We start from the raw sequence: 143,615 nt of genomic DNA, 5'->3' as shown, positions 1-143,615 counted from the left end.
GGACCTCCTGGGAGAAGGGATAATCTTTTATTTGAAGATTGAAGATGATTTTGATCAGTCTGAAATTAGAGTCTTCAATCCAAACAAACTAGGATGGTAACACACACAAAATGCTGGAGGAACTCAGCAGACCAGGCAGCATCTATGGAAAAGAGTACAATCGGCATTTCAGGCACCTGCTGAAGGGTCTTGGTCCAAAATATCGACTGTACTCTTTTCCATAGATGCTGCCTAGTCTGCAGAGTTTCTCCAGTATTTTGTGTGTGTTACTTGGATTTCAGCATCTGCAGATTTTCTCTTGTTTGAAACTAGGATGGTGTGAGTTTCTGATAACAGAACGGGAAAGTACTCTGAAATATCTAGCAGTAAACAAGCAGTGACTAATATTTAAAGAATAATTGCAATAACGAATACGTGCGGTGGAGAGAGTGAGCAATTTCAAGTTCCTGGGTGTCAAGGTCTCTGAGGATCTAACCTGGTCCCAACATATCGATGCAGTTATAAAGAAGGCAAGACAGCGACTATACTTCATTAAGAGTTTGAAGAAATTTGGCATGTCAACAAATACACTCAAAAACTTCCATAGATGTACTGTGGAGAGCATTCTGACAGGCTGCATTACTGTCACGAACGGCGAGGGGTTGGAGGTGGGGGTGGGGTCTACTGCTCAGGACTGAAAGAAGCTACAGAAAGCCATAAAATTATCAGCTCCACCTTGGGTACTAGTCTCTGTAATACCCAAGGCATCTTCAAGGAGAGGTACCTGAGGAAAGTGACATCCATTATTAAGGACCCCCATCACCCAGGTTATGCCCTCTTCTCATTGTTAGCATCAGGAAGGAAGTACTAAAGCCTGAAGGCACACATGCAGTGATTCAGGAACAGCTTCTTTCTCTCTGCCATATGATTCCTAATTGGACATTGAACCCATGAACACTACCTCACTATTTTTAAATATATATTTCTGTTTCTGCACTATTTTTTAATCAATTTATGAAAAAAATAGAGAAAAAATTAACTGAACAATTAGTTTGGAATCAGCAGTTGGGTTCTCTTCCAGTCCTCATCCAGTCCCGAGCGGAGTTTAACATCCAAAGACAAACAATTGTTGCCCTTCAACCAGTAGGCTCCAGAACCAGAGTAGTTAACTCATCTCAACACTGAACGGATTCCATCATCTGTGGACTCACCTTCAGAGACTCTGCAACTCATTTTCTTAATATTATTTATTTATTTGTTATTCTTATTTGTTTCATTTTGCAGTTCATCTTTTGCAAATCTTTGCTCTACTCTGAATCTCTGAATGAATCTCAAAATAGTATATGGTCACATATATATACTTGGAGAATAGATTTATTTTGAACTTTGAAATTTGAATCAGCTCTCGTGTCTTATTCATTTTAACTGTCTATTCAGCCCAAACAGCCTTAAATAGTGATGGGCCAGCACAACCTGTATGCACTTAATCTCTTCCACCTCAGTCACATACCTTCATTGACTGTCTGGAGTGATCCTTCTTTCAAATAAGAGATTGCTATTTCATGTCATTTGGAGTTTCATGCAGAGATTTTAATACAAATGAGCAAAAACCATTTTCTTATTCCTACAAAAATAAACAGGCCCTTTATGCCCAAGATTGTTGTTTCATCCTTTCTCATGCCTTTACCATCAGCAGATCAGTAGTTTGATACCTAACTACAGCTCTATACTAATTGTTTAGTAAATTATGGAGAAGAAGAATCGGTTACATGAGCTCATTGTAAAGCAGTTAATTGGCACTGAAGCACTTCAGAAATGTGTTGGCAATTGAAATATTGATGCATGTGGAAACAAACCAAAGCGAAGTTCTAACAAAATGAATGGTCACATGATTGGTGCTTACTGACATTATTTGAAGGATGGACAATGGGAGAGCTTACCTGCTCTCATTGCATAATGCCAAGGATTGACTTACAGGAGGTTTCATCAGTGAATTCCACAATGAGTTCACAGGGTTACTATCAGAACCTATGCTAATCATGTTCAATCATGCATTTAATTGTGGTCTCCTGCCACCATCACTGAGAGAAGCTAATATCTCCCTAATTCATAAGAAAGGAAAGAGCCTTGAAGATTGTGCCTCCTACAGGCCTATTTCATTGTTAAGTGTTGACTTTAAAATCTTATCTCAGACCTTAGCATTGTGATTAGAAACTGTGTTATCTTTTATCATAAAGGAGGATCAAATGGGTATTGTAAAAGGCCATAGATCGTCTAACAACATCAGAAGATTACTTAATGTGATTCAGTCATGTCAGCAACAGGCAGTGGACGGTTTGGTGGTTTCCTTAGATGCAGACAAGGCCTTTGATCGTGTCGAATGGCTGTATCTTTTTTCACTTTGAAACAAATTGGTTTGGGCAATAATTTTATTAAGTGGGTGAAGGTTCTTTATAATGACCCTTTGGCTGCGATTCCCACTAATGGTATTAGGTCGGATAATTTTACTATTCTGAGGGGCAGCTGGCAGGGCTGCCCTTTATCACCACTACTTTTCACACTAGTGATCGAGCCATTGGCTGAGGCTATTCGGCGAGACCTCAAAATATCTGCTCCAGACATAGGACTAAAGTCACATAAAATTACATTGTATGTGGATGATGTTTTAATTTTCTTATCAAACTCTGCTATATCAGTGCATCACCTTATACAATGTATCAATTCATTTAGTGCCTTTTCAGGTTATAAAATCAACTTTACTAAATCAGAGGCTATGTCTCTGGGGAATCTGTAGCAGGTACCTGACACTCTGGGTGTTTTCCCCTTTAAATGGTCGCAGACAGGTTTTGTTTACTTAGGCATATTTAACACACCTACGTTTGATCAATTGTTGAAAGCCAACTTTACACAGTTATTTGACAAAATCAAACAGGACCTTGAGTGATGGAGCACTCTTCCCATTTCTTGGCTTGGCCGAATACCCTTGCTCAAAATGATCATTCTTCTTCGCCTGCTCTACCCAATATGAATGATTCCAGTCATTTTTACCCAACAAATACTTAAAAAAAAATAAATGCCTGGTTTGTTTGTTTCATCTGGGACAAAAAAAGACCCTGTATTAAAATGTCTAAGTTACAGCTTCCCAGTAGTCTAGGGGGTCTGGATTTTCCAGACATTAAAAAATATCAATTAAGTTCCCTTTTATCTTATGTGGTTGACTGGGTTTGCAGGGACCCCTCCTCAATTTGGCTGGACATTGAAGCTTCACAAGCAAAATGCCCTCTTATTAATTTGCTTTTCTTCAATAGTTAAGGAATATTGTCACAATCCAATAACAATTAATACAGTCAGGGCTTAGAGGGCGTTGCGACAAATTGAGGGCAACGCAGTGAAAATATCACCCTTCACTCCAATAACCGACAGTCCAGATTTTCAGCCTGGCATAGTGGATTCTGGATTTAAACTTTGAATTTCGAAGGGTATTTTCCATCTGGAAGATTTGTTTGATGAAGGAACGATGATGTCTTTTAGTCAAATAGTACAGAAATTTAACATACCCAACAAGGATCTTTTTCGTTTCTTTCAGATAAGAGATTATATACAGAAAAAACATCATTGTTAACTGATTTATATAGTTCTGACAGAAAAGAGGGTGTTTTGTTCTAAGGGCGAAGTCTCCATCAGTACTTTATACATCATCCTGAAGGAATGTTCTTGTAGAGAGGCTAAGAATCTGGGAAGGGTCTGGGAAGAAGAGCTGGGAGTAGAAATTACAGCTGAGACATGGGATGACATCTGTGATAATGCAAAGAAAATTTCAGTTTGTAATAGAACTAAAGCACTGCAACTCAGAATTCTGCATAGAGCCCACCTGACTCCAGATCATCTTCCAAAATTTAAGATGGGGGTTTATCCGATGTTTAGTAAAGTAAATACTGGAACTTTCACCCACTGTTTTTGGACTTGTCCCAAACTTCAGGCATACTGGAGTGATATTTTGGGTGAAATGGAAAAGATTCTGAAGATGGAGCTTGAACTGGACCCAGTGTCTTTTCTCTTAGGCTTACCCAGCAGTCGTATTATTAATGCACATCAGAAAAAAACTTCTTAACATCCTGACTTTTTGTGCAAGGAAGAACATTTTACTTTGTTGGATATCCAATAAGGCTCCTGGTCTTTTTGGTTGGCGTAAATTAATCATGGAATACATTCCTTTGGACTTTTTGACATGTATGGTACACACAAAAATAAATAGCTTTCATAAAACATGGCAAACTTTTCTGCAGTATGTAGATGTAAACCTGTCTGCTATACTAATAAGGGATTTGTATAGGATGTTGTGGTGACGTCTGTATTTTGATGGAAATGTTCTGATAGCTGATATCTGTGAGGGGAAGAAATGTAAATGTATCTGGAAATTGAAAGTTTTGTTATGCTGAACAAAAAAAAATTAGATTAAAAAAAATCCAATGACCTCCCAATGTGCAGAGAGAAAATTTTTTGCAAACAATGAAAGCAAGCAAGCAGCATTCAGAATGAATGTGAGTGCACAGACTCGAAGCCCGGAGCAAGCCTACGGCCATAGCCACAGCCTCAGTTCATCACACGGAGGAGGAAATTATCGCAGAACAGTAAATCACACAGAAGAGCAAATTATCGCAGAGCAGGCTCACAGCCTGAGCCTTTTCTTCTCAAAAAGAAATTTGTCTTACTTTCAACCAGGGATTCATTACTGCAGCTGTAGTGATGCAAAATAAGCAATTACTAAAATACTGGTTTAAATTATACAGTGAGAAAAATAATTCCAAGTTATAACTCCACTATAATGCTACTGTTATAGTGTTGTAAGGCTATTGCTGTTTATAGTTTTAAGTTTGACTTTAAGAATTATAGTTTGCATGTGAAACACAGATAGAAAAGTACATAACAGCTGTTGGATGGAGAAATTCATGTCCTGTGTTGGCGGGAAACCGATTTTTTTAATTGTCTGTGGTGAGTATCTTAAAATAACTTGAAAGGTTAAGTTGAACTGTTAAAAGCTAAACAGGATGTAAGACTTAGAAGTGGTTTGCTTTGAAATGGTGGTTCAGTTTCAGATTCTGAACTGACCGAGTCATGAAGGACTGTTTCAACTCTTTGTCCTGGAGAGACCAAGGGGAGACCCAGAAAGCAACAGGAAGGACTAGCTTAGTAGAGCGAACACATTTTCCTGTTCAAATCTTGATTATCAATCAAAATAATGATCAACTATAAATAAAGAGGTTCTGCAAATGCTGGAAACCCAAAGCAATACACACAAAATGCTGCAGAAACTCAGCAGGTCAGGCAGCTCAGTCCATGGAGAGGAATAAGTAGCTGAAATTTCAGGCTGAGGCTCTTCATCAAAACAGTCCAGGATGATTTTATTTTCCTTGATCAGTTGATCATTGTGTACCGAGTTGATGTTATCACTAAAATCATTACTCATATGCATTACCACGGATATGGGCAAAACATTGTGTGGCCAGATTTCAATAGTTTATGTGACAGAAAGACAAAGAAGCATTTGAAGTTGCATGATCCTTTTATTTGATGTGAAAGAACACTTAAATGTTTTATGCATAGCATCCCTTACATATCTCATTTTACAGCTTACTAACGATAGTTACTAAAGCAGGTGAAGTCTGTTTTTAGTACATGCAAGCTGGAAAAGTTGAATTCTGCCACACGGTTTTGCAATTACACAGTGGTAAAGATCAGCAAAATGACAGGTAGATAATGGGCGGTGATTCATGCAAGGGCAGAACACAATAGTTACAAGAATAATGGTGGGTGGTCCATGCAGAGGTGGAGCACAACCTGCTCTCCTGTTTACACTTGCAATTTTCTTTTATTTCAAGCATTCCAAGTGCCAGAATTGGGGATTTTTTTTATTAGTTATCTATCAGTTGATGAGAATCATACCAATATGACCAGCTCTTGTTGTATGAAGGAATGGACAACTTCATTTTCTGAAGAGTTGCAAATGGAATTAAACTTTGTGTAATCATCAGAAAACACTGAAATTTCTTGATGAAGTAGCTGAAGATGGTTATGCTTAGGACTCTACCAGGTGTGTTGTGGAACTTGGATGATGACCCAATACAATCACAATAACCTTTCATTGGAGAAATGACTCCAGCCACTGTGGTGTTTTCTCATTGACCCCTTTAGCTTCAGTGGGTTTACATAGGTGTACTGATCCCACGTTTGGGCAAGTGCTGCAGGGGAAACTCAGCAGATCAGGCAGCATCTATGGAGAGGAATTAACAGTCGATGTTTTGGGCTGAGACCCTTCATCAGGATTGAAAAGGAAGAAGGCAGAAGCCGGAATGAAAGGGTGGGTGAAGGGGAGGAGCACTAACTATTACGTGCAACCCGGTGAGAGGGTGAAGGGAAAAGAGCGGTGGAGGGAAGAAAAAAGGCATGTCTTGAAAAGTTGGGAGGTGATAGGTGGAAGAGACAAAGGGCCGAAGAAGAAAGAATCTGATGGAAAAGGACAGAAGACTATGCAATAAAGTGAAGGAGGCAGGGAATCAGAGGAGGTTGAAGATGATGGGTAGGTCCTGAGAATGGGGAAAATGATGAAGGGGCTGCAGAGAAAAGGGAAAACAAAGTTGTGGGGGGAGGGTTGTGGAGGAGAGAAAGTTATCAAAAGTTAGAGAGATTGATGTTTATGCCATCAGGTTGGAGACTACCAAAATGGAATACGAGATGTATCTCCTCCAACCTGTGTCTGACCTCAACATGGTAGTAGAGGAAGCCATCGTCAGACATGTCAGTGTGGGAATGGCAAGAGATGGGGCAAAGTTGTCTCATTAGCATCCAGACTATACCATGGAGCACATTTGTAGTGCCCCAAGCATGATAGTATGTGGCTTTGCTGCAGGAATGGGACATCCTCGCAATGATTTTAAGATGGTTGCTTCTGCCTAAAGCTATCACGGACAAATGCATTTGCGACACGTAGGTTGCTGAGTATGAGATCAAGAAGGTTCAACAAACAAAATGCTGGAGAACTCAGAGCATCAGTAGCATCTATAGCAGGAAATGATGGTCAATGGTTTGGACTGCCTTCATCTTCTATTATTCCTCGAGTTGCTTCACTTAAGTCTGACAGCTAAAAACCTTCAGGATTCAGGTAACCTGATCATTGGCGATGTCACCAAGCCACACTTTGTGATCAACTTTGAAGAGCCTTATACAGAGTTTATTCTGAACCCTCGCTATTTTCAGTGGTTTTCCAAGTGGTGTTCAGCGAGGAGGAGCACTGATTCACCAAATGAGGAAAGATGATCTATGGTAATTGTGAAGAAGTTTCTTTGCTCATGTATGCCCTATTGCCATGCGACTTCATGAGTCTGTAATCAACACTGAGGACTCCTGTTCCTTGCAACCAATCTATCACTGTTCCACCACCTCTGCTGGATCTATGTTATGGCTGGACAAGATGTACCCAAGGGTAGTGATAAATTGTTTGTCAGGTCTGATTCAGTAAGAGTAATTACATCAGGCTGAAAGTTGTCTAGTCTGTGAATTTCAAAATTTAGACACCAGTCCCTAGTTGTGAGTCATGAAGTCAACAATGGTCGAAGGAATTCTGTTGTGTTTGAATTCAGTGGCTGGGTCAATGACATAGGATCTGTCTCCACATTTACTTCTTTGCTTGAATACAAGAGCAATGGAACAAATGTGTGGGCATGTGGCCAAGTGGTTAAGGCACTGGACTAGCAACCTGAAGGTCGTGAGTTGGAGCCCCAGCCAAGGGAATGTATTGTGTCCTTGAGCAAGGCACTTAATCACACATTGCTCTGCGATGACACTGGTGTCAAGCTGTATGGGTCCTAATGCCCTTCCCTTGGACAACATTGGTGTCGTGGAGAGGGGAGACTTGCAGCATGGGCAACTGCTGGTCTTCCATACAACCTTGCCCAGGCCTGCGCCCTGGAGAGTGAAGACTTTCCAGGCGCAGACCCACGGTCTCGCAAGAGTAACGGATGCCTTTAATAGGAACAAATGAAAGATGTGTTGAGTCAGGAGCCAACTACGTGCCTGGAGTTACGTTAGTCAAAATGAGTAAGAGAATGGTGGATCTGCTCTCCCAGAAGGGCAGCAGATGGGTTTCAATGACAATCCAGTGATAAGTGATCATCAGCACTCAGATTAATCAGTATTTTTTTTAACCTCTCCTAAATGTCATTAACTGAATTTAAATTCCACTGTTGCTGTCATGGGATTCAAGCTTGGGTCTACGGATTGTTAGTGCCGGGGTGCCTGTTTTACTAACCCTGGTGACTTAAATCATTCAGCACCACTATAATCACTATCAAATAACATTTCTGCAGAAAAAAAAACACATAACTAGACTCTAAGACATTATTGCAAGCGTTATAACAATTTAGAATATCACTGAAAACTTCATTTTGAAATGATGTTCTTAATCCAGGAGAGATATTTTTCTGAGAGCCGTGTATAAACGCCTGGCTTGTGGGGTACTCCACACTTGCATCCGAAAGAAACAATTCCACTGAATTTTCCCTTGCATACCAGTGGACCCCCTGAATCTCCCTGAAATGAGAGTAAGAGAAGATTCTCATCAGCTGTGTCGGGGTCACTGTGGAAACAAATTGCCTCACGTAACAAGGTAAATTGGGAAAAAGAATAAATGATGGATAAAAATGACCCATTGAGTTCATCATGCAAATAATGGCCAGATTAATTATTGGGTTGTAGCTCATATAGATAAGTGAGAAGGACTGATTAGGAGAGAAGATTTACGAGAATGTTACCTGGGTTTCATCTCCTCAGTTACAGAGAAAGGTTGAACAAGTTGGGTCTTTATTCTTTGGAGCGTAGAAGGTTGAGGGGGGACTTGATAGAGGTATTTAAAATTATGAGGGGAATAGATAGAGTTGACGTTGATAGGCTTCTTCTATTGAGAGTGGGGGAGATTCAAACAAGAGGACATGAGTTGAGAGTTAAAGGGCAAAAGTTTAGGGGTAACATGAGGGGGAACTTCTTTACTTAGAGAGTGGTAGCTGTGTGGAACGAGCTTCCAGCAGAAGTGGTTGAGGCAGGTTTGATGGTGACATTTAAAGTTAAATTGGATAGGTATATGGACAGGGAAGGAATGGAGGGTTATGGGCTGAGTGCAGGTCGATGGGACTAAGTGAGAGTAAGAGTTGGGTATGGACTAGAAGGGCTGAGATGGCCTGTTTCCGTGCTGTAATTGTTATATGGTTATATAGGTATCCAAGCCTCCAATAGCATGTTCATCCATCCTGGTCCCTGTAATCAGCCAACTAGGAAAAGCTGTTACAATATTTAAACAACTCATCTATCCCTAATGAGGGAATTGATCACCAGACCTATGTTCTGTCCAAGTCTTGAGATCAAAGAGGCCAGGTACGGTTCCCATTCCTCCGTATGATACCTCACTTAGTGTTGATTATGCATTCCTAGCCAAAAGAGTGCAAGAGGAACCAGCTCTAAAAGGGGTCGTTATGGTATTTTATAAATGATGCTGCTGGACTGTGAAGCCAGCGTGAACCGCTTGACTCCTCACTGCTGTGTGCTGACGTGCTGTGACACTGGCATAAATCCCCGGCCTCTGCCGGTGCCTCCACTGCGATGCAGAGGTTGTTTTTAAGAACTGCTGCTAGGCAGGTGGGAGGAAGCAGTACAGGGGTGTGGGGCTCGGGATGAACAGCAGTGGGCCGATTACACAGTCCCCTGGGGCTCAGTGTGATGGAGCTTGAGATGTTGCTGCCAACTCAGACTGACTGGGGTCTTTCTGTCAAGAAGACCAAGATCCAGTTACAAAGAGACTGTACATACTGTCTTGTCCAAGAATGGCTTCTTTATGCTGAACATCCCATACTGAATACTTTTGAGGTGCTTATAACATTATAGCTGTCCACGGTTTGCTGTGGTCACAAACAAGTTTCATGAGTTAGTTTAAATCCTGAAGGAAAAGCAAAATTACAGATTGGCAAATCTTGCCGTGCAAACCCTGTTGTGGCGTACATATGGTGACAGTGAGGAATGATTACTTCTCTTCTAGTATTAATTTGTTTTAACAGCAGTTAAAACCAGTCACATACTGTACATAGGATGTCCCAAATGATGAGGGTGAATAAATATTTTATTTCTTGCTTTCCTGAATGTTGTTTTTGACTCCTTTGGGAATGTAGCATCGAAACCTGATTGGTAGACGGGTTGGCTTCTATCCAACACACATGACAAAACTGTTCTAGGAGGAACAGCCTGAGTGTGGAAAAAACATTTGCCCTACTGCTTTTACCACAAAGTCATGTTGAACACAACAATATTTGTAAGAAGGATTTCTCAGTTTGTCTCCTGTTACCTAGAAATCTAGAATTTTAGAATTATTTTCACCTCATGTATATACTTACCTGGCAGGAATCTTTGCCTCCTTTTTTGTCACCAGCACAGAGCACATCTGTAGTTATTGCAGGGTGGTAGGTGTAATATTTAGAACACAGATTCCTGTCTATGATAGTTACATTTACTTCCTGCAGCACCTTTGGCAACTGTTGTTTTCCAACACTAGTAGTCCCCCAGCCTGCAACGTTACAACTATCTCCAGCTTTCGCATCTTTTCCCGAGTTAGGCAGGTTCAGAACATCCACAAACTTGTTCAGAGTCACTGCTTCCTTAAGCTGAAATGGGAATTTAAGAGATATATCATTCACTCATAGGCATGTTGTGACATGGAGTTTGTTATACGAATGCATGCCTGTCATTAAAACTTTTTACAAAATCAGAATCAGCTTTAATATCACTGGCATTGGTCATGAAATTTGTTGTTTTGCGGCAGCAATACTTTGCAATACACAATAATAAAACTATAAATTGCAATATATATATTGCAATTTTATATATATATATAAAATGCATAGTGTGGAAAGAGAGGGAAAGAAGGACAGGGGTAGTGTTCATGGGTTCATTGTCCATTCAGAAATCTGATAACAGACGAGAAGAAGATTTTCCTGAAACATTGAGTGCGTCTGCAGGCTTCTCTCTGTCTTCCTTGATGGTAGCAATGAGAAGAGGGCATGTCCAGGGTGATGGGGGTTTTACTCACAAACCAAAGACTGGGTTTTCTGAAATGATGGCAACTAGCACTGATCTTTTCAAAAAATAAACCTTGTAGACAATGATAGTTGTGGCGTGGAAGTTTCCTTCCTCATCATTTGTTGCTATAAGATAATACTCTTCAGGCTCCTTGCTATCAGCAAAAGTGATATTAGGAACTGAGAAGAGCAGCCAATTACATTAGTGAATGTATATAGACAGCAAACCAAGGCCAGTAAATGCACATGATATTCCATGTAATAGGGCAATAACTAATTTGTTAAATGTATAAAACCTTAGCTTGACTGCGGTGCAAGACCTCAGTTGCAACTGACGGGCCATTGGACATTTATAGAGGATAAAAGGTGGGTTTGTTATTATTTTTATTATTTTATACATTTACTTTAAAATGTTATGAGTTTTTTGTTTTCCTCTTGCTTGCTTCTACCAACACATTTTTTTAAGCTACCATCAAAATATTTATTGACTCCTGCCAATTTTTTCTAAGTCAACTGGTGGAAAACTTGATTTAAATTGGCTGCCTGCTTTATTTGATTTCATTCTTCAGAGTATTCTTTGGAAAATAAAATAGGGTATCAAGTAAAATGGGTGAGCAACCCAAGGTGCTTGGTTTCCTCCTGGGGGCCTAGCTTAAAACAAACCCTCTCATTTCTGCTGGGTTGCTGCTTGGGTTGAGCTCAAATTGCTCTTGGATGCTAAGTGTTGGTTTAGTGCATAGAATTGGATATTATTGGTGAATTATTTTGCTGATCGAGCCTGTACAAAGCATGCTGGAGATGTGTGACTTGAAACAGGTATGTCTTTGTAAGGGTGATGTCAAAGTGGGTGAAAGGATAAATGATTTAGACTATTGGTTGATCTTTTGGAAGATCATGAAAACTTGATTCAGAGTTTCCATTTGGGAAATGCTCTTACATTTTAGTCTTTAGTTAATAATGGCATTAATAAATGGTTTGATGAGATGTTTGCAACTAAGATTATTAGTGGATGAAGATTTATTTTTCATTCTAAATACTTCCATCTTTAATATCTTTATTTTTCCCTTTCAGGGTTCTTTTGAAGACCCTGACCTAGAGTTACATGCTGACTTCGGTTCTTTGTGGGAATGAGACGCGCTTTTGGGGTTTCACATCTGGCTGTTGTTCGGCAAGCCAAGGGCTTGGCCCAAGAGTCCGGCTCGGATTTGGAAGCCTAGGATTTCGGGGGTCTGGAGACGGGTGGATCAAGGGTTGGTGTCACAGCAGGAGACCCATGTGTTGTTGGGGAAGTTGGGGTTACTGCGGCTGTGTGCCCAGGTTTTTGGGTACAGGGCTCAAAAAAAGCGATGTAATGGACTTTTAACATCATAAACCAGCGAGTTTTTTGTTATGCCTCCCCACTCGCTGTGAAAACAGAAACACCTCCTTCTCCCTTATTAGGGAGAGAGAGAGAGCCTGTGGTATGTTGAAACCAGGTGAAACGCAAAGGCTTTGGGGTAACTGCAAGTCTGTGTCTTTGCTGTTGCTTTATTCACATTTATGCGCAGTAGGGAGGGGAGCTGGGGGGGACTTTGGGGTTCTAACATTTAACTGTTGTTCTTTCTTTGGGGCACTCCTCTGTTTTTGGGGATGGCTGTGAAAAAAAGCATTTCAGGATGTATATTGTATACATTTCTCTGACATTAAATGTACCTTTGAAACTTTGAAGTGTTTAATTCATGGGATTGAAGACCTACAACAGCTATTTTTTCTTCACATTGAAACGTGGCTATCACTTAAATGAAATATTCTAAACTCAGCAAGTGATAATGAAAGAAAAAGCGGATCCGTACTTGCAGCAGCATGATGTCATTTTCATAAGTTTGTTTGCTGTATTCTGGATGTGGAAACTGCTTGCGAATATAACGTGTTTGTTGACTCCTCTCATTTGGTGAAAGAGTATGTGCTCCAAGAACCACTTGAGGAGACTGGTTTACTTTCATGTCCTTAGGTGGGCTATTAATAAAAAAGGATAGAAAAGTAATATTTTGCTGCCATTAAAAATTGCTTTGCAGAAATCCAACAGGTTGACAACAATTAGATCCAAATCAGAGTGGAAATACCAGGTTGAGCAAAATAATTAACAGTTATACAAATTGTAAATTAACTCCTATTTTATGTCACACAGATGATGATTTAGGATTGGCCATCTGCTCTGCCAGTGATGGTTATACTGATGCCTATGGAAGAGTACAGCATAGGAAAAAGCCCTTCAGCCCACACTGCACTCAACACAATGCTGAAGTAAACTCAATCTCTTCTGCCTATACATGATCCGTGTGGCACGTGGCCAAGTGGTTAGAGTGCTGGGCTCACGATCTGAAGGTTGTGGGTTCGAGTTTCGGCCAAAGCAACGTGTTGTGTCTTTGAGCGAGGCACTTAACCACACACTGCTCCAGTCCACCCAGCTGAAAATGGGTACTGGCAAATGTTGGGGGTTAACCTCGCGATAGACTGGCGTCCTATCCGGAGGGTGGGAGGGGAGTCTCGTACTGTACTCTCAGTCGCTTCACGCCATAGAAACCAGCATAATGCCACTTATGCCAGAATCCGTTCAATACCATGATCCCGCAGAGACTAGTGGAGAAACTGTCGCTGATTGGCCTTAGCACTGCCATGTGTTGCTGGATTCTGGATTTCTTGACAGAGAGACTACAGTCAGTCTGTGTTGGCAGGAACATCTCTGACTCCATCACACTGAGCACTGGATCCCCACAAGGCTGTGTGCTTAGCCCATTGCTGTTTACACTGCTAACACATGACTGTGCAGCCAGCTTCAAGGAGAACCTGATCATTAAATTTGCAGATGATACCACAGTGGTGGGGCTCATCAGCAAAAATGATGAAACTATGTACAGGGAGGAGGTCAAACACCCAGAGAGCTGGTGCAGGGATAACAACTTGACGCTTAATGTCACCAAAACCAAGGAGATTATCGTCGATTTCAGACGGTCTCAGCCTGAGCACACACCCCTCAGCATCAGCGGCTCCACAGTGGAGAGAGTGGAAAACATCAAGTTCCTTGGGGTGCAGATCTTGGACAATCTCACCTGGTCCAGGAACACCACTGGAATTGTGAAACGGGCCAGCAGAGATTGCACTTTCTGAGGAAGCTTAAACAATTATCACTCCCCACTAACATCTTAACTACATTCTACAGAGGTGTGGTTGAGAGTGTGCTGACCTTTTGCATCACAACCTGGTACTCCAGCAGCAGTGCTGTCGACAAAAAAGCCTTGCAGAGGATGGTTAGGGGAGCAGAGAAGATTATTGGGGTCTCCCTACCTTCTGTCCAAGACCTCTTTCAGAGTCAATGCCTCCAGAAGACACGGTACATCATTAAAGACGCCTCACACCCTCTCCATGAACTGTTTGTTCTTCTGCCATCAGGCAAACGTTACAGGAGCATCAAAACTAAAACCACAAGGCTACTGAACAGCTTCGTCCCACAGGCAGTCAGACTGCTAAATAGCTGCTCCACCTGACTCTGCTTTGGACACTTTTAACTTGCACTGGACACTTATAACTGATTTTAACTGACATGTGGCTGTTGTGTTTTACTATTTATTGTTATGTTTATTATTTAGTGTTGCGTTTGTTATGTTATGATTGCACTGCTCCTGAGAAACGCTGTCTCATTCTGCCCTGCAGAGCTGATGTATGGTTAGAATGACAATAAAGTGTTTTGAATCTTTGAATCTTGAATAAGCACCGACCTGATGGGCCACAAGGCTTGGGACAGATTTTAACTTTAAAAAACACATGATCCACTTACCACCAATGTCTTGCATATTCATGTGACTATCTAACAGCTTCTCAAATGCTACTATTCTATCTCCTTCTACCATAACTCCAGGCAGCCAGTCTAGGCACCTGACACTGTCTGTATATAAAAGCCTTTCCTGTACTTCTTTAAACTCTCCACTCTCATCTTAAAAGTGCGTCCTTTCGTATGACATTTCCACTCTGGGGGAAAAGATTCTATCTACTCTATCTATGTCTCTCATAGCTTTTAAACTTCTGTTTGGGTGTTCCCACCTCCCCCCCCCCCCCAGCCTCTGATCCTCCAGAGAAAACAATGCAAGTTTGTCCAATCACTCTTGATAGCTCATATCCTTTAATCCAAGCAGCATCCCAGTAAACCACTTCCGCAGCCTTTTCAGAGCTCCACATCCTTCCTGCAATGGGGTGACCAGGGTTGCACTCAATGCCCCAAATGCTGTCTAACTGAAGTTTTATATAGGTACATCATCCTTACTCATTTCCCTGACCAATTAAGACAGGTGTGCCATATGCATTCTTAATAGAGTCATCGAAAAGTACACTATGGAAACAGACCCTCTGGCCATCTGTTCTGTGCCAAACCATTTAAGCTGCCTACTCCTATTGACCTGCATCAGGACCATGGCCCGCCATACCCCTGCCATCCATGTACCTAACCAAACTTCTCTTAAACAGTGAAATTGAGCTTGCATGCACCACTTGTGGCTTGTTCCACACCCTCACGACCCTCTGAGTGAAGAGGTTTCCCCTTATGTTCCCCTTTGTGTTGGGGACGTGGCCAAGTGGTTAAGGCATTCATCTAGTTACCTCAAGGTCACTAGTTCGAGCCTCAGCTGTGGCAGCGTGTTTGTGCCCTTGAGCAAGGCACTTAATCACACATTGCTCTAGTCTGTGCGAGGAGTGGCACCCCACATAGACCTCCAATCTGCGCCTTGTAAGGCATGAAAATGCCCGACACAGGCCTCTCATGGTCTGAGTCGACGTTCCCCCCTCCCCTTAAAGAGACCCCAGCACCAGTCCCTGTGGAATGCTACTGGTCACGGCCCTCGAGCCAGAATAGCAACCTTCCACCACTACAACATGTCTCTTATGGGCAGGTCAATTTTGAATCCAAACTAAATATTATTGTAGATCCTATGCATGTTAATTCATCTGAGTCAGTCTATCATGAAGACCTTGTCAAAATGCTTTAGTAAAATCCAACATTCACTGCCTTACCCTTGTTAGACATGTTCATCATCTCCTCAAAAATCTCAATCAATTTTGTAAGAAATGGCCTGCTCCACATAAAGCCATGCTGGCTGTCACTAAAAAGGTCGTATTTTTCCCAAAAGCATACAAGTCCTATCCCCAAGAATCCTCTCCAATAACTTCCCTACCATGATGCTTGAAGTTTGTGAATTATTGAATTTATTAAAATATTAAGGTAACTTGTAAAATAATCCTACTCCTAGGAGTCCATGGCTGGATCTATTTGATGGAGCAACAGAGCTAGGCCCATTATGGAAGTTAACATTTATTTCATAATCAAACACAATGTAGCTTACATTTCACAGTGTGCTGCAGTTAATATCCAGTTACGCCTGATCAAAGCTCCTCCACAATAGTGAAAATACTTGCTTCGCTTGCTAAGCCTTTGAAGGGATGCCATGTAAGGTTTTGAATGTGGTTTAACGTCATGACCTCCAATAATTTCTTCTCCATGATCTGTAATAAATAGTAGGCAATAAAATTTATTTCTCATGCTTTTTCTTTATTCAGAATTAAGCTGTGACTGCCACTAACAAGTTGAATATTTATTAGCCACCCCTAATTGTCCTCAACAAAAGCAGCTCAACTATAAAATAAAAACTGGAAACATTCAACAGGTCAGACAGCATCTCTGGAAAGGGGAACAGTTAGCGTTCAGGTCCAGGGACACTCCACTAGAACTAGAAGGTGACAAAAGGAGTAATTTTTCAGTAGCAGATTAGATGGGGAAGGCTGGGTGGAGCAGAAAAAGAAAGAGATTCAGTAAGTAGATGTAGGAGTCAGGGCAACTGTTAGGATCAGGTTATGATTTTCTGTCTGTATAATGTGGCGTCGCTGTCAAGGCTGTCAGACATGCCCAGCAGACCAAACTACACCAAAAAAAACTGTGCCAAAATGATGGCAGGCCGAAATGACTAGTTCTGATTCAGACAGAAAGAAAGAATGAGCTGATAGAGGACTGATTAGACATTTCCAAGTCAGCTTGCTGAGTGACTCAAATGCTATTTGCCCTCATCCCACATAGTAATAGAAGTTATGGACTCTGCATCAGCCTGTTTCAGGGATTTGAAGAGACGGTTTGGTGTCAGAATCTTTAAGGCACTTCGAGCTGGGCAATCAGTGGAGGTCTTGCCTCTCTACAACTGGAGTAACATGGCTCCATTCTGTGCCTTGTACACGATGCACGACAGTGACCTGCCCAAGCTTCTTTGACAGTGCATTAGAAGTCTGCAGCTTTGACCACCCAGGAGAAGGACAGGACCACTTACAAGTTTCCCTCCACGTCACATAACAGCTGGCATGGAAGATGCGTTATTCTGGGAGTGTTCACAACATGGGCAGTGACTCCTCAAGAAGTCAGCTCAGCCTTCTTTAGCGCAAATGAGCAATAAATTCAGATCCTGCCATTGATTGCCAAATCTTGTGAATGCACTAAGGATAATAATTAAATTTAAAATATAGTTCCTGCCAAAGTTAGAGGTCAGGTGAATTTGATGATAAGAATCAGGCTGCGATACTCTCTAGAGTAACACATACAAAACGTTAGCAGGTCTGAGCCCAAACCGTCAACTCTTTGTTCCTCCAGTATACGTTGCTCTGGATTTCCAGCATTCTCAGAATCTTTTGTGTTTATGATTCCCTATGAAGAATGACCAGGAAAATTGGTTGAGGCTGTTTTTTTGGATGAAAGCTACCTGTTTCAGAGTGTCACATTTCTCCAGCTCCCTTAGCAGAAACCATTCCTACACACTGCTGCTTGTGGTCTCTTTGATTTCCGTCTAACATAGTCTCAAAGCCAGCCAGTGGTGGTACAGTGCAGTGTGTTGATAGTGATGGGGGGAGGCAGTCAATAATGCAGAAAACAATCACAAGGAGCTCACATCTTATCAAACAAAATATCTCTGTAATAGTAGAAAGAACTGGTCAGGCAGCGATTGTGGACAGATAAACAAGGTTAATGTTTCAAGGAGGTGGGTTTTCATCAAAACTAGTAAAAACCGAAAATTGAAAAGAAAGGGGAGTAGAATAAAGGGAATGTCTGTGACCCAGAGAGGCTGAATGAGGTAAATGGCGGTGCAGACTAAGAGAAGATGGCAGAGGTTTGTGAAACTGTTTGGAAGAGGTGGAGATAGATATATGAGGGCAAAGGAGTTAGAGATTCAAATATGCTGGAAATGTGCAATGCAGAGTGCAATATCTGCTGGAAATCTAGAAGAGAATGCTGGAAATACCAATGAGATATATCAGCAACTATGGAAAGGAAAGAACTGATCTTCCGGGTTATTGATTCTTTATCTGAAGTGGCCAGATCATAAGCAAGCTGGACACGCCTTGTAATCTGAAATTCAATATGAAATCCTAACAGCTATGAAGTGCCTAGTCTGACGATGACATGTGATTTGTTGAGCCTGGCTTGCTCTTTGTTAGACTAGAGTAAAAGTACAAGGGGTCTGATTGAAAGTGGGATGGAGATATGAAAGCACCTTTGAGGACTCCAGAACGAGGGGTCGCAGTTTGAGGATAAAAGGGAAGCCTTTTAGTACCGAGATTAGGAAAAACTTCTTCACACAGAGAGTGGTGAATCTGTGGAATTCTCTGCCACAGGAAACAGTTGAGGCCAGTTCATTGGCTATATTTAAGAGGGAGTTAGATATGGCCCTTGTGGCTAAAGGGATCAGGGGGTATGGGGGGAAGGCTGGTACAGGGTTCTGAGTTGGATGATCAGTCATGATCATACTGAATGGCGGTGCAGGCTCGAAGGGCCGAATGGCCTACTCCTGCACCTATTTTCTATGTTTCTATGACTGAACAGAGATCTTGTTTGAAACTATCATCCAGCCCATGCTTCCTTTCTCCAGTGCAGAGGAGATAACAATATGAGAACTGAATGAAGTACTGTACACCAAACTGGATCATTGCATTTGGTGGTTATGATATTGCTTGACTCACACATCTGCCCGATGTAACATTTACACTGTGATGAAGAAAATTGTTAGCTTTCTCAATGACAAAAAAAGCAACAAAACTGCTTCATCATGTTCAATATTATCATTTAGACCTACAAGAAAATAGACAAGCAAAATATATATTTCTCTCAGAAATTTTCTTAAATTTGCTATTTGGTATACTCTAAACAAGGAAGTAAACATGAAAGAAGATTAATAGACGTAGTCATCACTGTAGTTCATCGAACATTAAAAATGTAGGTTGGTAGTCTTAAAATATGATAAGGAACAGATTATACCACGAAAACAGTATTTTAATAAATTCCAAAACAAATGTGATATTTTAAAGTTGTGCTTATTTTGTTACTTACAGGCTGGAATTAAGAAAAAGGAAACCAATGGAACATATAGAGCATACTTCAGTAACTTCATTGCCTCTTCCTTTTGATCACAGCAAAGATACTTGTAATTTAGCATACACTCAGAAGGATGTGGTTTGTTCAGTTCTTTGCCATCTCAGTGAATCTGAATTCAATAATCTCTCACTTAAGGAACCATTCTAATTATGAGTCGCCACATGACACGTTCAGGACTAATGTGAAGTCCAACAAATTTCAGTGACAGGCAATCAGGTTTTCATAGAAATCTTGCTAAAATTTTGGAACCTGCCACTTTATATTCTATTGTCAATTCCATTGAAATATTCTGATAACATCGAGGATTTGCAGGATTGGGATCCTGCACTGAATACTGACTAAATGATGTCAAAAATGAATATTAAACTTAAGGGTACATGAAGAGAATATGTACTTTAAAGAGGATTACTTTAAAATGAGGTCAGTCTACAGTAAATTAGAGGAAAATAATTGAATGTAAGTTTATTCTAATGGCTCAGATTGTCTAACGGAATACTGTATCTGCCACTTACTAGATGCCTGCTCATTAGTATTGATGAATCTGCTGGACTCCTGACTGAGCTTGACAAACTGATCCCATGGGGGCTGCTGCACAAGTCAATACTGTACTTCTGACTGGCCGGGATTGTCACCTGACTATTCATCAGTTTACTTCAATCTTGCTGGTAAAACTTTCCATCAATCTGCTGCAGCAACAAATACGACTGGAATACAATCACATAGTTGTTACTAATTATATCAACATGTACCCTGCTGTCCAATTGCATGCCGTGATTAAAGGTTAAAGAAGTGTGAACTGATTCTTGCCCATGGCTTTCATTGTTTGTTTCACTATTTCAATAACAATTAATAATTTCACTCAGCACTTTAAGGGGAGGTTTACAATGTGATACAGAAATATTTTAATGAAAATTTGTCACCAGCTTAATATTAGCTGATCATTACAACTAACTTTGTTTTGAAAATTGAATTAATGTATTAGCCAGAGCTATTTCAAACACTTCACACAGAACTTTGTATACAATCAGTGGCCACTTTATTAGTTACACCTATACACCTGCTCATTAATGCAAATACCTGATCAGCCAATCATGTAGAAATATAGAAAGCCTACAGCACAATACAGGCCCTTCAGCCCACAAAGCTGTGCCGAACATGTCCTTACCTTAGAAATTACCTATGGTTACCCATAGCCCTCTATTTTTCTGAGCTCCATGTACCTGTCCAGGAGTCTCTTAAAAGATCCTATTGTTTCCGCCTCCACCACTGTGGCTGGCAGCCCATTCTATGCACTCACCACTCTCTGCATAAGCAACTTAACCCTGACATCTCCTCTATACCTACTTCTAAGCACCTTAAAACTGCCCTCTCATGCTAGGCATTTCAGCCCTGGGAAAAGGCCTCTGACTATCCACACGATCAATGTCTCTCATCATCTTATAAGCAACTCAATGCATAAAAGCATGTAGATATGGTCAAGAGGTTCAGTTGTTCAGACCAAACATCAGAATGTGATTCAGTGAAGAAATGTGATTGAAGTGACTTTCACCATGGGATAATTTTTGGTGCCATACAGGGTGGTATGAGTATTTCAGAAACTCCTGACTTCCTGGGTTTTCATGCAGAACATTCTCTAGAGTTTACAGAGAATGGTATAAGAAACAAAAAAGAAACAGCCAGTGAGTGGCAGTTCTGTGAATGAAAACACCTTGCTAATGAGAGAGGTTAGAGGAGAATGACCAGACTGGCTCAGGCTGACAGGTTAAGAGGCAGTACCTCAGATAACCACACAATAGTAGTGTGCAGAAGAACAAAAGTGCTCAACACATTGAATCTTGAAGTGGAAGTATCTAATAAAGTGGGCACTGCAATATGATATCAACATTAAAATATATAAAATGTACAAGTAATGCATGAATTTAGATAGTTCATGCAGATCAATTTAGGTACATGATCTTTTTTTTTCTCTCAAATGGTTTAATACTGTATTCTATTGACCTCACACACACAGCGTCACTACCATTCCTCCCACCGTCATCACTCCCTGTACCAATAACATCCCATAACCAGGCATCACTATTTCACTACCACAGTCCTCAACAAAGGAACACTTCTCGTCCACCACCTTACATCCTCATTGCGTTATGAGTCCCAGAATGTGCCTGAATTTGGTCCTTTCAGGTGACCCACTAACACCTCTTACAGGAGTGATGAAAAACTTTAGCAGAGATTGGATCATTTGGGAAGGGGGGGCTTCTCACCAGTGGATAGTCTGGAGTTTCTGGTGGCACGGTGATGGAATTGTAAGGGTTCTGACTCACTGGAGGGAGGAAGGTCGAGAAGTTAATGTTTCAGCAACCGCCCAGTACTCCATTATTCCAGGCCAGATAAGGTTTGGCACTTACTATTCAGTATCTTCTGCATCACCACAAAAAACATGTGTTTCTGAGTTATTAACAGAGCAAGTTATGTGAAGACAAAACTAACATAATGAATGAAAAGTTAATAGCTAACTGGTAGTACCTGGTGGTAAATTGATTGGAATAGATGGATAGGGATTGTGACAGAAGTGCAGCGATGGATAAGGATAGGTGAAATAATTCTACGGGCCATCCCTGGGTTAAGAATAGGCTCTGTCTTTCAAAATGTCCTTATGCTGAATTTTTTCCTGATATCAGAAAATACAGACAAATTACTCAATATAGTAACTATACCCCCACAGTATTGTAGTGGATGGCAGCAAAAACATTTAAGACTCATAAGAAAATTTAGTAAACGTGGAGAGGGGGAGAAAACTAGCTCTGCCTTTCAAAGGAACAAATGTTGGTATATACATCGAGCTCTGAAATTACTAACATTGGGGGAACTCGCTCATGGCAGGGGGATTCCTGTGTCAGGCATACATAATCCAGGGTTATTCTAACTGCTGTCTAGCAATAACTCTGGAAGGCTGTGAATTTGCAAACAGGATCTGTGTGGGTCTGATTGCTGTTTACATCAACGGTACAGAGATGGAGGTAGAACATAGAATATAGAACAGTACAGCACAGGAACAGGCTGTTTGCCCCCCAGTGGTTTGGCTGAACCAGCTAAAGAGAAAATCAGAAACATCCATGCACTAATCCCTCCTACCTGCACAATGTCTGTATCCCTTTATCTTCCTCACATTCACATGCCTATCTAAACATCTCTTCAAAGCCTCTAATGTATTGGCCTCAACCAGGCAGCGCATTCCAGGCATCCACCACTCTCTGAGAAATAGCTTACCCCTCACATCCTCTTTGAATCTAGCCCTCTTATCTTCTTGCATGCCCTTTGGTATGAGACGTTTCAAACGTGGAAACAGATACTCCCTGTCTACTCTAGCTGTGCCTCTCAGAATCTTATAAACCTCTATCAGGACATGGAGCAACCACTCTCCGCTGAACATTGATGACTCCTCCGGAGAGATCATTAAGAGCAGCAAATTTCTTGGTGTTCATCTAGTGGAGAATCTCATCTGGTCCGTCAACACCAGCTCCATAACAAAGAAAGCCCAACAGAGTCTCTACTTTCTGCGAAGGTTGAGAAAAGTCCATCTCCCACCCCCCATCCTCACCACATTCTACAGAGGTTGTATTGAGAGCATCCTGAGCAGCTGCATCACTGCCTGGTTCAGAAATTGCACCACCTTGGATCGCAAAACCCTGCAGCGGATAGTGAAGTCAGCTGAGAAGATCATCGGGGTCTCTCTTCCTGCCATTACAGACATTTACACCACACGCTGCATCTGTAAAGCAAACAGCATTATGAAGGCCCCCACGCAACACTCATACAAACTCTTTTCCCTCTTGCCATCTCGCAAAAGGCAACAAGTATTCAGGCTCTCTTGACTAGACTATGTAACAGTTTCTTCCCCCAAGCCATCAGACTCCTCAATACCCAGAGCCTGGACTGATACCAACCTACTGCCCTCTACTGTGCCTATTGTCTTGTTTATTATTTATTGTAATGCCTGCACTGTTTTGTGCACTATATGCAGTCCTGGGTAGGTTTGTAGTCTAGTGTAGTTTTGTGTTGTTTTACGTAGTTCAGTGTAGTTTTTGTATTGTTTCATGTAGCACCATGGTCCTGAAAAACGTTGTCTCATTTTTACTGTGTACTGTACCAGCAGTTATGGTCGACATGACAATAAAAAGTGACTTGACTTGACAGATCTCCTCTCAGCCTCCGCTGCTCCAAGTTTATTCAGTTTTGTTTGACAGCATATGCCCTCTCAGCCAGGCAGCATCGTAGTAAACCTCTTCTGCATCCTCTCTCATGAGAGGCCAATCAAGAAGATTAAGATGCATGGGTCCACGGCAAACTGGCTGTTTGGCTTATGCATAGAAAACAGAGGGTAATGTTTGAAGAGGTCCGTAATTAGTGGTGTCCCACAGGGATCTGTGCTGGGACCTCTGCTGTTGTGGTGTGTATAAATGACCTGGATGAAATTGTCTGACGGGTGAGATAGTAAATTTGCAGATGATACCAGGATTGGTCGAGGTGTGGATGGTGTTGGAGACTGGAAAAGAATACATCACAACATACACCAGTTGCAGATATGGGTGGAAGAATGGCTGATAGAGTTTAACCCAGATAAACGTGAGGAGTGGCGCCTTGGTAGGACAAACGCAATGAAACAAGATCACAGAAACAGGCTGTATGGTCCCCAACGTTGTACTGAGCCTGCTAAAAAGCACACCGCGTTGGTATGTTAATTATATTTCACCATCGTACACAATCACATTTCCTCTTCTGGTTTCTGATGTGGACAGTGTTGACAAAGTAGAGGTTGTGATGATTTGTCTGCAGATTTTGGAACGGGCTTATTTATACTGTTTTTATTGAAGAAATTAGTCAGTGTGGACATGTTGTTGTCACTTGCACAGCACAAGATTTTTGTGCACACTGGTCGTTACAAGTTAGAGATCATTGTCAGGCAGTTTAGGAGTGAATACATAAAGGACTGTTCTTATATCAAATACAATGGAACTGCCATCCGCAGTACCACTGATGCGGCAGAGAGGGCCTCAAGATGGCTGTGGCTCAAAAGAGGGGAGCCATGGAGTCATAAGTAGCTAGCCATCTGGACACAAGCTGGGGTCTGATCAGCCCCGGCTGGGTCACCTGGAGGAGGGTGTATGATGTTGAAAGACCCGAAACACCCGATGATTCCAGGAACATCACTGAAGATGTGTCCAGAAGCATCAATAGATGTATGTACACAGAACTTACCTCCACGGAAATTTTTATTGGCCGTGGATGTTAAGGGACACAACATAGGTATGTAATGATGTGAGGAAAAAATAGCCATAATTCAATTCAACAATGGAAAAAACTCAAATCTGATGTCTGTGTCTAAATTCATCTGAACTTAATTTTAAGAGAATAATTTCAAACAATTGTTCATTTACAATATGCACCTGCATTTGCAAAGCATACAGGAACGGTGAAAGCATAAACTTTCATGTATAGACTTTTTCTGTAATATCACCCAAACACAGCACTTATTGTGCAGAGCTTTTATCAATTCTTTTATTTTTTTCCAGACTGTGACTGTCACTAGAAAGACTGGAATTGTCCATTCTTAGTTGCCTCAGAGGCGATCTCTGAGCGTTTTATAAACTTTATTCTCAATTCATTTTGACTTTTGCATCATCTAGGACTTGGCTTTTCCCTTGCTCAGAAGTAAAAGCAGCATTCAGAATGTTGTTGACCAAAACATGGAAGGTGCCAGCGTGACGGCCGCTGACTTACTCCTCAGGCAATCCACCTGGCTTCTAGACTTTTACTAAGGCTGACAAGCATTTATAAAACTTGAAGCTAAGTGTTTTATATCATTTTTTTTGCACAGACAGCTTATCTTCTTTGGATTTGGAAAAATGAAACTATCTCTTTTGGAAATAGTACTTCATTTGACTGGTATTGAAACTTGCTAATTGAAAACATGCAGATCCTAAGCTTGGCTTTACTTAAGCTAAGAATTGCATTAAAATGTTTATAAACTGGAAAATAATGCTAGTTTTTTTTGTAACAGGATATTGGTATGTGGGCATCAGGCATAGAGACAAATAGAGTTGGTCATTATGGTTATCCACACTAACACGGGCTTTGAGCACAGAAAAGTTTCACTGACCAACTCAGTAAAAGGAAAAAAGGCTTCAGAACTAACACCTCTCACAAACCTGAGCAAGCAACACAGTGGCCCATGAAGTTTTTTTTACTTTCTAGATTTGAGAATTTAAAGTAGCTTTATTTCATTTTTATCTTGGGCTTTGGTAAAAAGAAGACCTAGCCGTTGTTCCTGTAGATCTATGTGCTTAACAGACGTGTTCCTGGAACAAATGATGATGTCAGTCGCTGACTGAAACAGTGATGATTAATTTCAGTTAATACAACCAGTTCATTGCATCAAAGTTGCAGAACATTCATGTGTTAAGTAAACATACAAGTAACCTGCTTTTCTTTCCTTTGATGAAACCACAAAAAGCTTCAGAGGAGACCCACGTAAAATTTTACACAAATCATTTGTCAAAAGTTTACTGTGGACATTGAACTGTGATCATGAACTCATTCTGCTTGGCTTTCTTTTTGTATATTTGGATTCCAATGCAAACAGGTTTATTTTGTTTCACATATTGATGATGCTCATGTGACTTGTTATCTGTTCTCATTCATTTTAAGGGATCAATAAGTAATATCAATAGAATACTTACAGCTAAAGCTCTGCAGAAATTCTAAGAGTGTGATCTATCTGACAGATTTTTCTCTGATCTCTGTCTAAGTCCGTCCTTGTAAGGGAGCCCTCCTCAGTTCCTGTGCACTGGAGGCACCTGTAGGACAATGAATTGGCACCAGCACCACTGGCAATTAGTTCTGGTCTCTCTCACTCAACCTGGGTTCAATTCTGCCATTGTCTGCAAGGAGTTTATACATTCTCCCTGGGACCACGTGTGTTTGCTCCAGGTGCTCTGGTATCCTCCCACAGTCCAAAGGTATACTGGTTGGTAGGCTAACCGGTCATTGTAAATTGCCCCTTGATTAGGCTAGTGTTAAATTGGGGGTTGCAGGGCAGAACAGCATGAAGGGCTGAAAGGGCCTATTCTGTGCTGTACCTCAATAAATACAGAGACAAACAAATAAGTGTTTGTCGCTGACACAAACGACTCACCTCATTGTATGTTTCGCTGTTTCGATGTACATCTAACAAATAAAGCTAATCTAAAAATCCATCATTGGCTTGGAAAGTTTTTATCTAACTTCATCTGTGATTCATTATTAAGACCTTAAAAATAAAGGTAAGATCTTAATTACCTGCATTACACGTCAAAGAGATTCCTACTTAGATCAGAAGAAAGGCAAATGAAATATTCAGAATTTAGAAAATGCACTAATCAGAATTATGAGAGTGAAAAATTTAAGAATTGTGGATTGGGGCCTAGCCAATCCCTCCCAACTCATCCCTGAGTATACAAAATATAATGTATAATGACAATTGCAATTTGCTTATTAAAAATAACTTGGTGATTCTGTCTAAAATAGAAATGTTAAACTAAAGTGTTAACACTCTGTGTTTGAATTTGAAGACTTAACGTGATATGGGATGAAAATCTACGGGTCATAGTTCTACAGTTTTGCTAGTGAGGATATGGACTGTGTATCCTGGGGCAGGACCTTCATTCTATTGGAAATATTGGTGACTCTGCCACAATACCAAATGTCTCCCAGCAGTGTAACAGATGAAACCCTATGTGACAGAAAACGTGGTAAGCCAACCCTCCTCATCTTTCCTGATCTATGTGGAGCTGTTAAAATTATTGCTGCAGCTTGGTTGTCCCGTTCCTTTCTTCCATTTTCAAGCTGGATAGGCTCCTACTTGTTTCCATTCATTCACTGAGGTCAGAGCACTGGGGAGGATTTAGATAGGAAGCAGATACATTTCTGGAAAGTTCAAGGAACTGAGAGCTATGAGCATTTGAGCAAAGAGAGGAGGTGAAACCTGTGGAAGATCACTCATAATGACATTAAACAGTAGGGCAGGCAGGTCTGATGGGCTGAGTGTCTGGCTTCTGCTTCCATTTGCTTAAATTCTTATCATCTGTTGTATTGTACAACCTCTAAAGTGTCTGAAGATTATATCCCTTCATTTTGATCCACACACCACCCTTTGGTTCCAACAATTAACATATACGGTTCAGATATATGTATTACCTCACTACCACGCCAGCCAAACCCTCCAGGATCCCTAAATTTGTCAAAGAGTCCATACAATAGTCAGTACAGGGTAAATGGAAAGTTCCTCCAATTAAATATGGATAATTGATGCCATTGTCTTTAGTCCCTGTTGTGATCTCTAATCCTGATCTTGAATTACACCCCTGACACTAGCAATTGTTTGACTGTTTGCTTCCTTGCTGCTAGGTTCAGCAGTGATACATTTTTCTGATCAGGTATTTCTTTACTAATCTGCTGATTCCCATTCTGAAACATCATCATTTCCATTTTGGAGTTGCATTTGGGGAAAGAAAAATTCTACTTAATTCTCTGAGTGTTTCTTCGTACACTGCATGTTTACTCACTCCCTCAGTAAGGGCAACGTGTTCCACAGCCAAGCTCTAAAGCTTACTCCTTAATTTTTTAAAATCTACCCTTCTTGCTTGTTTTAAGACCATGTCAGTGTGTGTGTGTGTGTCTGTGAGAGAGAGAGAGAGAGAGAGAGAGTGGAGGATGAGTCAGACAGATGGAGTGGAGCCAGTGATGAAGAGACAGAGAAAGATAGGGAGAGAATGTATGTGTGAGAGAGGGAGACAGAGAAAGAGAGAGAGAGGGAGATGAAAAGAAGAGAGTGAGATAGAGAGTTAGAGTGTGTGTGAGAGAGAGAGAGAGATGAAGAAAGGCAAGGGAGATGGAGAGAAAGAGAGACAAAAAGTGAAAGTTACAAATTATTACCACTGCAACCATTTGTTACCAGTTACCACTGAGTTTTGCATTCAGAATATGAAAGTCTCCACTGTCGTCCAAACAAACGAAAATTTCATTTCCCTTAGTCTCCATAAATAAAACTGTCCATTTTCATAAAGGTTTATACATGCTAAGCTAAACCAGGAAAACCTGCAGGTTAGGATAATGACTTGCATTGCCAGTGGAGTATGTTTTATTCCATCATGCTGACTGTCTCCTTTGCTTTGGTCAGAAAGAATATGTGTACTGCTTTCAGATGTGCAGACCAGCGAGCTGAGATTCTCACTGACATCTTCAACATCTCCCTGAGCAGTGCCATCGTTCCTACGTGCTTCAAGGCCACCACCATTGTCCCCGTGCCAAAGAAGTTTTCAGTGTCCTGCCTCAATGAATACCGTCCCGTTGCACTGACATCCATCGTCATGAAGTGTTTCGAGAGGCTCGTCATGAGGCACATCAAGACCCTGCTGCCCCCCTCACTGGACCCCTGCAGTTCGCGTACCGTCACAACCTTTCAACAGATGACGCCGTTGCCATCGCCCTTCACCTGGCCCTAACCCACCTGGACAAAAAAGACAGATATGTTTGAATGCTGTTCATAGACTTCAGTTCAGCATTCAACGCAATCATTCCTCAGAAACTGATGGGAAAACTGAGCCTCCTGGGCCTGAACATCGCCCTCTGCAACTGGATCCTAGACTTCCTGACTGAGAGACCTCAATCAGCCCGGATTGGAAGCAGCATCTCCAACACCATCACACTGAGCACGGGGCCCCCCAGGGCTGTGTGCTCAGTCCACTGCTGTTCACTCTGCTGATCCACGACTGTGCTGCAGCACACAGCTCCAACCACATCATTAAGTTCACTGATGGCACGACCATGGTGGGTTTCATCAGCATACAGAGAGGAGGTGCAGTGGTTAACAGACTGGTGCAGAAACAACAACCTGTCTCTGAGTGTAAACAAAACAAAAGAGATGGTTGTTGACTTCAGGAGAACTCAGAACAACCACTCTCCCCTGAACATTGACAACTCCTCCATAGAGATCATTAAGAGCACCAAATTACTTGATGTTCACCTGGCGGAGAATCTCACCTGGTCCCTCAACAGCAGCTCCATAGCAAAGAAAGCCCAGCAGCGTCTCTACTTTCTGCGAAGGCTGAGAAAAGTCCATCTCCCACCCCCCCATCTTCACCACATTCTACAGAGGTTGTATTGAGAGCATCCTGCGCAGCTGCATCACTGCCTAGTTCAGAAATTGCACCATCTTGGATCGCAAGGCCCTGCAGTGGATAATGAGGTCAGCTGAGAAGATCATCGGGGTCTCTCTTCCCGCCATTACAGACATTTACACCACACGCTGCATCTGTAAAGCAAACAGCATTATGAAGTACCCCACGCACCCCTCATACAAACTCTTTTCCCTCTTGCCATCTGGCGAAAGGCACCGAAGTATTCAGGCTCTCACGACCAGACTATGTAACAGTTTCTTCCCCCGAGCCATCAGACTCCTCAATACCCAGAGCCTGGACTGATACCACCTACTGTCCTCTACTGCGCATATTATCTTGTTTATTATTTATTGTAATGCCTGCACTGTTTTGTGCACTATATGCAGTCCTGGGTAGGTCTGTAGTCTAGTGTAGTTTTGTGTTGTTTTACGTAGTTCAGTGTAGACTTTGTATTGTTCATGTAGCACCATGGTCCTGGAAAACGTTGTCTCGTTTTTACTGTGTAGTGTACCAGCAGTTGTGGCCGAAGTGACAGTAAAAAGTGACTTGACTTGACTTGACTTGAGATCAGATTATCAGGAAATCTAAGGCCTGAATGAACCCAATCCAATGGGAGGTAATGCCAACTGGAGGGCATTAAAAGGTCGAAAGTTTAAAGAGGGGAGTTGAAAGGAGATTTACAAGGCAAGTCTTTTTAACATCATAGTATGTGCCTGGAATGCTCTTCCAGTGGAGGTGATGGAAGGAGATATTATAGCAATGTTTCGGAGCCATTTGGACAGACACATGAACAGGCAGACAATGAAGAGATGTGAACAGTCTGCAAGCAGGTGTATAGTGTAAATTGACACCATAATCAGCACAGACTTAGTGGCCTGAGGACTTTACTATTCTGCTCGTATATTCTGTGTAAGTGTCATGGTCATGAGAAAATTGTAGAAAGATATTGACTTTTAACGAAGATCTGAAAGAATCATATTAGATAGTATGAAGAACAGAAAACTATGAAAAGATAACAGAGTGGCAGATGGTGATGTGGGAACAATCTGGTATCATTCAAGACTGGAGTCAATAACATTTCTGCATATTTTGTGAGATCATTCAAATGGTACAGGAACTGTGCTAAGGGGAGGGCAGCTATCAACAAAATGATAGTCTGGAAGAGTGAAATGGCTTCACTGTATTTAAGCAATTTATGATCAGATTTAAAAGATACTTTTCATCCTTTAATAATATAAAGTTTCAAAACTTTCATACCCAGACCTTGCCTACCACAGCAGTAAGGATATAGTAGCTAGCATTTTAGCTGGTGGACTACAATTCATAGAGTGTATTATTGATTGGAGGCATGAGTCTGAATCCCATCCTGCCAGCTAGAGAGTTTAAGCTGCAAAAGTTATTGTAAAATGGCAGTTGCCTTCAGCTCTGGTGACCGTAAAGTTGTCAAATTTCCATCAGAAATGATTCTGGTTCACTAATGTCCTTCAAGCAAAGATGAACTGGCATCATTACCTGTTTGGGCCTGCTTGTGAGTGCAGACCACTGACAGGGTTGACTTTTAATTGCCTCTGGAGTTGGGCTGGGCAAGAGGGCAATTAGGAATGGACAATAAATCCCAGTTTTTCCAAGTGATAGTCACACTCTGTCCATCTCACCTAATCCATTTATCAGTTTATCCAGTTTTATGACCTTATCTCTAATCCTTCTGCACTCACTGGGCACAAGAGGAATGATAGCAAGGAGGAACTTGCATGAGTTTTCATGTTTCAAGGATTGAAGATGTTCCAAAGTGCTTCACAGTATTGTTCAGACACCAAATGAACTCTGTTATTCTTCTCTCAATAAGGCCATTGTCATTTTTCTGTCAACTTGAGGAGCTTATAAGAGTCTTAGTTCAACATCTCTTCCAAAAGTTGACACCACCAACAAGGGAACCCTTCATTTCTATTGCTCTGGACTGTTGGCCTGGTTTACTGACCCCAGGCTGATATACAAGTGAGTGAGAACGATTGTGTGAACTGGATTTTATCAGTTTAGATCCTGATCCTCTCCACAAGGATACAATTTCCAGGATCTGATTGTGGACGGTAGTCAGAAACAGGAAATCTGAAGAGATTCCATGTGGTAGTTGTTCGTTGGCATCAGTCCAATAGCACTGGACTACAATTTTTTTCAAAAGTGTTGTCTCCTCAGAATTTATTTTTGTTTATGGTAGGCCGGTTGAAGCTGAACACAACAGAATTTTAGACAAGCAACACACATAAAAGTTGCTGGTGAACGCAGCAGGCCAGGCAGCATCTTTAGGAAGAGGTACAGTCGACGTTTCGGGCTGAGACCCTTCGTCAGGACTAACTGAAAGAAGAGCTAGTAAAGAAGAACTAGAAGAGCTAGTAATTTTGGACTACGTACTTGTGTAATGTAGAAATTTAGAGAAACAAGAAATTAACTTTTATTGAATATAATGCATTTAATTGTATAATGATGCTGATGCTTTGTAATAGTTAACTAACCTAAAAATGTTCTGTGGATATTTTTCGTTTATATTCAGTGTCTGAGGCTTCTCGCTAAAGTGTCCAACAATAATCAGCCAATTACCCAGATACCATTTCTCAATGACCTGGTGAAAACTCAATATGTTCTTCACTGACAGCAAAAGGATTTGCAGGAAGAAGTCTAAATGGGAATGCTGAAAATGAATCTTTAGTGACATATTGCACTTCATGGTTTTGTATGCTTGAAGCATGTTGTCAGCCAGCTATTCGTAGTTTGGTGCTCTGTAGTTGCCAACATTCTTGAATGAATTCCATGTGATTTTTTCTAGTCCCACTAGAAGTTCTTTGAATTGTCTGTCATTGACGACCTGTTTGATTCGTGACCAACAAAATTCATCTTGGTATCAGCTATTCTGTCTTGAATAATGAATTGAATTAAAAATATAGGCTATTTCCAAAAAAGTGGTGTGTGATAGGGAAATTTCATTATGATTTTCATGTTCAGCAGCCCAAAATCCATAAGATGCACCCTGAAGTATTCAGGAACCAAAATATTTGACGTCTGGTGTTACTGTCCCTTTCATTCCAAAAGTCCTATCCTCAGCTACCATCTCACTCACGGATATTCCCATCTGCTCTTTACAATCTTCACAAATCTATGAACACATGGATGCCATCTATATTAATCCAGTGTAATGATATCATTTGGCCTTGGATTGTCAATATTTGAAAGTAAATGCAATAAAGTGGCATATTCAAATAATGTTTCTCGAATTTAATGGTCTTTTAAGACATCATTTAGTATGCATTCACATAGGATCTAAATAAATATGTCCTGCATGTTATCAGGTTAGGTCAATGAAATGTCAGGATAGGCATCAAAATGAAAGGCAAACTCTCAGTGATACCCACAATATTGCTGAAAATTTCTGGTTCGCTTTGACCCTGTCATGTGACTTTCCATAACTGATATGGATGCAGATTAGAAAGATTAGCAAACCTTCATGTTTATTGGTGGTTGGGGGGTCACTAAAATAAATAAACCACTTCCCCCTAAGTTTATTATAAATTAAGCAATAGCTTTTGCAAGATCACAGAAGAAACAACGATGGAAGTATCACTGTACAATCTGCTTGTTTTGTCAATTGTCATCTTCCTAGCTCCGGCGTGTAAGTAGCAAAATATTTAAGCACTTTACGTTGATGAAAGATTTTATATTAATTGATGATGCACATCATAAGCATAATTTGTGATAATCAATGTAAATTTTCAGTGATAGCTATATGAAAATTTATCTTCTATATATATGGCAATAGATGTCTATCTCATTGCTTTTCCTTGTAATTTTATTTCTTACTTGGAGAGGACCACTATATAAAATGTGGTTACAAAATTTCAATGTGCAACATGTCAAGCAGCATCTATGGAGGGAAGGAAATTGTAGAAGTTTCAGATTATTGTTTCTCCAGCCTGTGGCATCGACTGTTTTTTATGTCTCCTTGCTCTACTATCATTTTTTCTTGCAAATCTACTTGATAATATTAAATTTTTAACTAAGTATTATTATCTTGAGGATTAATGAGGAGCTGTTGGGTTTAATTCTGTCGGGTAGAATTCCATGTGGTAGTCATGGGTCCAAGCTATGCCTGCCTCTTCAGAGACCTTGAAGAACAGTTAATGTTTGAAGCCTTCTCCGGTTACACTCCCCACCTCTCCCTTCACTACATTAATGACTGCATTTGTGCAGCCGCATCACCATTGCACTTGTCAACTTTATCAAATTTGCCTCTAACTTCCAACCCGCCCTTAAATTCACTTGGGTCATTTGGCATCTTCCTCCCTTTTCTTGATCCATCTGTCTCCATCTCTGGAGACAGACTGTCAAACAAAAACTTTTACAAATCTGCTGATTTCCATGTTTATCTCAACGATACCTCTTCCCACCTTATCTCCTGTAAAAACGCAGTTCCCCTTTCTCAGTTTCATTGCCTTCGATGCATCTATTTCCAGGATCTGGCTTTCCATTCCAAGACAACAGACATATCCCCCTTCTTTAAAGACGGGTTTTTCCTCCCTCTACTATTGATGCTCTCCTCCATTTCCCGTACATCTACGCTCAGCCCATCTTCCCTCTGCAGTAATAGTGATAGAGTCCCTCCTGTCCTTACCTACTAGCACATTGGCCTCCGCATTCAACACATTATCCTCTGCAATATATGCTAAATGTAAAGGAAAACTACGACTAATCATAACTTCATCTAACCCCCATGCCCCACTTTCTGCTTCCTTATTTGACGAAACAATATACAGCAAAGATCATACGGAGACGCTTTTGGTCAAAAGGTAGACATAGAGGTAGAATAGTACAGCACAGTACAGACCCTTCGGCCCACAATGTTGTGCCAACTCTTAAACCCTGCCTCCCATTTAACCCCCCACCTTAAATTCCTCCATATACCTGTCTAGTAGTCTCTTAAATTTCACTAGTGTATCTACCTCCACCACTGACTCAGGCAGTGCATGCCACGCACCAACCACTCTCTGAGTAAAAAACTTTCCTCTAATATCCCTCTTCAACTTCCCACCCCTTACCTTAAAGCCATGTCCTCTTGTACTGAGCGATGGTGCCCTGGGGTAGAGACGCTGGCTGTCCACTCTATCTATTTCTCTTAATATCTTGTATCCCTCTATCATGTCTCCTCTCATCCTCTTTCTCTCCAAAGAGTAAAGCCATAGCTCCCTCAATCTCTGATCATAATGCATACTCTCTAAACCAGGCAGCATCCTGGTAAATCTCCTTTGTACCCTTTCCAATGCTTCCACATCCTTCCTATAGTGAGGCGACCAGAACCGGACACAGTACTACAAGTGTGGCCTAACCAGAGTTTTATAGAGCTGCATCATTACCTCGTGACTCTTAAACACTATCCCTCGACTTATGAAAGCTAACACCCCATAAGCTTTCTTAACTACCCTATCTACCTGTCAGGCAATTTTCAGGGATCTGTGGACATGTACCGCCAGATCCCTCTGCTCCTCCACACTAGATGCTCCAGAACATCAACCTCACTCATATTGTCCTCACTGTCATCAAGTTCCCTCTCACTGGTGAATACTGAAGAGTATTCATTGAGGTCCTCGCCCACTTCCACAGCCTCCAGGCACATCTTGCCACCTTTATCTCTAATCAGTCCTACCTTTACTCCTGTCATCCTTTTGTTCTTCACATAATTGAAGAATACCTTTGGGTTTTCCTTTACCCTACTCGTCAAGGCCTTCTCATGCCCCCTTCTTGCTCTCCTCAGCCCCTTCTTAAACTCTTTTCTTGCTACCCTATATTACTCAATAGATCCATCTGATCCTTGCTTCCTAAACCTCATGTATGCTGCCTTCTTCCACCTGACTAGATGTTCCACCTCACTTGTCACCCATGGTTCCTTCACCCTACCATTCTTTATCTTCCTCACCGGCACAAATTTATCCCTAACATCCTGCAAGAGATCTCTAAACATCGACCACATGTCCATAGTACATTTCCCTGAAAAAATATCATCCCAATTCACACCCGCAAGTTCTAGCCTTATAGCCTCATAATTTGCTCTTCCCCAATTAAAAATTTTCCTGTCCTCTTTGATTCTATCCTTTTCCATGATAATGTTAAAGGCCAGGGAGCGGTGGTCAGTCCCCCAGATGCTCACCCACTGAGAGATCTGTGACCTGACCCGGTTCATTACCTAGTACTAGATCTAGTATGGCATTCCCCCTAGTCAGCCTGTCAACATATTGTGACAGGAATCCGTCCTGGACACACTTAACAAACTCTGCTCCCTCTGAACCATTGGAACTAATCAGGTGCCAATCAATATTAGGGAAATTAAAGTCACCCATGATAAGAACCCTGTTATTTTTGCACCTTTCCAAAATCTTCCTCCCAACCTGCTCCTTGGTATCTCTGCTGCTACCTGGAGGCCTATAGAATACCCCCAATAGAATAACTGCTCCCTTTCTGTTCCTGACTTCCACCCATACTGACTCAAAAGAGTATCCTGCTACATTACCCACCCTTTCTGTAGCTGTAATAGTATCCCTGACCAGTAACGCCACCCCTCCTGCCATTCCCCCACCCATCCCTTTTAAAGTATTAAAATCCAGGAATATTGAGAATCCATTCCTGCCCTGGTGCCAGCCAAGTCTCTGTAATGGCCACTACATCATAATTCCATGTATGTGTCCAAGCTCTCAGTTCATCACCTTTGTTCCTGATGCTTCTTGCATTGAGGTACACGCACTTTATCCCTTCTACCTTACTGCCTTTGCACCATTTATTCTGCTTCTCTTTCCTCAAAGCCTCTTTATATGTTAGATCTGGCTTTACTCCATGCACTTCTTCCACTGCTCTATCGCTCTGGGTCCCATCCATCCCCCTTGCAAATTCGTTTAAACCCTCCCGATCAATGCTAGTAAACCTTCCTGCAAGGATATTGCTCCCCGTCGAGTTCAGGTGCAACCCATCCAATCTGTACATGTCCCACCTTCCCCAGAAGAGATCCCTTTGATCCAAAAATCTAAAACTCTGCTTCCTGCACCAACTCCTCAGCCACACATTCAACTGCCACCTTCTCCAATTCTTACCATCACTATCACATAGCACTGGCAGCAATCCTGAGAACCCCACCCTTGAGGTCCTGTTCTTCAGCCTTCTGTCTAGTTCCCAAAACTCACACTTCAGGACCTCAACCCTCTTCCTGCCTATGTCGTTGGTGCCAACATGTATCACGACTTCTGTTTGCTTTCCCTCTCGTACCAGGATGTCGTGCACCTGGTCAGAGACATCCTGGACCCTCACACCCGGGAGGCAACAAACTATGCGGGTGTCCTTCTCACGTCCACAAAATCTCATGTCTGCTCCCCTGACTATAGAGTCTCCAGTGATGACAGCTCTCCTCTTCTCTGTCCCACCCTTCTGCACCACCGGGTCAGACTCAGTGCCGGAGGCCCTGCCACTGTGGTTCACCCCTGGTCGGTCATGGGGCTCAATATTTTATGTGCTCAAAATCAAAGGACAACTCTATATTTACAATGTCTGGACCATACTTTCTTTGAAATTGTACACAGGCTTCACACCTTCCGATTTGCATGCACACCACAGACATCTGATTTTAATGAATTTTCTTCAATATTGTCTAGTCAGGGATTCATGGATTTTAGGAACTCATTGTTCAGAGATGCACCCCAAATTAAATCCACAACACATATTCAAATACGAACACTTGTAACCAAAGTCATTTGTTAAATGTAAATGGCTAATCCCCTCGAACACCTTTGACACTTCTATTCCCGGGATGTGGTTTTGGGTTTCCTTCCGTCTACTATTGATGCTCCTCTCACGCGAATCTCCTCCAATTCCTGTACTTCTGCACTCACCCCATCTTCCCTCTGCCGTAATAGTGATAGAGTCCCTCTTGTCCTTGCCTACTAGCCCATCAGCCTCTGCATCCAACACGTTATCCTCCGCAATGTAGACCATCTGTAAAGGAAACCGACCACTAATCATATCTTTACATCCCCCTCCCCACCCCGCTTTCTACAGTGATCGATCCAGTGCCATATTGGCCTGAGTCCATTACTCTCTGCACCTTCTTACACTCTTGTACGTTCGAATGGCTGTGCAAGGCATGATACAACTACTCCAGGGTTATCCCTGTCAAGGTTAATTAGGGATGGCTAATAATTGCCGGCATTGTCAATGATGTTCACAACTTGAGTGTGAATAAACATGCATGTGAAATAAAATGTCAGTATCTTCTATATATTGCAGATCCCGGAGCTAAAATTATTGGAGGTCACGAAGTTGAACTGCATTCCAGACCTTATATGGCATCTCTCCAACTATATATCGGAAGCAAACAGTACGCTCCCTATTGCGGAGGTGTTTTGATCACACCGAAATGGGTACTAACTGCAGCACACTGTGAAAAGTACGCTATGTGATGAATGAATAAAAAAGTATTTTGTGATTAACATACAAGTGCTTAGCTCCCAATCCTAGCTTTCATAAAATAATTACTTTTACACTGTTGTCACATCGTCACTAATATGTGTATCACTGTATAACTGGCATTTATTTTTATCAGCACGTTTCAGTTTCAATGGTCAGATAAACACTCAGTGGCCACATTATTAGGTACCTCCTGTAGCTAAAAAAAAGTGGCCACTGAGTGTATGTTTATGGTCTTCTGCTGCGTAGCCCATCCACTTCAACTTTTGACATACTGTGAGTTCAGAGATGTTCTTCTGAACACCACTGTTGTAACGCATGGTTATTTGAGTTACTGTTGACTTCCTGTCTGCTTCAACCACTCTGGCCATTCTCATCTTTCTCTCTCATCAACAAAGCATTTTTGCCTAAAGAACTTCTACTTACTGGATGGTCTTTCTTGTTTTTCACAACTATCACTGTAAAAGCTGGAGAATGTTATGTCCGAAAATCCCAGGAGACCAGCAGATACTCAAACCATCCCATCTAGCACCAACAATCATTCCACGGTCAAATTCACTTAGATCACATTTCTTACCCATTCTGATATTTAGTCTGAACACAACTGAATCTCTCGATCACGTCTGCATGTTTTATGGACTGAGTTGCTGCCACATGATTGGCTGATTGGATATTTGCATTGATGGCAGGTGTACAGGTGTATCTAATAAAGAGGTAACTGAATGTATGATACCATTTCCACAACTAGATTTTAGCACTCTAAGGAAGTGTAGGAGTAATTTACAATCAGCTTGTCTGATGAACACCTTGAAACAATTTCAATCAGTATAGTCTTGGCCCTTGCTTGGACACTAATAGGCTTTTGGAATTTGCACATTAACTACCAAATATAATGTTGCTGAATTGTACATTTCTATAAAGTTTACTATTTGATTGTTGCCTTCCTGATGAATTTCTGTAAACTATTTTTTAAGCAAAATGTGATTAATTATCTTTATTTTTGATTGGTAACAGAACAATTGCATCAGGCCAGTTTGTTGAAGCAGTTCTTGGAAAACATTCTCTTTCAAACTTTGAGGAAAGTGAACAAAGACTGCGCGTCATCAAACAGATTCCCTTTACAAAATACGACAAGACGACTAAGGAAGATGATATCATGCTCCTGAAAGTATGAATTTTTTTTCCCATTCTTTCGCAGTGTTCAAGATCTTCAATTTGCTTATTAGCAATGTTTACATTACTGAACAATAACTGTTGAATGATATTTGTGACTTGGATGAGAATTATTGATTGTGGAGAATATTAGTATTGGCAATGATCCCTCCCATCCGTCCAACAGTCTCTTTGATTCCCTTCCATCAGGCAGGAGGTTCTATAGAAATAGGACAAGAACTGTTAGGATGTGAAACAGCTTCTTCCCCTGGGCTGTAACATGACCGAACTCCCTGCCACCACCCAGGTCTCATCAGTTATGAAGCGTCAGTAACACGTACTGTTTACTTTTTAACTATGAAACTTATTATTTGTTAATTTAATTGTGGTAATATTACTTCATGTGTTATGTGTATGAGGTACAGTATATGTACTGTGTTGTGACTTTGTTCAGGAGGAAGGTTGTTTCGCTTGGCTGAGTACATGTGTACGATTGAATGACAATAAATTGAATTTGAACTTGAGCTGTCTAAGCCTGGGCAATGTCACAGTTAACCTTGTCCTTGACATAGAAAGGGTTAGTAAGTTAATTGGTCACATGGGTACAATTGGGTGGCTGGGTTCATTGGGCCGGAAGAACCTGTTACTGTGCTGTATCTTTAAATTAAATGAAATATAAACTTTAATTACAAGTGTGACAGATGCTAAGTTTAACTTATTGGAGTTTAGTTATTAAGAAAGAAAGAGAGATAGTGAAGAACCTTCACAGTAGGATTAGTGCTTTATGACCTTCACCCACATCACAATGTTCATGACAAATTATCAATTACATCCTGAAATGTAATTGATATTCAATTTTATTGGTCATTTTTAATTGAGTCTCTGTGCCTTTGATCATCTGAAAAAACAAAAGCAGATTATCTGCAAAGTACAGAATTCTGGAAAACAAAATATTGAAATAGATAAACTAACAAATATCTTCAGGAGTAAAGAGATCATTCAAGATATTTTTCACTTTTAGGAGCACAAATACATGAACTAAATGCTTTTGTGTCAACAGCTCGAGACTGCTGCAAAAATCAACCAGTATGTGAATGTACTCAACCTACCCAAAGGAGGAATCACTGACATGAAATCTGGAACAACGTGCACCGTGGCAGGATGGGGAAAAACAAAAACAGGCAATTACTCTGACACACTTCAAGAGGTGGAGGTCGAGGTAATTGATCGGCGAACATGCAACAGCAAGGATTATTACAATCATAGACCTGAAATAACCCAGGACATGATCTGCGTTGGTGACAGAAAAGGCAGAGCAGATTCTTGTCAGGTGAGTATGCTGTCTAGCCGCGTTATCAGTAACATTTCTATAAAGCTACTGGATTAAGTATAAAAACCCCAGTGATTCACTGGTGCCTTCTATAGATTGAAACTTTCCACCCTTCCTCAGTGTTATTGTGACTGGCTCTTACCTGCTTTCTGAAGGGCTACTCAGCTGAATTAAAAAAATCTTCAGAATGAGGTCCAGCATTACCTTAGGGAATCTAAAGGAAACTAGATTAGGCCATAAATGCAACACTTACAATGTCCACATCCCAAGGTGGATTAAAAAAGTAATATTCAGATAAGTAAATGTGTATGTGTTGATTATGGAGGAACCATTTTCTTGCATTTTCTACAATCTCATTCTAGGCCCTGAATTTAGATGTCAACATAACTCACTATGATTTCTCTACCATGAAACTTTGTCTACCGTCAGTGTGATGATGAAATGGGCAGGTGCAAGATAACAGAGTCAATCCAGAGAAATGGAACGTATTGATATGTCTAAAATGTAAAGAAAATTTATTCTAAATTGTGTTAATTTGAAAATAAGGATCATGCTAGATCCAGTGCTCTGTCTGATCCTAACATCCAGTTGGGGACAGAGTGGATCAGTCTGGCTGACACTCTGTATCCATGAGGTGCCCTGTGAGGCAGGCCAGGATTGGGACGCCGGGCAGAATCAGGAATTGGATCCTGAGGATTTGCCTCCATGAATATCCTGACAGCCTTCAACAGCTCACAGTGAACAATATCAGAGATGATTAAAAACTACACAAGCATATTTAAAGAAAATTGTTTAAAGATAACTGATCATAATACAAAATGATTAAAACAGTTAAGATAAAGTAAATTTAATAGACTCACTTCCCGTTATTTAGTTATTTCACAGACCAGTGACTGCATTCAGTGAAGGAGGTTACTTTTTCTTCTGTCAGCTAGTTTTGCTTAAAAGCAGGGGGGTCGGGTACAAAGTGAATCTGGCCAGGTGCACGAGCTGGGTTCAGTGGAGAGTCGAGTGGCAGAGTGGAGGGACAGCTACACCAGCATTTGACATCTGTTTCATTCTGAACTTTCACATTCCCCCAGAATTTGAAGTCAAACTGAAGTACAGATTGTAGATGGTTGACGGTTTTCTACACAATAGCTAATTTAGGATAAACTCAACCCAGGCCATCGGAAACATTCCATGAAAAGACTCTTTGTGAGTCCAGTTACCTACATTTGCTCCTAAAGTAAACTCACACCTCCTCGGTACAGCTGGGCACGGATAATCATTTTGTGGTGTGATGTCAAACTGACAGTCTGCAGTCTGTCACTTTAGTGCACAATTCTGCTCAATTATCACCTTCATCTTTTTCTCTCTCTTCCAGGGTGATTCAGGCGGCCCTTTGATATGCTGCAAAAAGTATACTGGGATTGTGTCCTTTGGCGGAAAAGACTGTACAGATCCCCAAAAGCCTGGGGTGTACACTTTACTAACAAAGAAATACATTGATTGGATTCAGTGTACAACTGGTTTTGCCACTGAAGAATGCTGAAGAGCTGTACTGAGTAATCACAATCCTGCTTCACTCTGCTTTACTTACACTGATGCTCAGTTAATTGGCCTAGAGTGCCGGCTTGCTTCTATCCTTACCTTTTCTGCATTGCATTACGTTTTACTGCAAAGTGCAATAATAAAACTATAATTCTCAAATTCCTTGCCTTGTGAAATTCCTGTCCTCTGATGTAAGTTATGAAAGTGAACTGAACCACATGTAGGTGACATTTTACACTAGCAGCAGTGACTTGCTTTGCACCATTGATAACCTTAGAGATGTAGATAGTGGAGAAAGTTAGATTCTGAGGTAATTAGATTTAGCATTAAAATATCATAGATTGATTGTGGAGGAGCTTTATAGAGGTTGTCGCAAATTCATGGGCAGAAGGGCCTGCCCTGTGCTGTGACGTTCCTTGTTCTATCAAGTAAATATTTAACTTTTGAACTGAATGCTCCTCTTGCACTACCAATGATTCAATAAGATTTACAGGGAGATGTTGCTTCCTGCTTGTCATTGCGAACTGCCGCAACTCCAACAGTGACCTTAGGTCAGCTGCAGGGTCATCAGCCGGGGACCACCACTCATTGATATCTCTCTCCCTTAGCCCTGGTACATCTCCTGGTGGCACAGCAGTGGCAGGGGCCTCCCTGCCATTGCCTGCAGCTTCCAATGCAGTTCCTCGTTCCTCAATTATGTCCTTCCTCCTCAGCCGCAGCCAAAAGCTGCCCTTTTCTGCCTCTTCAGCCAGCTCTCTGGTGGCCCTCCTGAGTCCCATTCCTGTCACTGCCAGATCACAGGGTAACCTTGCCAGGGTAGATGATTGCCTCATGTCTTACACTCAGCTGCTAGGACTGAGAACTTCAGCCTCTTCCGCTCATGGGCAGCCTGCACTCCTTCCTCCCATGGAATGGTGAACTCAATGAGATCCTCTGCACTGTGAGCTGGAGTAGCTGCTCCCAATTTATCAATTGTCTCAGCTTAATTTGGCTACATAACAGAAGTCTAATATCTCCATGACATCTCAATGCCTCCTTAGTTGAACAATTATCTCAACTCTCCAAATGTTTCACAGAATGCTATAAAAAGTCTAAGTAACCATGAGCACCTCATTTGTTCCTACTTGCCTATACCTGCTATGCACCTCCTTTTTTTCTCAAAACCAGGACCTCAACATCTCTTGAAAACCAAGGTTCCCTACAGTTATCCATACATTTTATTCTGACAGGTGCAGACAAGCTTTTATCACTCTCAATTTTGTTTTTGAAGGCCTCTCTCTTTCCAAGTACTTTGCCTGAATACAGCCTGTCCCAAATCCACACTTATCAAATCATCTCTGATTCCATCAAAATTGGCCTTTTTCTAATTTAGAATCTCAACCTGTGCACTAGACCTATCTTTTAGCATATATACTTTGAAATGTGGTCACTGGATTCAAAGTGTTCCCGACAGAACCTTTTGTCACCTGCCCTGTCTCATCCCTAATAGCAGACTCAGCATTGTACACTCTCTCATCGGCACTTCTCTATTCTGATGGAGGAAACTTTTCAGAGCACATTTGACAAACTCTCTCCAATCTAGTCATGCTACAGTATGTGATTCCCAGTCACTATCTGGAAAGCTAAAATCACCGACTATAACAACCTAATGTTCCTTGCAACAGTCTGGGATCTCTTTACAGATTTGTTCCTCTCAATCCCTCAGACTGTTGGGTGATCTGTAATATAGCCATTAATGTGGTCATACCTTTCTTATTTCTCAGTTCCACCCATAAGGATGAAACACTGTCGTGACATTTTCCCTGACTGATAATGCACCCCCCCTCCTCTCATCCCTCCTGCTCCCTCACATCTAAAACAACGGAACCCCGGAGTATTGAGATGCCAGTCCTGCCTTTCCTGCAACCAAGTATCACTAATGGCTACAACAGCATAATTCCATGTGTTGATCCACGCCCTGAGCTCATCCGCCTTTCCTATGATACTTCTTGCATTGGAATATACGCAGCTCAGGACACTAATCGCACCATGCTCAATCTTTGATTTCTGACTCTGGCTGAGGTCTTACCAATATCTGCATCCACAACCTCTCCACTAACTATTCTGGCACTCTGGTTCCCGTCCCCTGCAACTCCAGTTTAAACCCCACTGTGCAGCATTAACAAACCTTCCCACTAGGATATTAGTCACCTTCTAGTTCAGGTGTAAACCATCCCTTCTGTACAGTTCCCACCTTCCCTGGAAGAGAGCCCAATGATCCAAAAATGCTATGCCCTCCCTCCTACATCAACTCCTTAGCCATGTGTTAAACTGTATAACCTTCCTAGTTCTGGCCTCACTAACATGTGGATCAGATAGTAATCCTGAGATCACAGCCCTGGAGATACTACCCTTTAGATTGGAACCTAACTCCCTCCGCAGAACTTCATCATTTGTCCTACCCATGTCATTGGTACCTACGTAGACCATGCCCTCTGGCTGTTCACCCTCCCATTTAAGAATGCAGAGGACTTGATCCGAGATATTTCGGACCCTTGCACCTGGGAGGCTACATTCCATCTGGGAATCTAATTCTCATCCACAAATCTCCTGTCTGTTCCCCTTACTAATGAATCTCCAATCACCACAGCGTGTCTCTTCTCCCCACCTTCCCTTCTGAGTCACAGAGGCAGACTCAGTGCCAGAGATCTGAGAGCTGTGACTTTTCTCTGTTGGGTCATCCCCACGAACAGTAAACAAATAGTGGTATACCTGTTGTTGAGGGGGATGCCCACAGGGCTGTTTAACTGGCTGTTTAACCCCTTTCCCCTTCCTGACTGTCACCCGTTCTCCAGTGTCCTGCTCTTTGGGTATAACTATCTCTCCATATATCCTATCTAAAACCCCTTCAGCCTCCCAAATGATCCGGTGTTCCATCTCCAACTCTTTAATGTGGATTGTTAGAATCTGCAGGCGGACACTGGTAGTCTCCCTGCCTTCTGACTTCCCACAAGAAGAACATTCAACTATCCTGTCTGGATGAGCTGAGCTGTCTCCACAACTTTCTGTAGCTCCTTGTGGTCATGAGCAGTGCAGCTGCCATAACGCATCAAGACAGAATGCTTCCTGTGCTGCATCAATAAAAATAGGCAAGGTTCAAAGGGTACTTATCAAATTTCTGTCGCCTCCTGAGGAAGTAGAGGTATTCATGAGCTTTTTGGTCATGGTGTATAGCTGTTGGTCCAGAACAGGTGATGTTCACTCCTGGGAACTTGCAAATCTCAACCTTCTCAACCTCAGCATTGTTGATGAAGATAGCAGTTGATCGAAACCCTCCTTCCTGATGTCAATGACCAACTCTTTTACATAGAAACATAGAAAATAGGCGCAGGAGTAGGCCATTCAGCCCTTCGAGCCTGCACCGCCATTCAGTATGTTCATGGCTGATTATCCAACTCAGAACCCTGTACCTGCCTTCTCTGCATACCCCCGATCCCTTTAGCCACAAGGGTCATATCTAACTCCCTCTTAAATATAGCCAATGAACTGGCCTCAACTGTTTCTTGTGGCAGAGAATTCCACAGATTCACCACTCTCTGCATGAAGATGTTTTTCCTCATCTTGGTGCTAAACGGTTTCCCCTTTATCCTCAAACTGTGACCCCTCATTCTGGACTTCCTCAACATCGGGAACAATCTTCCTGCATCTAGCCTGTCCAATCTCTTTAGAATTTTACACGTTTCAATAAGATCTCCCCTCAATCTTCTAAATTCCAGAGAGTATAAGCCTAGTTGATCCAGTCTTTCATCATATGAAAGTCCTGCCATCCCAGGAATCAATCTGGTGAACCTTCTTTGTGCTCCCTCTATGGCAGGGATGTCTTTCCTCAGATTAGGGGACCAAAACTGCACTCAATACTCCAGGTATGGTCTCACCAAGGCCTTGTACAACTGCAGTAGTACCTCACTGCTCCTGTACTCGAATCCTCTTGCAATGAATGCCAGCGTACCATTCGCCTTTTTCACCGCCTGCTGTACCTGCATGCTTAATTTCAATGACTGGTGTACAATGACAGCCAGGTCTCGTTGCACCTCGCCCTTTCCTAATTGGCCACCATTCAGATCATAATCTGTTTTTCTGTTCTTGCCACCAAAGTGGATAACCTCACATTTATCCACATTAAATTGCATCTGTCATGAATTTCCCTACTCACCTAACCTATCCAAGTCACCCTGCATCCTCTTAGCATCCTCCTCACAGCTAACACTGCCGCCCAGCTTCGTGTCATCTGCAAACTTGGAGATGCTTCATATAATTCCCTCGTCTAAATCATTAATATATATTGTAAACAACTGGGGTCCCAGCACTGAGCCTTGCGGTACCCGACCAGTCGCTGCCTGCCATTCTGAAAAGGTCCCATTTATTCCCACTCTTTGCTTCCTGTCTGCCAACAAATTCTCTATCCACATCAATACCATACCCCCAATACAGGTGTCCCCCGCTTATCGAACGTTCACTTTGCGAAACCTCACTGTTACGAAAGACCTCCATTAGTACCCTGTTTTCACTATCAGAAGGTGTTTTCACTGTTACGAAAAAAAGCTGCGCGTGGGGAAGATCAGCGCATGATAAAGGCAGCGTGCCGCGTGCCCCGAGCAGCCGCTCTCCCCGGATTTGGAACTGCATTCTCGATGGCATTGCTTAAGCACGTGCCTGTGAGCAGCCGTTTGCAAGATGAATTCTAAGGTATTGGAAAAGCCTAAAAGAAGTCGTAAGGGTAATACACGTAGCGTAAAACTAGACATAATTAATCGTTTTGATCATGTGAACGAAGTAAGGACTAAGTGAGTGTGGCTTGTGGAAGCTGACGAACATGATGTTGAAGAGGTTTTGGCATCCCATGACCAAGAACTGATAGATGAAGAGCTGATGCAATTGGAAGAGGAAAGGCTAGCAATCGAAACCGAATGCAGTAGCGAACGGACTGAAAGTGACTGCGTGAGATTTTCGCTGCAATGATACAGTACAACTTTAATTTTGAAAGGGTACGTAGGTGTAGGGGATATTTGCAGGATGGTTTGAGTCCTTATAAAGAACTGTATAGAAACATAGAAACATAGAAAATAGGTTCAGGAGTAGGGCATTCAGCCCTTTGAGCCTGCACCGCCATTCAGTATGATCATGGCTTATTATCCAACTCAGAACCCTGTACCAGCCTTCCCCCCATACCCCCTGATCCCCGTAGCCACAAGGGCCATATCTAACTCCCTCTTAAATATAGCCAATGAACTGGCCTCAACTGTTTCCTGTGGCAGAGAATTCCACGGATTCACCACTCTCTGTGTGAAGAAGTTTTTCCTAATCTCGGTCCTAAAAGGCTTCCTCTTTATCCTCAAACTGTGACCCCTCGTTCTGGACTTCCCCAACATCGGGAACAATCTTCCTGCATCTAGCCTGTCCAATCCCTTTAGAATTTTATATGTTTCAATCAGATCCCCCCTCAATCTTCTAAATTCCAACGAGTATAAGCCTAGTTCATCTAGTCTTTTATCATATGAAAGTCCTGCCATCCCAGGAATCAATCTGGTGAACCTTCTTTGTACTCCCTCTAGGGCAAGGATGTCTTTCCTCAGAGTAGGGGACCAAAACTGCACACAATACTCCAGCTGTGGTCTCACCAAGGCCTTGTATAACTGCAGTAGTACCTCCCTGCTCCTGTACTTGAATCCTCTTGCTATAAATGCCAGCATACCATTCGCCTTTTTCACCGCCTGCTGTACCTGCATGCCCACTTTCAATGACTCGTGTATAATGACACCCAGGTCTCGTTGTAACTCCCCTTTTCCTAATCGGCCACCATTCAGATAATAATCTGTTTTCCTATTTTTGCCACCAAAGTGGATAACTTCACATTTATCCACATTAAATTGCGTCTGCCATGAATTTGCCCACTCACCCAACCTATCCAAGTCACCCTGCATCCTCTTAGCATCCTCCTCACAGCTAACACTGCCCCCCAACTTCGTGTCATCCGCAAACTTGGAGATGCTGCATTTAATTCCCTCATCCAAGTCATTAATATATATTGTAAACAACTGGGGTCCCAGCACTGAGCCTTGCGGTACCCCACTAGTCACTGCCTGCCATTCTGAAAAGGGCCCGTTTATTCCCACTCTTTGCTTCCTGTCTGCCAACCAATTCTCTATCCACATCAATACCTTACCCCGAATACCGTGTGCTTTAAGTTTGCACACTAATCTCCTGTGTGGGACCTTGTCAAAAGCCTTTTGAAAATCCAAATATACCACATCCACTGGTTCTCCCCTATCCACTCTACTAGTTACATCCTCAAAAAATTCTATGAGATTCGTCAGACATGATTTTCCTTTGTCCTGACTTTGTCCGATGATTTCACCGCTTTCCAAATGTGCTGTTATCACATCTTTGATAACTGACTCTAGCAGTTTCCCCACCACCGATGTTAGGCTAACCGGTCTATAATTCCCTGGTTTCTCTCTCGCTCTTTTTTTCAAAAAGTGAGGTTACATTAGCCACCCTCCAATCCTCAGTAACTAGTCCAGAATCTAAAGAGTTTTGAAAAATTATCACTAATGCATCCACTATTTCTTGGGCTACTTTCTTAAACACTCTGGGATGCAGACCATCTGGCCCTGGGGATTCACCTGCCTTTAATCCTTTCAGTTTACCTAACACCACTTCCCTACTAACATGTATTTCCCTCAGTTCCTCCATCTCACTGGACCCTCTGTCCCCTACTATTTCCGGAAATTTATTTATGTCCTCCTTAGTGAAGACAGAACCAGAGTAATTATTCAATTGGTCTGCCATTTCCTTGCTCCCCATAATCAATTAACCTGTTTCTGTCTGTAGGGGACCTACATTGGTCTTAACCAATCTTTTTCTTTTCACATATCTATAAAAGCTTTTACAGTCAGTTTTTATGTTTCCCGCCAGTTTTCTCTCATAATCTTTTTTCCCCTTCCTAACTAAGCCCTTTGTCCTCCTCTGCTGAACTCTGAATTTCTCCCAGTCCTCAGGTGAGCCTCTTTTTCTGGCTAATTTGTATGCTTCTTCTTTGGAATTGATACTATCCCTAATTTCCCTTGTCAGCCACGAGTGCACTACCTTCCTTGATTTATTCTTTTGCCAAACTGGGATGAACAATTGTTCATCCCAAACAATTGTATGATTGAAAAATGCGCAAGGCTCGGCAGTCAAGCAAGCTTTCCGCATCAGCCACAGAAGAGGACAAACCTCGACCTTCGACATCGAGACAGGCAGTCGTAGGAGAAGATGAGCTGCCTGCTCTAATGGAAACAGACGACGAGATGACACCCCAGTGTCCCACCACCCCAACACCCAGGCCGCAGACAGATACTGTACCGATTCATGGAGAATGCAGCAGTAGCTGGGAGGTGCACAGCACATTTTTAAGAAAAAAGCCGAAATAAACATGCTAATTAAATAGGTGCCGCCCGACAGGTAATTAATTAGCATGTTTATTTCAGCTTTTTCTTAAAGATGTGCTGGATGCCTCCCGGCTACTGCTGCAACCCTGCATGTTTCGTGGTTCGGTATCTGTCGGCGGCCTGGAGGGTGGGGGCCACTGCACCACCCAACCTGCGACGACTCAGTCTAACACACCATGATCAGTGTGCTCTGCGCTGTCTTCCCAATTCCGTAAGTGATACTACACTGTACATTATTATTTCTACCTTATATAGGCTGTGTGTTTTTACGTGTTATTTGGTATGATTTGGCAGCTTCATAGCTTAAATGTTACTGGAGGGCACTTGCGCCGTGTTTTTGCCAACAGCGCTTGCATGAGATTTTCTGCTGAGAGCGCTTGCGCGAGATTTTCGCTACGGAGAACAGTTCAGTAATGATTGTGGAAAAGTATTTCTACTTTATATAGGCTATGTATTTATCATATCATTCCTGCTTTTAATATATGTCACTGTTATTTTAGGTTTTGTGTGTTATTTGGCAAGATTTGGTAGGTTAGTTTTGGGTTTGTGAACTGTAACAAATTTTTCCCATATAAATAAATGGCAATTGCTTCTTCACTTTACAACATTTTGGCTTATGAACCGTTTCATAGGAACACTCTACCTTCGGATGGCGGGGGAAACCTGTACCGTGTGCTTTAAGTTTGCACACTAATCTCCTGTGTGGGACCTTCTCTTCTGATGAATTGAAGAAAAGATTGTTGTCATGACAGCATGTCACTAAGCTCTCAGTCTCCTTCCTGTATCGGAGTTCCTCATCATTTGAGACAGGGGCCACCATGGTGGAGGTAGAGCAGAACCTGGCCACAGAGTCTTGAGTGTATGGGGATCTGAGGAACCTATGCAAATAGGGGGCTGAGGACACAGCCTTGTGAAATGAGAATAATCACATTGAAGGTGTTGAGCCTACCCTACTGGTTCCAGTTTGTTGGTCAGGAAGTCAGGGATCCAGATGCAAAGGGAGGTGCTGAGTCCCAGATCGACGAGTTTGGAGATGAGTTTGCATGGATTTATAGCATTGAAGATGGAGCTGTAGACAATAAATAATAGTCAAACATAGTTGTATTTACTGTCCAGTTGCTCCAGGAGATGGCATTTGCCAAAGACCCTTTTCAGAAGTAGTGAATTACAGCATCAAGTTTGTCTGGGAGGCTGGAGTTAATGCGTACCATACCTAGCCTCTCAAAACACTTCATGACTCTGGATGTCGGAGTCATCAGGAAATAGTCATTAAGGTCTTTTTTTTTTTCCTTAGGTGCTGGGAGCAAACCTAGAGGAAGACCTCGGCTTATGTACATCAAAAGCATAGCCAGGTGGCGGCACATCGAGGAAATGGAAGTCATCCAAAAAACGAAAGATAGGTCTATATGGAAAACCATGGTCACCAAAGCCCGCATCAGATATGGTACCTAGACAGACAGACTGGGATGATTGTTGCCTTCTTAAAGAAGGTAGGAACATCAGATTGAATCAAAGACTGGTTAAAAATTGTCTATTTTCAAATAGTGCAGTGTGTTGGAGGAAATTTAGAATTCCTTGATCAAGAGAGCTGTGCTGGGACAGAAAGAATTTTAATCAGTAAGGGAATTAAGGGATTTTGTGAGAGGGCAGGAAAGTTGTACCAACTGTAACTTCATTGAATGGCAGAGCTGGCTCTGGAGGACAAATGTTTCTTTCTTCCTCATCAGAGTGAGATATTGATTTTCCATTCATCACACTCAATGTATGTAAATATTGCCAGGAAAACAGTGCAGAGTAAAATAATCCATTTAGCTTTTCTTTTGGAAAATATGGTTCCATTTCTGAATTATATTCCGCCTTTGAAAATCAATTTGATTCAGGGTAGATTTCTATTGCTGTGAACATTAGAAATAAACACTTGTCTTTAAAAATTAATTCCATATTTATGTCTAAAGCTGGTAACGTATTAGTCATATGGCAACTGCTATCAAATGAACAATCAAAATGAAAGCAAAAGTTTGAACTTAGTGTTTGGCTCTAAATGACATAATAAAGAGAGTAGGAATGTACAAGTGATTCCTCAGTCAGTGAGCTGTTGTTGGCAGAATTTCTGATGGCAACGATTAGGCTTATACAAATGAGATAGATTGGCCACCTGACTGTTGTCACAACAGCCACTTCGTACTCAACATCAGCAAGACCAGGGAATTGATTGTGGGTTTCAAGAAGGGGAAGTTGGGATAACACACACCAGTTCTCATTGAGGAGTCAGCAGTGGAAAGGATGAGCAGCTTCCAGTTCCTACACATTGATATCTGTGAGGATCTCTCTTGCACCTAAAACACTGATGCAATCATGAAGAAAGCACAGCAGTGGCTCCATTTCATTAAGAATTGAGCAGATTTGCAATGTCTCCAAAGAACACAGAATAGTACAGCACAGTACAGGCCCTTTGACCAATGATGTTGTGCCAACCTTCTAACCTACTCCAAGTTCCATTTAATTCTTCCCTCCCGTATAGTCCTCCATTTTCCTTTTTTCCATGTGCCTATCTGATTATCTGAAATATCCCTAACGAAACTGCCACAACCACCACACCTAGCAGTGCATTCTATGCAATATCCACTCAACTGTGTAGAAAACTTATCTCTGACATTTCCCCCTATACTTTCCTTCAATCATGTTAAACTATATCCTCCCATATTACTGTAAACATTGCCAGAATAGAAAAAAATGGCACTGGCTGTCCACTATCTATGCTTCTCATCATCTTAAACTCCACTGTCAAGTTTCCTCTCATTCTGTATGAAGGTTCTCAGTCATCCAGGTCAAGCAGTAGCAAATCAAGGCAACTGGACTTGCTGTGTTGTCCAGAGGACATTTCCCCTCTCATCCAAGAGGTTTCTTCAGTCTGATCCATGGAGCGTCATTTTCCGGTTTATAAGCTCTGTGAGCTATGTGAAGGTATAGCAATCACCTGCAGGTCATTGTGAGTTGTAGAGGTAATAAGAGGGTAATTAGACTTATCTTTGTGGGAAAGAAGGTGTGAACTTTTGTGGAGATGCTGGGGTAGAGATGTAGGGACTGAATTGTATATATTTACCATTGGCACCACTCAGTGCCCTAGAGCTCTGAGGCCTTAGTACTGATGACTACCCATATGATGGTTACTTGTCGTTGAAGCTGGAGTTTTCAGAGGCAGATGAGGGAGTAGCTGAATTCCCTGGTATGTTGGTGTTGGTCTGTCTGGACCCGGTTGAGAAGGGTGAAGTATCAATTCTTGTGGGAACAAATGCTATTGTGAGGAGGCTAGTGGGAACCTGCGAGGAAAGAATTGGAGAGAGCTTTCTGAAAACCCTGCCCATTCACCTGGTGTTCATTGCTATTTTTGAGGATGTACAAGTCCATCTTAGGCCAGATGTTGAGCACAAACAAGGAACTGTGTGGTACACTGAGTCAAAACCCATCATGTGATGGCCTGGGAATGTAACTAGAGTGACAGGAAACACCCAAATTTCCCAGAATGCCTGATGCTAAGGCCCTCCTGGTGGATGTTCTGGGAGATCACAAAAAGGAGTCACGCTTACCTCCTGGGGTAATGGGGAGGTCCAAACTGTAGAAGCTGTTGGTTACAGGTAAACAGGATGACAGTGATTGTCAGGAACACCTCAGGGAGGGAGGTCATCCTCAGGGGGGGATGCCAATGGCACATCTTTTTCCAGTGACTGTAATGTCTGATTTTCCTGTGAGAAAAGCAGGTGAGAGACCATCTCCTGGAGCAGGAGAGTTGTCAGCCAAGTCATTCAACTTTGGTGACTCCTGGCGACTGGAAGTTGGAAAAGGAGACTGACAGAGAAGATGTTGAAGTTCAAAGATGTCTTTTCTATGGATGAGTTTGATGTGGGTTGTTCCAAGAGTACTCACCACACCATCCGAGTGACAGAGGACACTCATTTCAGGGAAAGGTCTTGGCGATTGGCACCCGCAGAGAAGGAGGACATTCGGCAGCATCTGTGGAAGCTGAAGGACGCTGGGAATGAAGATTCGACGGATCCCAGGAGGGGGAACTTGACCGGGTGTCGGAGAGTATGTGATGGTGCCGTGTTGGCTTTTGGAAAATTTGAGTGCCACTTGTGCAGATTTGACTGTTTAGTTATAGTAGGCCTTTTGTTTTTTTATCTTCCTTTTCTTTAATAACTCTCTGATCAAGTTAATGTTCATAAATATACTTTATTTATAATCGTATGCAGTGTATGAATTGTTACTTCTTGCCATCAGGCGATTGCATGGGGCAGTAAATTACACATTATTCACACAAACCGGTGTTCGGGTGGGTGAGACATCCCAACCTCATGGGTTTGGCAGGACCCAGGTAATATCTACCCTGGAAATAGGGAGACTTGCTTGAGGTCCTGATGTACCTGGATGATCTCATAGTGTTAGGGTCCACACTGGACGAGCAAGAGACGAGGCTACAGAAGACGCTAGACTGCCTGAAAGCCGTAGGGAAGATTTAAAAGTGTCATTGGACAAGTGCCAATTCTGTAAGATGTCGGTCAGCTATGTCGGACTCAATGTCTCACAGGATGGAGATGCTACAGACCGTCCAAGATACAGGAGGTGACCACATGGCCAAGGCCCAAGAATGTGAGTGCACTAGGTTTATTCCTTGGATTTTGTGGGTACCACTGGAGATTTGTGAAGGACTACTCCAGAGAAAGCCACTCTTTGAATCAGTTTCTGTGTGGTTACCCGCCCTCGGGGAAGAAAGGGAGGAGAACAAAAAGAGAAGAATGCAAGGTTGATCTTAGCCATTCGGAGCCTTGCCCCGTTAATCCATCAAATATAAGATCTTTTGAAAGTATATGAATTGATAAGGGGGGGTAAGAATGGGGAAAAAGAATGGAGATAAAAAAACACCACTGCGGAGCCTATGGAAGAGAGAGGTGCAGCGCGTGGCTCTCCGACATGTGCGTGTGGTGGCGAGGCTGACGCGGGGCCTCGTGCTGGCGAAGCGGCAAATATGATAAAGATTCTGGAAGAGATAAGGGAAGTCCAAAAAGATATAAAGCAGCAACTCAATGATATAAAGTCAGAGCTCGCCAACGTCAATCAGAAAATAGCAGTGGCAGAGACTCGAATTGAGAAGGTGGAAGATCGCGTGCAAAACGTGGAACAGATACTAAGTAAGACGATAAAAATATTAAATCAACAGGAAATTAAATTGCTTGACCAGGAGGGAAGATCGCGACGGGAAAATATCAGGATTTATAATGATCCTGAAGGAGCGGAGGGATTGTCGATGATAGACTTTGTAGAAAAGTTGCTGCGGAAAGCGTTGGAGATCCCCTCAACTATGGAGATTGAAATTGAGAGGGTGCATCGTTCACTTGTCCCACGACCTCCCGGAGACAGTCAAAGTAAACTGCGCTCAATGGTACTTAAATTCCTTCGATTGAAGAGCAAGGTGGAGATTCTATGAAGGGCCTGGGGTAAGAAGAGGGTGTTTTGGAATGAGAAGTTAATATACTTCCATCATGATTACCCCCCGGCGCTCCAACAGAAACGGAAGGAATATTCCAAGGCAAAACAAATATTAAAGTTGGAAAAGATTCAATTTCAAGCCCCGTACCCTGCTAAACTGAGGGTATTTTACCAAGAAGGGATACAGCTATATCAGACGATGGAAGAGGCGACAACAGACATGAGTAATAGAGGACTACCCATTATCGTGGTCAAACCAAGGGGAACTCTGGCTGAGCAGTTATTCTGATCTGCTTGGGAAATAGTAAGAGTACCAAGAAAGCAGGAGACGGGAACAGGACGAGAGAAGGATATTAGGAAGAGACTGTGAGTTCTCCGAGGACAAAGAGTTGGAACAAATGGGACTTTTTCAGCTGGAAAATTATAGTACAGGGATCAATTACTACCTTCATTATTTACCATTTATGTTAATGACTTGGAGAAGGAGACAGAATATAGAGTACGTATCCAATTTTAAGAAAAAAATTGTCGAAGTGAATTTACTGAGGATATTAGGCCTCCAAACTAGGATGCAGATGGACTGAGTGGGTGACTTGGCAAATGGAGTTTAATGTATTAGTTTAGTAAATGAGGGGTGGTCTTATTGAAAGATCCTTTGGAGTGTGGGGAGGGGAGGGAACATCGACTTAGACCATGGGATGCCTGTGTTCGGGCATTTTCATACCTTACAAGGCGCAGATTGGAAGTCTGTGTGGGGCTCCACTCCTCGCACAGACTAGAGCAATGTGTGATTAAGTGCCTTGCTCAAGGGCCAAACACGCTGCCACAGCTGAGGCTCGATCTAGCGACTTTGAGGTAACGAGATGAATACCTTAACCACTTGGCTATGTGGAGTGGAGGGTGAGAAGGTAGATATTGAAATTTTTCATTACTGGGAGAGCCTGAAATGGGGTGGAAGTGGAAGTGTAGTTTCAAAATAAGGGCCTGGTCAATTAAAACTGAGTGTGTAGAAAAAATTTTCTTGAGGATAATGGATCTCTGGAACTCTCTAACACAAATCGGCATGCAGACCAGGTCTTTGGAAGTATTTCAAGTGGAGATAAATACACTTTTGAAAAAGTGTGGAATTGAAGGCTAGAGCATTTGGCAGAAGAGTCTGGACCAGATCAGCCATAATCATGTTGAATGGAGGAATGGCCTGGAGGGGCCTTGTGATCTGCTTCTATTTCTTGTACTCTCTGACCTTCCTGACTTCTGGTTCACCTCACGAGGTCAGGTCCCAAATATTCCCAGGCACCCATTTCAAAGGAAGAAGAGCTACAGTAATGCCCATCATTTTCAATGGCTCCTGCTTGTTGTCAAAAAACAATCCAAAGAAACATGTATATTGAGTCCTTGCAGGGTTAAAGTGCAATGCCATGCAATTTTCTGATAGGACCTATCTGAGAGGTCCTGTAGAGTGTAGAGTGCAGACTGCTGGCAATCTCCTTAATTGCCCTGCAAAATAGGAATACAACTCAGATTAACCATAGGAATTTAAGGTCTGACCAGCATTGAACTGCATGCCTTCACTTCAATGCGAGCATTAAAGGTGTGAATTTGGTGCAGATCCAGGTTCTGCAGCCCATGAATATTCCAGTTTACAAATGAGAATAAAACCTGAGGTCAATGATTCTGGGGGACTGGGCTTCTCTGCATGGCTATGATGTTACTCTGGATTCCTCAGTTGGACCATCAGCCATCCCTGGTAAGCTTCCCACTCACAAGGAAGCTAATATTCACAGCGGCCAGTGCCAAATTCCTGGGAGCAGTGCGGATTGACCAATGATATCACACCAAGAGAAATATTTGGGGAATTAAAAGGACGGAATTTCTGGAATTTGTATTTTCGATTCCTTCAGTGTTTCATTCCCCAAATCCCCATAAATATTTTTGCCCCAACCACATCACTTTCCATGGCCCAAGTATCCTTCCTATATCCCCCTCAGGCATTCCCCAGTTCCCATGCCTGACCAGTGATGCCCATACCGCGGACCAAATAGAGTGCACTGAAATGTTTAAAATCTACTTATTTATGATGCACTGAGAATTTCAGTACATGAAAGGATGTACTTAGGCCATAAGCCAAAGGAGCAGAATTAGACTATTTGGCCCATCAAGTCTGCTTTGCCAATCCGTCATGGCTGATCTCCTATCCTTTCAGCTCCACTCTCCTGCCTTCTCCCCATAACCCCTGCCGCCCGCACTAATCAAGAACCTATCAACCTCCACCTTTAATATCTCCAATGACCCTTGGCCTCCACAGCCATCCATAGATTCACCACGTTCTGGTTAAAGGCATTCCTTCTCATCTCTGTTTGAAAGGGACAGCTTTGTATTCTGAGGCTGCGCCTAGACTCCCCCACTGTAGGAAACATCCTCTACACCTCCAATCTATCTAAGCTGTTCAATATTCCATAGGTTTCAATGAGATCCTTATTCTCCTGATGGATTCAGTTTGTTAAAATCTATGAAACAGCCTCATAGCTTAGAGCACCAGAAAAGACTGAATCTAAACTTGCATAGAAGACAATTCTAATTATGTTCAGTTATTGCTACTGTATTTTTTTACAATCTAACTTACAAAGCATGCATCTCTCCTTCCCTTTTTGTCGCCAGCACAAAGCATATTCTCAGTTATTAAGAGCTGGCGGTTATAATACTTCCGATTGTTGCACGTTTTTCTGTCTATGATGGTTACGTCTGCTTCTCTGAGTGAATCAGATGCTTTGTTTGAGTTTGCTTTTGTTGTTCCCCATCCAGCAACCGTGCAGACCGTTCCCTCTTTCAAATCCGATTCCTTGTGTGGCAGTGGTAGAAGGCCCACAAACTTGTTAAGTTCTGCCTTAGACTCCAGCTGTAGCAAATAAAAAACATTGGTTTTGTCTTATTTCTGCACATAAAATCTCTAGCATGTTTATTTATATTTTATTTATTTTAATTTAGCGATACAGCACGGTGTAGGTCCTTCTGGTCCTCTGAGCCACGCCACCCCAGCAACTCCAAACAGGTATTCTTAAGCCTTCCGCGATAAATATTGCGGCACATAGCAAATGGTTCACCGCTCTGGAGAGATCAAAGACCAGGAAATCTGCAGATGCGGGAAAACCAAGCAATACACTCAAAATGCTAGAAAACTCAGCAGGCCAGGCAGCATCTGTGGAAAAGAGTACAGTCGACATTTTGGGCCAAGATTTTGGCCAAAAACGTTGACTGTTGATTCTTTTCCATAGATGGTGCCAGGCCTGCTGAATTCCTCTGGCACTTTGTGTCCGGAGAGATCGCACCAGTGGAAGTTGGGAGACACACCTCTGGAACTCAGGAGAACGCAGCTTACGTTAGCCTATTGGATAAACCTACAAGGGCATGGAGAAAATCATCCATCTAAACAGCTTTTAGATCCATGCTGGGAAAAGAAAGAAAGAAAATCAGAAGTTTTGCATGGACTATTGAAGAAAGGACAGGAATTGGTAATAGGGCAGTGGGCGCTACAGTGCCTTTTCCTGGGGTGCCTCCATGCTGTGTGAAGCACTGGGGTGGGTTTTTGAAAGGGGACAGAAAAATAGACAAGTGATTTTAAATCAAGATAAGACAGTATGTTAACAGGATGGTTAAAATGTAACCAAGGCAAGTACATATCTGATAGAGCTATTCAGAAAAGCATATAATTCAGACAACGGTAGTAAAATCATTTCAAGCATGTATAAGGGTTTGTCAAATCTTAAAACACATTCGACTTCATACATTAAAACAAAATGGGAGAAGGAAGGAGGGATAATAATATCTGAGGAAGACTGGACAATAATATGGAGGTATCAATGGAAGTGTACCAGTTCACAGAAATGGAGGGAGTTTGGGTGGAAAAACTTGATAAGATATTTTATTACACCTTCTCAGAAATCCCATTATGATAGTAACCCCCCTGTTTGCTGGAGAAATTGTGGAAACCAGAATGCATATTTTCTGGGAATGCCCCGTTAACAAAGACTATTGGAGTGGGATACATAATGCCCTACAAGACATCTTTAAATGTGAAATACCCTTAGAGAATAAGACCATATATTTTGGGTATATACCTCAAGAATGGTTGAAAAAAGTTAAATATTTAATGAATGTACTGCTGGTGGCTGGTAAAAAGACCTTTACCAGGAAATGGTTATCACAGGAGAGCCCAATTTTAAATGTATGGATGGATATTACAATGGACATTTACAAAATGGAGCAGGTAACAGCATCTGTTAATCATAAGTTGGAACAATTTAATTCATACTGGAAAAAATGGTTTAACTACATAACACCTCATAGGCCTGATGTTATTCTCAGAAGTCAATGAATATGTTGTAAAAAAAAATCACTCCCTACTCTGTACATAGTTTTCTTCTTTCAATTGTTCTTTCTTTCCTCTCCTTTCTGTAAGCGTATACCTCAGATAAATATTATGTGGAGATTTGTGACAAATATGATTATATGATATATATGTGCTGTATCTGAAATACATATTATGGAAATGTTTGTTTGATGATGAAATTCAATAAAAAATAAATTACAAAATAAAATAAACTAGCCTGAACACATATTGGAGTTTCTGTCATTGAAATGGGCTGTGTTGGATAAGTTAAGTGAGTATCAATATGATGCCAAGTTTGAGCAACAATCCACTAACTTGTATCCTGACCTTGACGAAGTTGGATATCACAGGTTTTCACTGGTTGGTGGCATTGTCCGCTAATGATTTCAGTCTTTAACATCGGCATGGAGTCAGAGCGTTGATGCAAATGCATTGTCCTGTCGTTTGAATGAGGTGCCGGACATGGACTGAGAATGGGAAGGTGTTCCTGCCTCTGGTGTTAAGGCAATGTGCTAGTTTTCCTCAGTGGGGAAATAAGAGGCAGAAATTTGGCATGGTAGAGCTGTGGATCATTTGGGAGCTTCTAGTCATGTCATTCCACAAGTATATTGCAACTTGACCACTCTGGGTATGAAGCAGTTGCCTGTCTTGAGTCCTGCAGAAATGGCAGCAGCCCAAGATGTCCCTTGTATAGGTGCTATTTGGTCATCTGTTGTCAAAGGGGATATGGCCCAAGGTGAGAAGACAAAACACTCTGCAATACCCTTACTGACGAGAGAATGGGACAATCTGGAGTTAAGGAGGAAAGTTTTATACAGGGTTATGTCTCCTCCAGACAGGCCTTGGCTTTCCCAGTTGGTTTTGACTGAGAGGTACCGGAGTATTGTACTAAAGTCATTTATAATGACTGAGGTCATTTGGGGTTTGACAAGACCCATGGGTTGGTACGAGACCGGTGCTATTGGCCCCGAATGATACCTGGGGTTGAAGAATTCTGTAAGTCGTGCATCTGATATATTTGGAGGAAGACACTGGCTATGAGAGTTGCTCCATTATCTCATTTACAAAGCACGGGACCACTGTAGTTAGTGTGTTTGGATCTCCTCTCCATAGAGCCTGATTCCAGTAACGTTGGAAATGTCTTGGATCACGACACCTGATATGCTCAAACTTCCCCACAAAGCATCAGAGAGCAGCCACAGTTGCCAAAATGTTATGGGCAAAGTATTTTGTTCATTATGGACTCCCAGGAATAGTCCACTGGGATCAAGGAAGGGATTTTTGTGAGTCAGCTCATACATCAGTTACTGAGTATGCTTGGAGTCGAGAAGTCAAGGACCACACTGTATCACCCTCAGGGTGATCCTCAGCCTAAAAGTTTCAACAGGATGTTGTTAGACATGCTTGAAACTCTGGATGCCAACAAAAAGAACAAGTAGAGTCAGCATATAGGGCATTTGGTACACCACTACAACTATACACAGAATGAAGCTACTGGCTACTTGCCATACTATTTGACGTTCAGACGTGAAGCGAGATTATCTGTGTATATCTGTTTTGGGGCCAACGGTGAAGGCTTTCTGCTGAAAAAGTAACTCAAAGTATGTGTCTGGCATGAAGAAAAAACTGCAAAGAGCTTATGTGGTTTTTGTTACCCATCAAAACCAAGGAAACAAGAGGAGACATGATCAAAAGATTAGGTTCACTGAACTGATGCCTGGAGACAGAGTTTTAATAAGAAATTTGGAGCTACTAGGTATGCATGCATTGGCCGACGGCTGGGTGTCCACACCTTACGTAGTGGAGAGCCAGATGCCAATTTGCCAGTTTCCAGGTGAAGCCAGAAGATGGGAATGGTGCTGTCAAAATTCTCCATCAGAATCATCTTCTTCCTTTAGGGCAGGGGTCCCCAACCTTTACTGCACTGCGGACCGGTTTCATGTTGACAATATTCTTGTGGACCGGCCGACCGGTGGGGGGCGGGGGTGGGTGTTGTTTGCCAACGGACACAATGGACAAGAGTAGCAGTCAAATACGTTGTGTTTACCAAGACAAAGACTACAATGACCATGAAGCCTTGCGCGGGCACCAGTGCGCATGTTTTGACTTGCGCATGTGCGCAGCTGCCGATAATTTTTCTACAAATCGATTTTGGCGATTCTGTTCGGCGGGGGTGGGGGTGTTAATCACGACCGGAATATCGGTGATAAGTGGCTAATACACTCAATTTCGTTTCTGAAAGGGTTTATCTAACGAATTTAATACTAAACACACACCGCATATTTTCCTCGCACGAATATAGTGATAAGTCAATTATCAGGGGAGGACAGGGGAGCTTGAAGTAAGTGTTGAACCCCAACTTCCAGTAGAAGTGTCAGAAACAGGTTCGATATTATCATTTAAAGAAAAATTGGATAGGTATATGGACGGGAAAGTAATGGAGGGTTATGGGCTGAGTGCAGGTCGGTGGGACGAGGTGAGAGTAGCGTTCAGCATGGACTAGAAGGGCATAGATGGCTTGTTTCCATGCTGTAATTGTTATATGGTTATATAAGTCAATAGCATCATAACATCTTAACGTTTGGATATTAAACACACAGCACATATTTTCCTCATATGAACATATAAAATCATTGCAATGCATCAATATCGCTGAATCAGTGGGAGCCCTGGGCTTGTTTTCCTGCAACAAGACGGTCCTATCGAAGGGTGATGGGAGACAGCGATACTCGAAGGGAGTTCCTTATGTCCAGTCTATTCCGCAATTTAGTTTTCATTGCATTCATTGCAGAGATATGTTGGAAATGGAAGCAACATTTTCAGTGCTTTCGTGGCTATCTCAGGATATTTAGCCTTGACTTTGATCCGGAATGCCAGCAGAGATGTTATGTCAAACGTACTTCTCAGCCCGCCGTCATTTACAAGCTGGAGGAGTTGATCTCCTTCCCGCAATGACAAGGATGACGCGTGGGTAATGACCTCGCGTGCATAATGGCTCAAAAGTGGACATGACAGGGAATGAGGAAAGGTGTAGCTGACTCATATCACCAAATCATATTGTTTCCTCGCGACCTGGTAGCGCATGCTCTGCGGCCCGGTGATTGGGGACCGCTGCTTTAGGGCATGAAGTACGTGTTGACCCAGAGTCTGACACAGAACTACAGCTGGTCAGAGAACAGAAAGGCTAACTGCTGACTATAGTGTGACTTCAGTGGAAAGACCTGAAAATGGCCAACCACTGAACACAGTACAGACTCAGAGGATGAGGAAATGGGAGTATTGTTTGACTAATATGCAAACTCCCCAAGATTTGATGAAGAGATTTCTACCAGTGGACAGGCCAACATGATAATTGACAGTGAGGGCAAAATGGGCTCCAATACAATTGAGGATGAAGCTGAATTCATCTGGTGGCTGGGGGTCCTGTGTCGAAGTGATAGATAGGGTCAGGTAACCATGAGTGAACAGGAACAGTCACAAGAAGTGCCTGAGGCTGCAGAAGCTGAAGAAAAGATAAATTCTCAAGAGCCAAGAAAGCCCCCAGATAGGCTGGTATATGATGCACTGGATAAACAGTGTAGCATCCATCCCAATAGTGAGATCTGTTACTGCCATTTTCAGAAATCACAAAATGTATTTGAATATTGTGTTATTAATGATTTACTGTGTTATTAATGATATACTAAATTTTAAAGACATGAGGACATGACTGTTTTTGGTGGGTGGAAAATGGAATGCCCTGTTTAAGATTTCTACTGTTTTGCTGTGAGGTATTTTATTTTTGCAGTTTTCTGTAAAAAGAGTGTGTCCTCAAGTTAAGAGTATTGTGGCTTCAGCTAAAGAAAAGTAGTCATGTTGCCCAACTGAGGAGTGTTGTGTCAGGAGTGGGATGGCAAGGAACACTCCCGAGAGCTGGGCCGGAAGAGTTTTCTGAAGGACAGCAATCTGGTTTGGAGTCTTTTCTGGTGGGAGGTATAGAGAGAATTACACCAGGGAAGATGCCTGGAGGATCCTATCCAAAGGCAGGGGGACCCTTTTGCAAAGAGTGCCTCTCAAGGTGGAGAAATCCAAGAAGGGAAGTTCTACTTGTGGTGGGTGATGAGAATTCAGTGCCATGAGTGAAGCAATCACCCAGCTACTACAGAACTGAGTGCCAATCTTTTTGTAACAGTTAGACTGGTTTAACTGTAATGAGCCCTTTTAGCTTTATTTTTGTTTCTCTGTTAACTGTTCCATAAAGTTGATAATTGGTAAATATGCTTTCTATCTAATATTATGCTGTTGTACGATCTGTCATTTGTGGGCCACTGATAACTGTGTATGGGCAGTATTTACACAGCATTCGCTCTTATTGAGATTCCTTTAATTGAAACATCCAGACGTTCCTGTTTGGTTGAACCCCAAATCATACCGACGTTGACTCTGAAAGGCCTCTGAAAGGCAGCCTTCTCACCACTGAGTCAGATGGCTATTTGCAGAGTTAGCTGATGAGCCAAGTTAGTGTACGAGGCCCGGTGAGAGTATTGCTCTTGTAAACCCTGTCTCTATGCATCCTCTCTAATAGTTTGACCACAATTGTCTCACTGTTCTGTAATTCCTAGGGATATCCCTCGTACCTTTCTTGAACAAAGGAATAACATTTACCACCTTCAGAACATTTAGTTCAACTCGTGTGGCCAAAGGAAATGCAAAGAACATCAAGAAGGTGAAGCCGGTTGTTTTAAAGTTCACATTTGAAGGTCAGTTTGATGGTACTGGTGGGTTTCATTATTAATGAAACATTCAGCTCTGGAAAGGATAAGTAGCCACTTGCTACCAAGGAACATATGACTATTTACCTGAAGTATATTTCACAGGGTGAGAAATACAGTAAACCCAAAGGATGACTCATCTTTCTCAATCATTTGCAAACCGATCAGCAGGATGTTTACTGTGTTTTCTGTTTCTAATTGAAATCTCTTGCACTTAAGTTATTGTTGAATCCTCTAAAATATCTTGAGATCACTAAATAGAGTTTACTCGCTGAGTGAAGCATATTGTTAAATTCAGCTGGCTTATTGTTTAGGCTGATTAAATGGGTTTGGTTTGGCTGTTCATGAGCCATTTGTTCACAAATTACAGGGACATCTGGGTAGAAAACCAAAAGATGAGCTGAATCATCTTCAGGAAGGAAGCAATTTATGTACAAAATGGTGACGGATTGCACAGATGCTATTCCATGCCAAAATGGAATATTAGGTGTTGGTAACATATGCAGCATCTAGTGGTTTTCTGTAGAGAGTAGTGCTGCAGCTTCTGTAGTTTGTAATATATTTCAATGATCTTGATGATGTGCTGGTTTGATTTGTTAGATTAATAACATCCTTTCTTTTTTGACTCTAGTGAGATGACTGGAAAACTCTTAAAACTTTACAAATGTAAACACTCATCATAAAATTCTTACTGATAGAACCAGGCTCAAATTTGATCAGCAGAGAAGAGTATTGTCTCTCAAATGTAGACACCCCATCGCAGTCAGTCAGTAAATACACAGATTATGAAACCAAGGAGGCCAAGAGGTTGCAGAAGGGTGAGAGCTCCCCAAATTATTCAAAGGAACTCAGAAGTCCCAGGCAACAAGAAGATCCAGTGTACTAGAATATATGGCAGGAGGAGACTCCATTTTCCTTCTTCATGGGTTACGTGCTGCATTGAATGAAGTAAGGCAAAAATAAATTTCATGTTTGCACAAGATGTCAGGATAAGTTGCAGATGATTGAAAAAATTGTAGTAAGCCATTTTAGTAATTAGAGCAGGCAATCCTTTGATGTGTTACAATCGATGCAATTGGACCCTTATTGAACAATATAAGGAAACTGTCTGTATTATCTAAGCTCCCTGCCTGATTATTGGTTGGCTTTCTTTTGTTTCTCCAGTAATTGTAGTTTTAAATAAAGAAGGTCCTTCTATTTCATTGATGTGTGTGGTGAAACCCAATTTACAACGAGTTTCTCAGAGCTGAAGGAACTTTCAATAGTTCTCCTTTAACATGCTCACCATACATGGATGCAGTGTGGAGTGATGTTACCAAATAATGTTACTAGTGTGGAGTTATGGACCTGAGTTCATCACAGTAGCTGTGGAATTTAATTTCACTTAATATTTCGGAATTTAGGGAATGAACAGAAACTAGTCTTCACAATGATGGCTCTGATCTCTAATCTCTGATCGTAGTTTCCTACCTGATGGTAGAAAGTCAGAGAGGATGCTGGATGGATGGGTTGGAGCCTTCATAATACCAAGGGACCCATGAATGTGGCGGTCCTGATAAATGACCCAATTGATGGTAGGGAGACTCCTATGACCCTCTCAGCAGTTCTCACAGTCCATTGTAGGGACTTCTGGTCCGATGCTCAACAGCTCCCATTCCAGACGGAGATGTATCTTGTCAGGAAGCTCTCAATGGTGCTCCTGTAAAATGCAGTTCAGATGTGGATTGGGAGCCTGGCTTGCCTCAATCTTCGTAGGAATTGCAGGCGCTGCTCTGCCTTCTTGTTCAGGGAGCTGATGTTAAGGGATCAGGTGAACTTGGTGCATTCAACTCTCTTTACAGAGGAGCAATGTATTCGCAGATGGCAATGAAGTCCACAATGATTTCCTTTGTATTCTCCAGATTCAGGCTTAGATTGTTCTTCTCACACCAATACATCAGCTGCTCCACTTCCTCCCCATGCTCTGTCTTGTCATCGTTCCTGATAAGGCCAGCCACTGATGTGTGTTGAAATTCAGCAATTGGCTCTTTGATTTTGCCCAGTTTAATCCATCAGTTTAGGACAACTTCCATGAACTCACTCCCTTCTGAATCCTCCTATCAGGGTGAACACTCACAGGCCTTCCCTGTTGGTGCTGCACTCTACCTGTATTATGAATCTGGTACGCAGTGATTACTGTGTTTATTGTACACTGTTTCAGGAAAGAAGAGGGAAACCCCTCTGTAGTTGCCACAAATAGACATCTCCGATCTTGAAGAAGGTCATGGTTATGTTGTCTACAAAAGCAAAACCCTCTAGCATGTTCTTCCCTTCCTAGAAATTAAAGATGTTATGAATTTGCACCAGAAGTTCTTCACTAACATGTTTTAATTCTTTATTGGAACTTTATCAGCTGTCAATGCCTTCTTTTATCGATGCCTGAAAGACCCTTTCATCCTCTGGGAACTGGAGCACAGCAAGTATTGCAGCAGATAATATTGTTGTGAGATGGCTCAAGAAAGCTTTCAAAGTACTCCCTCAAGTGGCCACCCTCTCGGAATCAGAACTAAGTTTAATATCACCAGCATAGGTTGGGAAATTCTTTCTCTTTGCGGCAGCTGTACAAATCAATACAGAAGAATAGAGGCAAAAAACATGAATTACAGTAAATATAAGTAGTGCAAAAATAAAAATATAGAAAGTGATGAGATGGTTCAACGTCCATTCAGAAATCGGATGGCAGAGGGGATGAAGCTGTTCCTGAATTGTTGAGTGTGTGCCTTCAGGCTCCTGTACCTCCTTCCTGATGGTTGCCATGAGAACAGGGCATGTGCTGGGTGATGGATGCCACCTTACTGGGGCATCGCTCCTTGAGATGGAGGCTAGTACCCATGATGGAGCTGAATAATTATACAACTCTAGGTTATTGTGATCCTGTGCAGTCCCATGCAGCCAGTTGGACTGCTCTCCATGGTACATCTGTAGAAATTTGCGAGTGTCTTTGGTGACCTACCAAATCTCATCAAACTCCTAATGAAATATAGCCACAGTTGTGCTGCGAGCTTTGCTCCCTGCTCTACTCACTTTACACTGACGACTGTGGCTGTGCACAGCTCCAATGCCATGTTTAAGTTTGCTGATGACACCACTGTCATAGACAAATCAAAGTTGGTGACATATCAGCATATAGAAGGGGGTATTAAAATCTGGCTGAGCGGTGCCACAACAACAACAATTACTCAATGTCACCAAGACCAAGGAGAAGATTATTGACCTCAGGAGAAGGAAACCAGAGGTCCATAAGCCCGTCCTGATTGGGGGATCAGAGGTGGAGAGGGTCAGCAACTTTAAATTCCACAGTGCTGTCATTTCAGTGGATCTGTCCCGGGCCCAGCGAGTCAGTGTAATTATGAAGGGAGCATGGCAGTGCCTCTACTTCCTTAGGAGATTGCAAACACTCGGCATGACAACTAAAACTTTGACAAACTGCTATAGCTGTGTGATACTAGCTGCGTCACAGCCTGATATGTAACACCTTGTTTGTAATGGAAAATCCTACAAAAAGTAGTGGATATGACTCAGTCCATCATGGGTAAAGTCCTCCCCACCACTGAGCACATCTGCATGGAGCACTGTTGCAGGAAAGCAGCATCCATCATCAGGGACCCCCAGCAGCCAGGTCATGCTCTCTTCTCATTGCTGCCATCAGGAGGAAGGTACAGGAGCCTCAGGACTCACACCTCCAGGTCAGCAACATTTATTACCCCTCAAGCATCAGGCTCTTGAGCTAAAGAGATAACTTCATTGATCTTCACTTGTCCTGTCAGTGACCTGTTCCCACAACCTGTCGACTCACTGTCATGGACTCCTCATCTATGTTCTTGATATTTATTGCTTGCTTGCTTGTTTGTTTGTTTATCTATCCACCTATTTATTTATTCATTCATTTATCTATTTCTTTATTTCTTTCATTTTCCTTTTTGTATTTGCAGAGTTTATTTATTGCCTTTTGCACACTGCTTGCCTGCCCTGTTAGTTGATCTTTCATTGATTCTTTATTAGATTTATTCAGTGTCCCCGCAAGAAAATAAATTTCAGTGTTGGAAATGGTGACATAAATGTAGTTCGATATTAAATTTTGAACTTTGAACTTTTGAAACATTCTCTATGAAACCCACTTTTATTGGGTGTCCCTGGAAACAGCTCGTTAGCCCCTCGCTGACAGCCACTGGATTCTGCGGTGAATACGCCACCTTTCCCTGGCTTCATACGTCTCGGATGTTTACGGCTTTGATCCCACTAAATCCTTGAGGTTGGGATGTCTTGCCCACCTAAACTCGAGTTTGTGTGAATGCTGTGTGATATACTGCCCCCGGCAAGAAATAACAGATCGTACACTGCACACAATTTATAAATAAGTATATTTAAGGTAGTTAATTAAAGCAAACAGCTATTAAGTGAAAGGAAAAAAAAACAAAAGGGGCCCATTACTTTTAAACAGTCAAATGTGCACTTAAGTTGGAGTTCATCTTGAACTTGTTTGTCACTCACGCGCTAGGCCCTTGCTCTGTGTGAAAGCACACACCACCATTCAAAGGTCTCTTAAAATTCACCTCACAGAAATCGGTCTCCCATGGGAATATTGATTCTAGCTTCTTGAAGCCATTCATCTGCACAAAGCACCTTGTACAACAGAGATGGCATCCTCAGCCATCTTGCCTCCTGTCTTCTCCCAGGTCCTGCCAACAAAGACCTTCAACCCAGCATTCTCTAGAACCTTCTCCCAATTCCACTACCCTGATTGGCTGACAGCACATTCCTAAGTTGAATAACAAGTCTCCGTAGAGATCGTTAAGAGCACCAAATTTCTTGGTGTTCACCCGGCGGAGAATCTCACCTGGTCCCTCAACAGCAGCTCCATAGCAAAGAAAGCCCAGCAGTGTCTCTACTTTCTGTGAAGGCTGAGAAAAGTCCATCTCCCACCCCCCATCCTCACCACATTCTACAGAGGTTGTATTGAGAGCATCCTGAGCAGCTGCATCACTGCCTGGTTCAGAAATTGCACCATCTCGGATCTCAAGTCCCTGCAGTGGTTAGTGAGGTCAGCTGAGAAGATCATCGGGGTCTCTCTTCCCGCCATTATAGACATTTACACCACACGCTGCATCTGCAAAGCAAACAGCATTATGAAGTACCCCACGCACCCCTCATACAAATTCTTCTCCTTCCTGCCATCTGGCAAAAGACACCAAAGCATTCGGGCTCTCATAACTAACTCCTCAATAACCAAAGCCTGGACTGACACCAACCTACCGCCCTCTACTGTGCCTATTGTCTTGTTTATTATTTATTGTAAAGCCTGCACTGTTTTGTGCATTTTATGCAGTCCTGGGTAGGTCTGTAGTCTAGTGTAGTTTTTCTATTGTTTTACGTAGCTCAGCGTAGTTTTTGTATTGTTTCATGTAGCACCATGGTCCTGAAAAACATGGTCTCGTTTTTACTGTGTACTGTACCAGCAGTTATGGTCGAAACGACAATAAAAAGTGACTTGATTTGACTTGACTGAAGCCTCTTATCTGAGCTTAAACCCAAACAAGCTGAAAACAGAACAGACTGCTCTTACAGAACTGCTAAAATGAAATACCTATAGCATAGCAGTAAAATTCTTAACCAGGACGTTACATGTAACACTGAGGTTGTCCTCTGTCCAAGTCTTTATCTCCCTTCAAACTGGTTTGTCAGATTCAATCAGTGGTTGGTGTGCAGGAATTAGCACCACAGATAAGTCTTCAGAGAATCCAATGGGAAGCAGCCTCCTACACACCAGGGATGTTGGTATAAACCAGGTCTAATGTGTTCCAGCCTCTGGAAGCAAAGTCAGCATATGTCAAATGGGAACAACAGGAATTCTGCAGATGCTGGAAATTCAAGCAACACACATCAAAGTTGCTGGTGAACGCAGCAGGCCAGGCAGCGTCTGTAGTGTTACGTACCCCGTAACTGGGTTGCCAAACCAGCAGAAATGGATCATTCAGTTGGAGTCTGGATTACTAGAACTAAGAAAGTTTTATTAAAGAAACAAGCAACACAGTAATCGAAAGAATAATAAATGCAACAGTTCAGCAATGATAAACACACATGTGCACAGAATTAAGATAACAGGATCAATCAAGCTCTATCGTTGTCTAGGGGTAAATGACCAATTTCAAAGTGACACAAAGCTCAGTCCAATTTAGTTCAGTTCGCAGTAATCGTTGCCACGGCGATGGACAACGTGGAGGGAAGGAGAGAGAACGAGAACGAATGATCATTCGAAATGGCTTCCACACACAGACCTGCGATATTGCTCACAAGCAGCTTTCGGGCGGGTCCTTTGTGATGTCACCTGAGGTCACCGACTGTGACCCCTCCTCCAGATGCGGTCGATCCTCTGCAGTGAACCCAGCACCCAAGCGAGGGTGGACACACACCGGGTTCCCGCTGATCGTACCTTTCCACCCTGTGCGTTTATGGCCCGGTACTTCCCACCGACTTGTGAGAGGCGCACCGCTTCCAGGGTCTCGTTACCTCGGGTGTCGTGTGTGTTGCCTTAGCGAACCTGTCCCTTTTTATCCCCCTGCTGGGGTATCGCCTGTCCATCACTTCAAACAGTTCAGGGTTCAAAGGGGGAGCCGCTCTAGACAGCTCCCTCTCCCGTCCCTTCATTACACATCTCCAAATGCTGCTTCATTGTTCCTTATCTCTCCTTCCCCCCTGAGGACAGGTGGCAGAACAACTGCTGATCCCACTGGTGCCAGCCCAGGCCAGCAAACATCTTAATTTATGTGTATTCTCGTCACACTTCCCCCCTTTAAGGATTTTTACCGGGGGGTAAAAATTACAAACATGAATACATTATTTGATACACACACAAATATACATCTTTATCAGCTATTTGGCTAACACAGTGAGTTTGAAGTTGTCAACACCTTGACAGACAGTCATCACATTTTCTGTTCCTTTTATATGTGTTATTAATAATCCCTTAGACCAGGCTCCAACTTAGCAAACTTCATAGTGGCCAAAAACACTGATGAATTGCAATCAATGTAACCTCTCATTTGGTTTTGTCCCGGACCACAATAACAAGGGTCGTCCCATTGCGACTTAGTTTTCTCTCGCAAGGGCTTAGTAGGAGGGGGAGGGGTAGTGACCGCAGAGTTATTGCAAAACTTCCTACAGTACCCCACCATCTCCAAGAGCCTTCTGAGGGCCCTCTTGTCTGTCGGGGTTGGGAGGTCAGCAATAGCCTACACTGTAGCTTGCATCGCTGCCAGCTGCCCCTGTGTCACCACAATTCCCAGGTAAGTGACCCTCGTGTGGCCGAACTCATTTTTGTCAAGGTTCACTATCAAGCTGGCTTCAGACAGCCGTATTAAATTGCCAATACACACCTCTGTGTTCATCAGCCCTTTAGTCACTGAATTACTCATTATATATTGATGTTGTTTACTAGGCTGGCCTATTTAACAGACACCACCCAACGTCCCAGTTCTTTGCATCGCCTCGGGACAATCAAACACACGGGTGCGAGTCGTTTAATTACTTCTCCTAAAGAGCCGCTTTGTTCAGGGATTAAGGGAGGGACCTTATCAGTAGACTTGGCCAAAACAATAGCCTTCTCCCATCTGATCGATCCCATACTAATCTTTTCAAAATGGTTTTTTTCTCTTATCAGGGGGCCCCTAGCTTCATTGATTTCCACGCTAACACCGACTAGGTTTGTTAGCATATCAAAAGCCTGTGACCGTTTCAGTTCGTGTCGGTCATGATCAATAACATCCTTCCCCTTGGGCAGCCAGTAAACCTCTTTCATGATTCCACCAACTGTTTCCTCCAGCGCCGCAAAATGTCCACCGGGGGGTACCTTGTGGGCCAGGTTAAAAATCTCATCCCCATAACTCTTTTGCACTACCCCCCATTCCTCATCTGCGGGCACAGTACTTGGTCTCCCTTTCTTCCTTAGCACTTCCTCCTCCACACAATAGCCTAGTAGTTCCCTTGTCAAGTCTGTGTCAGAGAGAGCTGTCTCTGCCAAAACCATCAGCCCCTCGTCTCGCTCCTGCGTTGGCACAAATTCTTTCCTGGCTACTGCTACGTCTGTTCCAGCTCCCTCACTACCTCTTGTCTCACTACACTCCTCCTTTTCATTTTCTACCCCCTTCTTGTACAAGGTTGGCAGAAACGTTTCAGCTAAATTTACCACCGCAGTTAAATTCACTACCGCAGCCCCATGATGAACCTGTGAGACCATGGGCGGGGCCTCACTGCTGGCAGGCTGACCTGTCAATCTCACTGCTGGGAACATGATTCCCCCAGCGACGTCATTACCGAGCAAGACTTCCACGCCCTTCATCGGTAATTTGGACCTCACCCCGATCGTGACTAGTCCAGAGACCAGGTTGCTTTGTAAGTGTATCTGGTGCAAAGGGACTGACTCTGTCCCTTCCCCAACACCTTTGACCTCTACCTCCCCAGTCTGGGTCTCTGAGCTAAACTCTAATACACTCTTCAGTATTAGCGACTGACACGCTCCCGTGTCCCTCCAGATCCGCACTGGAACTGGTTTTAACCCCTCCTTCACCGACACCAATCTGGCCGAGATAAACCTTTCGCGCCCTTCCTGAACTTTTTCAGACCTGTCCTTCCCTAGCGGTTCGCTTAACAGCTCGATACAGCCATTCAAAATCGCTGTCTTCCCTTTTCCTGTCTCCTTCTTTGGGGCAAAGCACCTGGACGCAAAGTGTCCAACTTTCCCGCAATTATAACAGACGACCCCAGAGGACTTCCTACCAGGCTGCTCCCGGTCTACCTTATCCTTTTCACTAGTCCCCGGCTTACATACTGACTTTTCTGGCGGACTCTCCCCGCCGTCCTGACGAACCTTTTGGTAGCCTTTACTCGGGGCAAACTTCATTTTATGCATCAACGCATACTCATCCGCTAACTTAGCAGTTGCGGCTAACGTGGCTGCCTCCTTCTCATCTAGGTAGGGTCTCATACCGTCAGGGACACAACCTTTAAACTGCTCAATCAGGATCAGCTGTAGCAGTCTGTCATAATCCCCCTCTACCCCCTTCGAGGTGCACCAATGCTCACAATATGTCTGCATCTCACGGACAAACTCTAAACACGTGCGGTCCCACTGCTTCCTCGCATTCCGGAACCTCTGCCGTTATGCCTCCGGGACCAACTCTTTAAATCCTGAGGATGGCCCCTTTCACCACCTCATACCTCTGGGCATCTTCCGCGGACAAAGCTGAGTAAGCTTCTTGGGCTTTCCCTTTCAGTACACTTTGAAGCAAAACAACCCACTTATTCCTCGGCCAGTCCTGACTTATAGCCACTTTTTCGAAGTGGAGAAAGTACGGATCCAAGTCGGTATTGTCAAATGGGGGAACCAGCCTAACCTCCTGGGTCGCCCGGAACCCTCCACCTTGGTTCAGCACGAGCCCCTGCTCTGCCCTTATCCTAACTTCTCCAATTCGAATTCCCTTTCCCTCTGTTTCTCCTCTCTCTCCAACTGTCTGTCCCTCTCTTTCTCTTCCCGCTCCAACTGCCGTACCTGGAACTCGTGCTCGAGTCTCAGTTTTTCAAGCTGCACCTGTACCGCGTCTCCGGCAGGTTTTTCAATAGACACGACCCCCAGCTCGCCTTGGGGAAACACACCTTTAGATACATAGTGCTCTACGATAGCTCTGTGTATCTCCTCTCTCCTCATTGTCGACTTCCCCTTAGCAAGATTCAACCGTTTGGCCACAGCTACCAATTCCGATTTCCTGGCATCCTCTAATGCCTCCAAGGTCGGCACCTTTATAAATTCCTCAGCCTCCATTTCTGCTGTTTGTCTTTTCCTCCTTTCGGGAATTTTAACCCAATCAATTTACTCCGTCCCAAATTTAGCGTTCAAAATCGCGGACGAGAACCCCACTTATGTTACGTACTCCGTAACTGGATTGCCAAACCAGCAGAAATGGATCACTCAGTTGGAGTCTGGATTACTAGAACTAAGAAAGTTTTATTAAAGAAACAAGCAACACAGTAATCGAAAGGATAATAAATGCAACAGTTCAGCAATGATAAACATACATGTGCACAGAATTAAGATAACAGGATCAATCAAGCTCTATCGTTGTCTAGGTGTAAATGACCAATTTCAAAGTGACACAAAGTCCAATTCAACTGAGTTCAGTTCGCAGTAATCGTTGCCATGGTGATGGACAATGTGGGGGGAAGGAGAGAGAACAAGAACGAATGATCATTCGAAACGGCTTCCACACACAGACCTGCGATATTGCTCACAAGCAGCTTTCGGGCGAGTCCTTTGTGATGTCACCTGAGGTCACCGACTGTGACCCCTCCTCCAGATGCGGTTGATCCTCTGCAGTGAACCCGGCACCCAAGCGAGGGTGGACACACACTGGGTTCCCGCTGATCGTACCTTTCCACCCTGTGCGTTGTCCGGTACTTCCCACCGACTTGTGGGAGGCGCACCGCTTCCAGGGTCTTGTTACCTCGGGTGTCGTGTGTCTTGCCTTAGCGAACCTGTCCCTTTTTATCCCCCTGCTGGGGTATCGCCTGTCCATCACTTCAGACAGTTCAGGGTTCAAAGGGGGAGCCACTCTAGACAGCTCTCTCTCCCGTCCCTTCATTACACATCTCCAGATCGCCTGTCCATCACTTCAAACAGTTCAGGGTTCAAAGGGGGAGCCGCTCTAGACAATACCCAGACTGATGGCTCCTTCATTAACATCTCCAAATGCTGCTTCATTGTGTTCCTTATCTCTCCCTCCCCTGAGGACAGGTGGCAGACCAACTGCTGATCCCACTGGTGCAAGCCCAGGCCAGCAAACATCTTAATTTATGTGTATTCTCGTCACAGTAGGAAGAAGTACAGTCGACGTTTCAGGCCAAGACCCTTCGTCAGGACTAACTGAAGGAAGAGTGAGTAAGGGATTTGAAAGTTGGAGGGGGAGGGGGAGATCCAAAATGATAGGAGAAGACAGGAGGGGGAGGGATGGAGCCAAGAGCTGGACAGGTGATAGGCAAAAGGGGACACGAGAGGATCATGGGACAGGAGGTCCGGGAAGAAAGACGGGGGGGGGGGGGGACCCAGAGGATGGGCAAGAGGTATATTCAGAGGGACAGAGGGAGAAAAAGGAGAGTGAGAGAAAGAATGTGTGCATAAAAATAAGTAACAGATGGGGTACGAGGGGGAGGTGGGGCCTTAGCGGAAGTTAGAGAAGTCGATGTTCATGCCATCAGGTTGGAGGCTACCCAGACGGAATATAAGGTGTTGTTCCTCCAACCTGAGTGTGGCTTCATCTTTACAGTAGAGGAGGCCGTGGATAGACATGTCAGAATGGGAATGGGATGTGGAATTAAAATGTGTGACATGTCAGAATGGGAATGGGATGTCAAATGGGGGTGTGCCTTATTCTGTTGGTCGAAATTCACTTGGTTATTTTAGAACTGCAGCTGTTCTTCCCTTTGGATAACTGCCTGGTGTCCTGTTTCAAAGACCTTCAGTATAAAACATTGCATGTGTAAAATCCAACAGTGTCTTGTTATCATAAGAAAGATGTAAAGGGAGAACATTTACAGCATTTGCTCGAGCTGGAGTGGCCACTGTGACTGGATGGGCCACCATCTTGAAGTGTGAGAAAGACAAACTAACACATTAGTTATTCTTGGCAAACCGTCTCACCAGAAAAACCTACATGAAATTCATATCGTAGCTTATTTAGGTACTTTTTTGGAATTTATGAATTTTAAGGTAAGCACTCTTTTCATTGAAATATAAATTTTCCTTACAATTGGTTTGTTCCAATTTTGATATAGAAGTCTGCAAAATTATGTTTTGAAAGCTAAATAAAAATTGCTTCTAGGTTTTCTGTCTGCGGGAACTCTTTAAAATGAGTCGCTGTTGGCCACCGTGGAACCCTTTGAACTGCAAGGAAATAGCCTCAAGGCAGAAATCCTTGCTGCAAAGATCACAGAATCTTTGTTTGGAGCCTTCTTTAAGACTGAAAGGAAGGTCCTTCACTTTAACTCTGGCTGTTAACTCTGGGTTATTTGTCTTTAATGTGACCCCTCTTCTAATATATAAATAGTTAGCTGATTTGTCATATACCCTTTTTCTATTTTCACTTGAATCCTTTGGAATGTGTAAACTTGCAGTTGGATCCCCTTTTCTGTGCTTGATCCAATGACTTTCAAACTTCTTTAACTCCTGATGAAATTTTGTAAGCGGTAATGAGCAACCATTTCTCTCACAACTTCCGTTGAATTTCTGTCATTAATATTCTGTTGGAATTCTTTTCCAAGTCTTTTTGATGCCTGTTAAACAAAAAAATTATTCATTGATGTGGATGATTTAGTTCATTGAAGTTTGTGTTATTTGCATTTTTAAATCCAGTCGTCAAATTCCCTTGCCAAAAGTGAACACCAATATATATTTATGGAATAGGTAGCAGAACAAATAATCTTACTGTTCTTACTAACAAGTTTGTGCATATCGAATATATGACACCATTTCCTTTCTATAATTGCCAGCCACAGTGCTGTGAATTTTCCAATTTTTGTTTGACGGGAATGTTGCTTGTCATGTAGAACATCTACCAGTAGGCGGCTGTCTAATGTAGTAGCAGCCCTTCAGATTACTTAACTAATTTTTGCTGGATTCTTGTGATATTTTAGAGAACAATTTGAGCATTATATTTTTCCTTACAAGAAGGAATTGGAGGCAATATCCTTCTTGAAGTTCACCTGATCTTTGTGGCAAAGATATGCCCTACAGTCAATAAATTAGAGCTTTCAGAATTATAACCCAGTGACGATGAAGGAAAGATGATATATTTTTTACAACTGCATGACTTAAAGGTAAACATCAAGCTGAAAGATGCTGTGATGTTCCCAAGCACCGGCTGCCTCTGTTCCAAGTATAACCAAGAGTCAGGTATAGGACTATAATTTATAGGTGGCAGGGCAAGTTGGGAAGACTTCTCATAACAAAACGTGCAGTATGCTTGAGTTTAATATTAGTGTAATAGAATGCCGAAGTAAGGAAGTCATGCTGAATTTTATTAAAAAGCTACAGATGGAATTATTTATATGATTATGTTCTTTATAGGATCACAGTTTAGGAATGATAGCAAGGCTTTAGGAATACTGATTTGGCATGGCATCTAAAATCTCGACAAACTTCCTATAGATGTGTGGTGGAGAGTATATAGCTGGCTGCTGCACAGTCTGGTATGAAAACACCAATGCCCCTGAAGGGAAAATCCTATAAAATGCAGTAGACACAGCCCAGTCCATCACGGGTAAAGCCCTCCCCATCATTGAACACGTACACATGGAGCGTTGCCACAGGAAAGCAGCATCCACCATCAGTGACCGCCACCACCCAGGTCATGCTGTTTGCTTGCTGTTGCCATCAGGAAGAAGATACAGAGGCCTCAGGACTCACAGCACCAGGTTCAGGAACAGTTATTATTCACCATCAACCTTCAGGCTCTGGAACCAGAGGGGATAATTACACTCAACTTCACTTGCCCCATCACTGAACTGTTACCACAACCTATGGACTCACTTTCAATGACTCTTCATCTCCTGTTCTCAATATTTATTGCTTATTTATTTATGTATGTATGTATGTATGTATTTATTTATTCTATTATTTATTTAGTCATTCATTTTTTTCATTCTTTTTGTATCTACACAGTTTGTGTCTTTTGGGTACTAGTTAAAGACATAAGTTGGTGTGGACTTCCATCAATTTTATTATGGTTATTATTCTATTATGGATTTATTGAGTACACCTACAAGAAAATCAATCTCAGGGTTGTATATGGTGACATCTATGTACTTTGATAATAAATTTACTTTGAAATTTTAACTTTGAGTACTGTTGAAGAGGTTAAATGAAGTGATACCAGAGAGAGATTCAAGACACTGATCAAGGAGATGATCAGTAGGAAGTTCAATGTGGGTATTAAAAAGGAAGAAATGGTGACGGAAGGATCACTAACCAAAGAATACTAATTTACAGTGGACAGTAAAAGGCTTGAAGGATTGAAAGTGTGATGGTCACCGATTCAGCAGTCACCTTTGAATGATCATTCTCTATATAGCTGAGGGAAATATTGATTAGTGTGGAGAAAGTGCAGACTGGGACTAATGGTATTTCCCTGACAAAATGAAGTCACTGTGGTACATCTGATAGTGCTGTGACCTAACAGATCCAGCAAGCTGTTTTCAGTCATGGTGTCTCGGCTTACTGTGTGGAGTTTGCATGGTCACCCTGTGATCGTGTGTTTTCTCTGGATGCTCCAATATCCTTCTACATCCCACTAATGTCCAGGTTGGCAGGTTATTTAATTTCTCCTAGTGTTCAAGTTAATGGTAGAGTCGGGAGAATTGATGTGAATACGGATGGGGGTGGTGAAGGAATTAAATAGGATTAGTGAAGGATTTCTGTACATGGGTGCTGATAGCTACGATGTACTCAGTGGGCAGAGGGGCCTGCATCTGTGTTGTATGATGTAATGATTCCATGAATTGTCAAAGGAACAATGAAGTGAACGGATTTCTTCCGTGAACTGGCAGGATATGAGGTAAAAACGAGGTTCCTGCCAGTTCATCTTCCAAACATCACTACAATAGGAGGGCAGAATGGGAAAAATACAAAGCAAGCATTAGAATTTATCAAGACAGCAAAAAATTTGTTGGAAACCAGTCACATTTGGCACAAAATTGCCAGGTTCAGAAGCCAGAGGTCTAGGGTCCAGAAGGACAAAAATCCAGGGACAAGAGTTTGAATCCCACCACAGAAGGTAATGGAAATAAATTCAAATAATTAGATAAATGAGGAATTAAAGATAGACTCTGTTTAGAAATACAGGTGTTTCACCAATGTCTGTCAGGAAAGGAAATCTGCCAGCCTTACCTGGACTGGCTCTTAACATGATTCCAAACCCACCAATGAGGCTGACTCCACCCCCTCAGTTTAAGGACAATTAGAAATGGACAAGAATGCCAGCATTAGTAGCTACACTTTCAGCTGATGAACCAACAAATTAAAACAAAGGATTACAGATATGCCTTTGAAATTAACATACAACAGCTCTGAGCAAATGCATGATTGCAGCATAGGACTGTTCAATTGGCCTTTAAGTAATCTTGAGAACATATATTTAGTACCTGAGTCAGTGTTGGGCACGTCGCCAAGCAGTTAAGGCATTTGATCTAGTGATCTGAAGGTCGCTAGTTCGAGCTTAGCTGTGGCAGCGTGTTTGTGACCTTGAGCAAGGCACTTAACCACACATTGCTCTAGTGTCTGTGCGAGGAGTGGTGGCCCATACAGGCTTCCAATCTGCACCTTGTAAGGCATGAAAATGCCCGACACAGGCCCCCATGGTCTGAGTCGACATTCCCTCCCCCGAACCAGCATGATATCATTTTCTGGAGTTTTTGAGTTAAACTCTGGGTGACGAATCATCTTCATTATTACTATTGTCTTCCTCCCTTTTTGTTTCTTAGAAAGTGAATCTACTCCAAGAACCACTCTAGATTGTTTTATTTGACAAAGCCTAAGTTAACAAATTTCACGACACCTGCCGATGATAATAAACCTGATTCTGATTGGAAAGTGACTGAGATATACAGGATTCCAGAAAGCACATGAAAAGCAATGGTCTCGGGACATTATACCTTTATTTATCATGTTATCTATGAGCATGAAATACCAATTTTACAAAATCATAAAGCAAACGAACTTCCCTCTTACTTTCTTTTAATTGCACTTATTTCCTTCAGTTCTTTGTTCTCATTTCACTTTCATTCTCTAGGATTTCTGGCAGATTTTGTTATCATCTTTCCTGAAGACTGATACAAAGTGATTATTCAATTTCTCTGCCATTTATGTATTTTCCATGATAAATTGTCCTGCCTCCTGCCTATAAATATTAGCCCCAAGTAGCATTTTGCATTTTAACTTAATCTACCAAAGTTCCTACAGTATATGAATAAACTCTTCTCAGGCTTCAAGCCGTGCACAAGTATTGATTATAGTAAACATTTCGATGAGAAGCTCTGCCATCATCTTCAGGGACAATGCCTGGGTATGTCTAGTCAGGTGGTATTGATATCCCTGTATTCGGTCCCTCCTGATTGGTTAGTCCGCATCCAATCAGGTCTCCGCTCTCCTACCTTGATTACAATCAAATTCCAGTTCTTACTTAGAGCAAGACCTTTGTATTTGTTAAAATTCTTTTCCTCTAGTTTTATTTCAATGTCTTCCTTTACCAGGTGGTTCTGAAAACCATTGGTACGGCACAGTAGTTTTGTGCTGTTGAAGTCAATCCTATGACCATTGTGAATGCAATGTTCTGCTACCGCCAATTTCTCCAGGTAACCCAAATGGGTACACCTCCTGTGCTCCATGATGGGCATTTCCACCGTGCGTTCAATCTGGCTGATACACACTGGTGGTAGCAACGGGTTCCTCCTCGTTGTTAGGTTCCCTCGTTTTACTGTCAGCCCTTTTAAGGACCAGATTGATTTCTTTCTGCTTGTAGCCATTCTGCATGAATGTCATTTGTAATCGTCTTATTTCCTCGGGGAGACACTCAGGGTCGGAAATAGTTTTCATACGGTTAAGCAAAGTAGAAAGAACTGCTCTATGTTGGGAGGCGTGATGAGGGCTATTAGTATTAAGGTATAAATCAGTGTTAGTGGGTTCCCGATAGATGCCATGTCTGAGGCTACCATCCAGTTTCCGTCACCTTAGAATGTCCAGGAGCAGTAGGCAACCATTCTTCTCCATCTGCATCATAAATTGTATGTTTGTGAAACTGTTGGAGAGCCTGGAGTCCATGAGGCCACAATATGAAGGTGTCACCACCATTATGCCTCCCAAAGTAGAGTGGTTCTTTCTTCTTCAATTAACTGTGCGAACATACTGAAATCTGTGAAAGGGGCCACACAATAGTCAAGACAATGCCATCAATATGGATAATTGATGCCATTGTCTTCAGTCCCTGTTGTGATCTCTATCCTTGATCTTGAATTACATCCCTCATTCTAGCAATTGTTTGAGTTGTTTGCTTCCTTGGTGCTGGATTCAACAGTGATACATTTTTTCTGGTCAGATATCTCTACCAAATCTGCTGATTTCCATTCTGAAACATTATAACTTCCATTTTGTAGGTGCTTTGCAGCAGAAAAATGCTCAGCCGATCAGTCAGCATTTGTGGAAGTGAAAATTCTACTTAATTCTCTGAGTGTTTCCTCGTACACTGCATGTTTACTCACTCATTCCCTTAATAATGGGAATGTGTTCCACAGATTTGACATTACTTCTTAAAAATTTTTATCCAGCATTCTTTCTTGCTTTAAGACTGTGCATGAGGAGGAGAGGAGAGGGAGAAAGAGATTGAGAGGTGAGAGTTGGATGAGAGAGAGAGGGGGGAGACACAGGAAAAGACAGAAGAGGAGGGGAGGAAGATAATGAAAGAGAAAGATAGGAAGAGAATGTGTGTAAAAGAGAAAGAGGCAGTGAAAGAGAGAGGGAGGGGGGGACTTCCGGGTCATCAAGAGAATGGCGGCGTAAGGAAAAGGTCTCTCGACAAAAAAGAAGGTAAACTGCCCCATAATCGAATTTAGACAAATACTTAATATTGCATAACTATATTAATAAAAGGGGCAAGGATGATCTCTAAGAACAAGATTAAAAAGTCCACTCTGAAGGCTGATAAACATAAAGAGACGCAGCAAGGCGACGGGCCTAGCTCCCCCACGGCAAGCCAGGACGGAGATAATGAGGGGGAATCGGTGACTCTGTCCTTGATTCTCGGAGAGATTCGCGAGTTCCGACAAGATAACAGCAAACAGCTGGAAGATATTAAAGGAGAAATAGTAAAAACTAACTCGCAGATAGATGAAGCCGAAGCGAGGATTGTTGGAATTGAAGAGAAGCTACAAAACGCAGAGGAGGTGATAGCAGAAATGCTGAAGCTGCAAGACCAGCTCCAGTGGAAACTAATAGATCAAGAAGGCCGCTCGAGAAGGGAAAATGTGAGGATTTACGGAGTTCCCGAAGGAACTGAAGGTAAACCCGGATTGATGATTCCCTTCGTGGAGAAGCTACTTAGAGAGAACCTTGATATACCGGCCACAAAAGACCTACAGATAGAAAGGGCTCACCGCGCGTTGGCACCACAGCCCCCGGCAGGCGCCCAGCCCAGATCGATTCTGGTCAGATTTCTCAGTTGCAGAACGAAGGAAGAGGTACTTAAACGGGCATGGCAAGAGAAAGGTTTCATGTGGAACAACTGTAAAATCAGTTTAGACCACGACTACGCACCGGGGATTCTTGCCAGACGGAAGGAATATACGGAAACACGGAGAGTCCTGAAGGAAAACAACATCAAATTCCAGACCCTGTATCCAGCTCGGCTAAGAGTCTTTTACGACGAAGGGACAAAAACTTACGCTACGGTGGAGGAGGCAACATTGGACCTGGCGGACCGGGGACTACCTATTAAAGTTATCACCCAACCGGAGTCGCTACTGGAGAGGATTCGGCAGAAGTCGTGGCAGTTAGTGGGGCGAGGACGCTCCACACGAACCAGAGTGTCAAACTACAAGGAAAAGCTGCAAATATTCAGACGCGAATGTACAGGGAACACAGATTAATTAAGAGAAATGACTGAAAAGAGTAAATCGGACTTAAAGGTAAAATGAAAACTGGTAACTGAAAATAAACTAGGCGGAATAACTTGAATGATAGCAATATGGTCGAGACATAAATAGGAGAAAATTCTCTATGATTATTCAAACTGCTGAGGGCCCTCTAACACAGGGTGAAGATAGAGGTTATCCCTCTGAACTGAGGCGGGTCGGTGCTCAGGCCTCACTGTGGGAAGTCGGGAAAAATTTTCAAATGTTACACGTTCAAAAATGTCTAGGATGTGGTTATATGTCTTGGTTTACTGTTGAGAAGGGATTGCTTACTGTTTAGTTAGAAAAGGAGAGTGTTTTTTTCTACTAGAGAAAAATGCAAACTGAATTGGTAAAAATAATTTCCTATAATGTTAATGGGGTTTTGAATCCAATTAAAAGAAATAAGATTATGTCTAAATTGAAAAAAGAGAGGGCACAAATAGCTTTCCTCCAGGAAACACATATGAGCCAATCTGAACATGGAAAATTAAAAAGGATGGGCTTTAAGCATGTATTTTATTCATCATATAAATTGAGTCACAAAAGAGGGGTAGCTACTTTAATATCAAGTACTCTTAATTATGAACATATTTCAGAGACTAGAGACAAAGATGGACGGTTCATAAAAATCACAGGAAGAATAGAAGGTACAGAAATAACATTGCTGAATGTTTATGCTCCTCCAGGTTGTGAATGGTCATTTTATAGACACATTTTTGACCTAATGGTTAGTTCTCAAGGGGTAGTAATTTGTGGAGGGGATTTTAATATTAGATTAAATCCTATATTAGATTCTTCAAGAATAGTTACTCAGAATAAACCTCTGACTCGGAAAGTGAATTCATTGATGGAGGAGTTGGGAATTATAGATGTCTGGAGGGAATTACACCCTACTAGTAAAGATTATACATATTACTCTTTCCCTCATTCAGCCTGTTCAAGGATAGACTATTTCTTTATCTTTAATACAGATAGACTCAGGATAAAAAACTGTAATATTGCAACAATTAATCTGTCGGATCATAGCCCAGTCTCTATGTCTCTAATCCTGGAAAGAAAAATGAGGAAAACACTATGGAGGCTAAACTCACATATACTCAATAACCCGAAAGTAATGGAGAGATTAAGGGGAGAAATCAAAGAATATCTAGACCTTAATGACACGGGAGAAACATCACCAGTGATCTTATGGGATACATTGAAAGCTGTACTGAGAGGGAAAATTATTTCCATTACCACTCACATGAAAAAAATCAATGCACAAAAATTAGCAGACCTTCAAGGAAAATTAAAACAACTTCAAGTTGTAGATAGCAACAAAAGTAATTCAAATCGAAAACAGGAAATTAGGAAATTGCAAAGTGAAATTGACGATATTTATACGTTGGAAACTCAAAGAAATTTTCTTTACATACCTGAGACAAAAGAATTATGAAGTAGGAGGTAAATCAGCTAGATTATTAGCATATAAATTACGAAAACAACAAGCAGACAATACAATTTATAAAATAAAGAATCCAAAGACAAAGCTTGTGGAGAGTACAATAGGGAAAATTCAAGAGAGTTTTGAAACATATTATCGAGAGCTGTACTCCCAACCCCGGGCCCCCAATGAGCCCTATATAGACAGTGTATTGAATTTTTTAGATCTACCTAAACTTACAGATTTACAAAATGAAAGTTTATTAGAACCAGTAACTGTCAAAGAACTGAACGTGGCCATCTCTAGGTTAAAGGCTGGAAAGTCCCCGGGTTCTGATGGGTTTACCTCAGAGTGGTACAAGTCCCTGAAGACACAGTTAGCCCCATTACTACTTAACACCTTTAATTGGATCTTGCAGAGAGGAGAAACTCCACCTTCCTGGAGAGAAGCGATTATTTCAGTTATTCCTAAAGAGGGTAAAGATAAACTAGAATGTGGCAATTATCGGCCAATTAGTGTTCTTAATTTAGATTACAAACTATTTACATCTATATTAGCACGTAGATTGGAAAAGCTTTTACCTGGCCTAATCCACTTAGACCAGACTGGATTTATTCAACAAAGACAAACACAGGACAACGTAAGGAGAACTCTGCACATATTAGAACAGGTTAATAAGAACGAGACAGAGACGATGGTAGTAGGATTGGATGCTGAGAAAGCTTTTGATTCGGTTAGTTGGGCATTCCTATACAGAGTGTTAGGAAGATTCGGCTTTCAAGAAAAATTTATTAAAGTAATTCAGACTCTATATGACAGTCCTACAGCCCGAATTAAGATAAATGGGGACCTCTCTGACTCCTTCATCTTAGAGAGAGGCACTCTCCTTTTTGCGCTATATATTGAACCGCTTGCCCAACTAATAAGACAGAGCGAAACCGTAAAAGGTATCAAGGTGGCAGGGATTGAACAGAAAGTGGCGTTATTCGCAGATGATGTTTTGGTCTATCTGAGTGAACCAGAAAAATCACTTATAGGATTGTTTACACTGTTGGATGACTTTGGGAAAATATCAGGTTATAAAATAAATGTAAAGAAAATGCAGGTTATGTCCCTAAATTATACACCATCCAAAAAATTGCAGGATACATATGATCTTAAGTGGGAAGCTAAATCATTAAAATATTTAGGAATAACCCTGCCGAAGGATCTTTGAACACTGTCACAGGTAAATTATGGGCCATTAATCTCAGAGATAAAAGCAGATATGCATAGATGGAATCTTATCCCCTTTTTAAGTTTAAATTCAAGGATAAATACTATAAAAATGAATATTCTTCCTCGGTTATCGTATCTTTTCCGTACTTTACCGGTGGAGGTGGATGATAATCAATTCAGGGAATGGGACAAATGGATTTCCCGCTTCATTTGGCAAGGAAAGAAACCTAGAATTCGATATAACACCTTACAGTTAGGGAAGGAAGGAGGAGGTATGGTTCTTCCTTGCCTGAGAAATTATTTTTATGCCTCACAGATAACCCCTCTGTTATATTGCTGTAACAGGGAATATAAGGCTAGATGGAAGGAAATAGAATTTGGATTAGTTGACAGTTTTCCTCTTCAGGCCTCAATAGCTGACAAAGGATTGATGGCCCAGTTGGAAAAATTTTAAAACGCTTGGATAAATCTTACATTAAAAGTATGGCAGAAGGTGGTTAATTCATGTGGAATTAATAACATGTTAAAACTCTTTAGATGGTGTGCATATGATACCGAATTCCTTCCTAACAGAGGAGATAAAAGATTTGAGCTATGGATAAAGAAAGGTCTTACAACCTACCTCTCATTTATAGATAAAAGAGTATTACAAAGTTTCCAAATCCTGCAGGACAAACATGGCCTAGAACATAATGACTTTTTTAGGTACCTTCAAGTACGAAACTATGTTAACCAGAGTTGTAGATATACAGACCTATCAACAGTAGAATTAGAATTTTTCAAGATTCTGAATTCGGCTTGCAGTTCAATACCTAGTAAATCAGTTTCTCGATTATATAATGCACTCTCCCATGCTAAAAATGTAAATACACTGTATATTAAAGAGAAGTGGGAGAAAGAAGCGGGGTTGGTACTTTCAGAGGAGGCTTGGGGGAAAATCTGCAGCTTTCAATGGTCCTCGACTAATTCTTTGACTTGGAGAGAACATTGTTGGAAAAACATTATAAGATACTTCAAGACCCCATATCAGGAAAAATATAAAGATACAAATGTGATGTGTTGGAGAAGGTGCGGCTCCAAGGAGGCAAATCATTTTCATATTTTTTGGGATTGCCCTAAATTAAGTCTATTTTGGGAAGGTATTCATAGAACATTAGTTAAGGTACTTAGGTCCCTGATACCTCTGAACTTTGAGACGCTCTATTTGGGGCATGTATTGTTTCTTGAACAGAAGGAAGATATAAAGTTGCTGCAGGCCCTCTTAGCGGCAAGTAAGAAATCAATCACTAGAAAATGGCTAAATCCAATACCACCTACATTAGAAGATTGGTACGAAATTATCTTGGAAATATTTAAAATGGAAAAGTTGACTTACTCCCTGAGAACTCAAAAAGAAAAATTTTATCAAATCTGGAATAAATGGATTGAATATATAACCCCAATGCGAGCAGACTTTAGATGACTCTCCTAATGATTTATACTGCTCTTCTCATCAACACAGTAATATTGCTAATGTAAGCACCCCTAGTCTAAATGTTTGTTTTTTTTGTTTTCTTTTGGAAAATAGAGAATTAACACAAGTAAAGGGAAAGATTTGGGAAAGCGATAAAAAAATGAAAAAATTAAGTAAATAAGTACATAGGGATTGGATAATTATGTCTGCGGGCAGGAGCAAGCATGAACAAATTAGGATATAAACACCTACAATGGTTGATACATAGGCTTATATACAACATTTTGGACCAGTGGAAATGGTCCAGAAGGGTTATATGGAAACTATTATTACCATTTTTCTTAACAACTAATTCCATTACTTAGCCTAATAGGTTAGATTTACCACAGTACATAATTATCTATTTAAATGTTTATTTTCCTTTTATATCATCTCAATGTGTACTTAAAAATGTATAAATAATTGTAGTTTTATACATATAAAAAAATGGAAAAGGTTATATGTGTGAAAAAAGTACATGATATTTGTGAATTCCTTATCCAAATAAAAATAAAATTAAAAAAAAGAGAGAGAGGGAGATGAAGGGAGGAGAGAGAAATAAAGAGAGAGAAGGAGATGAAGAAAGCAGAGGGAGATGGAGAGAGATAGAAAGAGAGAGGGAGATGCAGAGAGAGAGAGAGAGAGAGAGAAAGGGAGAGGGAGATGGAGAGAGACAGAAGGAAGGAGATGAAGAAAGAAGAGAGAGATGGTGTGTGTGTCTGAGACAGAGAGTTGCAGTTACAACTAGATGATGGTCTCTATTGTTGGCCAAGCAAACGAGAAATTCATTTTCCTTAACCTCCATAGAAAAAGCTGTCCATTTTCATAAAGGTTTACATGTGCTAAGCTAAACCAGGAAAACCTGCATGTTACGATAATGACTTGCATTGCCAATAGAGTATGTCTTATTCTATCATACTGACTCTCCCCTTTGCTTTAGTCAGAAAGAATACGTATACTACTTTCAGATCAGATTATCAGGAAATCCAAGGCCTGGATGATTTGTGAACCCAATCCAGTGCCAACTGGAGGGCATTAAAGGGTCTAAAGTCCAAAGGGGGAAGTTTAATGGAGATTTATGAGTTGATGGAAATAGCTATTATAGCAATGATTCAGAGCCATTTGGACAGACACATGAACAGGTAGACAAGGAAGAGATGTGGACCATGTACAAGCAGATATTCACATGCTATCATGATCAGCACAGACTTAGTGGGCTGAAGGCGTTTGCTCTATATATTCTGTGTAAGTGTCTGGTCACTTTCATTGGAGGTTGGATTAAATAAATAACTTCCTTCCAAGTTTATTATAAATTAAAAATAACTTAGGTGTGATCACACAAGAAACAATCATGAAACCATCACTGTACAAACCATCATCTTCCTGGTGACGGTGTTTAAGTAGCAAAACGAGGAATATTTGTTTTCATTTAAGAAACTAGATTTGACGGTCTCCCGTTGGTAGTCCATGGAATAGGACGCATGTGGTGCTGCTCCTAACTTTGATTACCTATCTCACACTGCTAGATCCGTTTAAAGTTTGAAGATTTATTACTTTTACTGAAGGTTTTATGATTTAATTACGATGGCAACGAAAAAAAATCTGGAGAAACCGTTGTTGAAACTGACCCAACAGAGCAATCAGCGGATTCCTTACTTCAGAAAGAATAATCTCTTTAATGGAAGATATGAATACTAAGATTGATAGCCCGGTGAAGGCTAATGAAAAGTTTGAAAAAATTATTTCCATCATCCAGGAATCTTGCGGCAAACTGGAAATCCAATTCGAGGCGCTCATGAAGACTACTAGCAGAATTAAAAGAGACATGGAGGCAATGAATCAAGTTATTAAAGAACAAGAATTAAAGATACCGACTATGGGAAAGAAAATTAATGAGTCTACTTCGGAAGTATTGAGAATTAAGAAGAGAATGGTTGATCTGGAAAGTAGAAGCCGCAGGATGAATTTACGCATACTGGGTTTGCCTGAAAATACGGAATCTGGTGAGCCATTAAAATATTTTACAGATATGTTACATTCACTTTTTAGTGAGATACTTGAAGTCCCTCCAATGACAGATAGAGCCCATCGTTCTCTCTGCCCAAAGCCTTCGCCTGAGATGAAACCTGGCCATGTGATACTATGTCTGCACTATTTTACAACTAAAGAAGCGATTCTCCGAGATGCAAGGAAGCGAGGGAAGCTCGTCTTTAATGGGGCAGCCATTCGTATAATTGAAGATTTTTCTCCAGAGGTTTATGCTGAAAGAGTTAGATATCGGGAAGTGATGGCTGAACTTTATAAGAATAATTGCCATCCTCCTTTGCACTTCCCGGCTCGTCTCAGAATCTCTCCACCTAATAATCGCCCCAAATGGATTGACTCCCCAGAAGAGGGTTGGAGATTCATAAAGGAGCTCAAATCCGTCTCACAAGCAACTTGAACGATTAATCCTTAGCTGGGAGTCGTTGAAATGGGAAAAACTTTAATACTTAATATCGTTTTGGTTTTAATGTACACATATTTACTTAGTTTTTTATTGACAAGTGGCTAGCACTAGTCACAACACATTAATTGGTTGGATTTATTCTTTTTTGAATATATGATTAACATATTTTAAATGAATTTAAGGTGGCCGATGTTAGTTTGGTTCCAACCTCTGTTAGGCATAATATCAAAATATTTGAAATTGTTTACTTCTTCATTTTTTTTGCTTTGTCTTTAGTTAGTGGTGTTAATACATAACTGTCTGAGAAGAGCCTGCCAATCGGAGACAGGGGATAAGGGATAGTAGTTTAGCATGCTGTCTGCCTATTGGATGCTTTCCGGGCTTTGGGGGAAGGGAATTGAGGTTATTAGATTAGGTGTTTTCCGACTGGGCAATCCTGAGTGGTTTTTCTGTCAATCATGTTGCTTTTTTTAAAATTTTTGATCAAGTTCATGTTTTGTTTTTCCTGGTAGATTTGATTTATGCTTATGCAATACTTACTTTACAAAATCTTATATTAAAGCTTAAATATGGATGGCAATACAATTAATATAATATCTTGGAATTTGAATGGTACGAACCAACCTATTAAGCGGAAAAAGATCTTTAAGAAATTAAAAACACTTCAGGCTGATATTACTTTTGCACAGGAGACCCATATTCATAGCCCATATTTTGGAGAGGCTGTCGACTTCATTCTTTATCAGTAACTAGAATAAGAGAGGTATCTATTTTTATTAAAACTAAAACCCATTTTGTACATTTTAATACTGTTACTGATTCAACTGGAAGATATTTATTTTTTACTGGTCTATTATGTGGTCAAAAGGTGGCTCTAGTGTGTGTTTATGCACCTAATATAGATAAGTATGAATTTTTTAAGAACTATTTTCTGCGCTGCCAAATTTAAATGAGCACAAGTTGATTATGGGCAGTGACTACAATTGCTGTTTAAATCCTTCGATTGATACATCATCAACCGATCCTTTGCTTCCTAATAAGGCTGCGACTTGTATTAACTCTTTTTTAAATTGGAATACAGTTTGGTTGATATCTGGAGATTTATAAATCCTAAAGATAGCGATTTTTCTTTCTTTTTGCATGTATGTCATAAATACTCAAAAATTAATTATTTTTCGCTGGACACGCAATTGGTGCCCTTTGTTGTCGAATGCACGTATGATGTCACCACGTTATTGGACCACGCACGTATGAAATTAACATTTAGATTTCCTGATAACATTTTAAAATCTTCTCAGTGGAGATTTAATACTACATTATTACAGGACTTAACTTTTGTACATTTTACTAAAGAACAAATTTCTTCATTTTTTGAATTAAATACAACTGAGGGAATGTCAAATTCAGTTATTTGGGATATGATGAAATATTTTCTGAGGGGACAGATAAATTTCAGAATCAGTAGGTTTAGGAACAAAAACCAAAGCAGAACTTTTAGTGATTACTAACAAGATTAAAGAAATAGATGAAGTTTATTCAGTAACGCCTAATGAAGATCTTTATAAGGAAAGGGTGGAACTTCAAACATAGCATGATTTGCTTTTGACCTATCCCATTGAGCAGCAACTTCTCAAATCTAAAAGTCAATTTTACATACATGGGGTAAGTCAGGCAAATTGTTGGCTGGTCAATTAAAAGCAGATATGGCTAGAAGACAGATTTTGAAAATACGAAGAGCTGATAGAATTGAAACGTCAGATGGTCAGGAAATTAATAAGGTATTTCTGGATTTCTATTGTAACCTTTATAAATCTGACTTTTCAGACAATACTACTTCTATGAATAGATTTTTGCAAAAGCTGAATATACCTAAAATTTCTACTCAAGATATGAATACATTAGATGCGCCTATTAAACAAGAGAAAATAACAAAGGCTATATCCTCTCTTCCATCAGGTAAGGCTCCGGGACCAGATGGATATACAGTGGAATTTTTTAAGACCTTTACTGAGATACTTACACCTCATTTATCTCAAGTTTTCACTGATTCTATATCCTCTGGGACTCTCCCAAAAACTTTTTATGAGGCATTAATTTCACTAATTCATAAAAAAGATAAATATTTATCTGAATGTGCCTCTTATAGACCAATTTCTTTACTAAATGAAATTCTAAAATTCTTTCTAAAATTTTGGCTAATAGGATTGATAATATTCTACCTAAAGTTACCTCTAACGATCAGATTGGATTTATTAAGAATAGATATTCACACTTTACTATTTGGAGACTATTGAACATTGTTAATTCCTCTCCATCCAAATAACCTGAATGTGTCATGTCCCTTGACGCAGAGAAAGCCTTTGATAGGGTGGAGTGGTTTTATTTATTTGAAATTTTTGAAAGATTTAATTATGGTCCGGGTTTTATTTCCTGGATCAAATTGATCTATCAAGCTCCTATGGCTGCGGTTATAACTAACAATCAAAAATCTTCCTATTTTAGACTATACAGAGGTACCCGGCAGGGCTGTCCTCTTAGTCCTTTGTTACTTAATTTGGCTCTACAATTTCTTGCTATTGCTTTTCGAAACTCCAATAGTATTATATTTATACTTATACTTTATACTTTGTTGTCGCCAAACAATTGATACTAGAATGTACAATCATCACAGCGATATTCGCACTCCCTGGAGTACAAATCAATAGTAAATATTAAAAATTTAAATTATAAATCATAAATAGAAAATAGAAAAGGGAAAGTAAGGTAGTGCAAAAAAACCGAGAGGCAGGTCCGGATATTTGGAGGGTACAGCCCAGATCCAGGTCAGGATCCGTTCAGCAGTCTTATCACAGTTAGAAGGAATCTGTTCCCAAATCTAGCCATACAGTCTTCAAGCTCCTGAATATTCAGGGTATTAAGAGAGGGGATAAAATGCATAAAGTTTTGTTGTATGCAGATAACTTGTTAGTCTACATTTGAGAACTTGAGAAATCTATTCCTTCTGTGTTATCCATATTCTCCGAATTTAGCGTTTTTCTGGATATAAGTTAAATTTATACAAAAGTGAGCTATTTCCCATTAATAATCATTTGTCTCAGTATGAGCAATTACCTTTTAGTATTGCTAAAAATCAATTTACTTATCTTGGTATTAAAGTTACTAAGAATTTTAAATATCTATATAAATATAATTTTCTTCCGTTAATTGATTATACCCAACAATTACTTTCCGAATGGTCCCCTATGACGCTATCATTAATTGGTTGAATTAATGCTATTAAAATGATAGTTCTACTGAAATTTTTATATATATTTCAAGCAGTTCCTTCATTTGTTCCTGAATGGTTTTTTGATAGAATTGACTCTAAAAGTTTATCCTTTGTATTTGGAACAACAAAAATCCTAGATTGAGTAAACCTTTATTGCAGAAATTCAAAAAGGACGGTGGTATGGCTTTGCCAAATCTTAGATTGTACTACTGGGCAATTAATATTCGATATATTACCTGTTGGATTCATTATTCAGACATATATGACTGTCCTTTATGGGTGGATTTGGAGAAAAACGCGGTGAAGGGGTATTCCTTGGCCTCTTTACTGGGCGCTCCTCTTCCTTTTCTTTTCTCTAAGCTTGGTATACAGGACCTTAATCCTATTATTAAACATACATTAAGAATATGGTTTCAGTTTCACAGATTTTTTGAATTAAATAATTTTGTCCTTTCTAGTAAAATATATCGTAATTTTTTTTAAACCATCAATTTTAGATCAGGCTTATTTAATTTGGAAAACCAAAGGAATAATAACTTTTTTGGATTTGTTTATAGGGGATTGTTTAATGTCTTTTACTCAGCCAGCGGATATATTTGATTTATCTAATGTGCACTTTTTTAGATATTTACAAATTAGGAATTTTTTTACGTACTTTGCTTCCAAATTATCCCTCTGCTTATCCGTCTAATAAAATAGATACCCTCTTCCAGGTTAAACCACTGCAAAATGGACTAATAGCTACAATTTATAAATGGTTATTGAATTTACGAATGATATCTAACGATAAAATTAAAGCTGCCTGGGAATTGGAATTTCAAGAGTTACTTTCAGATAATCAATGGAGTAAAATTTTTCATCTGGTAAATACTTCATCTATTTGTTCCCATCATTCCTTGATACAGTTCAGGGTAGTGTATTGGACGCATATGTCAAAGGATAAATTAGCCCATATTTTTTCTAGTATTAATCCAATTTGTGACAGATGTAATACTCAGGTGGCCACTTTAACTCACTGTTTTGGTCTTGCATAAAGTTGGAGAATTTTTGGAAAGATGTTTTTAAAACCTTATCAAAAGTGCTGGATCTGGATTTACAACCAAACCTATTTACAGCTATTTTTGGGATTATTCCATCGGAAGCAGGATATACTGCTGCTTCCGCTAAGCGAATGATATCCTTTTCAACCTCATTGGTTACAAAAGCCATTTTACTTAAATGGAAGGACCCTAACCCTCCTACCACCTTTTATTGGCTTTCCTCTATCATGTCCTGTTTAAGTCTGGAGAAAATAAGAAGTCAGATATTGGATTACATCTTTAAATTTGAAGAAATCTGGCGACCTTTTGTTCAATATTTCCATATGATCTAATTTTTGTACCGATTCTCATCCAGTTATTTTTTCAGAACCTTGGATTTGATCAGAGATTCTCTCTTCTCTTGGTTTTTCTCTCAGGATGGACTGCCCAGTCCTTTTTTTTCCAGTTTAGAATAGTGTTTTTTTTTCTTTTTTTATTTATAAAAATTTCTAATAGTCCTTCCTTTCTTCATAAATTGATAAGAGGAGAATGAATTACATCCTTTTCTCTTTCTGTACTATACATTCTATATCAAATTGATACTTTGTAGATCAACACTATGTGTCATTCTGATATTGTTTATTTTACCTTCTGTATGTACTGTTACTGACATATATATTGGAGATATTCTCCTCTTGTTCGTATATCCACTTTTTAAAAAATCAATGAAAAGATTGAAAAGAAAGAAAGGAAGAAACTAGTTCAATAATATTTATCTTATTCTTCCATCATAAGCATAGTTTATGACCAATATTCCCACGGGCAGGTTTGCTAGAGCTGTTGGGAAGGGTTTAAAACTAACTTGGCTGGAGTTGGGAACCAGAGTGAAGGGATTCAGGATAGACGAGATAGTAAAAAAAAAAGCAAAGATAACATGCAGTCAGACTGTCAGGAAGGGCAGGCAGATGATAGGACAAAATTGCAGCTGCAGGGTGAGTATTTGTGCATTACAGATGCAGAATCAAAAGGAATACAATTACAGTACTCAAAGTGTTATATCTCAATGTACAGAGTATAAGAAATAAGGTGGATGATCTTGTTGCACTATTACAGATTGTCAGGTATGATGTTGTGGCCATCACTGAATCATGGCTAAAAGGATGGTTGCAGTTGGGTGCTGAATGTCCAAGGTTATACGTTGTGTTGGAGAGATAGGAAGGTCAGCAGAGGGGGTGGAAAAACAAAGTAAACACAAAGGAGAAGGCATACAACAAAGCAAAAATTAACAGGAATACAGGATTGAGGAGCTTTTAAAAACCTACAAAGAGCAAATAAAAGAATCATTCCAAGGGAAAGCTGAAATATGAAAACAAGCTAGCAAAGAATATCAAAGTGGATGGTAAAAAAATTTCATGTATGCAAAACATAAAATAAAGCTGAGAGTGGATATAGGACTGCTAGAAAGTGAGGCCAGAGAAATAGTATTGATGGATGAAGAGGTGGCAGGTGAACTATATGAGTATTTTGTATCAGTTTTTACTGAGTAAAGACACTAGCAGTGTGCCAGATGTTGAAGGGTGTGAGGGAAGAGAAGTGAGTGCATTTATTATTACAAGGGAGAAGGTGCTCAAAAAGCTGAAATATCTAAGGGTGCATAAGACATCCGAACCAGATAAACTGCACCCTAGGCTTCTGAAAGAGGTAGTGGTAGAGATTGGGGAGGCATTCGTAATGTTCCTTCAAAAATCATTGGACTCGGGCATGGTTCTGGAGGACTGGAAAATTGCAAATGTGACTCCACTCTTTAAGAAGACAGCAGAAAGGAAATTGTGGACCAGTTAGCCTGACCTTAGTGGTTGGGACGATGTTGGAGTCAATTGTTCAGGATGAGGTTATGAAGTACTTGGTGACACAGGACAATATAGGACAAAGTCAGCATGGTTTCTTTCAGGGAAAATCTTGCCTGATAAACCTGTTGGAATTCCTTGAGGAAATGACAAGTAGGATAGATGAAGGGCATGCAGTGGATGTTGTATATTTGGACTTTCAGAAGGCCTTTGACAAGGTGCCACTCATGAGACTTCTTATTAAGTTAAGAGCCCATGGATTTACAGGAAAGTTACCTGCATGGTTGAGCATTGGCTGATTGGTAGGATGCAATGAATGTGAAGAAAAGGATCCTTTTCTGGGGGTTGGCTGACAGTGACTAGTGGCGTTCCGCTGGGGTCAGTGTTGGGACCTTGTCTTTTTATACTATATATCAATGATGTCAGTGGCTTTGTTGCCAAGCTTGCAAATGATATGAAGTTTGGAAACGGGTTAGGTAGAATTCAGGAAACAGGTAAACTGCAGAAGGACTTAGAAAGATTAGGAGAATGGGCAAAAAATTTGCAAATGAAATACCATGTTGGAAAAAGCATGGTCATGTGCTTTGGTAGTAGAAATAAATCTGCAGACCATTTTCTAAACGGGTAGAAAATCCAAAAATCTGAGATTGAAAGGGATTTGGGAGTCCTTGTGTGGAACACCCTCAACATTGTCCTGCCCCACCAAAATTATCCGAAGTAATATACCTGCTGTTGAGCGGGACAGCCACAGGGGTACTCTGCACTGGCTGTTTAACCCCTTTTCTCTTCCTGAATATCACCCAGTTTCCTGTGTCATGCACCTTGGGTGCAACTAACTTTCTAAATGTCTTATCTGTCACCCCTCCAGCCTCCCGAATAATCTGGAGTTCATTCAGTGCCATCTCCAACTCCTTAACATGGATTATCAGAAGCTGCAGGTGGATGCACTTCTCACAGTTGTAGTGGTCAGGGAGACTGGTGGGCTCCCTGCCTTCTTGTATCCCACAAGAGGAGCATTCAACTGTCTTGTCCGGATAAGCTGAGCTGTCTCCGCAACTTCCTGCAGTTCCTTGTGGTCATTTTGCATCAAGACAGGATGTTTCTCTGCTGCATCAATAAAAATAGGCAAGGCTCAAAGGGTACATTCCAAATTTCTTGTACCTCCTGAGGAAGTAGTTGTAGTCATGAGCCATGGTGTATATCTGTTGGCCTAGGATAGGTGATGTTCACTCTGAGCAACTTGAAGGATTCAACCTTCTCATCCTTAGCAACTGCTTCAAGCAGGCTTTAATCGTGCCAGTGTCAAAATGAATATTGCCCAGTGGCGCTTACGTCCACAGTGTTGAAGTGTTTTGAGAGCTTGGTGTTGAAGCATATCCGCTCCTGTCTGAATGGTGACTTGGATCTGCTCCAATTCGAATACTGGAGCAACAGGTCTACAGCAGATGCTATCTCGTTGGTTCCTCACACAACCCTGCAACATCTGGACAGCAAAGATGCATACATCAGGATGCTCTTTATCGATTACAGCTTGGCATTTAACACTATCATCCCCCTCAAAGCTAATCAGCAAAACTTGGCTGAGTGGTGAAATAACAACAACCTCTCACTCAATGTTGATAAGACAAAGGAACTAATTGTAGACTTCAAGAGAGGGAAACCAGAGGTCCATGAGCAGTAATCATTAGAGAATCACTAAATGAGTCAGTATCTCTAAATCCCTGGGTGTCACTATCTCAGAGGACCTATCCTGGACCCATTATATAAATATATTACAAAGAAAGCACAACAGTGCCTCTTTTTCCTCAGAGTCCGTGGAAGTTCAGCATGTCACTGAAAACCTTGGCAAACCTCTATAGATGTGTGGTGGAAAGTGAACTGACTGAACGTGTTATGGCCTGGTATGGGAACACCAATGCCTTTTCTTGGAAAATCCTACAAAAGGTAGCAGATTCAGCTCAGTACATCATGGATAATATCCTCCCAACTATTGAACACATCTACATGAAACGTTGCCGTAGAAAGCAGCATCCATCATCAAGATCCTCACCACCCAGGCCATGCTCCTTTCTGACTGCTGCCATCAGGTAGAAGGTACAAGAGCCTCAGGACTCACACCACCAGGTTCAAGAACAGTTTCTACCCCTCAGTCATCAGGCTCTTGAACAAAAGGGGATAACTACACTCATTTAAGGACTTTGTTATATTGTTATTTCATGCTCGTTATTTATTGCTGTTGCTTTATATTTTGTAATCTGGGAAAAATACACACTCAAGACACCAAATACTTTTTTGTGTCTTTAATTCCTTTATCTGTTTGAGATGTTTTAATGCAAAAAGAGGGTATTAAAATTAAAACAATAAAATGAGTTTGAAAATAACAGTTCCTGCTGTTACAATCTCAGCCTACAACCTCTCCCTCAAAGTTGAGAGAACAAAGGAGTTGATTGTAGATTACAGGAGGAGCAGAGACAGACTAGCCCAGGGGTGGCCAACCTTTTACATTCCATGCATCAATTTTTTCATGCATGATTTCAGATCCACCATACAAATCTTGTACCCCCATTCAATTCTTGTAAAAATATGTTAATATAGAGATATTTAGCATTTTTACATGATATATTGATTTAATATAAAAAAAGATAATCATTACTTACTTTAAGGAGACTTTTAACAAATACATTTTTCTTATTTTTGATTTCTTCCTTTTTCTTAATCACATATTCTTTCTGTAACTCAGACCCAAGCACTAGCTTCAATTTTCCTTCTATTTCAGTCTGATGTTGTGTTTTATAGTGTCCATTAAGATCACATCTTCTATTACGTGAGAAAGTGTTTTCACAAACAATGCACAACAGTTTCCTGATGGACCCGCTATAAACAAGAACTCAATTTCGCACTGTTCATTGAATTCACGCTTACTATCACGTTCTGCTTTTCTTTTGCACTGTGATGCGTAACTGAATGTGAAAACAAGGCTTAATTTTCACAAAAGTGCAGACTGGAAATATTCACTAAGGACGAACGAAGCACAACTCTGTAGCACACGAGTGTCAATTGTAAACTAACCGGTAAAAATCTGCGACGCAGTGCTGGTGCAGACACCTGGCGGCTCAGGATCAAACAAATATCAAACGTGTATTGAACAGTAATGGAACAACTGCAGAACAAATTTACATCTTTCCTGGTTTGACACAATGAACATTTTTTAAAATTGAAAACAGATTAACATGAAAGAAGATAACAATTTGCCAAAAGATGTGCACGAAATAATAAAATCACAACTAATAATTGCTAAGTTATAGATTTATTCTCAGTAAAACCCATTTCTAGCTCTAAGCTACTTGAATTCCTGTTATAGATTTTTTTTTCTCCAAATTGCTTTTTTGTTAATACTTTTTGCATGAGCAGGCTTACTTTTTATTGTTATCACTGGGGTGCAGTGATCCACTTCTAATCATCCAATGCTCCAATTTTGGAGCATGAGCCATAGCTTGGCCACCCCTGGACGAGCCCTTATTGGCATTAATGGGACTGTAGTCAAGTGGGCGAGTAGTTTGAAGTTCCTCGGTGTACACATCACTGAGGATCTCACCTGGAATGTACATTCCGGCTGTGTGGTGAAAAAAGCACAACAGCATCACCTTCACCTCAGAAGGCTGAGGAAGTTCTGCATGAGTCCCTAAATCCTCTGGACTTTCTACAGAGGCACCATCGAGAACATCCCGACTAGCTGTGTCACCACCTGGTGTGGGAACTGTACTACCCTCAGTTGCAGGGCACAGCAGAGAGTGGTGCTGACAGCCCAGCGCAAAGGTGCATGGGAACTTTCCTTTATTCAGGACATTTACAGCAGCAGGTGCATAAAAAGGGCCTGGATGATAATGAGGGACGCTGGTCACCCCAATCATAAACTGTTGCAGCTCCTTCCATCAGGCAAATGGTACCACTGCATAAAAGCCAGGACCAACAGGCTCTGGGACAGCTTCTTTCACCAGGTCATCAGATTGATCGATACACATTGATCTGATTGTATAACTGACTGTACATGCATGTATACCAAACAATTATGTATACAATTTTAGCAATACACTCAAAATGCTGGAGGAATTCAGCAGGCCAGGCTGCATCTATGGAAAATATACAGAGACATGTCAGGCTGTACCCTTCAGCAGGACTGGAGAATAAAAGATGAGTAGATTTAAAAGGTGAGGGGAGGGGAGAGAGAAACACAAGGTGATAAGGGAAGGGATGAAGTAAAGTGCAGAAAGGTTGATTGGTAAAGGAGGTACAGGGCTGGAGAAGCGAGAATCTAACTGGAGAAGACAGAAGGCCATGGAAGAAAGAAAAGGAGGCGAGGAGCACCAGCAGGAAACGATGAGCAGGCAAGGAGACAAAGCGGAATGGTGGAGGGGAGGGGCATTAAAAGAAATTTGAGAAATCAACGTTCGTGCCACCAGGTCGGAGGCTACCCAGACAGAATATAAGGTGTTGTTTCTACAACCTGATGGGTGTGAGTGTGAGTGTGCACACACTTTTTCCTACTAGCTCACAAAGGAATTTAAACTGCGCACAAAAGGTTGTCACACTCTAACTCATTGGCATGTTAAGTATATTTCACAATCGTACACAATCACATTTTCTTTTCTGGTTTCTGATACAGACACTGTTGACAACGTGGAGTCTGCTATGATCTGTCCACAGATTTTAGAACTGGCTTATTTATATTGTTATTGTGAAAACACCAAAGTTATTGAATTTATTAGGAACTTAGAGGGAAGTGGTTTATTTATTTCAGTGTCCCACCAACGCCCTAAACCAAAAACGAACGTGAAGATTTGCAAATCTACTGTTCTGAATCAACATCCGTTGTGGAAGATTATATGACAGGATCAAAGTGAACCAGGAATTTTCAACAAGCTATATGGCTTTCAGAAAGAGATTGCTTCTAATTCTGATGCTTATCTTTTCACATTTCATTGAAATGCTGTACCCTGATAACATGCAGGACATATTTATTTAGATCTTATGTGAATGCACCCTAAATGATGTCTTAAAAGAGCAATAAATTTGAGAAACATCATTTGAATATGCCACTTTATTGCATTTACTTTCAAATATTGACAATCCAAGGCCAAATGATATTATTACACTGAATTAATACAGATGGCATCCATTTGTTCATAGATTTGTGAAGATTGTAAAGACCAGATGGCAATATCCACCACCCAGATGGTAGCTGGGGATATGTTTGTTGGAATGAAGACGTCAATATCACTGGACATCAAAGATTTTGCTTCCTAAATACTTCTGCAAGTATCTTAGGATTTTGGGCTGCAGATCTTGAAAATCACCATGAAATTTTCCTAACATGCAGTATTTTTTGAAATCACCTATATTTGTTATTTCTATTCACTATTCAAGACAGAATAACTGATGTCAAGATTGAGGAAGCTGTTTTTGTTGGTCAACAATCTTAATACGCATACAACGATAGGCAATTTGAAAAATTTCTAGTAGTACTGGAGAAAATCGCATGGAAGGCATTGAAGAATGTTGAAAATTTTCTGGGCAGCTACAGATTACCAAACTATATAGCTGGTTGACAACATGTTTCAAGCATACCAAACCATAAATTGCAACATGCCACTGACCATTCATTTTCTGCATTCACGTTTAGATTTCTTCCCTACAAATCTTGGTGCTGTCAGTGATGAGCATGGTGAAATGTTTTACCAGGACATTGTGGTTATGGAGAAACACTATCAAGCCAACTGGAATCTTTCAAAACTAGCCGATTATTTTTGGACACTTCAGCAAGAAACCTCCAAACACTGAGTAAAAACAAAATTCATCAACAAAACATTTTTCGCTTAGCTAAATTATTGCAAAGTGCCAGCACCAGTAAATGCATTATACTTAATAAATGTTATTTTCTTCTTTCTCCAAATTCCTACATTTATGTTCAGCTTCAAATAGTCATAGTTTCATAGTTTTCATAGTCATACTTTATTGATCCCAGGGGGAAATTGGCCTATCACACACAAAACAAATTGAGGAAGCAACATTTTTGAAAAAAAAATCGTTTCCAGTGAAATTGGACAGATGCCAGTGAATAACTATCATTGTATTTTCTTCAGGATTCCTGTTTCTGACTGATGTCCAGCAAAAGATCCTGGAAATTGTACCCTTCTGGAAAGGACAAGGCTCTATTCTGATAAAATCCATTTCATATAATCACTCTCACTCACTGGTAAATCAACCTGGGGTCAGTAAACCAGGCCAACAGTCCAGAGCAATAGAAAGGAAGGGTTCTCTTGTTGGTGGTGTCAACTTTTAGAAGAGATGTTAAGTGAAGACTCTTATAAGCTTCTCAAGTAGACATAACATTGACAATGACCCTATTCAGAGAAGAATAACAGAGTTCAGTTGGTGTCTGAGCAATATTATGAAGCACTTTGGAACATCTTCAATCCTTGAAACAGGAAAGACTCTTGCAAGTTTCTCCTTGCTATCATTCCAAAAACCTCTGTAGCCCGGTGAGTTCAGAAGGATTAGAGATAATCTGAAAAAGTTGGGTAAACTGATAAATCGATTCAGTCAGATGGACAGAGTGTGACGATCATTGGAAAAACTGGGATTTATTGTCCATTCCTAATTGCCCTCTTACCCAGCCCACCTCAAGAGGCAATTACAAATCAACCCTGTCATGGTTCTGACTCCCAAGCAGGCCCAAACAGGTAATGATGCCAGATCACCTTTGCTTGAAGGACATTAGAGAACCAGAGTGGTTTCTGTTGGAGATTTGACAACTTTATGGTCACCAGAGCTGAAGGCAACTGTCATTTTACGATAACTTTAGCAGCATAAACTCTCTAGCTGCCAGGATGGGATTCAGACTCATGCCTCCAATCAATAGTACACTCTATGAATTGTAGTCCACCAACTGAAATGCCAGCTACTGTGGTAGGCAAGGTCTGGGTATGAAAGTTTTGAAAGTTTATATTATTAAAGGATGAAAAGTATCTTTTAAATCTGATTATAAATTGCTTAAATACATTTTTCTCATCCAGACTATCATTTTGTTGATAGCTGCCCTCTCCTTAGCACAGTTCCAGTACTATTTGCATGTTCTCATAAAATGTGCACAAATGCTTTTCACAGTCCTGAATGATATCAGTTTGTTCTCACATCACCATCTGCCACTCTGTTATCATTTCAGTTTTCTGATCTTCATACTATCTAAAATGTTTCTCTCAGATCCCCTTTAAAAGTCAATGTCTTTCTACAATTTTCTCATGACCATGACACTTACACAGAATTTAGAGCAGAATAGCAAAGTCCTCAGGCCACTAAGTCTGTGCTGATCATGGTGTCAATTTACACTATACATCTGCTTGCACAGGGTCCACATCCCTTCATTGTCTGCCTGTTCATGTGTCTGTTCCAATGGCTCTGAAACATTGCTATAATATCTACTTCCATCACTTCCCCTGGAAGAGTGTTCCATGCACGTACTATGATGTTTAAAAAGTCTTGCCTTGTAAATCTCCTTTAAACTCCCCCCTTTGAACTTTAGACCCTGCAATGCGCTCTCTTTGGTATTACCTCCCACTGGATTGGGTTCACAAATCATCCAGGCCTTGGATTTCCTGTTAATCTGATCTGAAAGTAGTATACATATTCTTTCTGACCAAAGCAAAGGAGACGGTCAGCATGATGGAATAAAACATACTCCACTGGCAATGCAACTCTTTATCGTAATCTGCAGGTTTTCCTAATTTGGCTTAGCATCTATAAACCTTTATGAAAATGTGTTGTTTTATCCATGGAGACTAAGGAAAATTAACTTTGGCTTTGACTTCTCTTGTCAACCACGGTTGCATCCTTTTTCCATTAGAAAATTTCTTCTTTTCTGGAATATATCTGTCTTGCACCTTCCTCACTTCTCGCATAAACTCCAGCCACTGCTTCTCTGCCGTCTTTCCCGCCAGTGTCCCTTTCCAGTCAACTTTGGCCAGGTCCTCTCTCATGCCACTGTAATTTCCTTTACTCCACTGAAATACCGACACATCAGATTTCGGCTTCTCTTTTTCAAATGTCACAGTGAACTCAATCATGTTATGATCACTGTCTCCTGAGGGTTCCTTCACCTCAATCTCTCTAATCACCTCCGGTTCATTACACAATACCCAATCCAGTACAGCCGATCCCCTAGTGGGCTCAACAACAAGCTGTTCTAAAAAGCCATCTCGCAGACATTCTACAAATTCTCTCTCTTGAGATCCAGTGCTGACCTGATTTTCCCAATCCACTCGCATGTTAAAATCCCCCACAATTATCACAACACTGCCCTTCTGACAAGCCTTTTCTACTTCCTGTTGTAATTTGTAGTCCACATCCCTGCAGCTGTTTGGAGGCCTATAAATAACTGCCATCAGGGTCCTTTTACCCTTTCAATTTCTTAGCTCAACCCATAAAGATTCTGCACCTTCCGATCCTATATCACATCTTTCTAATAATTTAATATAATTTCTTACCAATAAAGCCATGCCTCCCCCTCTGCCTACCTTCCTATCCTTCCGATACACCGTGTATCCTTGGACGTTCAGCTCCCAGAGACATGCATCCTTTAGCCAGGTCTCAGTGATGGCCACAATATCATACCTGCCAATCTGCAGCTGTACGACAAGATCATCCACCTTATTCCTTATGCTGCGTGCATTTAAGTATAACACTTTAAGACCTGTATTTGGTACTTTTCGCTTTGATTTCACTGCAACTTTATTGCACTGCAACTCATCCCAATGGCTGCAAATTTGCCCCATCATCTGCCTGTCTTTCCTGACATCTTTACTGTTCACTATCTTAGATTTATTTCTGTTTTCCCCCTCCTCTGCTCTGTCATTCTGGTTCCCATCCCCCTGCCAAATTAGCTTAAACCCTCCCTAACAGCTCTATTAAACCTTCCCGCCAGGATATTGGTCCCCCTCGCGTTCAGCTGTAACCCATCCTTTTTGAACAGGTCATACTTCCCCCAGAAGAGATCCCAATTATCCAAGAATCTGAAGCCCTGCCCCCTACACCAGTCTCTCAGCCACGCATTTATCTGCCTGATCCTACTATTCTTGCCCTCGCTAGCACGTGGCACAGGTAGCAATCCTGAGATTACTACCCTGGAGGTCCTGCTTCTCAACTTCCTTCCTAACTCCTGGAAATCTCTCTTCAGGACCTTCTCCTTTGTCCTATCTATGTCATTGGTACCAACATGTACCAAGACAACTGGCTGCTCACCCTCCCCCTTTAGAATATTCAGAACCTGATCGGAGACATCCCATACCCTGGCACCTGGGAGGCAACACACCATGCAGGTATCTCTATCAGGCTCACAGAATCTCCTGTCCATTCCCCTGACTATGGAATCCCCTACAACTACCGCATTCCTCTTCTCCCTCCTTCTCTCCTGAACAACAGGACCAGGCTCAGTGCCAGAGACCCGGTTACAGTGAGCATCCCCTGTCAGGTCATCCCCCTCAACAGCGTCCAGAACAAGATATTTGTTGCTGAGGGGGACAGCCACAGGTGTGCTCTCCACTATCCGGGCATTTCCCTTCCCTCTCTTGACAGTGACCCAGTTTTCTGACCCCTGTAGCCTAGGCATGACTACCTCCCTGTAGCTCCTGTCTATCACCTCTTCACTTTCCCTGATAAGCAGTAGGTCATCAAGCTGCAGCTCCAGATCCCTAACACAGTCTCTGAGGAGCTGCATCTCGGTGCACCTGGCGCAGATGTGGCCATCAGGGAGGCTGGAGGTCTCCCAGGATTCCCACATCCCTGAACAAAACACTAACCCTGCAGGCATGCTACCTAAGTCTACAGGGATGAAACAGGAAAAATAAGTTTACTCACCCACTTACCTCGCCAAACAGATGAACTTTTTAAACCGTTTGCTCGTACCGTTAGCTGTGAGAGACCTGCTGTTCCTGTCTGTCCGGGCCGATTCGCGAAGGTGGAGGAGAAAAAAAGAGTCGGTGCTTCACTCTCACCTCTTCCCATTTATTGCCGAAGCCCGTTGAAGCCAAAGCCCTACACTCTGCTCCCACTCACTCCGCTGCCTGCCGTATAGGGTGGTCTCCTTTTTAAACTCTGCGCGCTGTCCTGTTGACGTCACGCGCCTGCGCAGTCTTGTTCTTCTTGCACTGGAAAAAGTTTTTTAAAAAAACTGCCTTCCTTCAGAATTCAGCTCCCACGACGCTCTGTAGTCCCAATCCAAAAGTAATATAGACACTAATGTGGTCATAGCTTTCTTACTTCTCAGATCCACCCATAAGGGATCACGAGTCGAGTTCCGCAGTCTGTACTGATGAAACACTGCCGTGACATTTTCCCTGACTGATAATGCACCCCTCCTCCTCTAATCCCTCCTGCTCCCTCACATCTAAAACAACGGAACCCCGGAATATTGAGATGCCAGTCCTGCCTTTCCTGCAACCAAGTATCACTAATGGCTACAACAGCATAATTCCACGTGTTGATCCACGCCCTGAGCTCATCCGCCTTTCCTATGATACTTCTTGCATTGGAATATACGCAGCTCAGGACACTAATCGCACCATGCTCAATCTTTGATTTCTGACTCTGGCTGAGGTCTTACCAATATCTGCATCCACAACCTATCCACTAACTATTCTGGCACTCTGGTTCCCGTCCCCTGCAACTCCAGTTTAAACCCCGCTGTGCAGCATTAACAAACCTTCCCACTAGGATATTAGTCACCTTCTAGTTCAGGTGTAAACCATCCCTTCTGTACAGTTCCCACCTGTCCTGGAAGAGAGCCCAATGATCCAAAAATGCTATGCCCTCCCTCCTACATCAACTCCTTAGCCACGTATTAAACTGTATAACCTTCCTAGTTCTGGCCTCACTAACATGTGGATCAGATAGTAATCCTGAGATCACAGCCCTGGAGATACTGCCCTTTAAATTGGCACCTAACTCCCTCTGCAGAACTTCATCATTTGTCCTACCCATGTCATTGGTACCTACATGGACCATGACCTCTGGTTGTTCACCCTCCCATTTAAGAATGCAGAGGACTTGATCCGAGATATTTCGGTCCCTCGCACCTGGGAGGCCACATTCCATCTGGGAATCTAATTCTCATCCACAAATCTCCTGTCTGTTCCCCTTACTAATGAATCTCCAATCACCACAGCGTGTCTCTTCTCCCCACCTTCCCTTCTGAGTCACAGAGGCAGACTCAGTGCCAGAGATCTGACAGCTGTGACTTTTCTCTGTTGGGTCATCCCCACGAACAGTAAAAAAATAGTGGTATACCTGTTGTTGAGGGGGATGCCCACAGGATTGTTTAACTGGCTGTTTAACCTCTTTCTCCTTCCTGACTGTCACCCATTCTCCAGTGTCCTGTACTTTGGGTATAACTATCTCTCCATACATCCTATCTAAAACCCCTTCAGCCTCCCAAATGATCCAGTGTTCATCTCCAACTCTTTAACGTGGATTGTTAGAATCTGCAGGTGGACACTGGTAGTCTCCCTGCCTTCTGTCATTCCATAAGAGGAGCATTCAACTATCCTGTCTGGATGAGCTGAGCTGTCTCCATAACTTTCTGTAGCTCCTTGTGGTCATGAGCAGTGCAGCTGCCACAACGCATCAAGACAGAATGCTTCCTGTGCTGCATCAATAAAAATAGGCAAGGTTCAAAGTGTACATACCAAATTTCTGTCGCCTCCTGAGGAAGAAGAGGTATTCATGAGCTTTTTGGTCATGGTGTACAGCTGTTGGTCCAGAACAGGTGATGTTCACTCCTGGGAACTTGCAGATCTCAACCTTCTCAACCTCAGCATTGTTGATGAAGATAGCAGTTGATCAAAACCCTCCTTCCTGATGTCAATGACCAACTCTTTTACATAGAAACATAGAAAATAGGTGCAGGAGTAGGCCATTCAGCCCTTCAAGCCTGCACCACCATTCAGTATGATCATGCCTTATTATCCAACTCAGAACCCTGTACCTGCCTTCTCTCCATACTCCCGATCCCTTTAGCCACAAGGGCCATATCTAACTCCCTCTTAAATATAGCCAATGAACTGGCCTCAACTGTTTCCTGTGGCAGAGAATTCCACAGATTCACCACTCTCTGTGTGAAGATGTTTTTCCTCATCTCGGTCCTAAAAGGCTTCCCCTTTATCCTCAAACTGTGACCCCTCGTTCTGGACTTCCCCAACATCGGGAACAAACTTCCTACATCTAGCCTGTCCAATCCCTTTAGAATTTTATAAGTTTCAATAAGGTCCCCCCCTCAATCTTCTAAATTCCAAAGAGTATAAGCCTAGTCGATCCAGTCTTTCATCATATGAAAGTCCTGCCATCCCAGGAATCAATCTGGTGAACCTTCTTTGTATTCCCTCTATGGCAAGAATGTCTTTCCTCAGATTAGGCAACCAAAACTGCACACAGTACTCCAGGTGTGGTCTCACCAAGGCCTTGTACAACTGCAGTAGTACCTCCCTGCTCTTGTACTCGAATCCACTTGCAATGAATGCCAGCATACCATTCGCCTGCATGCTAACTTTCAATCACTGGTGTATAATGACACCCAGGTCTCATTGCACCTCCCCTTTTCCTAATCGGGACCATTCAGATAATAATCTGTTTTTCTGTTCTTGCCACCAAAGTGGATAACCTCACATTTATCCACATTAAATTGCATCTGCCATGAATTTGCCCACTCACCTAACCTATCCAAGTCACCCTGCATCCTCTTAGCATCCTCCTCACAGCTAACACTGCCACCCAGCTTCGTGTCATCCGCAAACTTGGAGATGCTTCATTTAATTCCCTCGTCTAAATCATTAATATATATTGTAAACAACTGGGGTCCCAGCACTGAGCCTTGTGGTACCCGACTAGTCGCTGCCTGCCATTCTGAAAAGTTCCCGTTTATTCCCACTCTTTGCTTCCTGTTTGCCAATTAATTCTCTATCCACATCAATACCATACCCCCAATACAGGTGTCCCCCGCTTTTCGAACGTTCGCTTTGCGAAACCTCACTGTTACGAAAGACCTCCATTAGTACCCTGTTTTCGCTATCAGAAGGTGTTTTCACTGTTACTAAAAGAAAGCTGCGCACAGGGAAGATCAGCGCATGATAAAGGCAGCATGCCGCGTGCCCCAAGCAGCCGCTCGCCCCGGATTTGGAACTGCATTCTCACTGGCATTGCTTAAACACGTGCCTGTGAGCAGCCGTTTGCAAGATGAGTTCTAAGGTATGGAAAAACCTAAAAGAAGTCGTAAGGGTGATACACGTAGCGTAAAACTAGACATAATCAATCGTTTTGATCATGTGAACAAAGTAAGGACTAAGTGAGTGTGGCTTGTGGAAGCTGACGAACATGATGTTGAAGAGGTTTTGGCATCCCATGACCAAGAACTGATAGATGAAGAGCTGATGCAATTGGAAGCGGAAAGGTTAGCAATCGAAACCGAATGCAGTAGCGAATGAATCGAAAGTGACTGCGTGAGATTTTCGCTGCAATGTTAGAGTACGACTTTAATTTTGAAAGGGTACGTAGGTTTAGGGGATATTTGCAGGATGGTTTGAGTCCTTATAAAGAACTGTATGATTGAAAAATGCGCGAGGCTCAGCAGTCAAGCAAGCCTTCCGCATCAGCCACAGCAGACGACGAACCTTGACCTTCGACATTGAGGCAGGCAGTCGTAGGAGAAGATGAGCTGCCTGCTCTAATGGAAACAGACGATGAGATGACACCCCAGTGTCCCACCACCCCAACAGCCAGGCTGCGGGACATATACTGTACCGATTCGCGGAGAATGCAGCAGTAGCTGGGAGGCACACAGCACATTTTTAAGAAAAAAGCTGAAATAAACATGCTAATTAAATAGGTGCCGCCCGACAGGTAATTAATTAGGATGTTTATTTCAGCTTTTTTCTTAAAGATGTGCTGGATGCCTCCCGGCTACTGCTGCAACCCTGCATGTTTCGCGGTTCGGTATCTGTCGGCGGCCTGGAGGGTGGGGGCCACTGCACCACCCAACCTGCGACGACTCAGTCTAACACACCATCAGTGTGCTCGGCGCTGAACCAATTCCGGTAAGTGATACTACACTGTACATGCATTATTTCTACTTTATATAGGCTGTGTATTTTTACGTGTTATTTGGTATGATTTGGCAGCTTCATAGCTTAAATGTTACTGGAGGGCACTTGCGCTGTGCTTTTGCCAACAGCGCTTGCATGAGATTTTCTGCTGAGAGCGCTTGCGCGAGATTTTCGCTATGGAGAACAGTTCAATAATGATTGTGGAAAAGTATTTCTATTTTATATAGGCTGTGTATTTGTCATATCATTCCTGCTTTTAATATATGTTACTGTTATTTTAGGTTTTACGTGTTATTTGGCAAGATTTGGTAGGTTATTTTTGGGTCTGCGAATGGTCACAAATTTTTCCCATATAAATAAATGGCAATTGCTTCTTCACTTTACAACATTTTGGCTTATGAACTGTTTCATAGGAACGCTCTACCTTCGGATGGCAGGGGAAACCTGTACCGTGTGCTTTAAGTTTGCACACTAATCTCCTGTGTAGGACCTCCTCTTCTGATGAATTGAAGAAAAGATTGTTGTCATGACAGCATGTCACTAAGCTCTCAGTCTCCTTCCTGTATCGGAGTTCCTCATCATTTGAGACAGGGGCCACCATGGTGGAGGTAGAGCAGAACCTGGCCACAGAGTCTTGAGTGTATGGGGATCTGAGGAACCTATGCAAATAGGGGGCTGAGGACACATCCTTGTGAAATGAGAATAATCATGATGAAGGTGTTGAGCCTACCCTACTGGTTCCAGTTTGTTGGTCAGGAAGTCAAGGATCCAGATGCAAAGGGAGGTGCTGAGTCCCAGATCGAGGAGTTTGGAGATGAGTTTGCTTGGATTTATCACATTGAAGATGGAGCTGTAGACAATAAATAATAGTCAAACATAGTTGTATTTACTGTCCAGATGCTCCAGAAGATGGCATTTGCCAAAGACCCTTTTCAGAGTAGTGAATTATAGCATCAAGTTTGCCTGGAAGGCTGGAGTTAATGCGTACCATAACTGGCCTCTCAAAGCACTTCATGACTCTGGATGTTGGAGTCATCAGTAAATAGTCATTAAGGTTTTTTTTTGATTTTTCTTAGGTGCTGGGAGCAAACCTAGAGGAAGACCTCGGCTTACGTATATCAAAAGCATAGCTAGGTGGCTACACATCGAGGAAATGGAAGTCATCCAAAAAATGAAAGATAGATCTATATGGAAAACCATGGTCACCAAAGTCCGCATCGGATATGGTACCTAGACAGACAGACTGGGATGATTGTTGCCTTCTTAAAGAAGGTAGGAACATCAGATTGAATCAAAGACTGGTTAAAAATTGTCTATTTTCAAATAGTGCAGTATGTTGGAGGAAATTTAGAATTCCTTGACCAAGAAAGCTGTGCTGGGACAGAAAGAATTTTAATTGGTAAGGGAATTAAGGGATTTTGTGAGAGAGCAGGAAATCTGGGCCAACTATAACATCACTGAATGGCGGAGCTGGCTCTGGAGGACAAATGTTGCTGTGAACATCAGAAATAAACACTTGTTTTTTAAAATTAGTTACATATTTATGACTAAAGCTGGTAACATATTAGTCATATGGCAACTGCTATCAAATGAACAATCAAAATGAAAGCAAAAGTTTGAACTTAGTGTTTGGCTCTAAATGGTATAATAAAGAGAGTAGGAATGTACAAGTGATTCCTCAGTCAGTGAGCTGTTGTTGGCAGAATTTCTGATGGCAATGATTAGGCTTATACAAATGAGATAGATTGGCCACCTGACTGTTGTCACACAGCCACTTCGTACTCAACATCAGCAAGACCAGGGAATTGATTGTGGGTTTCAAGAAGGAGAAGTTGGGATAACACACACCAGTTCTCACTGAGGAGTCAGCAGTGGAAAGGATAAGCAGCTTCCAGCTCCTAAACATTGATATCTCTGAGGATCTATCTTGCACCTAAAACACTGATGCAATCATGAAGAAAGCACAGCAGTGGCTCCATTTCATTAAGAATTGAGCAGATTTGCAATGTCTCCAAAGAACACAGAATAGTACAGCACAGTACAGGCCCTTTGACCAATGATGTTGTGCCAACCTTCTAACCTACTCCAAGTTCCATTTAATTCTTCCCTCCCATTTAGTCCTCCATTTTCCTTTTTTCTATGTGCCTATCTGATTATCTTAAATATCCCTAATTAAACTGCCTTGACCACCAGACTCAACTGTGCATTCTATGCAATATCCACTCAACTGTGTAGAAAACTTATCTCTGACATTTCCCCCTATACTTTCCTTCAATCATGTTAAACTATATCCTCTCACATTAAATATTGCCAGAATAGAAAATTATGGCACTGGCTGTCCACTATCTATGCTTCTCATCATTTTAAACTCCACTGTCAAGTTTCCTCTCATTCTGTATGAAGGTTCTCAGTCATCCAGGTCAAGCAGTAGCAAATCAAGGCAACTGGACTGGCTGTGTTGTCCAGAGGACATTTCCCCTCTCATCCAAGAGGTTTCTTCAGTCTAATCCATGGAGCTTCGTTTTCTGGTTTATAAACTCTGTGAACTGTATGAAGATATAGCAGTCACCTGCAGGTCGTTGAGAGTTGTAGAGGTAATAAGATATCCCTGAGGAAATTGTGCCTGTTTTAGTTAAAGAGCCTAGAGTTTAGAAATAACAATGTGATCAGACAGAAATTCCTGAAGAAAAACAGAAGGAGGCACGTACTGAGTTAACTTTATTAACTTTGCCTCCAACTTTCACCCTGCCCTCAAGTTTACCTGGTCCATTTCCGACACCTCCCTCCCCTTTCTAGACCTTTCTGTCTCTGTCTCTGGAGACAGCTTATGCACTGATGTCTACTATAAGCCTACTGACTCTCACAGCTATCTGGACTATACCTCTTCTCACCCTGTCTCTTGCAAAAGCGCCATCCCCTTCTAACAATTCCTCCATCTCCGCTGCATCTGCTCTCAGGATGAGGCTTTTCATTCTAGGCCAAGGGAGATGTCCTCCTTTTTTAAAGAAAGGGGCTTCCCTTCCTCCACTATCAACTCTGCTCTTAAACGCATCTCCCCCATTTCACGTACATCTGCTCTCACTCCATCCTCCCGCCACCCCACTAGGAATAGGGTTCCCCTGGTCCTCACCTACCACCCCACCAGCCTCCGGGTCCAACATATTATTCTCCATAACTTCCGCCACCTCCAACGGGATCCCACCACTAAGCACATCTTTCCCTCCCCACCTCTCTCTGCTTTCTGCAGGGATCGCTCCCTACGCGACTCCCTTGTCCATTCGTCCCCCCCATCCCTCCCCACTGATCTCCCTCCTGGCACTTATCCATGTAAGTGGAACAAGTGCTACACATGCCCTTACACTTCCTCCCTTACCACCATTCAGGGCCCAAAACAGTCCTTCCAGGTGAGGCGACACTTCACCTGTGAGTCGGCTGGGATGATATACTGCGTCCGGTGCTCCCGATGTGGCCTTTTATATATTGGCGAGACCCGACGCAGACTGGGAGACCGCTTTGCTGAACACCTACGCTCTGTCCGCCAGAGAAAGCAGGATCTCCCAGTGGCCACACATTTTAATTCCACATCCCATTCCCATTCTGACATGTCTATCCACGGCCTCCTCTACTGTAAAGATGAAGCCACACTCAGGTTGGAGGAACAACACCTTATATTTCGTCTGGGTAGCCTCCAATCTGATGGCATGAACATCGACTTCTCTAACTTCCGCTAATGCCCCACCTCCCCCTCGTACCCCATCTGTTACTTATTTTTATACACACATTCTTTCTCTCACTCCCCTTTTTCTCCCTCTGTCCCTCTGAATATACCCCTTGCCCATCCTTTGGGTTCCCTCCCCCCTCCTTGTCTTTCTTCCCAGACCTCCTGTCCCATGATCCTCTCGTATCCCTTTTGCCTATCACCTGTCCAGCTCTTGGCTCCATCCCTCTCCCTCCTGCCTTCTCCTATCATTTTGGATCTCCCCCTCCCCCTCCAACTTTCAAATCTCTTACTCACTCTTCCTTCAGTTAGTCCTGACGAAGGGTCTCGGCCTGAAACGTCGACTGCACCTCTTCCTAGTTGCATTCACCAGCAACTTTGATGTGTGTTGCTTGAATTTCCAGCATCTGCAGAATTCCTGTTGTTTGGTTTTGGAGGGAACAAACTAAAGAGAATCAAATTAACACATTGCAAGAAATAAGTAAATTTCAAGGAAGCGTGTAATAATCCATCAAAATGTTTTTGCTGATTGCTTTACCATTGTCTGCAATGTGTTCGAGATCACTGATATCCATACTATATTCTTCTTTATTTGTAACTGAAACAGCATTCAAAAGGCACTGAAAGATTCTGTTTTCCAACTTTTTTTTTATCTTTGTATCAATTACTTTGTGTGTTTTCAACTTTGATAAGATATTATCCAAAGACGTATGGGTTAGTAAATTAGTTAACTAACCCAATGAATGTAATTGGCTGGAAAGGCCTACTATTGCGTTATATCTTTAAACTAAATTAGATTTAAACTTTAATGAAAAGTAGAAGTGCGATAGCTAAGTCTGACTTATTGGAGTTTCATCATTAACAAAGAAAGAGCTGGATATTGAAGAACCTTCACAGTAGGATTAGTGCTTTATGACCATCATCCACACCACAATTTTCATGACAAATGATCAATTCCATCATATGAAATGTAATTGATATTTAATTTTATTGGTCACTTTCAAATGAGTCTCTCTCCCTTTGATCATCGGTAGAAAAGAAAGCAGATTATCTTTGAAGTACAGAATTCTAGAAAACAAAATATTTAAATAAATAAACTAACAAATCTCTTCAGGAGTAGAGATATCATTCAAGATATTCTTCACTTTTAGGAGTACAGATACGTGAATTCAATTTTTTTGTGTCAACAGCTCGAGACTAATGCAAAAATCAACTGGTATGTGAATGTACTCAACCTACCCAAAGGAGGAATCACTGACGTGAAATCTGGAACAACATGCACCGTGGCAGGATGGGGAGAAACAAGAAAAAAGAAATACTCTGACACATTTCAAGAGGTGAAGGTTAAGGTAATTGATCGCAGAAAATGCAACAGCATGGGTAATTACAATTGGCGTCCTAAATTAACCGAGGACATGATTTGCATTGGTGACAGCAAAGGCAGTGGAAATGCATGTAAAGTGAGTATGCAGTCTAGCCGTGCTATCAGTAACATTTCTATAAAGCTACTGGATTAAGTATTAAAACCCCAGTGATTCACTGGTGCCTTCTATAGATTGAAACTTTCCAGCCTTCCTCAGTGTTACTGTGATTGACTTTTACCTGCTTTCTGAGGGGCTACTCAGTTGCATTAAAAGGTCTTCAGAATGAGGTCCAGCATTACCTTAGGGAAGCTAAGGGAAACTAGATTAGGCCATAAATGCAACACTTACAGGCAATGTCCACATCCCAAGGTGGATTAAAAAATAATAATCAGATAAGTAAATGTGTACGTGTTGATTATAGAGGAACCATTTTCCCTATGGTTCTTGCATTTTCTAGAATCTCATTCTGGGACCTGAATTTAGATGTCAACATAACTCACTATGATTTCTCTACCAATAAATTTTGTCTACCGTCAGTGTGATGATGAAATGGGCAGATGCAAGATAACAGAGTCAATCCAGAGAAATGTAATGTATTGACGTGTCTAAAATGTAAAGAGAATTTATTCTAAATCTTGTCAATTTGAAAATAAGGATCATGCTAGATCTGGTGCCCTGTCTGATCCTAACATCCGATTGGGGACAGAGTGGATCAGTCTGGCTGACACTCTGTACCCATGAGGTGCCCTGTGAGGCAGGCCAGGCTCGGGACGCCGAGCAGAATCAGGAATTGGATCCTGAGGATTTGCCTCCATGAATATCCTGACAGCCTTTCCAGGAAATAGTTATTACAGGAGAGCACAACTTTAAATGTATGGATGGAAATTACAATGGACATTTACAGAATGGAGAAGGTAACAACATCTTTTATTCATAGGTTGGAACAGTTTGATTCATACTGGGAAAAATGGTTTAACTACATAACACCTCATAGGTCTGGTGTTATAGGTCCTGACGAAGGGTCTCGGCCCAAAACGTCGACTGTACCTCTTCCTAGAGATGCTGCCTGGCCTGCTGCATTCACCAGCAACTTTTATGTGTGTTGCTTGATATTCCAGCATCTGCAGATTTCCTCGTGTTTACCTCATAGGTCTGATGTTATTCTCACAAGTCACTGAATATGTTGTAAAGAAAAGATCACTCCCTACTTTGTACATAGTTTTCTTCTTTTGATTGTTCTTTCTTTCCTCTCCTTTCTATAACTGTATACCTCAGATAAATATTATATAGAGATTTGTGACAAATATGACTATGTGATATATATGTACAGTATCTGAAATACATCTTATGGAAAGTTTTGTTTGACGTTGAACTTCAATAAAAAATAAATTACAAGAAAAAGAATATCCTGACAGCCTTCAACAGCTCACAGTGAAAAATATCAGAGATGATTAAAAACTACACAAGCATATTTAATGAAAATTGTTTAAAAATAATTGATCATAATACAAAATGATCAAAACAGTTAAGATGAAACAAATTTAATAGACCATTTCCTGTCATTTAGTTACTTCACAGACCAGTGACTCCATTCAGTGAAGGAAGTTACAATTCTTGTGTCAGCCAGTCTTGCTGAAGAGCACAGGGGTCAGATACAAACTTCACATGCACGAGCACTTCAGTGCTCTCCTGCTGGATTCAGTGGAGAGTCGAGTGGCAGAGTGGAGAGACAGCTGCACCAGCATCTGACATCTGTTTCATTCTAAACTTCCACATTCCACCACAGTTTCATGTCCATCAGACCATAAGACATAAGACCATAAGACATAGGAGTAGAATTATGCCATTTGGCCCATCAAATATGCTCCGTCATTTAATCATGGCTGATCCTTCTTTTCTCTCTTCAGCCCCACTCCCTGGCCTTCACCCCATAACCTTTGATGCCATGTCCAATCAAGAAACTATCAAGCTTTGCTTTAAATACACTCAAAGATCTGACCTCCACAGTTCCCTGTGGTAAAAAATTCCACAAATTCACCACCCTCTGGCTGAAGAAATTTCTCCACATCTCTGTTTTAAATTGACGCCCCTCTATCCTGAGGCTGTGCTCTCTTTTCCTTGACTCCCCCACCATGGGAAGCACACTTTCCACATCTATTTTGTCTAGGCCTTTCAACATTCGAAAGGTTTCAATGAGATCCCCCCTCATCCTTCTAAATTCCAATGGCTACAGATCTAAAGCTATCAAAAGTTTCTCGTAAGATAACCTATTCATTCCGGGAATCATCCTTATGAACCTCCTCTGAGCCCTCTCCAGTGCCAGCACATCTTTTCTTAGATGAGAAGCCCAGAACTGTTCACAATACTCAAGGTGAGGCCTCACCAGTGCCTTATAAAGCCTCAGCATCATATCCCTGCTCTTGTATTTAAGACCTCTTGAAATGAATGCCAACATTGCCTTTGATTTCCTCAACACCGACTCGACCTGCAAGTTAGCTTTTAGAATGTTCTGCACAAGGACTCCCAAGTCACCTGTACCTTTTGTACAGGTCATACCTCCCCCGGAAGAGATCCCAATGATCGAAGAACCTGAAGCCCTGCCCCCGCACCAGCTTCTCAGCCATGCATTACTCTGCCAAATCATCCTGTTTCTACTCTCACTGCCAAGTGGCACAGGCAGCAGTCCAGAAGTTACTACCCTGGAGGTCCTGCTTCTCGGCTTTGTGCCCAGCTGTCCAAATCCTCTGTTCAGGATCTCTTTTCTTTTTTCTTCCTATGTCATTAGTACCAATATGTACCATAACATCTGACTTCTCTCCCTCTGTTTCCAAAATGCTGTGGATATGATCCGAGATGTCCTTGACCCTAGCACCAGGGAGGCAAATACCATCCAGGTGTCCTGTTCATGACCAGAGAATCCCCTATCTGTTCCCCTGACTATTGAGTTCCCTATCACTATTGCTCCCCTCTTCTCTCTTTTTCCCTTCGGCACCACAGACCTATGCTCTGTGCCAGTAACATGGTCTTCGTGGCATTCCGTTGAGAGGTCATCTTCCACAGCAGTATCCAAAGCACTATGCTTATTATTGATAGGAATGCCACTGGGATGTTCTGCCTATTCACATTTCTTTTATTCCTGACAGTCATCAAGCTACTCACCTCCTGCAACTTAGGGGTGACTACTTCTCTGTAACTCTGATCGATTATCTTCTCTCTCTCCTGTACAAGCTGAAGGTCATCCAGCTGCTGCTCCAGATCCCTAACACAGTTTTCAAGAAGCTGTAGCTGGATGCATTTCATTTCATGTTCTGTCTTCACTAAGGAGGACATAAATAATCTTCCAGAAATAGTAGGGACAGAGGGTCTAGTGAGATGGAGGAACTGAGGGAAATACATGTTAGTAGGGAAGTAGTGTTAGGTAAATTGAAGGGATTAAAGGCAGATAAATCCCCAGGGCCAGATGGTCTGCATCCCAGAGTGCTTAAGGAAGGAGCCCAAGAAATAGTGGATGCATTAGTGATAATTTTTCAAAACTCTTTAGATTCTGGACTAGTTCCTGAGGATTGGAGGGTGGCTAATGTAACCACACTTTTTAAAAAAGGAGGGAGAGAGAAACCGGGGAATTATAGACCGGTTAGCCTAACGTCGGTGGTGGGGAAACTGCTGGAGTCAGTTATCAAAGATGTGATAACAGCACATTTGGAAAGCAGTGAAATCATCGGACAAAGTCAGCATGGATTTGTGAAAGGAAAATCATGTCTGACGAATCTCATAGAATTTTTTGAGGATGTAACTAGTAGAGTGGATAGGGGAGAACCAGTGGATGTGGTATATTTGGATTTTCAGAAGGCTTTTGACAAGGTCCCACACAGGAGATTAGTGTGCAAACTTAAAGCACACGGTATTGGGGGTAAGGTATTGATGTGGATAGAGAATTGGTTGGCAGACAGGAAGTAAAGAGTGGGAATAAACGGGACCTTTTCAGAATGGCAGGCAGTGACTAGTGGGGTACTGCAAGGCTCAGTGCTGGGACCCCAGTTGTTTACAATATATATTAATGACTTAGATGAGGGAATTAAATGCAGCATCTCCAAGTTTGCGGATGACACGAAGCTGGGCGGTAGTGTTAGCTGTGAGGAGGATGCTAAGAGGACGCAGGGTGACTTGGATAGGTTAGGTGAGTGGGCAAATTCATGGCAGATGCAATTTAATGTGGATAAATGTGAGGTTATCCACTTTGGTGGCAAAAACAGGAAAACAGATTATTATCTGAACGGTGGCCGATTAGGAAAAGGGGAGGTGCAACGAGACCTGTGTGTCATTATACACCAGTCATTGAAAGTGGGCATGCAGGTACAGCAGGTGGTGAAAAAGGCGAATGGTATGCTGGCATTCATAGCAAGAAGATTTGAGTACAGGAGCAGGGAGGTACTACTGCAGTTGTACAAGGCCTTGGTGAGACCACACCTGGAGTATTGTGAGCAGTTCTGGTCCCCTAATCTGAGGAAAGACATTCTTGCCATAGAGGGAGTACAAAGAAGGTTCACCAGATTGATTCCTGGGATGGCAGGACTTTCGTATGATGAAAGACCGGATCGACTAGGCTTATACTCTTTGGAATTTAGAATATTGAGGGGGGATCTGATTGAAACGTATAAAATCCTAAAGGGATTGGACAGGTTAGATGCAGGAAGATTGTTCCCGATGTTGGGGAAGTCCAGAACAAGGGGTCACAGTTTGAGGATAAAGGGGGAGCCTTTTAGGAACGAGATGAGGAAAAACTTCTTCACACAGAGACTGATGAATCTGTGGAATTCTCTGCCACAGGAAATAGTTGAGGCCAGTTCATTGGCTATATTTAAGAGGGAGTTAGATATGGCCCTGGTGGCTAAAGGGATCAGGGGGTATGGAAGGAAGGCTGGTACAGGGTTCTGAGTTGGATGATCAGCCATGACCATACTGAATGGCGGTGCAGGCTCGAAGGGCCGAATGGCCTTCTCCTGCACCTATTTTCTATGTTTCTATGTTTCTATGCAGATGTAGTTCCCTGGGAGATTCTATGTCTCCCAGGATTCCAACATCTGGCATGAAGAACACACAATGGCCATTTATTAAATTCGGTACAGTAAGAGAGAGAAAAAAAGGGGAACCTTAACAGAAGCTTACCCAGAGTCAAAGTCTGACAGCCCTACTCTCATCGCTGATCCCTTCTGTACTTCTAAATGAGCATCGCTGACCTGTGAGAAACCTGGTCGCTGTGGCCAGCTTCTGCCGCTGATTGGGCAGCCGGAGTCAAACTTGCAGGTGGCTGATAGTTTTCTACACAACTGCTGATTTAGGAATAAACTGAATCTGGGCTATCAGAAAAATTCCATTAAAATTATCTATATTTACTCCTGGAGTAAATTCACACCTCCTCAGTACAGCCAAGTACAGATGATGAATTGTGATGTGATGTCAAACTGACAGTTTGCAGTCTGTCACTTTAGCTAATTCTGCTCAATTGTCACCTTCATCTTTTTCTCTCTCTCCAGGGTGATTCAGGCGGCCCTTTGATATGCTGCAAAAAGTATACTGGGATTGTGTCCTTTGGCAATAAAAACTGTGCAACATCCAGACAGCCTGTGGTGTATACTTTACTAACAAAGGAATACATTGATTGGATTCAGACTACGATTGGTGTGCACGGTTATAATGTGACCGCTGAAGAGCTGTACTGAGCAATCAGCATTCTGCTTCACTCTGCTTTACTTACACTGATGCTCATTTAATTGGCCTAGAGGGCCGGCTTGCTTCTATCCTTACCTTTTCTGCATTGCATTACGTTTTACTGCAAAGTGCAATAAAAAAACTATGATTATCAAATTCCTTGCCTTGTGAAATTCCTGTCATCTGATGTAAGTTATGAAAGTGAACTGAACAACATGTAGGTGACATTTTAGACAAGCAGCAGTGACTTGCTTTGCACCATTGATAACCTTAGAGATGTAGATAATGGAGGCAATTAGATTCTGAAGATAATTAGAATTTGCATTAAATATCATAACTTGATTGTGGAGTAGCTTTATTTAGGTTGAGACAACATCATTGACACAATGCCCTGTGCTGTAAAGTTCAATGTTCCTTGTTCTATTAAGTAAATATTAAACTTTTTGACCCGAATGTTCATCTTGCACTGGCAGTGAACTTACCTCAACTGTCCCAAATGTTTCACAGAATGGTTTAAAAAGCCTAAGAAACTTTGCAATTCCCACTTCTAATCCCTTGCACGAAGGAGGTCCCAGTCTGGAGTTGGGAAGATGAGGTCACCCACTGCAATAGCCCTGTTGCTTTTACACCTTTCCCTATTCTGCCTGCAAAACTGTTTCTCAATATCCTAGTGGGCATGGGGGTGAACAGGGTGGGGGGGGGGTCTGTAGTATCATCCCATCAGAGTGATTGCACTTTTTCTTATTTTTGTGTTCTACCCATATAGACCTTTGACTGCTCAGCCCCACCACCCCACTCCAAGACATTCTGCAGCTGCTTTGAGACATCCTTGACCCTGACACCTGGAAGGCAACATGCCATTCTGATGACTCTTTCCCAACCACAGAATATCCTGTCTGCCCCCCTAACTACTAAGTCTCCTATCAATATTACTCTGCCTGACTTTACCAGCCACAGTGCCACCGACCCAGCAGCTGCTGCTCTGTCCTGATGGGTCATCTCTACCAGCAATATCCAAAGATGTATTCTTTCTGCTGGGATCCTGCACTGACTGTCTCTTCCCTTTATCTCTTGGTTGTCACCCACCTATCTGCAGCCTTTATTAGCAAAAAAATCCATAACATTTTAAAAATGTATTTTGAAGCAACAAGTGGAACTTGAGATAGGAGGAAAAGTGATAGAATGTTGCTTGATCCCTTTTGAAGATCAGAAAGTATTTATCTTCAGAGAATTTTATCAAACTTTTAATGCAAAATTTTATGTTCCACTAATTAAAAAGGTAGGTGGGGTTCAGTGGGTAGGTGATTGAGGAGACTCCAGGTTGGCACAGGGACAGTTGGTGTCACTGGGAAGAATTATAATTGGCTAAGTCACTGAGGGATCAAGTGGTGAAAGAAAATGTCATCAGATCATTCTCAAATGATCTTTGCTGAAATTTATTTATGTGCCTACAGGGTAAGGTCAAGTTTCACTGCAGTGTCCTCCAGAGTCCACTAGAATCAAGCAGCTTTCTAGATATCACCATAAATATTTTCCACTGTAAGAACTACATGGTAGCATAGTGGTTAGCACATGCTTTACAGTACCAGCGACCCAGGTTCACTTCCCACCATTGTCTTTAATGAGTTTTTACGTTCTCCCCGTGACCACGTGGGTTTCCTCTGGGTGTTCCAGTTTCCTCCCACAGTCCAAAGACATACTGGCTGGTAGATTAATTGGTCATTGTAAATTGCCCCATGAATTGGCTAGGGTTAAATTGGGGTTGCTGAGGGATGTGGCTTGAAGGGCCAGAAGGGCCTATTCTGCACTGTATCGCAATAGAATAAAAAATAAAACTTTTGTCCAAGAGACCGACGGTGTGCACTATCTGTAAATTAAACACAGCTGGAATACTAAATTAAGGATCTCTTACACTACAAATGAGAAAGGAAATTCATACTTTCAATAACATGATGTTGTTTTCCAAGGGTCTACTGTTGAAGCCTGAATGAATTATTTTGTCTTGAATAGTAAACTTTTGTTGATTAAACTTTTTCATTCTGTGAAAGGGAATGCACCCCAAGAACAACTCGAGGACGACTTCCTAGAGATCTGTGCATCAAAAAAAGTGCTAATTATGTTTTATTCTGTTTTTAAACAAAACTGTCATTGGACATTCATCAAGCAAAGAACAATAAAATATTCAGTAGTGTGTAGTATCAGGCTAAACAGTTAACAAATTCCAAGCGATGATGAGATCCCAAGAAAGAGTTAGGACTTCCTCTATTTTCTGGATTTTACCACTGAAGTGCTGATCGGCCACGTTCCAAAAGGAATTGATCTTAAATAACTAACTAAATACTATTATCTTCTGTAGTATACAATATATGATCATTATTACACTGATCTTGTCTTAGGAAGTGAAGGAGGCAGGAAGTGTCGATGGGGGAACACTTTGAGAAGAGTGGCCATTAGTCCTAAAGCTTCAAGGTAGGTAAGGAAAGAGAAAAGGTTGGCCCCAAGGTTAAGATCTTCAGTTGAGGAAAGGCTGATTTCATTAAACCAGGACCTGGTGAAATTAGATTGCAAATTGATGATTGTAAGTGAAATGACAGCAGACAAGTGAGATCTTTTAAAAGGAGGTTAAAAAGAACTGAGTGGTAGCATGTTTCTGATAAGATCAAAAGGCAAAGACAGAAAGATTAGGGATCTTTATAATGACAAAGAAGACTAAAGGTTTGATCAAGAAGCTAAAAGACACATATGGCAGATATAGGCAACTGCTACTGAAGGAGTCTCTCAAGGAACATAGAGTATGTAGGAGAGAATTTAAAAAAAGGAACAAGTGAGGCAGAAATATTCTTGGCAAGTAAGAGTAAGGAGAATCCCAATACATTCTGTAAGCATATCAGGGGCAAGAGAATAGTCAAGGAAAGAATAGGCCTCCATAGAGACCATACGGGTAATCTGTGTGGATCATGGGTGCATGAGGTCCTAGGTGAATAATTCTAATCTGTACAGGATATTGAGTGCAGGAGGGGGTAAATGGAGAACTTGGAGCAAGTCAATGTGAAGAAGGAGGAGGTATTAGATGTTAAAGGATGAATAAGAATTGATACAGTGACATGCTAAAGTTTGGGCACACCGGTAAAAAATTCTGTTACTGTGAATAGCTAAGCGAGTAAAAGATGACCTGATTTCCAAAAGGCATAAAGTTAAAGATGACACATTTCTTTAATATTTTAAGCAAAATTACTTATTTATTTCCATCTTTTACTGTTTCAAAATAACAAAAAAAGGAAAAGGGTCTGAAGCAAAAGTGCGGCCAAAAAGTTCTATTTTAACCTAATCAGTCCACAGGATTTGTTTCCAAAATGCATCAGGCTTGTTTAGATTTTAACTGATGAAGTTAAGGTAGAACTTTTTGGCTGCAATAAGCAAAGGTATGTTTGGAGAAAAAAAGGGTGCAGAATTTCATGAAAAGAACACCTCTCCAACTGTTAAGCACAGGGTGGATCGATCATGCTTTGGGCTTGTGTTGCAGCCAGTGGCACAGGAACATGTACTGGTAGAGGGAAGAATGAACTCAATTAAATACCAGCAAATTTTGGAAGCAAAGATCACACCCTCTGTAAAAAATCCGAAGATGAAAAGAGGATGGCTTCTACAACAGGATAATGATCCTAAACACACCTCAAAATCCACAATGGACTACCTCTAGAGGTGCAAGCTGAAGGTTTTACCATGGCCTTCACAGTCCCCTGACCTGTGGATCTGTGAATCTGTGGATAGACCTTAAAAGAGCAGTGCATGCAAGATGGCCGAAGAATCTCACAGAACTAGAAGCCTTTTGCAAGGAAGAATGGGCGAAAATCCCCCAAACAAGAATTGAAAGACTCTTAGCTGGCTACAGAAAGTATTTACATGCAATGATACTTGCCAAAGGGAGTGTTACTAAGTACTGACCACGTAGGGTGCCCAAACTTTTGCTTTGGGCCCTTCTCCTCTTTTGTTATTTTGAAACTGTAAAAGATGGAAATAAAGAGGTAATCTTGCTTAAAATATTAAAGAAATGTGTCACCTTTAACTTTATGCCTTTTGGAAATCAGTTCATCTTTTACTCGCTTAGCTATTCACAGTAACAGAAATTTTGACCAGGAATGCCCAAACTTTTGCATGCCACTGTAAATTCTCAGGGCCAGATGAGATCTACCTCAGGAAAGTCAGGGATGAGATAGCAGGGTGCTGGTAGAGATTCTTTACAGCTTAATTTAAATTTTCCTGCAAAAATGAACAATTTCACATTTCCCACATGACGTTCCAATGTTAAATTTGTTTTGTTATTTGCCTACCAGGACAAAGGAAGGTGGATACTTAGATTACACTTGGGTTGTTGAAACAAAGATCTTTTTCACAAAGATAAACATGAATTATGAGATTATCTCCATTTTTGAATAGCATGGCCATCATGCTTAAAACAATCATTTAATCTGAGTCAGCAATATGAACCAGTTTATATTTTAATCATCAAAATAACATTTCACCTAAGTATGGCATAACTTACTTTTTACAGTGTGCTGCAGTTAGTACCCAGTTTTTACTGATCAAAGCACCTCCACAGATATGTTGATATGACTCTTTGCCTTTAGCCTTTTGGATTGATACCATATAAGGTTTTGAATGGCGTTTAACTTCACGACCTCCAATAATTTCCACACCATAATCTGTAATATATAGGTTTTGAAAAATGTTTCATATGTACTATAGTTTCATTCATTCATGGACTATGAACATCAATAACAATGGCAGTATTTAGGTGGTAGATGATAAATAATCACTGAACTATTATAGGCAGATATTACACAGTGGAATTATATGATTAAAGTTAATAGATAATTTTGTTTAAATTATGTTATAATTATTCCAATATTTTGAAATAAATTTAATACCCTTGATGTTAAAGCATTATTTTACCAAATTGGATTGTCTATTCATGATTAAACAAAGTTCCATTTCCTTAGGTAATGAAGCAAACTTTACTCACTTTCCGCTAGATTTGGTTAATACAGGCCATCATTGGATTATGAATGCCTAACCTACAGACATCTGAATGTATGTAAAAGCATATGAATTTAATAATAATAATATTATTAAATCCAAAAGTCTGATGTAGTGCATATGAATGTCAAAACTAGTTTCTTCTCTTTCTCTACTTTTAGTAATTTTTCTTTCTTATCAGTCTTATATGAATTTGATTCTGTTTATGCCAATACTGAGGAAGCGTGTTTACCATTTTTATGTATTTTCAGACTTATGGGCAAAATCAACATAAGGACATGTGTAACAATGGAAATTGTTCATTGCGTAGGGACTTGCTCACACTGCCAAGAGCCAAATTATTTCTCCTCATATAAGAGCCAGACAATGGTGATTTCCAATAAGTAGAAGTACAACTTTTGAATTTTCTTTTGAATGTCAGTAACATTACCAGATGCATAACTAGATGGTAAATTAAATTCTGTGGTTATAAGATTAGGAGTCATAGGCTGATAAGTTGTATTTAATAGATTAGCTCATGATTCCCAAAGCCTTTTCACAATCTACGATCAGGAGTGGAATGGATTACCCTCAACTTGTTTGGAAGACAAAGCTGAAACACTTTAAGAAGTGCAAAGAACCATGTAAAGAGACTTGAATTATACCTACTCCAGCATCCCAGACATCACTCACCCTAGTGTGTCTGCAGTGTGTAGCATCTATAAATTACATTGATTTTAATCTTAATGATTACCATTAGGATCACTTCGGAAAGTTACGATCTCAAACACAAAGCAAGATCCATAAAGTGACACTAGTGTGTCTGAGAGGAATTGATAAAGTAGTGGTGGCTGGGAGTGTGGAGAAGTAGGTTAGCGAGTGGAGATGTTGTTCAGCCTTAATGCTTGGGAAGGTGACTGTTTTTGAGTCTGGTGGTTCTGGTGTAAATGCTACATAGCCTCCTCCCTGATGGGTGAGTGGGATCCTTCATGATGTTACTGGCCCTTTCTGTATATATGTCCTTGATAGTGGGTAGGCAGGTGCCCGCAATGCATTGGGCAGTTTTGACTACTCCTTGTAGAAACTTCTTGTTTACCACTGTGCAGTTTGTATACCAAGCAGTGATGCAGCATGTTAGGATGCTCTGTACTATGTATCTGTCGAAGGACGTGAGTTTTGATGTGCATACATGCACAAAAATTAAATCTCCAGGGTTGTTTTGCCTGCATGTTCTAAGCCTGCAATCCAGGGAACATAGAAGGAAAAAGACAACAGCCTGCTAAGAACATAGTTGCTTGCAATTTTCCTCCACGTGACATTTTATCCTGGCAATTAAACATGGGCAAAAGCATACCCATACATGTGCACAAAACAGTAAATCCTTTCAAAGATAACAATATTTTTTTCCCTTATCACTAGGGATGACAATTAATTAGTTACATTTCAGGATGATAATCAAGCTTGTGACGAAGAATGGCTGGGAACATTAGCTGTGTGTTTGGCTGGAAGCTGCTCGATGCTGACCCTATCTTCTCCCTACTTCCACTTACAGTTGCCATTCCTACAGGTTTCTATTACCTGCACCTCCCTCTAAGCTCAATGCCGGCTGTGAAAGGGTATAATGGGGCAGCCTTTATCACTGACATGGCCCCTGAGATCATGTAGAGGGTTTGGAGGGAGAATGGTGAAAGAGGCGAAGGTTAATAACTTGAGGAAAATTATTTTGAGATTAGTAGTTCCCCCTCCTCTTGGCACCCAAGGAAGCCAGATACCAACTTTTCCCCACCTGAGCCTTTCCTGTCCTGAAGTTACTTTCCACAGATAGTCCCGTGGAGAACATATACCCTCACCCGCAACTCCTCCATTTCCCACACTTCAGCCCTCATCCCATCCTCCCATCACCACAACAGGGACAGAGTTCCCTTTGTCCTCACCTACCACCCTACCATCCTCCGGATCCAGCACATTATCCTCCGCAACTTCCGCCACCTTCAACAGGACCCCACCACTAAGCACATCTTTCCCTTTCCACCCCTCTTCGCTTTCTGCAGGGATCGTCCCCTCCGCGACTCCCTGGTCTACACGTTACTCCCCATGGATCTCCCACCTGGCATTTATCCCTGCAAGCATAAGTGCTACACCTGTCCCTACACCTCCTCTCTCATCACTATTCAGGGCCCCAAACAGTCCTTCTAGGCGAGGCAATACTTCACTTGTGAGTCTGTTGGGGTCATCTATTGCATCTGATACTCCTGGTGCGGCCTCCTCTACATTGGTGAGACCTGACGCAGATTGGGGGACCGCTTCGTCGAGCACCTCCGCTCCGTCCGCCACAACAGACAGGATCTCCCGGTTGCCACCCACTTCAACTTCTGCTTCACATTCCCATTCGGATATGTCCATACATAGCCTCCTCTACTGCCATGATGAGGCTAAACTCAGGTTGGAGGAGCAACACCTCATATACTGTCTGGGTTGTCTCCAGCCCCTTGGCATGAACATTGAATCCTCCAACTTCCGGTAATTCCCTCCCCCTCCCTTCCCCCATCCCAGTTTCACTCTGCCCCCTCCCCCAGCTGTCTATCACCTCCCTTATGGTTCCACCTCCTTCTACTACCAATTGTGCTTTCCCCTATTCCTTCTTCACCTTTCCTGCCTATCACCTCCCTGCTTCCCCTCCCCCACCGCTTGATCTTTCCCCTTACTGGTTTTTCACCTGGACCTACCAGCCTTCTCCTTTCCACCCTCCCCCCACCTTCTTTATAGGGCCCCTCCCCCCTCCCTCTTCAGTCCTGACCAAGGGCCTCAGCCTGAAACATTGACTGATCATTTCCACAGATGCTGCCCAACCTGCTGAGTTCCTCCAGCGTGTTGTGTTTGTTGCTTTGACCCCAGCATCTGCAGAGTATATTGTGTGGAGAACATGTCTGTTCCCAGGCTTCAGTCTAATTTTCCAGGTAGACACTAATGACAATCAGTGAAAATGCAGAATCAGAAAAATTATATAATGGGCAGCAAATTCAATATTGCTTGTTTAATACCTTCTCCAAATTTCAAATTATACCCAAGAGAATTACATCTGTCTGTCAGTTGTTCATTAATCCTCAAGGAAATAAAACTCTCTTGTTGCATCTTAGAAAGAATATTTACAGGAACTTTAACACTGAGTCACAATTACCTCATAAATTATATTATGTTTGTTATTTGTACTAAAACGTGTTTAAATGAGAAACAAAAATGCAAGGAAATAACTCCTGCACCTATTTTCTATGTTTCTATGTTTCTATATTGGCTTAAATATGACTGAAAATATGTATCAGTCATTGAAAATACAAGGCTAAGTATTGTGAACAATGCTCAAAAAAATACATCAGCAATTAAACATCAACATAAATCCTAATATAAAGTTTAAATATTCCTTAATTTACTTACTGGCTGGGGTGAAGGATATGGCAATCAAAACAAACAGACTGAGCTGCAAAAAGTTCATTATGGCTGTTCTTGAGCTCATTGTCAAATTTTCAGGTGATCTATATTAAACTCAAAGGGATGTGGTTTCTTCGCTTTGATGTCACTGCTACAAAATTCAAACCTTGTGAACACTTACAATGTATACGTATTCCATTGTGAAAAGCCACACAGCAAGATCAATGCTAACCAGAAAATAACAACTATCAGAGACTGAGGCTTGTATACAATTTGGACTCTGTTACCTAATATGTTGTTTGAAATGCCATAGTTATATTTCTCATTTATTTCATCAATTAATCTGTGTTGAGTATTGGTGGCAAATAAATAGTTGTGCATGTCATCAGGTATTATGAAAGGAATCTGGTGATTAATATCAAAGAAGATATTGAAAGCTTTTTTTACATTTATAAAGGGTAAAAGAGAGTTGAGGGTAGATATTGGACCAATAGAAAATGAAGTTGGAGATGTTGTAATGGGAGACGTAGAGGTGGCAGAGGAACTGAATGCGTATTTTGCATCAGTCTTCACAGTGGAAGACATCTGTGGTATAACAGACATTCAAGAGTGTCAGGGAAGTGAAGTATGTGCAGTGAAAATTATGACTGGGAAGTTGCTCAAGAAGCTTAATGGTCTGAGGGCGGATAAATCTCCTGGACCTGATGGAATGCACCCTTGGGTTCTGAAATACGTAGCTGGAGAGACTGCGGAGGCATTAACAATGATCTTTCAAGAATCGATAGATTCTGGCATTGTACCGGATGACTGGAAAATTGCAAATGTTATCCTGCTATTTAAGAAAGATGGGAGGCAGCAGAAAGGAAACTATAGACCTGACATCAGTGGTTTGGAAGTTGTTGGAATCGATTGCTAGGGATGAGATTACGGAGTACCTGGAGGCACATGAGAAGATAGGCCAAAGCCACCATGGTTTCCTGAAAGGAAAATCCTGCCTGACTAAGCTGCTGCAATTTTTTCAGGAAATTACAAGCTGGGTGGACAAAGGGGATGCAGTAGATGTGGTGTACTTGGATTTTCAGAAGGCCTTTGACAAGGTGCTGCACATGAGGCTGCTGAGCAAGATAAGAGCCCATGGAATTACAGGGGAATTACTAGCATGGGTGGAGCATTGGCTGGTTGGCATAAAACAGAGAGTTGGAATAAAGGGATCCTATTCTGGCTGATTGCCGGTTACCAGTGGAGTTCCACAGGGGTCGTTGTTGGGGCCGCTACTTTTAAACAATGCATCTCAATGATTTGGACTGTAGGATTAATGGATTTGTGGCTAAATTTGCCAATGATACAAAGATAGGTGGAGGAATGGGTAGTGTTGAGGAAACAGAGAGCCTGCAGAGAGACTTAGATAGTTTAGGAAATGGGCAAAGAAGTGGCAAATTACATCCAATGTTGGAAAGTGTATGGTCATGCACTTTGGTGGAAGAAATAAATGGGCAGACTATTATTTAGATGGAGAGAGAATTCAAAATGCAGAGATGCAAAGGGACTTGGGAGTCCTTGTGCAGGATACTCTAAAGACTAACCTTCAGGTTGAGCCAGTGGTGAAGAAGGTGAATGCAATGTTGGCATTCACTTCTAGAGGTATAAAATATAAGAGCAGGGATGTGATGTTGAGGCTCTATAAGGCACTCGTGAGACCACACTTGGAGTATCGTGTGCAGTTTTGGGTTCCTTATTGTAGAGAAGATATGCTGACATTGGAGAGGGTTCAGAGAAGATTCACAAGAATGATTCCAGGAATGAAAGGGTTACTGTATGAGGAACGTCTGGCAGCTCTTAGGCTGTATTCCCTGCAGCTCAGGAGAATGAGGGGGGGATCTCATAGAAACTTTCTGACTGTTAAAAGGCCTGAACAGATTAGATATAGCAAAATTATTTCCCATGGTAGGGGATTCTAGGACAGGAGGGCACGACTTCAGGATTGAAGGACGTCCATTTAGAACTGAAATGCGGAGAAATTTCCTTGGTCAGAAGGTGGTAAATCTGTGGAATTTGTTGCCACACGCAGCTGTGGAGCCCAAGTCATTGGGTGTATTAAAGGCAGAGATAGATATGTTCTTGATTAGCCAGGGTATCAAAGGGTATGGGGAGAAGGCTGGAAGAATTGGATCAGTCCATGATTGAATGGCAGAGCAGACTCGATGGGCCAAATGGCCTACATCTGCTCCACTATCTTATGGTCATGGTCTAAGGTATTCCAACATGCAGGATCTGCTCCAAGTCACACAATATCTTGATTCGGAAATATATCTCTGTTACTTTTTCCTTCTTGGATCTGAATCCTGGAAATTCTCCAAAACCAAATCTCCAATGTTCCTGCCTGTGTTTTTTAAGTCTGCAACCGAGGAAAGATAGATTGAATATGACAATATCTTGCTAAAACATCAATTGCAATTTAGTGAAGTACCTGCAGCGTAACATAATAGTGAAACTGTCTTATGTGTTCTTGTGAGAGAAAGTTCAGAATCTCTCTACAGCTCCAGCAAGCTGCAACTTGGGTCTTTAGGTCAGGGGTCCCCAACCTTTTTTGCACTGCGGACCGGTTTAATATTGACAATATTCTTGTGGACCAGCCGACCGGGGGGCGGGGGGGGTGGGCAGGGTAGGGTTGCCAACGAACAAGAGTAGCAGTCAAATGCGTTGTTTACCCAAAAGACTACAATGACCATGAAGCATTGCGCTGGCATCAATGCGCATGCACGTCGTGATCTACGCCGCGCCCCTCCCACCCCCCAAGCACATTCTTTTTGGCGATTCTGTTCATGGGGGTGGGTGTTAATCACTACCGGAATATAGGTGATAAGTGGGTAATACACTCAATTTTGTTTCTGAAAAGGTTTATCTAACGAATTTAATATTAAACACAGAGCGCATATTTTCCTCGCATGGATATAATGATAAGTCAATTATCAGGGGAGCTTGAAGTGTTGAACGAACTTCCAGTAGAAGTGGCAGAAGCAGGTTCGATATGATCATTTAAAGAAAAATTGGATAGGTATATGGACAGGAAAGGAATGGAGGGTTATGGGCTGAGTGCAGGTCGGTGGGGCTAGGTGAGAGTAGCGTTCGGCACGGACTAGAAGGACAGAGATGGCCCGTTTCCGTGCTGTAATTGTTATATGGTTATATAGGTCACTTGTAAGTCAATAGCATCATAATATTTTAAGTAATATTTGGATATTAAATGCACAGCACATATTTTCCCCGTATGAACATATAAAATCATTGCAACACACCAATATCGCTGAATTAGTGGGAGCCCTGGGCTTCATTCCCTGCAACAACACCGTCCTATTGAGGGGTAATGGGAGACATCGATACTCGAAGGGGGTTCCTGATGTCCAGTCTGTTCCGCAGTTTAGTTTTCGTTGCATTCATTGCAGAAAACTCCGCTTCGCAGAAAAATGTTGGAAATGGAAGCAACGTTTTCAGTGCTTTCGTGGCTATCTCAGGATATTTAGCCTTGACTTTGATCCGGAATGCCGACAGAGATGTTATGTCAAACATACTTTTCAGCCCGTCGTCATTTGCAAGCTCGAGGAGTTGATCGCCTTCCCGCCCTGACATGGATGATGCGCGGGTCATGACCTCACATGCGTAATGGCTGATCAGTGGCCGTGACAGGGAATGAGGAAAGGTGCAGCTGACCAAATCATATTGCTTCCTCGCGGCCCGGTGGTTGGGGACCGCTGCTTTAGGTGACTGGATGCCATAGTAAGAAAAAAATGTCCTGATCACAGTTGAATATCACGGTAGCTATTTCAGCTTGGGACATTGGATTTCAACTCGGGTGTCCTCTGTAAGAAGTCTCTGTATGTGCTCCCTGTGGAATGCATTGGTTTTCCCCGGATTCTCCGGTTTCTTCACACAGTCCAAAGATGTATTGAGCAGGTTAATGGCTCCGTGATTAGGTTAGGGTTAAATTGGGACCTGCTGGATTGGCATGGTTTGAAGTGCCAGATGAGCCTACTCCATGCTATATCTCTAAATAAATAAACAAATTAAACGAATGAAGTTTATTCTCATTCTCATTGATTTTCATTCTGTGCGGGGTCAAGAATTTAATGACTTTGTTAATGAGTCAGATGTCCATTCAGTTCTACCCACCTCAGCCGAGATTGTACAGAATATATTCAGAGTGACCTGCAACAGTCAGACCATAAATTGAAAATAACCCCCAATTATATCTGATATAGAAATGTTAAGCCAAAGTAATTCACAATACGTGTTTGAGGTTAGAGACAAAAAGCCGGTTGTGATGAAAATCCTTAAAGTTATAACCTCAATAGTCTCCCTGTGCGTCAGTGCCTCTAGTTGAACTTTGTCTTTTTGCGTGTTTTTCCCCGGCCGTCAGTCTGTGGTTTTGTATTGCCATGTGCTCTTGTTTGTTTTCCTGCCCCATGTGCTCCTGACCCCACTCCTGCTCTACTCCGGACACTGTATTATAGACAATAGAAAATAGGTGCAGGAGTAGGCCATTCAGCCCTTCGAGCCAGCACCGCCATTCACTGAGATCATGGCTGATCATCCACAATCAGTATCCAGTTCCTGCCTTATCCCCATAACCTTTGATTCCGCTATCTTTAAGAGCTCTATCCATCTCTTTCTTTAAAGCATCCAGAGACTTGGCCTCCACAGCCTTCTGGGGCAGAGCATTCCATATGTCCACCACTCTCTGGGTGAAAAAGTTTTTCCTCAACTCCGTTCTAAATGGCCTACCCCTAATTCTTAAACTGTGACCTTTGGTTCTGACTCACCCATCAGTAGGAACATGCTTCCTGCCTCCAGCGTGTCCAATCCCTTAATAATCTTATATGTTTCAATAAGATCCCCTCTCAGTCTTCTAAATTCCAGAGTATACAAGCCCAGTCGCTCCAATCTTTCAACATATGACAGTCCCGCCATCCCGGGAATTAACCTTGTGAACCTACACTGCACTCCCTCAGTAGCAAGAATGTCCTTCCTCAAATTTGGAGACCAAAACTGCACACAGTACTCCAGGTGTGGTCTCACCAGGGCCCTGTACAGCTGCAGAAGGACCTCTTTGCTCTTATACTCAATTCCCCTTGTTATGAAGGCCAGCATGCCATCAGCTTTCTTCACTGCCTGCTGTACCTGCATGCTTGCTTTCAGTGACTGATGTACAAGAACACCTAGATCTCGTTGTGCTTCCCCTTTTCCTAACTTGACTCCATTTAGATAATAATCTGCCTTCCTGTTCTTACTACCAAAGTGGATAACCTCACATTTATCCGCATAAAACTGCATCTGCCATGCAGCTGCCCACTCACCCAGCCTGTGCAAGTCACCCTGCATTCTCATAACATCCTCCTCACATTTCACACTGCCACCCAGCTTTGTGTCATCGGCAAATTTGCTAATGTTACTTTTAATTCCCTCATCTAAATCATTAATATATTTACTGAATACTCTGCCTCTCATCTGTTTCTCAGTATTATTTGTTTTGCTGCCACTTCTGTCTCATTGTGCTCCATCTATCATCTGCCTCTCTGTTTATTGCTCAGCGTATTTTAGTCCTGTGTTACTAGGTTGTGCCAGTGAATTTTCTTGAGCCTTTCCAGCATTCATATCCATATTCTGTCCGTCTGAACTCTGCCTGTTTCCTGGTTCTGGTTTTTGGACTTCTCTGGATGTTTTGATCTCTGCCTGAACTTTGACGCTGACTTTGTTTGCACCTTGGGATTTGTTACTCAATTAATATCACTGTGCACAGTACTGGGTCTGCGACTGGACACCAGCTCCAGTGTCCTGACACTATGCTTCTGAGAAATGAATTTGTTTTCTGTTAGAAGGATTAGTGGATTTATCATTAACATCCTACATTACAAGAGCTATGCTAAGCCACTGCCCTTCTTCCATTTTCTAACTGTACGAGATCTGGCACCATTCTTGCAAATATTCACAGGCAGGAAGTTGCAAGAAATGGCACTTTTTCCTTTTGCATTGAACAAACACTGAAATCTTCAAAATAGTATCTCTTTAGGTGCTCCTAATTCTCATCTACATACCACCCCTTGGCAATATCAATGACAACACACAGGTTCCACGATACTTTGCCCTCTCCTCTATGACTCCAACCTAACCATTTGCTGTCTCTATTTTGAATTTATGTCAGGAAAAGCAGAAATATCCTCTATTAACTATGGGATACTGATGTCCTGAGATTCATTTTCTTCCAGAATTCACAAGGAAATACAATAGAATCAATGAAAAATTACAAAGAAACAAGGACTGACAAATTACCAAAATGCAACAGAAGGCAAACTGTGAAAATACAAGAAAAGCAAATAATAATAATAAATAAGTAAATAAATAATACTGAGAACATGGGTTGTAGAGTGCTCGAAAGTAGGATGTAGAATCAGTTCAGTATTGATGTGAGTGAAGTTATTTTCATTGGTTCCGGAGCCTGATGGTTGAAGGATAATAACTGTTCATGAACATGGTGGTGTTAATAAGAGAGCATGGCCTGGATTGAGGTGGTCTTGTGGATGGATGCTGCTCTGCTTTCTCATGTCAGTGGTCCATGTATATGTGTTCAATGACAGAGAAAGGTTTTCCTGCGATGGACTGAGCTGTATCTACCATTTTCTATTGCCTTTTCCGTTCTTGGACATTGGTGTTCTCATACCAGGCAATGATGCAACCAGTCAGGATACTCTCCACTGTGCATCTATTGAAGTTTGTCAAAGTTTTAGACGACATGCCGAATCTGCACAAATTATTGAGAAATCAGAGCACTGCTATGCTTTCTTTGTAATGGCATGTACGTGCTGGTCCCAGGACAGACCCTTTAACATCATGTACATGTTGATTCTGGGATAGGGATAAACATTTGATGATCCTTTGCCACTGTCGTGAGCCAATCATCTCACAAGAGAAACAGAGACTCAACACCCAACAGATCAACTGGCAATGTGTACCAGAGGCCAATGCTCATTGTGACAGATTTAATGGGGCCTTTCAGGGTACAGAAAATTTGGATGTTTGGGTCACATAATTTTGAAGGAATAGGTCATTCAGTCATTAAGTTCACAGCTGAATGTTTAGAGTGCTGACACTTTCATACACAATCCCCATATTTCTCAACTCCCTAATGTCCAAAAGCCTAGTAACTTACTGCATCAGAGCCTGGTGTGGAGGCTTCAATGCACAGGTAGGAGGCTGCAAAGGGTTAAAAATTCAGCCAGCTCCATCACTGGCACAACCCTCTCCACCATCTAGGAGATCTTCAAAAGGCGGTTCCTCAAAAAGGCAGCATCTGCCACTAAGCACTCTCAGCAAGCAGGACGTGCCCTCTTCTCATTACTGCAATCATTGAGGAGGTACAAGAGCCTGTAGATCCACTCTCAACAATTTAGTAACAGCTAAATTTAGTAACGGCTATAGAAAGAGAGGACGCTGCAGAGGGAGTGTCCACTGAGTCGGTGGGGGTGGAAGTCAGAAATAGGAAGGGATCAGTCACTGTGCTGGGAGCAGTGTATAGGCCCCCAAATAGCCCTCAGGACACCGTGGAGCAGATAAGCAGGCAGATTTTAGAATGGTGCAGGAAATACAAGGTTGTAGTCATGTTTCCTCATATTGACTGGCACCTCTTGACTGCAAGGGGGATAGATGGGGCTGAATTTGTCAGGTGTGTTCAACTTTCCTCATATTGACTGGCACCTCCTGACTGCAAGGGGGATAGATGGGGCTGAATTTGTCAGGTGTGTTCAAGAAAGATTCCTGACACAGTATGTGGACCGGCCAATGAGCGGAGAGGCCATACTGGATGTAGTTCTGGGTAATGAACCTGGTCAGGTGGCGGACCTCTTGGTGGGGGAGAATTTTGGTGAGAGTGACCGCAACTCCTTTAGCTTCAGCATAGCTATGGAAAAGGATAAAAACAGGCAAAATGGGAAAGTGCTTAACTGGGGAAGGGCTAACTATGAAGGGATGAGGCAGGAACTAGCGAGAGTAATTTGGAAACAGATGTTCAAGGGTGAAAGCACAGAAGTAATGTGGAGAAAGTTTAGGGACCACTTGTGCTAGGTTCAGGATAGGTTTGTCCAGGATTTGCCTCTTGGCCACTGATGGAGTAACAGCTCTCTCCTGCTGCTCCAAATTTACTTACTTTTCTCTCCAACCTTTTGAAATACTACTGTTGGATGGGATATTACTTTACTATGGCTACTAAAGCAGCTTTGGAAGCTATTCAAAAGCTTACTGAGGAGTCTCAACAGTTCAGAAAAGAAATCAGTGCTGAATTTAAACAAATAGGTATGAAACTAGAAGACATTCAAGCAATTCTAACCGAGTATGATAAGAAGATAAAGGAACGTGAAGATGTTATTACTTTACTGGACGGAAGAATGGATGATATGCAAAAACTGTATGAAAAACAATCCAAGTCCAACGAAATAGTGAGACAGAAGATTATTGATTTGGAAAACAGAAGTAGGAGGAACAACTTACAAATCTTGGGACTTAAAGAGCAAATTGAAGGAGATAATCCAAAAGAATTCTTTGCAACCCTTTTGATGGAACTATTCCCTGATATTATAAAGTCTTTGCTTTTGATTGGTCGTGCCCACAGGACGCCTATCTACGGATTGACTTCAAAATCAAAACCAAGATCAGTCATTATATGTTTCCATGAATTTCAAATAAAAGGTCGTCTGATTCATGCTGCCTGAGGAAAAGGTATGATTGACTACCAAGATCAAAAGATTCGTATTGTTGAAGATTTTTCATCAGAAGTTATGGCAGAACATGTTAAGTTTAAAAAAGTTGTGGCGGAGCTATACAGCCAAAATTTTAAACCCTCTCTTCGTTCTCTGGCTCGATTGGAAAATTACATTGGAAAATGGATCATTTAAATGGTCTTACACGAAGGAGCAGGTACAAGAATTTTTAGACTTAAAAATAACTGTATACATATATTGAATAGATTAAAAACTTGCAAAAACAGAAATACTGTATATTAAAAAATGACTGTTTAATATTTTTCAGTATGAATAATTGCTATTTCTGTTTGATAAACCAGTCTAAGCTTGTTTTCCACTGTATATTGTTTAGTCTTGGTTGGAACAGTAAATAAACTTGAATTCTTTGGAGCAGTTCCAACAGGCTTTCTAAGGGAATGTGTTTAGGAGAAGTAGATAGTGGTTGTTCTTTGACCGAGTTTCTCTCTTTAGGAGGAGGGAGGGGGATGGGAAGTTCCTTTTTCTTGAAGCTGATTTGGGAATCTAGTCAATTCTGTTGCTTAGCTAATATATCTCAAGTTTTATTATTTGGGTTTAATATGCGTTTTTCTGATTGCTACTTTAACCTTTCTTATAAATAGTTTAAAAATGGATCAAAGTATTAATTTACTTAGATTTAACGTGAAAGAGCTAAATCACCCCGTGAAAAGAAATAAGATTTTTGCCTATATTAAAAAACTTAAGGTACTAATTGTTTTTCTTCAAGAAACCCACGTACACAAGTGTGACAATTCGCGCCTTTTTAATCGATGGAGAGAATCTCATTTCCATTTGTCATTTCAGGCCAAAGCTAGAGAAGTTGCAATCCTTATAGATAATAAAGTTCCCTTTGTTCAACATAAAGTAATTTCTGATACTAATGGGTGTTTTGTTATAGTATCAGGGAAACTAAATAACAAATTAATGGTATTTGCCAATGTATGCTCCGAATATAGATGACCCAGGTTCCTTTGAGCGTTTTTAAAATTTTTTTGCCAGATCTAAGGCTGTACTCATTGGTAATGGGTGGAGACTCTAATTGTTGCTTAGATCCAGTTTTAGATCATTCATCTTCTAAACCAATGATACCAAATAAATCAGCTGTGTTTATTAAATCTTTTTTTAATGAAATATGGTATTGTTGATGCTTGGCATTTTTTCATCCAGTAGACAAGGAATATTCATTTTTCTCTTGTGTCCATCATACATATTCCAGGATTGATTACTTTTTTATTGATAGCCAAATGATTCCATTAGTTTGATCCTGTGAATATAAAGAGATTGTTGTCTCAGATCATGCTCCTATGTTTCTATCTTTAAATCTCCCTGGTCTTCTTCAAGCAAATAGATTTTGGCGATTTGATCTAACTTTGTTACCTGATAAAGATTTTTTAAAGATTATGGAGAAACAAATTACTTTTTTTTTGAAAAGAATATATTAGAGGAGACTTCTAGTCTTATCAGATGGGATGCCTTTAAGGCGTGTATTAGAGGACAAATTATTTCTTATACTACAAGCATTAAGAAAAAAGCTAATAAAGAGAGAAGTGATTTAGCTAATCAGTTGAAACAGTTAGACCAACAGTATGCCTTGGCTCCGGATCCTGCCTTATATAAAAGACATGTTGAAATTAAAACTTCATGAAGAGATTAACGCAATAGAAAGGAAGGACATAAGCCGGGAAGATGTGGAATCGATATGGGTAGAGCTGCGTAACACTAAGGGGCAGAAGGCGCTGGTGGGAGTTGTGTACAGGCCACCTAACAGTAGTAGTGAGGTCGGAGATGGTATTAAACAGGAAATTAGAAATGTGTGCAATAAAGGAACAGCAGTTATAATGGGTGACTTCAATCTACACGTAGATTGGGTGAACCAAATTGGTAAAGGTGCTGAGGAAGAGGATTTCTTGGAATGTATGTGGGATGGTTTTTTGAACCAACATGTCGAGGAACCAACTAGAGAGCAGGCTATTCTGGATTGGGTTTTGAGCAATGAGGAAGGGTTAATTAGCAATCTTGTCGTGAGAGGCCCCTTGGGTAAGAGTGACCATAATATGGTGGAATTCTTCATTAAGATGGAGATTGACATAGTTAATTCAGAAACAAAGGTTCTGAACTTAAAGAGGGGTAACTTTGAAGGTATGAGACGTGAATTAGCTAAGATAGACTGGCAAATGACACTTAAAGGATTGACGGTGGATATGCAATGGCAAGCATTTAAAGGTTGCATGGATGAACTACAACAATTGTTCATCCCAGTTTGGCAAAAGAATAAATCAAGGAAGGTAGTGCACCTGTGGCTGACAAGAGAAATTAGGGATAGTATCAATTCCAAAGAAGAAGCATACAAATTAGCCAGAGAAAGTGGCTCACCTGAGGACTGGGAGAAATTCAGAGTTCAGCAGAGGAGGACAAAGGGCTTAATTAGGAAGGGGAAAAAAGATTATGAGAGAAAACTGGCAGGGAACATAAAAACGGACTGTAAAAGCTTTTATAGATATGTAAAAAGGAAAAGACTGGTAAAGACAGATGTAGGTCCCCTGCAGACAGAAACAGGTGAATTGATTATGGGGAGCAAGGACATGGCAGAACAATTGAATAATTACTTTGGTTCTGTCTTTACTAAGGAGGACATAAATAATCTTCCAGAAATAGTAGGGGACAGAGGGTCCAGTGAGATGGAGGAACTGAGCGAAATACATGTTAGTAGGGGAGTGGTGTTAGGTAAATTGAAGGGATTGAAGGCAGATAAATCCCCAGGGCCAGATGGTCTGCATCCTAGAGTGCTTAAGGAAGTAGCCCAAGAAATAGTGGATGCATTAGTGATAATTTTTCAAAACCCCTTTGGATCTGGACTAGTTCCTGAGGATTGGAGGGTGGCTAATGTAACTCCACTTTTTAAAAAAGGAGGGAGAGAGAAACCGGGGAATTATAGACCGGTTAGCCTAACGTCGGTGGTGGGGAAACTGCTGGAGTCAGTTATGAAGGGTGTGATAACAGCACATTTGGAAAGCGGTGAAATGATCGGACAAAGTCAGCATGGATTTGTGAAAGGAAAATCATGTCTGACGAATCTCATAGAATTTTTTGAGGATGTAACTAGTAGAGTGGATAGGGGAGAACCAGTGGATGTGGTATATTTGGATTTTCAGAAGGCTTTTGACAAGGTCCCACACAGGAGATTAGTGTGCAAACTTAAAGCACACGGTATTGGGGGTAAGGTATTGGTGTGGGTGGAGAGTTGGTTAGCAGACAGGAAGCAAAGAGTGGGAATAAACGGGACCTTTTCAGAATGGCAGGAGGTGACTAGTGGGGTACCGCAAGGCTCAGTGCTGGGACCCCGGTTGTTTACAATATATATTAATGACTTGGATGAGGGAATTAAATGCAGCATCTCCAAGTTTGCGGATGACACGAAGCTGGGTGGCAGTGTTAGCTGTGAGGAGGATGCTAAGAGGATGCAGGGTGACTTGGATAGGTTGGGTGAGTGGGCAAATTCATGGCAGATGCAATTTAATGTGGATAAATGTGAAGTTGTCCACTTTGGTGGCAAAAATGGGAAAACAGATTATTATCTGAATGGTGGCCGATTAGGAAAAGGGGAGGTGCAACGAGACCTGTGTGTCATTATACACCAGTCATTGAAAGTGGGCATGCAGGTACAGCAGGCGGTGAAAAAGGCAAATGGTATGCTGGCATTTATAGCGAGAGGATTCGAGTACAGGAGCAGGGAGGTACTACTGCAGTTGTACAAGGCCTTGGTGAGACCACACCTGGAGTATTGTGTGCAGTTTTGGTCCCCTAATCTGAGGAAAAACATCCTTGCCATAGAGGGAGTACAAAGAAGGTTCACCAGATTGATTCCTGGGATGGCAGGACTTTCATATGATGAAAGACCGGATCGACTAGGCTTATACTCTTTGGAATTTAGAAGATTGAGGGGGGGATCTGATTGAAAGGTATAAAATCCTAAAGGGATTGGACAGGTTAGATGCAGGAAGATTGTTCCCGATGTTGGGGAAGTCCAGAACAAGGGGTCACAGTTTGAGGATAAAGGGGGAACCTTTTAGGAACGAGATGAGGAAAAACTTCTTCACACAGAGACTGATGAATCTGTGGAATTCTCTGCCACAGGAAACAGTTGAGGCCAGTTCATTGGCTATATTTAAGAGGGAGTTAGATATGGCCCTTGTGGCTACAGGGGTCAGGGGTTATGCAGGGAAGGCTGGGGCGGGGTTCTGAGTTGGATGATCAGCCATGATCATAATAAATGGTGATGCAGGCTCGAAGGGCCGAATGGCCTACTCCTGCACCTATTTTCTATGTTTCTATGTTTCTATGTACTTTTCCTTAAAATACCGGTGATATATTTTGACTCTCGAAAAGCATTTGCTAAAGGTTTTAATACCAAATCAAAAAGCAAAGGGCTCAGTTGACATCCTTGTCTGGTTCCACATTAGAGTTTAATTGGTTTAGAATTCTGAAAGTTAGTAAGGACCCCAGCGGAGGAAGATAAGTAAAGTAATTTAGTCCAAAGAATAAAATTGGGCCCAAAATTAGACTTTTCTCAGGTTTTAAATAGGTAATTCCATTCAACTCGGTCAAAAGCCTTCTCCGCATCCAGAGAAATCACACATTCCAATACTTCCTTGGATGGAAAATGCATAACATTTAACAATCGCCGTTATTAAAATGGGAATATTGATTTTTAATAAATCCTGTCTGATCATCAGATATTATAGAAGGTATAATGTTCTCAAGTCTTCGGGCCAAAACTTTAGATAGGATCTTAGCATCAACATTGAGTAAAGAAATTGGTCTATATGAAGAACATTCAGTGGGATTCTTATTCTTTTTAAGAATAAGCAAAATGGAAGCTTCATAAAAAGTCTGTGGCAACCTACCCACCTTGAAGAAATCAGTAAGGGTATAACATAAATGAGGTATAAGCAATGAAGAAAAAGCCTTATAAAAGCCTTATAAAATTCTCCAGAGAATCCATCAGGTCCTGGAGATTTCCCAGAATGCAATGAACTTCCTCCTGAGAAGTAGGTTGATCCAACTGCTTTCGATTATCAACCAAAAGTCCAGGAATATTTAACTGGTCTAAAAATTGTTCATTGCAGTATTATCTTTAACAAAATCAGAACTATACAGTTTCGAATAAAATTCTCTAAAAGTGTCATTTATTTCAAAATGGTCAGTTGTCAAATCACCATTGCTTTTGTGAATTTCTTTAATTTGTCGTTTAGCTATGAAGGTCTTCAATTGATTAGCCAATAGTTTACCAGTTTTTTCTCCATGTATGTAGAATTGGCTTTTATCTTTTAAAAGTTGGTTTTCAATTGGATACGTTATCAGTAGATCATATTTAGTTTTAATTTCAATACGTATTTTGTATAGTTCAGAGTCCGGTGCCAGAGCATATTTCTGGTCTAGTTGTTTTAATTGATTAACTAAGTCAGCTCTCTCTTTATTAGCTTTTTTCTTAATATATGCAGTATAGGAGATAATTCGTCCTCTAATATATGTCTTAAAAGCGTCCCAAATGATAAGACTAGAAGTCTCTTCCAACGTATTTTCTTCCAAAAAAAAAGAGTAAGTTGATTCTTCAGAAATTTTAGAAAGTCCTTATCA

General features: G+C 41.6%; 3 protein-coding genes across 3 annotated transcripts; 1 reads left to right on the top strand and 2 right to left on the bottom strand.

Annotated features, from left to right (window-relative positions):
* Positions 1-8,312: 8,312 nt before the first annotated feature.
* On the bottom strand, positions 8,313-19,543 carry LOC140194577 (granzyme A-like). Its single transcript, XM_072251797.1, has 5 exons — positions 19,483-19,543; positions 16,463-16,622; positions 12,926-13,088; positions 10,413-10,679; positions 8,313-8,565 (listed from the first exon to the last, which is right to left on the bottom strand). Exons 1-5 carry the CDS (start codon positions 19,541-19,543, stop codon positions 8,416-8,418), a joined length of 801 nt encoding a protein of 266 aa, XP_072107898.1. The 3' UTR covers positions 8,313-8,415.
* A 13,798-nt stretch (positions 19,544-33,341) lies between these two features.
* Positions 33,342-42,247, top strand: LOC140194576 (granzyme K-like). The gene is made up of 5 exons (XM_072251796.1): positions 33,342-33,402; positions 38,052-38,211; positions 39,246-39,399; positions 40,444-40,713; positions 42,080-42,247. The coding sequence occupies exons 1-5, from the start codon at positions 33,342-33,344 to the stop codon at positions 42,245-42,247; spliced, it is 813 nt and encodes a 270-aa protein (XP_072107897.1).
* A 15,566-nt stretch (positions 42,248-57,813) lies between these two features.
* Positions 57,814-129,259, bottom strand: LOC140195661 (granzyme K-like). The gene is made up of 5 exons (XM_072254379.1): positions 129,181-129,259; positions 125,283-125,435; positions 99,215-99,410; positions 98,867-98,981; positions 57,814-58,095 (listed from the first exon to the last, which is right to left on the bottom strand). Exons 1-5 carry the CDS (start codon positions 129,257-129,259, stop codon positions 57,814-57,816), a joined length of 825 nt encoding a protein of 274 aa, XP_072110480.1.
* Positions 129,260-143,615: the final 14,356 nt, after the last annotated feature.

This window comes from Mobula birostris, chromosome 3, assembly GCF_030028105.1.
Source record: "Mobula birostris isolate sMobBir1 chromosome 3, sMobBir1.hap1, whole genome shotgun sequence".
Classification (NCBI taxonomy): domain Eukaryota; kingdom Metazoa; phylum Chordata; class Chondrichthyes; order Myliobatiformes; family Myliobatidae; genus Mobula; species Mobula birostris.
This window is presented reverse-complemented; position numbering and strand designations above follow the sequence as displayed.

What these genes read in the sequence shown, in the direction of transcription:
- LOC140194577 (XM_072251797.1), bottom strand. Translation starts at nt 19,543, where the DNA reads ATGAAGTTACTGAAGTATGCTCTATATGTTCCATTGGTTTCCTTTTTC. An exon ending in ATGACATCATGCTGCTGCAA is followed by an intron (nt 10,680 to 12,925) that starts GTACGGATCCGC and finishes TTCCCATTTCAG; the next exon opens with CTTAAGGAAGCAGTGACTCT. An exon ending in GAGGCAAAGATTCCTGCCAG is followed by an intron (nt 8,566 to 10,412) that starts GTAAGTATATAC and finishes CTCTCATTTCAG; the next exon opens with GGAGATTCAGGGGGTCCACT.
- LOC140194576 (XM_072251796.1), top strand. Translation starts at nt 33,342, where the DNA reads ATGGAAGTATCACTGTACAATCTGCTTGTTTTGTCAATTGTCATCTTC. An exon ending in ACTGCAGCACACTGTGAAAA is followed by an intron (nt 38,212 to 39,245) that starts GTACGCTATGTG and finishes GATTGGTAACAG; the next exon opens with AACAATTGCATCAGGCCAGT. An exon ending in ATGATATCATGCTCCTGAAA is followed by an intron (nt 39,400 to 40,443) that starts GTATGAATTTTT and finishes TTGTGTCAACAG; the next exon opens with CTCGAGACTGCTGCAAAAAT.
- LOC140195661 (XM_072254379.1), bottom strand. Translation starts at nt 129,259, where the DNA reads ATGAGCTCAAGAACAGCCATAATGAACTTTTTGCAGCTCAGTCTGTTT. An exon ending in CATATCCTTCACCCCAGCCA is followed by an intron (nt 125,436 to 129,180) that starts GTAAGTAAATTA and finishes TATATATTACAG; the next exon opens with ATTATGGTGTGGAAATTATT. An exon ending in CCCAGTGATAACAATAAAAA is followed by an intron (nt 98,982 to 99,214) that starts GTAAGCCTGCTC and finishes GTGTCAAACCAG; the next exon opens with GAAAGATGTAAATTTGTTCT.